Source organism: Clarias gariepinus, chromosome 16 (assembly GCF_024256425.1).
Source record: "Clarias gariepinus isolate MV-2021 ecotype Netherlands chromosome 16, CGAR_prim_01v2, whole genome shotgun sequence".
NCBI classification, from domain to species: Eukaryota; Metazoa; Chordata; class Actinopteri; order Siluriformes; family Clariidae; genus Clarias; species Clarias gariepinus.
This window is the reverse complement of record NC_071115.1, coordinates 7,468,795-7,590,708: the sequence shown is the minus strand read 5'-3', so window position 1 is coordinate 7,590,708 and position 121,914 is coordinate 7,468,795. Positions and strand designations below refer to the sequence as shown.

The 121,914-nt window shown below is 37.7% G+C and overlaps 3 protein-coding genes across 4 annotated transcripts; all 3 read left to right on the top strand.

The window, feature by feature from the left end:
- Positions 1–9,332: 9,332 nt before the first annotated feature.
- znf281a (zinc finger protein 281a) lies at positions 9,333–29,905 on the top strand. The gene is made up of 7 exons (XM_053515284.1): positions 9,333–9,459; positions 16,533–17,031; positions 22,129–22,230; positions 23,647–23,767; positions 25,318–25,401; positions 25,511–25,629; positions 26,750–29,905. The coding sequence occupies exons 2-7, from the start codon at positions 16,606–16,608 to the stop codon at positions 28,331–28,333; spliced, it is 2,436 nt and encodes an 811-aa protein (XP_053371259.1). The 5' UTR covers positions 9,333–9,459; positions 16,533–16,605; the 3' UTR covers positions 28,334–29,905.
- Positions 29,906–52,799: 22,894 nt separating this feature from the next.
- On the top strand, positions 52,800–78,932 carry si:ch211-198m17.1 (mucin-5AC). The gene is made up of 13 exons (XM_053515261.1): positions 52,800–52,958; positions 69,167–69,586; positions 69,996–71,519; positions 71,607–71,708; positions 71,802–71,911; positions 72,066–72,124; positions 72,239–72,351; positions 72,450–72,578; positions 74,102–74,144; positions 74,365–74,402; positions 74,553–74,646; positions 74,842–75,013; positions 78,387–78,932. Exons 1-13 carry the CDS (start codon positions 52,889–52,891, stop codon positions 78,519–78,521), a joined length of 3,009 nt encoding a protein of 1,002 aa, XP_053371236.1. The 5' UTR covers positions 52,800–52,888; the 3' UTR covers positions 78,522–78,932.
- A 13,175-nt stretch (positions 78,933–92,107) lies between these two features.
- Positions 92,108–115,402, top strand: mpp3a (MAGUK p55 scaffold protein 3a). 2 transcript variants are annotated; one of them, XM_053514753.1, is made up of 18 exons: positions 92,108–92,161; positions 92,275–92,393; positions 92,743–92,820; positions 94,798–94,878; positions 95,158–95,295; positions 95,630–95,711; positions 96,683–96,768; positions 97,478–97,552; positions 97,646–97,842; positions 97,917–97,981; positions 100,099–100,119; positions 100,802–100,843; positions 106,477–106,638; positions 107,595–107,675; positions 108,988–109,081; positions 110,037–110,145; positions 111,763–111,888; positions 113,397–115,402. In XM_053514753.1, exons 1-18 carry the CDS (start codon positions 92,131–92,133, stop codon positions 113,574–113,576), a joined length of 1,767 nt encoding a protein of 588 aa, XP_053370728.1. In that variant the 5' UTR covers positions 92,108–92,130; the 3' UTR covers positions 113,577–115,402. The 2 variants fall into 2 exon arrangements, with proteins under 2 accessions (XP_053370728.1, XP_053370727.1); XM_053514752.1 differs by having other exon boundaries at positions 92,108–92,167.
- Positions 115,403–121,914: the final 6,512 nt, after the last annotated feature.

Sequence of the window (121,914 nt, the reverse complement as noted above, 5' to 3'; positions counted from 1 at the left end):
TATTTTCAGCGACTATAGCCAACCGAAAATAAATACTGGTAGCTTCTATTCTCTCTCTCTCTCTCTCTCTCTCTCTTACCGTCTGTGTGTGTGTGTGTGTGTGTGTGTGCACATGGTGACCAGATGAATGAGCGCTATCTACCGGACATGATGCGTGAGCACATTCTTTCATGAGCCTCTGTGTTTACGGGTGTGTTATATTTTTCCTCACCAGTACAAACAGTACAAACACTAAACACTAAACGCCAGGAGGTCCACACATCACATCAGAAGTTAATTAGACTTCATTGATTCCATGCACTTTTGCTGATGCTCGCTTTATTGTTCAGATTGTGTGTCTGTGTGCCTGAATCCTGATTAGGTCATAAATAGAACTTGATAGGTTATTTAAAGACGGTAACACTCAAGCTCCTCATTTTATTAACAGAGCTACAGTATGTTTGAGAAATGGTTTGGATGAATTAAAAATACATTTTAATAACAGAAAGGTTTAAAATTTAAAATGTTACTACAATTATATGAGGTTTCTTTTTGAGGCCAATTATGTTTTTTGTTTGTTTATTTGTTTGAAGGAACCTTTATTTGTCAGATACTTTACTGCACAGTACAATTATTATTATTATCATCAATATTATTATAATTTTTATTATTCTTCTTATTCTTCCTATTATTATATTTTTAAACATTATTATTATTACTATTATTACTATTTATCTTCTATAGCGCTTATCGTGTGTCGGAGTCGGGGAGCCTAGAGCCTATCTCAGGGGACATGGGGCGGGATACACCCTGCACAGGGTGCCAATTCATTGCAGGGCAATTGTTGTTGTTGTTTTTGTTGTTGTTGTTGTTAATAGAGATGGTGATCTTGGTGTTATTGGCGTTTATTTGTCAGATGCATTACTGCACAGGGAAATTATTATTATTATTATTATTATTATTATTATTATTATTATTATTACAGTAGTAGTATTGTTGCATTTTTGTTCATTGGTTTCTGACTATTTTACCCTCATGAATACAGACAGGAGATAATTAATATCAGACAAATTTCACAATCTTTTAAATAATTTTTAGCTGGGAAATGATTCAGATGGAAAAAAATGCATCATTGTAGTGTTGTTGTTTTTTCATGAAGTATGAATTTATAATTTTATAATTTTCAGGGATTAATCTGTCTTGCAGTTATTTTTTGGTTTCATGAGGCTATTTATTCAAACTTTTCATAATCATGCTGAAGGAAAAGCTTGAAAAAGTGTATGCATCTTTGTTTGTTTGTTTACTTATTTACCACGGAGGGCATATGCTGAATGATGCATTGTCCATTCTGATGAATTTCAGAAATACTGTAACAACACATAATAAACAAATAAATAAATGAATGCTGTTAGTCAAGTTCACCAGTCAGCTTAGGCTAAATATTATATATTGTGCACTAATTTATTAAAATAAAATAAAAGTTTTTTTGGTAGCAGAAGTGAGCCACTAGAGGGCACTGCAGTGCACAGCTGTGTTACCATGTTTTACTTATGCACCTACAGAGGGGCCCTGAAAATGTATACACACTTCAACATAAAAAATATATCTGACGAAGGTGCCACTACTGACATCTTAAGAGGAAACATAATACTACAGATTGCTGCCATTATTCAATTAAAAAAATATATAAAAGGGCATAGATAACCTGCTGGCGTGTGTATACATTTTTGTCCCCTCTCTATTTTTGCTACGCTGTCCAAAAGTGTGTAAGATTAAAACACACATGTTTCGCAGTACAAGGAAACGAGATGCTGAAGTCTTACATCAGTGGACTGACATGAAACAGCCGCCAGTGAAGAGAAAAAGATCATTTTAAGCCTATGCATGGAATTAGTTTTTTTATTTTTCATTCATTCCATCTGATTCTTTTAAGTGAATGCTTAAAACTGTCTTAACATCTATGGTCTATAGTGAATCGTGCATCATTTGATTCATGCATCAACATATTAAAATTAATGGTAGAATTTCCACTCAAGTAAACTATGTAAGTTAGGGAAAAATTAAATTAAGGTAAATAATGGCATGTTTAGGTTAAACTTATTAAATAGAATACAATACATTACAAATGCACTATAAGACATGCAGTTATAGTGTATACTCCATAGTACATTAAACACTATTAGACATAGAGTAAGCTTGTATATCATATAGTCAAGTGAGTGTCAGTAGTGAACCATATTGAGTCATTGGGAATAGTGCATCATTAGCTACACTATATACTGTATTGTATAATTATACACTATATCATCACACTATCTTGTTAATTATTTGTAATCAGCCAATCAGTTCTTCACCATTTGCTTCTGGAGTTATTCCGCAAATAACGTCTCACACACATCCTTCCTCCTCCCTGTTGTTTCACCTCTTCTTAATCTTTATGGATTTTTGTTTTATTAAACTGTATTTATACCTGGCAACCGGTAAACATATTTGACTGCTTTCATTCCCTTTTCCTCAGCGCGTTGCTGAATTACAGCCAAATCGCATAAATAAAATAAAGCGTCTTTACGATTGAAGGGGCCTTCTCTATAGTCGTGACCATTTTAAATTAAATTGCATGCATCCATCAGTAGAAAGGGCCGTAAGCGATTATTGAAATGATAAAATGTTGAGCGGTGAAGGATTCTTAAAGTTGCTTTGTGTTTGTGTGCAAGATGAAAAACAAAGGTGAAAAACACTTTGTGAAATAAATAGATAGTAACTGGAGAAGATATATTACGGGGCGTTCAAGTCAAACTGGGACTTTTGATTGTGTCTAATAACACAATTATGAGAATAAAAGCTGCGTTTATTTCTCTATATAATCCCCTGCTACACTAATGCACTTCCCAGTGTTTCACTAGGGCTTGGATGCATCATGGTAGAAAGTTTACTCAGTATGCCGAAGCCATGATTGGACTGCCTGCTTCACGTCTGAAACACTGGCCTCTCAGGAACTCCTTTAATGGCCCAAACACGTTGAAATGGCTTGGAGCCAGGTCAGGACTGTACAGTGGAGGTGACAATAACTCCCAGCGGAGTTTCTGTAATGTGCAAGTGCAAGTTGGTGCATGATTGTGTGTACAGATCCCACAGACAAATGCGTATCCTCCACAAGCTGGTGAAAACTCATATGTTGTTTTTCAAGGATCAGGCGTTCCACTTGCTGAACGTTCGCAGGAACAACTGCAGTGAGCCTGCTTTAAAACATTTGCAGCGTTCAAATGTTTTACTGCGAATGAGTCTCATCACCATACTGTGCTTGAAGTCTTCTGTAAATAGTCCCGGTTTGACATGAACGCCCTTCATGTTTTAAAAATAGCTCAACCTCTACTTTGCTCCTTGAATAATTAAGCTAGTATGATCTCAAATAGAACCAGTTACTATGGCAATGGTAATTACTACACTATTACTGTGGTACTTTAGACTTCTTCTTTATAGAGTACCAGGGTAGGTACATTAGCACCGCAGTGTGCACTGAGGATGACTATAATGTGATTTTTACCACAATAACAAGAATCGAACCCAGATCCTGGAAGTGCTAACCACTAAGCTACCCTGCCGCCAGGAATTATTTTCTTTTAATCGAATTAAATTCAAAATTCTAAATAAAAAAAATTTTTGAAATTTTTTTGTTAACTTTTATCATAAAGAAAAACTAAACTAAACTTTAGAACACAAAACAGAAACCTGCAAAAGTCAAGGAAAAATCCATACGCAAAATGAATACCAATAACAGATTATAAAAGTAAAAAAAATATTTAAAGGCAAGAATGGAAGAAGGGATGGTTTATAAGGGAAATAATAATAATAAAAAAAAAATCAAGTTAAATAAATAAAGAAGTAAAGAAAAATAAGCATTTATCACGGTTTCGCAAATTTCTATGAATTCAGTTATAACTGCAATACACTTTCTTTAATTCCTTAAATTCCTCGCGTCCTTTAAAGTTCCATTTCTTTTTTGTGTCCATGAAACTGCACATTTTCTCTACGCTGCATGGCACTGCTTTATAAATTAAGCTACAATATTAACAGATTCCTATCACAGTCATAATAGTTTATTATAAACACAAAATGAGCAGTGTATTTCGTACTGATTTTTTTAAATATTAATTGAACCTTAATTTTCACCCAGCTTTTAATCTTGCTTTCACAGTGGAGAGATAAACATGATGGGATGCTAGACCTCCCCCAGATGGACTCATCCATGACAGAATCTGAATTTAAGTACCGTTCTGTCATTCTCTTTTGCTGTTTTCCCACAGCATGAGCACCAACATTTACAAATACACACCATGGGTCCTGATAATCACTGAAATTTGTTCACAGCAGCCTCGGCAACCATTGTCAGGTTCGTGGATTTGATGAAGATGATCCTAATCCATATTAAAGCACCCCGTCTGTGTGAGCTATTTGAAGTGCGTGATGCTTGGGTGTGTGTGAACGTGTTCTTTCTGCTGCTGGGGGGAGAAAAAAACAGGGGAGACTGGTACTTGAAAGCAAAAAAAAAAAGCACAACACAGAGAGGAGAGCAGCTAAGATCAAAACCCAACTCACCCTGCATGCCCAGCGGGCATCCCATGATTAAAACCACCTTCTGCATGTCTTTTCAAACCCCCCTTTAGTCTGAATTAATTGGGTCATTAGTCGGGCAATTAAGAAAAGCCAACCACATCTGAAAGACGGGAGTGTTCCTTTTTGGACGAGATCTACAAAGGCAGCCTGCCATGTACAATGTTTCCCTAACAGACATTAGACACTGATGTAATACAGATCCCTCAGCACTTTACTGTCATACTGTTGTTTTTTCTGGAGGACTCATTACAAAATGGACAAATAATGCTCCCGAGTCTCCAATACAGAAAATCAGGTTTACATAAGACTTCCCCTTTTACAATTCCCTTCCTTCTATTACAGTTATAGTACTTGAGTCACCCATTATTTTTTTTACATTAAATTAAAATGTGTAGATTTAATTAAATAAACAGGAACAAGCTTTTTATTGCAACAGGTTGCAAAATGCCTTAACATGCAAAAAAACAAAAAATCGGTTGTTTATGTAACAACCTCAGTAGCAACCTCATTTCCCCTCTTGTCTGTTCCAACCACTCAGAATTCAGCATCACCGGCCTGATCATCTGTCACCTGCTTCTCACTGGTTCAGGCCTTAAGTTAAATATATATATATATTCTTCTGCTATTGCTGACTTCCTACTTTGAACAGCCAGTTGGTCTCTGCTCAGTCTAGCCGCAGCAGTACAATGCTGATAATGATGCGTGAAGCTTGCATGCTGCGTGAATGCTGGTGACTATTCATTACCCTTCCGCTTACATAGAGCAAAATCGATCTGCAGACACATTTGCATTGTAAGGGAAAAAAAATGAAGCTCTTTTGCTGCATTGAGCAATGAGCAAAAAATGTACAAGGGGTTTGGCTTTTCTGTCCCCTGCAAAGGAAAGACTGAGTGACATTGGCTGTGTTGGAATTAATAGAATTTCCTTGTGGATGTGGGTAAAATAGAAGAGCTGTTAGCAGCAAAGCAACAGCGCGATGAAATGCAACATTGTGATGACTCTCAACTTGAGTTATGAGCGCCATGTACAGTAAGCATTCAATGTTTCCACCACAGCACCCTTTGAAAACTGACCTGTTTTATCATACAAATAATACATCGTTCAGGCAGAACGGTGGCTTAGTGGTTAACAGTGTTTCCTTCCAACTCCAGGGTTGAGGGTTCGATTCTCGCCTTGGGTCTGTGTGCATGGTGTTTGCATGTTCTTCTCGTGCTTTGTGGGTTTTCTCCAGATACTTTGACTTCCTCCCACAGTCCAAACAAATGCAGATTTGGCTAATTGGCGTTCCCAAATTCCCTGTAGTGTATAAATGAGAGTGTATTTGTGTGCACTCTGATGGATTGGCACCCCGTGCAGGGTGTACCCCACATCGTGCCCTAAGTGTCCTGGGATAAACTCCAGGCCCCAGTGATCCTGTATACAGGATAAAGCGGTATAGATAAGTGAGTAAGACACAATTTTCGCACCACACCAGTAGGAGGAGTGGTTGCTAAGTTTCTGGTGCATGGTGATCTGAGATGACCTGCTGTCCCATTCATGATATCACCTTGTCTAACATCTAATTTTCATCGTTCCTCCAGGTCCACTGCAGGTCCAATGAAAGACAACTAAATAATGGTCATGGACCCTGCTATATTCTTGCTATATTCTATTTTTAAAGTTTGTTTCCAGTCCAGCTTATGATATTTTGTCTATGTAGAGCTAATGTACAGCTATCCAGGATTCTGGTAATTATTTTGCAGTTTTTCAATACAGTGCTAGTATTTCTACCTTGTGGTGGCAATCCTCTACAAACTACTTATCTTCAAGTATCAGACATAGTTTAGTCTGGTGCTTTTGGTATGGCAAGAAAACTAGACGCCGTTGTCTCTAATAAATGAATTTTTATTAATTTTGTCTAGAACCTATCAATACTGGCCAAACAGAATTCATTCTTAATAAAACTGATGTTACTGTATGTGCTGTTCTGTTCATCAATATTTTAACAAGCCATAATTTAAAATATCAGGGCTACACTGTTCTGTATGGATTAAGTAATTTAAAGTCAATTTCACATGAATAATGACTAGACGTATGACTAGACATGGCTAGAGGCAGAACTTTTTATAATATATTAACTTTTATGCCAAACTTTTTTTTTTACACAACAAGGGGATTTGCCATCCATCAACGTGTTTTAGAAAAAAATAAATCCATCCATCCATCCATCCATCCATCCATCCATCCATCCATCCATCTTACCATGGTGTATGTACCATGGTAGGCTGATGGTACCTGTACCATAGTATATACTTTTTTGGTGAAATAGTACATGTACCATAATGGTAATATTTATATAGAAACCAGTATAGGGAGTACCATGTTACCAGTTATGGTACATATTTAATACTGATACAGTATGTACAAACATACAGTATTAAATATGTGCAGAATACCATGGTAGCAACCATAATATTCATGATATACTATAGTGGTACAGACTATAGTACTTTAGTACCTACTTAAGTGCCATAGTACCTACCCTAATACTCTATAGTAGTTCTATAGTTCATAGCATTCTACCATGGTAATGTCTGGAGTACCACAGTAATACTATGGTATATTATGGTATATACTATAATTAAATTACTTTTGTTTTGAAATGTGCATGTGCATGTAACCGGACGTATTATTGTATATTGATTTATGCACATTTATAAAAAGTGGTTGTAAATCTTGTCACGTCCATCTTTCAGTCTATCCTGCATGAACTCTACTTTGATTAAAAATTGTCTGCAACCATTTTGCATCTCTTTTCTGAAGAACCTCTTATTGTGTGCTTGCTTTTTTTCTCTTTAACTCTGTGTCAGCCATGTTCTCCCTCTAATATTTTAATAATACATAGTCAAGTGATGGGGTACACCTTTTGGAAATGCTCTTGAATCTATATACGGTATGTAAAAGAAAGGTTTTGTCTGTACATTGGTCAGAACTCACTCTTTTAATGATATCTTAACTTTTTATGCGTAAAACCAGACTTAAAACAGAGCCAATCAATGTGATAGTTTACCGTGTATGGACAAAATAGATGAGGCACCTAAAAGCTGCCCAAATCCTCGGGAAACACAAACGAAAGCACAACACAGCATGGCTTACTCCCAAAAAAGGCAAGTTGACTGTGAAATTAACCTTCAAAGATGAATGAACAGATCAATGTATGTTTATTCTTCTAGGGGAAGTTTAAAACCAGTTTGTCTCATATGCTCCGCAAATACAAAGCGGTACTGTGAAGCGCCACTATGAGATAAAAACGCAGGGCGTTAGAGCAAACATATCCACAGCAGTCCAAGGTAAGGGCATGTAAAGTGCCCGAAATGGGAGTCCAGTGTTATGTGCTAAAATCAAAATGTTGATTAGAAGTGATGTTATGAGCAGTTATGTGCCAGATTTTGTTACAGCAGGACTTGGATAACTGCCTGAAGTTAATCCTGAGACATAAGTGAAATCAAAATGTTGGATAAAGGTGATGTTATCAAAAGTTAGCTGTCAGATTTATCTGAATAATCTATGTTTAAAATGACCTACTAATAAGCAACTTACTCAATGTAAACAACCACCTGTACCAATAGATATAAATTACAAAAGCTGAACTGGCTATTTTTACTGGGATTACTTACAGCACTAAAATGATATAAGTGAATTTTAACGCGCTGGAGTCGTTTTATTCAATCTACAATTTATATTTAGTCTCTAATTACCAAACAGGGACTGCAATTGGCTGATGATGAAAGAAGTATAACCTAGTGTAAGCAAGTCGTGAGATACTGGACCATACTTATGTTCATATTAATAACTTAGGCAGAGAGTTCTGCAACATGCCTGCAACATACATTGATCTGTCCATTCATCTTTAAAATGAACCCACAAAGATGTATGGACAGATCAATGTATGTTTATTCTTCCTAGGGGAAGTTTAAAACCAGTCTCATATGTTCCGCAAATACAAAGCGGTACTGTGAAGTGCTACTATGAGATATAACGCGGGTCGTTAGAGCAAACGTATCAAAATGTTGAGTAGAAGTGATGTTATGAGCATGTTATGATAACTGCCTGAAGTTAATCCTGCGACATAAGTTAATCCTGCCTGAAGTTAATCCTGCGACAAAACTTAAACTTTATCCGATCTACAATTTCGATTCACTCTCTGATTATCAAACAGTGTATTTGGCTGACGATGAAGGAAGTATAACTTAGCGTAAGCAAGGCGTAAGATACTCGACCATACTTATGTTTGTGTTAATAACTTAGGCAGAGAGTTCTGCTGTACAGTAAAGCAGACAGACCTGTACGTGGGCTTCAACCTGAAATAATAATATCATTGACTACATTAAAGCGGATCTGATTATTTTATTATTTTAGCTTTAGCTTATAAAACCTCTTTACCTGTACACAAGTTACAATATACTTAGTTATTACTAGTTAAAATATACTTGATAGTTTTTAATAACTTATTTAGAGGGATTTAAAACTGTTTTAATTTGTTTACTTAAACATTTATAGGCATTCTTTGAGATAAAATATGATATATTCGGTTTTTCAATGAAGCTTCACAATCACACACACACACACACACACACACACACACACACCATCGTGCCTCAGCCCTCACTATGGCAACGCGCGTGTCTACTGCGCGCGTGTCTGTCTCCTCGCAGGGACCCGTCCAGTCTTCCTTTTTTTTTTTTACCCACAGTGCAGCGCGCTGAGTCAAGATGGAGGAGCGCAGCGGCCGCGCGAGAACAATGTTTAGACGCTGAAGACCGAAAGAAGCGACCGAGCTGGGAGGCAGAAACAGGCACGGCCAGAGCGAGCGGCGGTCATGAGTTGGTAAGAGAAAGGGAAGGGAAAGCGATACTCGGGTGTGAGTTTTTTTTCTTTCTATTTTATTGTAACGCAGGAGGAGAGGAGAAGCGGTCCGGGGGTCAGACAACAAAGCTTCGCTAGGTTCGCGTTAGCATCTTAGCATGCGCGCGGAGCATCAATTGTTCAGAGAGAGAGAGAGAGGGGCGCATGTGGGCCGGTTCATTATGAGCAGCTTATTAAATAAAGCAAGGTTTTTGTATTATTTGTAATATTCACTTTTTTTTACGTGAGCGCACATTGCGCGCGAGTTCTTTACAGTGAGAAAGAGATTTGTTTGTTTGTTTTTGTTTATTTCGGTTCTAGAGTTGAACTGTAATGACGCCGTTATGGTGAGATATTAATAACAAGCAGAGGCTTTATCACGGCCTATTAACGGCCTTTTCCTTTTATGAGCCCGGATTTAGCCACAATGGTAATGCTTTGAGAGTTCAGCTCTCCTCGTGACTTTGTGTGACTGATGTTAGCATCATCATCATCATCATCATCATGATGCAATCGACGTTACTATAAATCTCCATGAAGACCTTCAAATCCTCCAAAACCCTCCTTTTCTCCCTAACTCCCTCAGCATGGATGCTCAATAGCTGTGTTTAAGATTAAAATTGTATTAGAAAATATTTGGACCATTTTATATATATATATATATATATATATATATATATATATATATATATATATATATATAATTAGAGAGCTGCATGCACCAAGGGTAAATGAGAAGTACAGTTCAGTATGTGTGTGTGTGGTTTCTCCAACCCTTCCCACAGAGATACTTTTCAGGGGTGCCAAAAGATATAGCAGATCAGAGAAGTATCACAACGTTCGGGTTTTCAAGTTTTAACCACAGGAGATGTGTAAAGCTGTTAAGTTTATAGAAATAAGTTATCACAAAAGTAAAATATCCAGACTTGGGCCCAATTAATTTAGGTGGTTGTTCCTGTTGTTGTATGAATTATGGTATAAATAAGCTGTATGTCGCAAGTTATCGCAGAAGTATTTTGGTGGTGGTCCTATATATTATTCTTTTTTTTTTTTTTTTTTTTTAATATCATTTGAATATTGCCCAACCTTATTTCCATTATTTTCTTATATTATCCATTAATAGAGCAAGTATTTCTAGTAGTGCTTTGCTTTCTTGAACACTTGTAGTTAAGCACTTTATATCACAAAGCAAAAGTGAAAGACGTTATTAAATGTGGCTTATTGAATGAGAGAGGGGAAGAAAAAAAAAAACCTGGCAGATTGTGGTCATTATGCAGATCTTTTCAGTCCACATTTGCACATGTTACTGCTTTGAATCTTATTTCTAACGTATTTCGTTACCCGTCTGGGCCGTTTTTAAAGTTCGCCAAAACAGTGTTTTATTTATTTAGTTAACTATTATTTAAATATTATTTTTAATTGCTTGTCGAATGCCTGGGATGGTTTCTAGTAAACTCGTTTGCATTTGCTGTTAATAAAAGGCGCGATTCGCAGACGGAGTGTAGGTCAGCCCCAGCACAGCTGAGCTTCCAGACGTGCGCCTGGTTAAATTTGCATAGGTGAAAGTACCGTGGCCAGCCGTTGTAGTAAACAAAGCATGCAGAGACTGCGTGCAGTCGCATGAATAATTAAAGCGTCGTTGAGGAAAAAAAGCCCGATCTTGCACACATTGAGCCACCATTCACTCTACTGAGACATGGGAATCCATTTTTCACACGTCACGTTGGCTCGTGTTATCAGTCTGCTATAAAACAGTAGCTTTTTTACATGTTTGGGTCATCGCCCAGGCTGGACGTAGCGTATTCGAAGTGTGGGGACAACACCTGCTCATTCGCTAATGGACTAATATAGGGTCTATGGGGAAATTAACAAAGACAAAAAAAAAGGGTAAATTAGTCCATGGATGTTGTATTTAAGTTTGTTGATTTACTTTCTATAACAGCACCTGAGACATTTGCGTTGACTTTAATTTAAAGTACATGTTTACGTGAATGCAGCCTCTCCAATACGTAATTAATATGTTATTATAAAGTAAAAAAAATTAAATCTCTGTTCATAATGAATACCTGACTTAATATAAGACTTTAAAAGAAAAGTGCTGCTATATAAATCCTTCTATAAGAAACTATTTTTTGACAGTAGGTTTTGGTTTTGATCCCAGGGAACACTTGTAGTACGTTGTGCCTTTCTTTGTCGGTTCCTCTCTTTTGAACATGAACATGACGGGCACACTTAGTCACGGATTGGAAAACGTTCACGCTAAGGCAGCTGGAGTGTCGGTTAAATAAAAATATCAGACTCAAGTGCAAGATTAGCAACATTTCTATTTAGTTACTTACGTTATCCTGCTCAGGATCAGGATGGAGGCCAGAGTGTAAGATAGAAGATCTAACCATGCATAGAAAGATTTGGGAGACCGCCTGGTTCTAGGAGCATGTCGTATGTTTTGAGCTGCAGGCCTGTTTGCTGTCTGCTCAGGGCTGTTAAAGGTCACGTTCCACAAATACACACCTACAGTGTCGGCACGTATGCTGTTTTGGGTTCAACCGAGATTGTATTATTCATTGATTGAATCTGTAAGCATCTACAATAAAGGGCAGCCAGTCTTTAGGCCACTGTGACAGCATAGAGTCTGAGACCTCTAGACATTGAAAGAGATGGGAATCTCCAGGGACCAAACAATACAATATTATGACGATACGCAGATGACCATTTTTATTATATATTTTTTTTGTATTGCGATTGTGCAAGCATCACGATTTTATGAAGATCAATATTCAGTATTAAGTTTTTTTCTTCTCCTCTCCAAAATTTTTTACAATTCTAAACAAACAATTTACTTCTAGCACTCGGGACGCTGTGCTGTCTGCCAATATGTGAAAAGTTTAAAGCGCACGACCTGTAGGATTATCGAGGAACTGCAGCCTTTTTTTCCCACCACAAATGCAAACATGTATAAATACATGTATTGCCACACAAAAGATTCGCAGTACATAAATTGAATAGTTTTTTTTTTTTTTTCATCTTTATTAGATAATAATTTTATGTTCACTTGACCATTTGGTTGTGGATTTTTTTTTTTTTGAGTTTGTTGGCAAAGGCCCAGGATTGAGATTTGAATCATCTTGCACGTTTCAAACGTTTGTTGTTGGTGGACAGAATTTAAAAAGCATCTGTCTTGTGTTCCATACGGTTTGTATGCAAGAAAATTGAGTGTAGTTGTGAATTTTCTTGGGAGTGATTTGGTGACCCCAAAAAAAGCACAGTGTTCCGCAGAACTTGGCGATCTTTAGATAAAATGTTTGTCTCCTGACCAACTATGTGTGGATGTGAAATAAGCAAGCTGTCTTGTTTTATTTTCATATTCTCTAATCTTCCCCATGTTGAACAATTACGGGGAATTTGGCCTCTTTCAGATCATGTTTATACATTACTCGGATCACCTAAAAGGTGCATATATTTTTTTAAATCAATATTTAATTTCAAACAGCTATGTTTGGCCGTTTTGGTGATTGATTTTTTTTTCCTTTTATCTTCTTGAATCTACTCCACCATTGCTGCATAGGTGTACAAAGCTCTATGCGCAACATAAGCACTGAAGTGTCGAGTGTCTGTAAAATGACTGACAGCAGGGTCATAAACACACAAACAAGCTTGTCATGTTGCAAACTTCATCCAGGTTATTTTTTTATAAATGAGAAATAAAAAAGACTATTATAATGCCTTTAATAAGGTAAAATGCAAACTGATTAAAAAGATTTATCTTTTATTTTTAGATTAGTGAAATTAATCACAACAGTTTCTTTATACACATGAAAAACAAGGACAGAATCATGGAACATGTTAGTTTTATCTTGTGTATAGTCAATTGTGTCCGTTTCCTAGTACCTAGATGATGTTGCTAGACTTACGAACAAATTGGACTTACGAATGATCTCTCGGAAGGGAACTTGTTCGTATGTAAGGGAACTTTATGTAATCTATTGTCATTTCTTTTTTTTTTTACCTCTCTTTACAAAGGGTGCTTATTTTTATCGCTGACCCATACATTTTCATTTTCTTGGAATAAATATATCTTTAAAAACAATTAAAGGTTCCATTTTGATGGTTTTAACTTGATTGATAATGACATATATTTTATTATGAATTCTGTGCTTTATTATTATAATTTTTATCTTTTCCTTACAGACTGATTTGTAATGCACCAATTTGCTCGTTTCCTCGCTCGCCTTCTGAGTGTGTGCAAAGCTACATGAATTAATGTAATGGTCTTGTATATTTACGCTGACTGTATATCGACTAGTTTAGGCTGTAGCGTGGAAATCCTGTTTCTCCAAAGTTCAGACAATGTGTTGTAAAGCAGAAGTGTTGTGTTTTTTTTTTTTAAGAGATGAGGAGAGCGAGAGCTCGTGAACAGACTCCCTCTTTCTCTGGCCGACCCATCAGATGGTGTGATTAATGCAGCTAAGTACTTAATGGCTGGATCAAAGAGCTCACGCCTGTCGTCTCTAAGGAGCAGTACGGCCCTGTCACGCAATCTGTTCTCATACACACGCATGCACTCACACGCTTCTGATATTATAAATTATTCAGGTCCATTATTAAAAGTTCAAAACCTTTCAAAGCCCGATTATAGTAGTGTGTACTTTAATTATTGAATGTTTGTAGTATTATCTTTTTAAAATAGAATGGAAATGTATAATCACGTTAAATGGGGAATTACGCCATCTGGAAATGCGCTCTGATTCAATATTAATTCGATTATATGGAATCTGATATTTATAAAATTGCAATGTAAAGAAAAAAGTCGGTTTATATGATGAATCATGTACTATTTTTAGTTGTATGGTTAGCCTATGTTTGTATTGCCTAGCTAACCTTGATTAATAAATGACTAATCTGATCTCAAAAATGGGAAGACAAATATTGTTATTTTATTAGTAATATGTTTAGTATTAGGGTTAAAAAAAATGTTCCACACATTTCCTTATTAGATAGTTGAACATCTTAACAACTAATAATTAATGTATCTTTAATAACATCAGACTTCATCTTAAGTTTTTAATAAAACCTTTCTAGTGGTTCCATCCAAAAACAAAGCAAATGAATTAAAGCAAAAGAAAACGACAACAATGAGACTATCAAAAATACTGCTCTATTTTCATCCAAAAATAACAAGGTTAAAAATAGTGTCCAGCATTGTGTGCTGACTGAACTGTAAGTGCATCCTCTTGTGGTGTACAAGTCAATAGAAGCGTGAGCTACAGAGAAATATTGTACAAAACAACATATCGGTTAATTAACGTTTTTGTTGGTAATATTCTTAAAGGTGATTTAACAATTATGCATCACCGATGCTTGGTATATTTTTAAGCAGGGTTGTATGGATATTTGAAATTCTGATGCAGTGGCGTTACAGTACATTATGTGAAAATTACCACTGAATGAATATGAGGCACAGGTTCAGGTTTTCAGATTCAGTAAATTAAAACGTTTAAAATTATAAATGTTCTGTAATTAGAAACCACAGTCTTGGTACAGTCCATTGAGACCCTTTTGAGAATAATGAAACAGCATGTAGTAACATTAGGACATGCGAAATGATGCGTGTTTAAACATGTCAAGTTAAACATAATTCAGCGTGTATTATTCGGCTGGTTGCTAGTTGCATGTTGTGTCTGCTTCAGGAGTAAATGTATCTTAAACGCATATGATGGATAACTGGTTAGCATCCGAGTTTGCAATCGGTCATTTAAAAAACAAAAACAAAAACATTTCAAGTTCTGGTACCTATGCTAGATAGAATTAATACATATTAGCAATGTTTTGACCTATAATTGGTGTACGTGCACCTCTATTATTTCCATTATTCAAGGCAGTTATATTAAGTCATAGAAATTCCAGAATACCATTATTTTATACATTACATTTGGTATAAAATCATTAACATACAAACATCCAACACTTTTACATTGATCTAATGAATGTTCTGTTTTATTTTATGTAGCCTTCTAGATTTTGTACAGATCAAAACAAAAATAAATAAACATTCAAAACACAAACTGTTCCCTCAGTGCAGAACAGTGAGTCCGTAGAGTGCCTGTGGCTGGGGAAAAAAAAAATCACCTAGCATTCTGTGGTGTATTAACAACAACAACAAAAGAAAATCGTCTTTTAGACGAAAGCTGACTCATAAAGCTGACTTGTTCACTATTGTGCTGGATTTCTTTGCTCAAGCTAGATCCAACTAGATCTCGTCTCAGAATAACAACAGCAACAAAAAAAAAATTATAACCCCTACTTTCTTTTATATTACTGTTTTCTTTACAGTATGAATGTACAATTGCATAATTTCTGGTTTTATATTATTATAATATTTAGTCACTCATAGGGCAGATTGAGTTCCTGTAAAGATCTTTATATTAGGTCTGTCTGATTTTGATTCATAAAAAAAAAAAAAGGTTTGATTGTTTTGACATACATTGTAATTGAGAATTAAACTGATATTTAATTATTAAATGGACCTTTTTGTGTTCAAACGTATTTATGGAGGCTTACAGTGAGTAATGGAGTAATGAGTAAATTATCCTGTCAGGAGAATTCGTGCCAATAGGTATTTAATTTATTTTAATGTTTTTGTTTTTTTTTTTGTCAAACTTTACATAAATTCCTAACTTTGCATACATCACCTGTAATATAAACCGCAGCCTTTTGTAAATGAATGTGTAGATGAAAGTGCACAGTCCATCCATATTGTGATTTTTATGCGATTAATAGTTAAGCAATACTTTGAATCCTTTTTTGAGCCTTTGGAACGGCCACTGATCATCAATTATTATTTATTTATTATTATAATTTTTTTTTTTCCTAAATCCTACTGATTTTTATTATTGTCTAAAGGAGTATTTCTTAGAAATGTTGTTGAAATAGAGAGAACCGAAGCTTTATTATGGTTTTATGAATGGATTATGACTTCTATAGTGGTGATCATTGTTTGTAGGTTGTATACATCTGGTGTAACCGATTTATAAAAAATATATTTTTTACTCTCTTAGGATGAGAGCGGTGGCCCTCTTTTAAAGACCCTGTCATATCAGCGTTACTCCGCTCTGTCCAAGTGCCTCCAACATGAGCCTCATCCAGGACAAGCTGGGAAGCGAGTTCCTGCGGCCGGGCGGGGGCATGGAGGCCGGCTTCGGTTCGAGCATGCTGATGTTCAGCCACCTGCCGCCTGTCACCAGCTTCACCCGCCTGACCGGACAGAGCGTCATGGCCGAGCTGCAGCCGCACGAGCTCGTCCTGAAAAAGGAGCGCCACTCTCCTGACTGCAATGTCTCGGATGGAGGAGGAGTAGGACTGATGTCCGGCACGGGGATGATGTCAATGACGGGCGACTACTTGCCTGCGTTGGGCATTAAACAGGAGAAAGTGTCAGAGCTGGACTACAGGCAGCCCGTATATCCAAGTGACGTGGGCCGTGGTGGCACCGAGATGCTGGAGATGACCCTCAGCAATCACCAGAACCTGCTGGTACACGACCTCAGCATAGGGAACGTGAGTGTGTACACAAACACGCGTCATTGACGCTTTTTTGATCTTGGTTATTATGAAAGATCAGGAAAAGAAATAACAGGATATGTGTGGTTATGTGAGAGAGGTTACAGTTTGAGAGTGACTGACTGGGTTTGTGGGTTTGTGCGCGAGAGTGGCTGTGTGTCTGTCTCTGTCTGTCTGTTTGTCCGTCTGCTTGTGTCGCTCCGTGTCTCTGTCCGCCTGCCTGGGTCGCTCCGTGTCTCTGTCCGCCTGCCTGGGTCGCTCCGTGTCTCTGTCCGCCTGCCTGGGTCGCTCCGTGTCTCTGTCCGCCTGCTTGGGTCGCTCCGTGTCTCTGTCCGCCTCCTTGGGTCGCTCCGTGTCTCTCTGCCTGTCTCTGTGTATGGACATTTTCTGGAGGTCTGGTTGTGTTTTCGCATGGTGCTCAGGCTGCAGTTGAGGGAGGAAGTTAATGACGCTGAGTTTGTTTTGGCTACTCTGTGCTTAATTTAATACGGAAAATGTCTGAGATTTCCTCCGACTTCCTTTCACTTCCCGCTCTGTCCTTTTTTTCCCCTTTTTTTTTCTTTTTCTATCGCTCTTTTTTTGGCAAAATTTGACAATTTTTCCTGTTTTCCTTTCTTTTGCACAGTTTTACCTTTGTCTCTGACTCATTTTCAATTCTCTCCTTTCATATCTCTATTTTATTTAATTTTTTCCTCTTCTAAAAGATCTTTCACTCTTTCTTTCTTTGTCATTACTGTCTTTCTTTTGGCTTTTTCACTTGCTTTAATTTCTTAGTCTTTATGTCTTTTTATTCACTCTTCAGTTTGCTTGTTCTTTTGACCTTCATTTTTTTTAACTTTCTTTTGCACTTTTTGGGCATTTTATAAATTTAAATGATTCGCTGTGGCGACCCCTGAAAGGGAACAGCCAAACGACAAAGAAGAAGAGGGCATTTTATAAATTTACACTTTTCCTTTTTCTTTTGTCACATTTTCCTCTTTTTTTTTTTTTTGGGCTGCCTTTTCCATTCTATTCTCGAGTTTCCTTTACTCTTGCTTTGTTACTTTTTTTTTTTTTTTTTTTTTGCTTTATCCTTTCTTTAATGCTTTTATTTTCACTTGTTTCATCCCTGTTTTTTTTTTTTTTTTTTTTGCTTTCTTATGTTTACTTTTACAACGCTTCTCGCTTTTATTCAATAGTTTATTTTTGTCATGCTAATAGTTTTTGAGTCTCTTTTCACTGAGCTGAAGCTGTTGGAATATTGCTGCTTTTTTTTTCTCTTTTTCTGTTGAACTTATGGGCAATTGGTTCATAACGGCCTCCTATTGGACTGGGGTGTGGAGCGGAAGATTGGCAAAAGAGGAAAAAAAAGTTAGTTGGATAGTTGTTTTTGATAATTTAAAACCTGTAAGAGATACAGTATAGCTGCTTGAGACAAACCAGATAAGAATAGGAATGTATTGAAATATCGGATCGTAAAATGTAATGTGATTCGCATGTAATTCACAGCTCTATTTACCACAGATTTTACTAATACTAATTGTCCTATCTGTCAGGGGATGAGTTACAGATTTCTAGTCCAAATCTAAAATTCAGGACGAATGTTTCACATGAAGGTTTAGTTTGCGTTGTGTGAACGTTGCTGTTAGACATGTGTGTAAGGAGTGTGTTGAGTACACATAGCTTGTTGTTAGCATAGTTGTTGCCCTGTTTTTTATTTATTTTTCATTATTTTTTATTTTCGCACACAATATCATTCTTAGATGAAGGATGGGATTCTTAAATGGCAGACTGATCGGAATATAAACACCGCTGTAAACATTTAAGTTATAAATTGAGGTAAAAAAGTTTAACATGAGCGTTGTTTAGAAGCAAGAAATCGGCTCGGTCTCTGTGAATATTGACTTATGCGGTAAGCCGGTGAATCGTAATGTGTTCCCAGTACTGGTCAGATGGCGTTGATTAATTTTCTAAAACAGTAGATCTGACGTTCACAGCTTTATTATTAATGCACTCGCTCTTTCATTTCCATAGTAACAGCTCATTCACTGGAACGTCTGATTTTTCTTTTGCTTTTAATTCCTTTTGCTTTTTTCTTTCAAAGCAGAACATTTTTTTTTACTTACTGTGTTTTTCTTTGTTTTGCCCTTTTATTATTTTGAAGTTTTTCTTTTACTTTTTCATCCTTACATTCTTTTTCCTTCTTTTCTTATCTTTTCTTGTCTCATTTATTTTGCCGTTGATCTTGGCTCTGATTATTATTATTTGCTCTTTTTTCATTTAGCTCTTTCTTTTGCCTTTTCTTTTTGCTGGTTTTATTTGTGATGGTCTTTTGTTCTTTCTTGTTCTTTTGATTATTTGTTCGTTGCTTTTTCATTTGCTCCTGCTTTTGGGTCTTTTCCCTTTTTATATTTTTTTGATAATTTGTTTAAAAAATTTTTGCTCTTTGTTTATTTTTACTTTACACATTATATATTCTACCGTTGCTTTTGCTCTTTCTCTTGTTTTTTTTTCTTATCCCTTGTATGTGTTTTTTTGCATTTCTTCATTTCATCTTTTTTTTTTTTTATTCTTTTGTTCTCTCTTTTGTGCTTTTTATTTGGTGCTCGCACACTTTAAAAATGCCATCGCGGCCCTGTCGTTGATTACTCTTTGATAGTCACGTGGCAAGGAGCACGTTATGCCCTGTGTACACATCCCTGTCCTACTTGTCATGTGTTTAACCTGCAGTCAGCAGTTGTAGTTAATGTTTTTTTACTTTGGTATCTCTGTAGTGTAAAATGTGGGTGATATCCCTGTGCTGTGGTTGATGTGTTGTGTTGTGATTTGTCAGCGCCCTAGGGCTCACGAAGATAGAAGAAGAGCTGAATTATCCCGGTGTAAGCGCTACAGCTCAGCGTCTAACAAAGCAATAAATCCAGGCAGAGGATCCGGAGCTGTTAAATATAAACCGCTTTTTCTGGGAATAGTGATGTCACCCAGCTTCCGCTAGCATCAATGAGGAGGCTGGGCCAAACCGGCAGTGACATGTACAGGCACGCGTAGAGAGAGAGAGAGACACACACACACACACACACACACACACAGGGGCTGGAGGGTGAGTAAAGCTCTTGGCAAGCTCATGAGAAAACAAATTGTCCGATTAAGTGTTCAGTGCTGAGAGAGTCAAGTCGTCTGCGCGCGGCTGCGGGGAAACGGGTGTGAGGCCGTGACTCTCTCAGCATCTGCTTCTTTGTACTGCAGCCGCTGGCAGCTGACTCATTTCACATTCACACACACAAAGCCAGGCTCTTGAGCTACACACTCACGCCTGAGTCTCGAGCTCTACAGCACACCAGGAGGATGTGATCTGCTGAGACCTGACTCATTACTAAATCCTTCTCACCCTAAACTCTCATTTGCTTCTGTTTCACAACACTGTGTGCACGCGCGCCTGTTAATGAGTGAGTGAGGGTGTCTGTGCGCGAATGAGTCTGTCTGTCTGTCTGTCTCTTTGTGTGTGTGTGTGTGAGAGAGAGAGAGAGAATGTCTGCATGTCTTCTGGAGGTCTGGTTGTGTTTCTGCGCGGCGCTCAGGCTTCAGTTAAGGAGGAAATGAATGACGCTGGATTTGTTTTGGCTGCTCTGTGCTTAATTTAATCCAGAAAATGTCTGAGATTTCCCCCGACTTCCTCTCACTTCCCGCTCTGTCCTTTTTTTTTTTTTTTTTTTTATATATAACTCTTGTTTTGGCAAATTTTTCTTCTTTTTTTGCTCAGTTTTGCCTTTTCTCTCTCATTCATTTTTTATTTCCCTCCTTTCATCTGTTTTATTTGATTTCTTTTGCTGTTATGAAAGGTTTTTCACTCTTTTTATTTCTGTACATGCTCTTGCTTCCATTTGGCTCTCTCCAATTGGTCTCATTTTTTTCTTTCTTTTATTCATTCACTCTTCTTTTGTTTACTTGTTCTTTTGACCTACAATTCTTACTTTCTTTTGTGCTTGTTTTAAATAATTTTTTTTGCTTATTTCATGTTTATACTTTTTCTTAATAGTCATATAAAGTCACAACTTTCTTTTTTTTCCCTTTCTTTTTAAATTTCTTCCTCTTTTTTGGGCTGCTTTTTCAATTCTGTTTTTAAGTTTTTTCAACTCTTGCTTTGTTTCTTTTCCTTTTTTGCTCTTATGCTAATCTTTCCCTTATTGCTTTTGTTTTCACTATTTTCATAACTTTTTTTTGGCTTTCCTGTTTTATTTTTTCACCCCTTCCTGCTTTTACTTAGTTTTTTTTTGTCATGTTATTTAAGTCTCTTCTCTTTTTTTTCCTCCAGTTTGTCATCTCAGTTTTTCTTCTGCCCTTTTAAACATGTATATATATATTTTTTTTTTCCTTTTTTTCTTCCACTTTTAAAGTTTTATGCTCTTTTATGCTTCTTTCTTTTCACATTGTTCATTTATTCTTTATTTTGCTCTTTTGTTTGCTATGTCTTTTTTTAAAAAAAAATCTTTGTTTTTTATATTGTTTATATTATATTTTTTTATGCTCTCCTTCCTCCTTGTGTGTGTGGATGGATGCATGCCTGCGCGTGTGTGTTTTGCCCGAGGCTTGGGTTAATCCTGTGAGTGAGAGTATATTACAGATCAGTGGTGTGAAAGGCAGACTGAGATGAGCGTCATTAAGTTCTGCGGCTCTTTGTTATTCAGGACGAGAGTTCGATTATTCAGGCTCGGAGCGGGAAGCCTCCTCCGTCTGCTCCCAGCTGCTGAATAATCAAGAGCTCTGCTCCGTGCACAGCGGCCAGGCTCAGGGAAGTCGCGTGCATTCTCAGGGGAAAGATTCAGGGGCTGTAAATAAAATTTTATTACCCTGCCGTCTGACATGCGCACGCGCGCGCACACACACACTGGGTAATTATCTTAATATCCATTACGTCCTTGGCTCATCTTTGTTGCATGACAAACCAAGACGAGCGCGGTATCACGGAGTACGAGTAGTGTTTTTGTTTGTTTTTTTAAAAACTGCTCCACTGCCATTTCTTCACATTGTCTTCTTTTTTTTATTTTCACCCTTTCCCTCCATCGTGATGTATGTTAATCTTTTCTTTCTGCTTCACTCCTCTCTTTTGTTATCCCGCAGCTGTCGGGGAGGCTGGGAAAGGACTCCTCGGGGAGGAAAGGTCGAAGGTCAAACGGTGACGGACAGGAGGGCAAGACGCGACGGAAACGAGGAGAATCCAAGGTTCATGTGCATTAGAGCTGCCGATGCTTTTTACTCTTAATATTTAAAAAATGTTTTTTAAGGAATGCAAGTGGTAACACGTCTTATCTGAACGATTAAGATTTTATTTGCTTTTTAGTCACTAGTTCAATCATTCATACACTTTTATGCACATCGCATAAATATTTTGACAATGGCTGGCTCTGTTGAATCAATTGTACATATAACAAAGGCTAAGAATATTTAAATTAGTGTCTCATCTCATCCCTTGCCTCATCCCCACTTACACCCCCCCTGCCCAAAAAAACAAAACAAAATGCACACATACACACCCACTCTCACGGCATCTGTCGGTCCACCTGTCTCGCTGGCCACACAACACTTTATTTGCATTTCTTCTTAGTTATCGATTGCAGCTAATTTTTACAACAGATTAACAGTTAAATATTAAAATGTATAAATTAAATTTATACATTAAAAATCTCACAATCCCCCCCAGTAGATGATACTGATACTGTAATTTTTTTCTTTTTTCTTTTTCTGTTTTGTTTGTTTTTCCTTCTAAATTAAAAACGTTCCCTTTAACTGAAAAACTAAAAAAAAAAAAAAAAAACAGTACATAGCTAAAAATATTATCTCCACAAAAACCCTTTATGTTGCACATTTGAATTGAATAACAGTGAATCCAAACAAAGGAATATAATAAAATTTTTGTGTAAAACAAAAACAAAAAAAATCCTAATGCAGTTTACTTTTAATAAAGCATTAAAGCAGATTTGTTCTTTCAGGGATAAAAAGCTTGAGAAGCGAATCATGTAGAGCTCATGCGTGATGCGTCAGACCCAATGAAAAACTAAACCAGTCGCCATTTTGTCTGGCAATCTGTCTCGGTTTTACAATTCCAGACAGGTGTTGGTTGTGCTTGGGAATGCCACATCCGTCCAAGGTCAAGAACTTTCCAGAAAGTTTTATTTTATTTATTATATATAGGGTTGATCCCAGTCAAAGATGAGATTCTGTCTGTGATCACAGCGTTTGTGTAGTGACCATTTTTTATCTCATGGGGGAAAAAAAAAGTTGAGTAAATTCATCACAATAAATATTTAATACATGTCATGTACTCGTGTTGTTTGCTAATCTTGACCCAAGATGAGCTAATAAAATTATCACATTTTATCTACGCCAAATGTAGGTTATGACAACTAAATCCGAAGTGTACACGCAGACAGTGTATCTCCGATGGACAGAGCCATTAATAGTGTAAGAGGATCACATTATCTAGGACGTGATTATGTTCTACTCCACATGCAAGCACACGTATTAAACAGGCAGTTATTTAGGATTCGTTTAAAGCCTAAATACAGGTTTTGGTTTGCTCCGGGTGTGCGCTATGAGTGGTGCAAGTTCGCTGATTAACTCTGTCACACCTCCTTTTAGTCTATGCTGGATCCTGATGGAGGGACGGTGTCTCCCAGCTCCAAACCGCACATCTGCGAGCACTGCAGCGCCGCCTTTCGTAGCTCCTACCATCTCCGCAGACACGTTCTCATACACACAGGTGAGTGCTTTTTTTTTTAGTGTCCTATCGTTATTTACCTATTGCAGCATGTGTCGTAGTGTTTTAATTCCTCTTGTCCAAAATCAATTTACAGACGCAATTTTTTTTTATTTTATTTTTATGTATTAAAGAATGACATTGTGATGCCCCTCGGTATGTCCTGAATATAATTTGACAGTCAGATAAACACTTTCCTAACATCAAGACGATAATCACTTTGTCCACAAGTTTATTTGACGTTAGCAAGCAAGGTGAAGCTAAAATATTAAAAGTACAATCCAACTAAGCTCCTGCTTTAAAATATACAGATACAATCAAAAGGTAAATTAAATGCTCTTTTTCTTGTAGCAAGATTGCATAATCAGTAGACGTTTCTAAATGTAACATCTAACACAGCTATACAAGTAGCGTTAGCGATCTATGAACGGCAAAATGCTAATGCAGTTCCCCCTATACCCATGTATATGCAGTTTTGCATTTTATTTATTTATTTATTTATTTTTTTTTTATTGCTGTAACGAATACTAAACGCGCTACTGTGTCGCACTTGATTGCTTTCGGAATACAGGTCACGTGACACAACTTCTTACTTATACACTTTTCTTAAAGGGGCCACAACCAAATAATGTATAAGAGTAACAAAACAGTCATAGTGCATGTTTTTATTTGTGAGGTATCCAAAATAAGTTATAATGTACAATGTAACATATAATAACAGAACATGGTTATAAGATTAAAAACTTCTTTCTCTCTTTCACTCACGCCACCTCGGCTGGGATCATCTTCTTTTATGAATGTGCAGCGATCTTTAAAACTTTTACACCGTTCAAATGTTTGTGACTAATAGTCTCACCACTGTACTGTGCTAGAAGTCTTCTGTAAATGTCAATTGGGTTTTCATTCACCAAAATGTCATCACGAATCCCTTCCGGTTTGACTTGAACAGCCTAACTAAAAACTAATATTTCCAGCATGAAAATTTTGCTTGTTTCAGGAACCTGAGCTTTTTATTAGTAAAACTACAGACTCTTCATATTGGCTTTCTCTTATTATTATTATTATTATTATTATTATTATTATTATTCCCAGCATGACCTTTTAAAGACGTACTTGAATTTCTTTTATTTTTATTTTAAAGTACTCTAGTTAGGATCATTATTTACTCTCGTAAACACTTCATTACCCGAAAGAAACTAACCGCTAATGGACTATCAGGACGATGGACCATTTTTTTTTTTTTTTTTTTTTTTTTTCCTTCTCTCAACTTGCTTTCATGTAAGAAATGAGCTGAAAATCTCATTAGACAATTATTAAACACATGATGAGCCACTGTGAGTCATATCCTTTGAGGCAGTTACATTTCCAGTGTGTAAGTGCAAGCCATGGAAGGCAGTTTTAAAGAGGAGATGGGGGGGAATTTAGTGACATTTTTAATTTGCATATTGCAAAAATACGAGTTTGTTCTGTAGTGCAAATGTAGCTTTCGGTCTAGTCAGTCTAATGACTGTCAGACGTAATTACCACTCATATGTCTGTGCTTTTCTCTCCAGGTGAAAGACCGTTCCGGTGTAATCAGTGTAATATGAGCTTCATTCAGAAATACCTCCTGCAGAGACACGAGAAAATACACAGCGGTAAGTACTCTACATTCCTTCCTGCTCTTACTGCAACCTGACTACAGCTACTCTTTTGTTTAAAAAAAAAATCTGGTCCTAATCATCTCCATTCCTGTTTCATGTGCAGGAGAAAAGCCTTTCAGTTGTGACCAGTGCAACATGCGGTTCATTCAGAAATACCACATGGAGAGACACAAACGAACACACAGTGGAGAAAAGCCATACAAGTGTGACACCTGCCAACAGGTAAAGTGGTAGAGATGAACACAACCTCTAGCTATTTTTACGATACAGGTAGCCCTTGACTTACGATAAATCCCGAGATACGAATGGATCACAGTTCTACTTCCGGGTTTAATCACGAGAGGAGCTCATGTGTATACATAGACACTGCACTGCACCAGATACCAATATTTACAATTCTTATATACAATATTTTCAGTGTGTAAGTGCATGTATAAAATGTCTAAAGTCTGGTATATTGTGTGTGTGTGTGTGTGTGTGTGTGTGTGTGTGTGGGGATTGTGGGAGAAATGAGTCACGGCCTCACCGGTTTCAATGAATCAGTCAGGAAGCACGATGATTGAAAATGTCTGTCCTGATGGTGAATAATCCTAATTCTGGAAAATGTTAAGTTCTTCTCCAGTACAGTGGGGAAACAGCTCTGAGACAAAATGATGGTTTAAAATCGAGGTTGCTGAGGGAATTGTAGTTTTAATGAACCTTAATGATGGAAACATGACATTAAGTGAATTAAAAAAAGCGTGCATTCTGTTTTCATACAGTACTTGTCAAAGTTTTGGAAACACCTTCTTCTTCTAATTTAATGTTTTTCTACATTCTAGAACAATACTGGAGATTTCAAAACTATAAAATAACAATTAATTAATAACAGTTATTATTTTAAGTCACAAAGGTCAGCTGTTCTGGAACAGTCCTCGGAAGAACACTATCAAGTACATTTGCAAAACCCATCAAGCACCATGATGAGACCATAACACGAAAGCAAGACCAAGACTTACCTCTGCTGCAGAGGAGAAGCTAATTTAGTGTCACCAGCCTCAGAAATCACCAATTAACAAACAGCACCTCAGATTAGAGACGTTATAAAGGATTTACAGAGTAGCAGATACGCCTCTATCAACGCACAATGTACACATACAGCACAATGTACACATACAGCACAATGTACACATACAGCACAATGTAAAATAAAAATCATTGAATTAGAAGGCATGTCCAAACTTTTGACTGGTACTGTAATTAATAAACATGTTAGTTTTGGGAAATGTCACTTAATTGATGTAATAATTAATCATTTATTTATTTTTAAGATTGTTCTTTAACGGTTTTGTGTCCTCTCCAGTATTTTTCCAGGACAGACCGGTTGTTGAAGCACAAGAGAACGTGTGGAGACGGCATAAAGAAGGATTTCGATGCGTTAGAGATCGAGCTGGGCAGGGACGCCCATGGCGGGCACGGCAGCTACGCAATTACTCAGGGAAACGTGACCACACCAGGCCGCAAACGAGGCAAGTCCAAAGCCGGTGGCGAGGGTGGCAAACGCAAGAGGACGTCAGGGCCCTCGCACAGTCAAGGTACAGAGGAGTACAGCCTGCACGATTTTAACACTGTGGACAACCATGGACTCGAGATATCATCATCTTCAACATCAGCATCCCATCCAGGGTCCAGCATGCACGGAGAACCTGTGGCGGCACCCAAAATGGCCTTTAAAAAGGGCCACAAGAAAGGTTCGGAGAAAAACGGTCAGTCCAAGCCTGGAAACATGGAGCTGCCTGGCGAGGCTGTCATGGATGACATGGACCTTCTACAGAGTCACAAAGCAGGCCATAGTAGCAGCAACAACAGCGCGAACTATGACGATGCCATGCAGTTCCTGAAAAAGCGACGCTACCTGCATGCGACCAGCAACGCCGGGGTAGGGGGTGGAGTTTCTGGTTATGACTTGGGCGTCAGCCACTTGCAGCACCAGCCGGTAGTTGTTCAGGGCATTGTTTCTGGAGTAATGGATGGAGACTCTGCATTGGGACTCCTTGACTCATCACCTCTGGCTGACATAAAACCAGACAAGTCAGGAATCCCAGATGAAGTGCTACAAAGCCTCCTGGAGCACTATGGCCACAAGCCCGATGTGACCTTTGACTTATCTGACCCACATCCTGTGGAACTGGAGCAAGGCACGGCCGACGGTGTTGACCCCCTGGGTGCCGAGGGAAACCCTGGGGGTGGAGACAAGACGTCCTTGATGCACGAGTACTCTCGTTTCCTCCTACAGGCTCTCGAGAGGACAAGTCACAGTGGTGGCTTTGTCCTCGGACCGACTTCCTCGTCTGCCTCCACTTCCTCATCCAGTGCCATAGCATCTTTCCCCACGTACAGCACCTCCCCTTTAGAGTTCTCCTTCGGCCTCCCGGTCTCCTCCTCCCCCACTCCGACGCTTAATTCCTCCGTGCCAAAACCTCACTTTGGCTTGTTAGGGAGCTCGTCGCCATCACAGGGCTTTCATCTGAGCATTCTGGAGGCCACGGGACACTCCCAGCAACCTCAACAGCAGCAGCAGCAGCTCACCCCATCCCAGGAGCTGACAGAGCAGCTGGAGAAACACCACACCAACTCTTCTCCTGCTTCTTCAAACACGCCCAACTCAAGCGCCTACCAGATCCCAGCTTCAACCACTGACCTCGGCGGCCAAAAAGACGGCCAAGGCCCTAAAAATGGCACGGCTGGCTTCTCAATGGTGTCCTCTAAAGGCTCGTATCAGATCGAGAACTTTGCTCAGGCGTTTGGGGGGCAGTTCAAAGGTGGCCGTAGGCCTTTGGTGTTCGGTACAGACTCGGGCGCAGACGTGGAGCAATTCTCAGGGTACAGCAGCCTCCTGGCCAGCGTGAGCGACACCAAAAGCCCACAAAGCCAAAGCTACAACTGATTCGGTTGCTGAGCTTCTGCTTTTTCATTTTGTCTTTTGTATCGTTCTTGTTGTTATTGTTATTATTATTATTATTATTATAATTATTGTTTAGTTTTATTTTATTATTTTTGTAATGCAATTTTTTGTTTGTTTTTCGTAATTATCATTGCCATTCATGAAAATAGGAAATTTCACCCCACTTGGCCCACGGAGCCAAAATGAAATGCAAAATTTTTAAGTATTTTTGATTAATTTCCTTTTTGCGAGGAAAGACGTGTTTTCGTAATAATTTTTTCCTCTTTCTTAGTGTCGTAGAGACTGCGCGGTTCAAAGATAGAATACGAAGCAAATCACGAAGCAAAAATAGAGTAGTGGAGTAATTTCTAAAGTCCCCCCCCCCCCCTTTTTTTCCCTCTCTACCAAATGATGCTCACGTTTTAGCAGTGTAACATATAGATAGGTTTGAGGTAGAAATGGCAGGGAGTAGCCCGGAAAAGGTGAAGGAGGCAGGGAAGAGGGAGGGGGGGGGGTCGGGGGAGGGACTAAAAAAAAAACATTGTCTGTTACAAGATTTAAAGTATTACTCAGGTAAAATGATGTGTAAAGGTGTACAGGAAAATTTTATCAATGGGGCAGCAATAATGCATCGAAGAGGTGGACATTTTTGCAAATGCAAAAAAGCTTTTCTTTTTTTTTTTTTTTTATGCGACACAAAGAGACGAAACTGCTGCCTGCTCTGTTTCACTGACAACACTTTCCACTTAGCTGTATAGAGATTATGGTACTTTTATGTCAGTGTGAAATGCTCACATTCTCTTTCAATAAGGGCCATATATATATATATATATATTTATAAAAAATATCTATATGTACAATACCATATGTATCCTTTCTGGGGAATGCTGGGTGACATTGGTGGTACACAGTAGCGGGAGAGGGGGCATTCTCTTTTCTCTATTTCCCCCCCCCTTGGAGAGTAACGCCAAGGGTTGCTCACAAGAGGGCGCCGTGTGTTCATGCACGAGCGTCTCTCGGCGCACACACCAGCTCATAGGAATATGCTGTGCCTCTGTCTCCTAATCTCCTCTGTCTTTTCCCCTCTTTTTGTCATCTTAAAAAAAGAGTCCAGTCAAGCACTTTGAACATGTCCATGTTCCTTTTTCATTTCACCCAGTCTGGTCAAGCTGCGTGTCTATTCTTGTAAGGGGGAAAAAAAAAGGAATGTTTGGTTAAAAACAAAAAATATTAATTCAATGTTCGAAAGACAGACAAGGGGGGTAAAATGCAGTGTGGGTTGGAGTATGGTTTAGATTGGTAAGGGTCTTGGGGTTATATGCATATGACGAGGTCTTAAATTTCTAGCATGGTGTAGTTGGTAAAATGAAGGGTGGGTTTCTTTCACGTGCGTGTGTACGGGAAGCTTTATTATTATAATTTTTTTTATTCTGTATGACTTCTGGATGTATGTCGGACAGGCCTAGAGTGAGACGGCGTTTATATTTCTTTGTTAGTATTGAACCTGGGGAAACTGTGTCAAGTCAAAATGTCCCCTCTTAAAGATGCTGTGATTTTTTTTTTTTTTTTTTTTTTTTTTTTTTTCTCCCTTTTCTTTTCCCACTGGGCAGGCGATCCAAAACAGCAGTACAAACTGTAACCATTTCACAGTGCTGAAACTGTGTGAGCATGCAGGGTGAAGTATTATCTTCAACTACATTTCTGCTTTTTTTATATTGAACTGATTAATTTAAGTATTATTATTTTTAAATAAGTGCATTTTTGTCTTCCGCCATGCTGTTGGCTGCTGTCTCTGATCTTAAACTTTTTTTTCCCCCATTTTATTTCTTCCCCCCCTTCCCTTTAAGTGTAGCTCTTTCATATGCACCTACTGATTACTTCAGACCGAACCCTCTGGAGGCAGATATCACGGGGAACAAAAAAGTGACCACTAGAACCAAGTACTGTGTTTGTAGCAACCTAGCAACCTGTTATCAGTAACAATCCTCATAGCTGATCTCTTTATACCTCATATCACACACAAGCAGGGATACAGGACAGAACCAAGCGTGCGTGCATGTAGCAGGGACGATTTGGCGTTTCTTTTTATTCCCCGCCCCCAATACATTTTCTGTTCTTTTTAGAGTTTACTCAGTCTGTCTAGACACGGCCTTTGAGATCACGTGACCTCTCGAATCTTGAAGTGAATCCACCCTGAATAACTTGCATATCATGTTCGACTTTATAATGTCAAAGATTATTTATAACACGTTTCTAAGTTGACTTTGTTCACTTTGATAACGGTTTTCTGCATTACAGAACAGTTCTGTTCGATTACCTGCTGAGTGCGAGTTATCACACACACCCATCTCCGTTTAGACCAGAGCGTTAGCATCTTCTCATTCTCCTGTAACTGATCAGCTTGCAAAATTTCAGCTTTCATGCATACATCACCATTTTCAACGCAGTAACGCTCGTCAGCTTGTTCATCGCGGCCAGCATTCGCTCCCGTACCCGATTTCTCACTCAGTGTCGCTGTCCTAAATGAGAAAAATAGCTGCTGCTCTTTTTAGTTTTTAGGAGCTAATGACGAGCCCTGCCCATTATTAGATATGTTTTTGATCTGTGACACCCTGTTGTTACTGAACTTGAAATTGTATCTGTGATAACAGCAGCGCTACACACAAACGCTAACGTTTCAGAGGAGAAAATGACTATATAGCAACAAGTTCACACCAGAATTTTTATGGACCTCATCTAATTCAGACTAAGCATATTTATTGTGTTTCAGGGTGGAGTGTTTGTTGAACTATGGCACTGAGCAGCATTGCGTCTGCCCTTTTTAAAAATAGTGGAGGTTAAATCCACTTTTTTTTTTACACTAATCTTTATTCATATTGTGTGAATTTTCAAAAAAAAAAAAATAAACCTCCAGATTTGTGTCTTGGACGGAAATCGGTTCTTGAAGTATTTTTGAAAAAATTGGGTACAAACACATCTAGAATCAATGTGTAATGATTTTAAAGGCATGGTGTTTGAGCAGCTCTCTCTTTTTCTATATACAGTACTGTGCAAAAGTCTTGGGAACATGCAAGTAACTGCTGTAAAGCTAGGATGTCCTAAAGTAAAAAAAAGAAAAGAACAAACTTTGGATTACAAGCATAATTCGTTCCGGAAGTGAGCTTGTATTTCAAAACTTGTACACCAAAGCAAATCTTAAGAAATAATGGAAACTCAAATTATTTGTTCCACAGCCCCAAAAATTAACTGCATAAAAATAATTAATACAAAATATAAAGTCAAAATAAAAAAAAGGCGTGTGTGTGAAGGGGCAAGGTTTCAAATTACGTGTGCACACATGACGACAGAGAAGGAGAAAATGGATCTTTAACCTCTCTAACGAGACTTTTTGCTTTACACACACGCATACGAACACAAAATAAATTGTTTTACACACACACATGCACACACCTGGTCACAGTATTATAGTAAACAGTACACGCGTGCACGGATGTTGATTATTCCAGTGAGAGACGTGCACCAAGACCGAGCAGGGGAGACGATTACCCACAATTCTGCAGCGCAAGAGAGAGACAAACCGTTGGCTCAGTTGTGATCACATGATGCTAGGCGTCAAAACAAGAAGCGCATGCGTGATACATGATACACGGTACTCGTAAACCAAGACTTGCTTGTTTTTCAAGTCAAAATTATATGCTTACATGACCGCTCGTCATGTAGGCATATCTTTGTTTAAAATATAGTCATGTATAATTTAAGCAGTTTTATAAGGAAATTAACTGCTTAATTTTACAGAGCATCCTGCAAAACCAGCCACAGTCTTTCTGAGGACATTTTTTTTTTCCTTTTACATAACATGCTTTCTTTCTTTTTTTTTTCCTTTTTTTTTTTTTTTTTTTACATAACATGCTTTCTTTTTTTTTGGCTCCAGATATTTTACTGTAAGACCCAGTAAAAAGGTTATGAACAAAGGTATAAGACTTTTGCACAGGACTGTATATAGGCATCTAAAAAAATATCGTGTAAACATACTTTTTAGAAGTTTGACATTGCTGCTTAGGAAATATTCTACTAGTTTTTTTTTTATCTTCATAAGCTGTAAGCCATAAATCATTGATCAAAAATACAACAGGCTTGAAAGGTTTCGCTATACTTATGAATCAAGAATGTGAGAGTTTCACTTTTTAAAATTGAATTTTATCATTTTCATTATATTCAAATTTTAGCTGACTCGACTTAAATATTACCGTCTAACCAAAAGTTAGAAGTCCAGTCAGGTATAACCCGGATGACTCGAAAACATTCACAGGCACATCGGCTTGCCTTTGCTCGGTGTTGCAGTTTGAATTCGGATCGTCCACATCTTAGGCTTTGTTATAAATGCAGGGATGGTTTTGGCCTCTCGTACAGACTGGTAAACACCTGTAATGTTCATTTTATGCTTAAAAACTAAACAAAAAAAAATGCACGTTCTCCTCAATGTGACTTCTTTCTCTGATCACCAAACCAAAACGATGTATTCTTATTGTTTACATTCAACCTAAAAGAACACTAAGATGTCTTTCTTTTTGTCGTGCTTTTTTTTTTTTTTTTTTCCTGCCCGTTTTTTGTCACAACACCAAAATTTGTAGCTGACTTTCCTTCTGTCTTATTTTATTTTATTACAGATTCTTGTGATCTGACTCACAGGGCTATACCTGTCCCTTTGAATTTATTATTGATTAGGGGTTTCAAAAAAATAAAATGCTGTTATCAGTGGGTGTGTTTCTGTGCTTCTGTTCATTATTCTTTTATTGCAGTTGTGAAGCGCTCATTTGATGATACCCCCTCTCGTGTGAGGCGCTCTGGATTTAACATGATGCATTGCTTTTTATTACACTTTAAGCAATTTATTGCACTTGAATTGCCCTTTTCTTCTGCGTCAATGGAATCTATAACATTTCTTTTAACGTCTTGCTCAATTTTAATTCCTAGATAAAGCAACTTAACAGATTTTGTATCTGTAAAGTCATCGTAAAGTCGAAAGGAATGTGAATGTCTGCACCTTTTGAAACCGGTGCTTTTGTGTTTAAACTTGTCGTATCTCTCTCCAGTGGTTTCTACAGAGCTCAGAGTCCTGCCCAGCCCTTGAGAGTTCAGTGTGTCATGGTGAAGAACCTCTCCCAGAGCTTCTCATGGTGCTTTTACATCGGTTACCATGTTTGGTTATAACTTTCGTGTTTTCGATGTATTGGGTATTTTTTTTGTGTGTGTGTTTCAGCCCCTGAAAAGTGTTTAGATTGCTACCCATCCTTTGGATGCTTAAGTGATGTTTACAGCAATTGTTAGGAAAGTGAAAGTGTATGGTCTAACAGGTAAACTTGCTGTTTTGTTAATGTACAACTAAAGATTAAGAGAAGATAATTTATACTGTGTGTGGAGTACTCTCATAATATAGGATGGGAATACGGACTGAATAGGATGCCAGTGCATGACACCAGCGTGTTTTTGGGATGTGGGAGGAAACAACAGAGCCACCTCAATTCTTCTTTTCATTGCTGCTGATGATTTGTCATCTACAGTATAGAGTGTCTTCAAATATATCACACCTTACAAATGCATTATTTTTTAAGATTTGTGTCGGGATACCTCAAATGCCATTGATGTACATTGTGCTGTTTGTTAAAGCATTTGTGCTTTGTGATAGGTCACATTTATCATGCTGGGCGTAGCCATGGGTGGCGTAAGATGGGTTATCTGTGGGCATAAATTGAAGATCTTGTTCAGCAGTAATACCAAGATAGTATGTTGCTTTAAAGATTGCTTAAAGGCGTAAAGGAAATGAGTAACACGCTTGATACCAAAGGCAGACTATACCGCCTTCAATTTATGGCAGCAGGTCATCAGCCCAGAAAAAGTGTTCACTTCTTGTTCTTGATTGACAGGGTAGAACTCTTGTAACTGTAGTTAGTCCACCTCAAGGTTCCATATTTCCATCGTTCATATTCCATTTCTAATATTTCTGCTCACCATGTTTCTAAAGTTTAAAATAATGCTCGATTTTAAACCACAATCAGCAGTTTCAGAAGACATAGAATCTACAGCTTCTTTGCTATTTATTTCTTTGTTATTCAAGGAGAACTTGTTCTCTCAACTTCCCACCGATACCCACAAAGCACAGAACAGGACAGTTCCTCTGCATGCATGCGTGTCGAGTCGACCTTTTATTAAATGGGTTTGTTTTAACTGTGTGCGCGTGTGGTTACATTCAAGCGCTCGTCCATATAAATATTTGAAAGCGACTCTGTTTGCTTGACCCGGTTTGCTCACTGTTTTCAAGAAGAAGCGGTAAAACAAAATGTAGACTGCGATATGGAGAAAGTCTGATGATTATCAGCTTGTTGGCTCAACATGTGTCAACACTTATGCTTTATTCTCTGTATTTGAGTAGTGAAATGAAATGACGTTTCAAAAAAAAAAAGTCATGGCTGCCATTGTGTTTGCATGCAGCCTGTAGAAGTTGATTTACGACACGTATTTTTTTTTCCCCTTTTTTGCTCCCTGCTTTTCTTTGACGGCACACTTCGGCCTGGTATCATAATTTCTACAGTGGCTCATTACTGCGTAAAGGTGCAATTTAAACTTGACATGTTTTAATTTTTAGTGTTATCAAATGCTTTTCGAATAGTCTATTCAATTGGGAAGGGTCTTCACTTTTAAAATGTGGCAGTGAGGATTTATGTTCAACCACAAGAGCATTAGTTTATCTGATGTTTATTTGGGTTGAGAGGGAGGTTCTTCCACTCCAACTCTAACATGCTATGACTACATGGAGCTTGCGTTGTGCACAACTGGCCATGCTGGGACAGGGTTGGACCAGTAAAAAGAAATCTAAATGCTCTAGCATACATGTATAATCTATACAACGGTGTGCTTTGGACTTATGGGAAGAGCTTGTTGAAGATGAGCATATACATGTAGGTGTAAGGATGAGGTGTCCAAAAACTTTTGTCCTTATAGTGCAAGATTTTTTTTTTTGGTCTTTATAAACATTCCATTGAACAACCTCTTAGTTTATGATGCAATTTGTGTGAAGCAATTTGCTTGCATTACAATGGTCTCAAACTGTCGTTCCCTCATAAGCCCTTGTTTATCCGCCGCATTAAAGGTAATATGATAAAAGGTAGTTTGTCTTGTTACGAAGCATCATGACATTTCCATGATTAACACCTTTACCTCTGACTGTTACAATGGAGCAAAAACAAGGGAGACTCCTTCCAAATGTGCGTCTGTATAATAAAATTATATAATAAATAAAAGTCCCTAGACAATTTTTTGCTGTATGATGGATTAGAACTAATTAATTGGTATGCACTTTTTCCTTAAAGCCAGAAAAACTGAGCCAGATGTTTGCTTAATATCTGTCTATTACATTTACATTTACATTTAGACATTTGGCAGACGCTCTTATCCAGAGCGACTTACATTTTTATCTCATTACACATCTGAGCAGTTGAGGGTTAAGGGCCTTGCTCAAGGGCCCACCAATGGCAACTTGGTGGTTGTGGGGTTTGAACCTGGGATCTTCCGAACCGTAGTCCATTGCCTTAACCACTGAGCTACCCCTGGCCCCATTAGCTGTTGCAGATTGACTTTTTGCAGGATTTTTACATTTATAATTTCACTTTTCGCTTGTAACAAATTGTAATTCATTTTTACAATTTCAACCAGTGCTCAATTTTAGAAGGCATAGCTCACATGTCCATTTCAGTTCCTCCAAGAGATGATGAGGGCAAACATATGATTCAATAATTAACAGTTTTGTCCATATAGTGTTCATACATGTTGGTTCCTATTACTACTCTGAAGTTCATAACTCTGTTGACCAAATGTACTGTACCTGTTTGTTTGGACTTACCTGGGCGTAGTATTAACGTCAACTGCCATCATGAAACACACAAGTCTTTGTGTCTCACACAAGTCTTTTATAAAATAAAAAAACTTTTACCACTTGTAAAATGAACAGCGTGGTTTTACACTCTGGATTTATATTCGTTTTTCTTTACTGGCAGGAAAAGGCAATATTTAACCCCATAAATCTTCGGTAAACCATATGAACACCTGATCAAACACAGGCAGTTTTTATTACAGAATGGTCCCTCGTAGTGACCATACCTGTATTTTCATGATTGGCTTGATTTCATGATTGATGGGTTGGGCCTTACCCCAGTTTCGCTTGTGAAAAGTCGCAGTGAAAGTTTCACCTGAAGGTTGGGTTTAAATTCATACATTAGAAACTTATTCAATCATGTTTTGCCGGAAGTCCTGTAGCGTATCTAAGAAGACTTGAGGCCCAAGGCTATCGCAGAGCACACACGCAAACACATGTTCACACTCTCATTCGAACCTTACCCAAGTGCCCAGAGGAAACCAGGCCTAAGTGGGAATCCAACCCAGACCCTGGAGTTGGAAGGTGACGGTGCGAACCACTAAGGCAGAGTGTCTCCATATTACAAACTATCTAGCAATAAATGCTTAGCTGGAATATCCACTACAGATTGGAATTATTTATCAGGCATTTAAAATATTCGGATTCGTTCCACTGATTTATTAATAGACCCAAAATCAGTTTTCATATTATAATTAGTGTGACATGATGCCTTTTATGAGGGGTGTTGAAGTAAATGAAGGTGGAAAGTCATTTGACATTTACAGGAAATGTCTAGCGCAGTATGATGATGAGACTCTTAGCAGCGGTAAAATATTCGAATTGTGAAATGTTTAAAGGGAAGACTTTCAACCGTGATGGTATCCAAACAGTAGTGAAACACTGCGAGTGTGTTAGTGTAGCAAGTTATTCTATAGAGAAATAAAGGGAGTTTTTACTTTCATAACTGGGTTCTGTTTTTCAAAAGTTTGAAACAAAAGTTCCTGTTTGGCTTGTACAAAAATTGTCACTGTCCAAATACCTATGGACCCACCTATGATTGTAGATGGACATTCTTGCTGATGGTCTGATGACGTCTTGCATTGACGTCAACGAGAAAACATTGCATTCCTTTTTTCTTTTCAAGCATCACAGTCTCCATCTGCTTACCTTCAAACACAATTAACCTTATTTACTCATGATGTGTTTTTACATGCAAATGTCCCTTTGTTTACTGTTCTTAGTGAGACCTCTTTTTGGGGCTCCATACTGTCCTAATAAACCTTCTGTCATAGACACTTGAAGCCTCTTGCCAATTTGATCAGGTCAACTGGTTCCAATGAGCATACTGGCATACAGTGGTGTGAAAAACTATTTGCCCCCTTCCTGATTTCTTATTCTTTTGCATGTTTGTCACACAAAATGTTTCTAATCATCAAACACATTTAACTATTAGTCAAAGATAACACAAGTAAACACAAAATGCAGTTTTTAAATGATGGTTTTTATTATTTGGGGAGAAAAAAAATCCAAACCTACATGGCCCTGTGTGAAAAAGTAATTGCCCCCTAAACCTAATAACTGGTTGGGCCACCCTTAGCAGCAATAACTGCAATCAAGCGTTTGCGATAACTTGCAACGAGTCTTTTACAGCACTCTGGAGGAATTTTGGCCCACTCATCTTTGCAGAATTGTTGTAATTCAGCTTTATTTGAGGGTTTTCTAGCATGAACCGCCTTTTTAAGGTCATGCCACAACATCTCAATAGGATTCAGGTCAGGACTTTGACTAGGCCACTCCAAAGTCTTCATTTTGTTTTTCTTCAGCTATTCAGAGGTGGATTTGCTGGTGTATTTTGGGTCATTGTCCTGCTGCAGCACCCAAGATCGCTTCAGCTTGAGTTGACGAACAGATGGCCGGACATTCTCCTTCAGGATTTTTTAGTAGACAGTAGAATTCATGGTTCCATCTATCACAGCAGGCCTTCCAGGTCCTGAAGCAGCAAAACAACCCCAGACCATCACACTACCACCACCATATTTTACTGTTGGTATGATGTTCTTTTTCTGAAATGCTGTGTTACTTTTACGGCAGATGTAACGGGACACGCACCTTCCAAAAAGTTCAACTCTTGTCTCGTCGGTCCACAAGGTATTTCCCCAAAAGTCTTGGCAATCATTGAGATGTATTTTAGCAAAATTGAGACAAGCCTTAATGTTCTTTTTGCTTAAAAGTGGTTTGCGCCTTGGAAATCTGCCATGCAGGCCATTTTTGCCCAGTCTCTTTATATGGTGGAGTCGTGAACACTGACCTTAATTGAGGCAAGTGAGGCCTGCAGTTCTTTAGATGTTGTCCTGGGGTCTTTTGTGGCCTCTCGGATGAGTTGTGAATTTCTGAATTGCTTTGGATCTTGGCATGATGTCTAGCTTTTGAGGTGCTTTTGGTCTACTTCTCTGTGTCAGGTAGCTCCTATTTAAGTGATTTCTTGATTGGAACAGGTGTGGCAGTAATCAGGCCTGGGGGTGACTACAGAAATTGAACTCAGGTGTGATAAACCACAGTTAAGTTATTTTTTAACAAGTGGGGCAATCACTTTTTCACACAGGGCCATGTAGATTTGGAGTTTTTTTTCTCCCTTAATAATGTAAACCTTCAAAAAACTGAAGGTTTTTTAAAACTGCATTTTGTGTTCAATTATGTTATCTTTGACTAATAGTTAAATGTGTTTGATGATCAGAAACATTTTGTGTGACAAACATGCAAAAGAATAAGAAATTAGGAAGGGGGCAAAAAGTTTTTCACACCACTGTATGCTACAAAACATGATGCGATACATACAGTACATACATGACGCCCTTTTATTATATATTTTATTAGTGGTCTGTAGTTTACTTCAAGCCATTTGATTGTACTGTATGTGTACACTTTTGACGTTAAGTTTAAAGAGGCGGTTCTTTTGAGCCCCTGAGGAAGTCTATGTTCAATGATTACCAGCTGGGTTTAACATTAATCAGCATTTTCTGCTTTAAACCTTTTGTTCTATTATATCCTAAGGTGTTCTTCTGAATTTAGATCTGGTGACTGGGAAGGCCACTGAAGAACATGAAACTTTTCATGAAAGCCGTTTGAGATGACTTGCTCTAACCAAGCAGAAGCTATTCTTGATTGTCAATTGAAAGCCAAAACTAACTAAACAGGCATGGCTTCTGCTTGTTTGAAATGAAAGTCTGCACCCACATGCCCCTTCTATAGATCCAGTTTGCCACCCCTACATTAGAAGATTAGATGAAGGGATGAACATTGTCAGCGTTAGTGCTCAAATGGGCTGTGGTATTCATTCCCCTCACCATTACACCACCTCAAATGTTAACATAAGCTGCGTTAGGTCCATTGACGTCCATTAGGTCCCATACTGCTGGCACCAAATTCTCACCCTACGTTCATCAGCTCTCCGGTTTTGGTGTGCTGGTATCCAATGCAGCCACTGCTTTCCTCTAGCCCATCCACCATGAAGTTCAACATGGATATTCTGAATGCTTTTCTGCTCAGGCTCTAATTTACTGTAGCCTTTGTCAGTTCAAACCAGGATGGCCATTTTCTGTTGACCTTTCTAGAAGTGGAAGTTCTACGTTTCCATCTGCAGAACTTCCACTCACTGGACGTTGTTTGCGGATTATATAATTACTGAAACCAGACCTTCTGGCATTAACAATTGTGCCACAGGCAAAACAGCAAAAAAAAAAAAAAACCCTGATAATGCTGCAGGCCCATATCTACATGATTTGCATAGGTAATTGCATAAGAGCAGGTGTACAAGTATTCCTTATTAGCATATTTATATCGATCAGACATAACACATTAACAGTGATTATCATTTATATACAGTAAACTAGTGGCAGGATTCTTTGCACCCAAGGCTCACACATTCTTATGGGGACTAAAGACCATCCGGTCCTGTCCAGGCCCACAGAAAAGCAAATTCAGCACAAATATCTGAGAAAAGACCAACTCTGCCCATAGAAAAAAGGTACAAAAACACCCCAAATTTCACTCCAATCAAGCACCTACGGGATGCCCCACCTTATCCCAACCCTGCAACCGATGCTAATATCCAGATGCTACACACCACAACATACCGCCAGAAGTCTTGTGGAGCCATGCCCAGAGGAGGAAGACCCACCCAGGCTGCACAAGGGCACCATACACAATACCTGGCATAATGTTTTGTGTTCTGTTGCAACTTTGTTGCATTTACATAATTAAGGGCTAGTTAAAATGTAAAATATATTAACTTTTGTACTTTTGGCTCATAGATTGTCATTAGTTACTCATTCTAGCTTATTTGTAATAGTAGTCCACCACATATTTGTCATGCCTGCTTAAATGACACACTTCCACATTTTTGATTATTATGGTCGTACAAGCAAAGGCCTCATTTTAGATCTAGTCAAGTCAAAACATTTGTGAATCATTCTATTGAAAATGATTTCAATCCACTTGTAACTGCCATATTTTTAACTGTGATAGCTGATGACTTCTCAAAGTGCACATGTCCTTACTAAAGCACATTTTAGGCACTAAAGCTTAACGTTAGGCATTTCAAGACTTTCAACTTTCATTGTATTCCTTACAGGATGTTGAGAATCTGCCATGATGACTTGTTTAATAGTTACTGAAAGTTGGACTTTATGCCATATTTTTCCCACAAGGAAATACTGTTTCACAAATGGCTCATGGAACTTCCCATTCGGCCACACTAAGTTAAAATTATTCATTAACAAGAGCATTCATTTTGCCATCATCTTTATTTTAATAACTGGCCCAACGTTGTTCATTAAACCCAAAATGCAAAATGGATTCGAAAATATGATCTTGTTGGATAAGGCCAGACCATCCAGTTTAATGGTGTGATGCTCTGGGCCATAAAGTTTACTTATACAGGATCAGTTGTTGAAACAAATCATACCGACAGACAGGGAAAACTTCAAGTGCCAGGGTAAAGGCAAACAAACAACTTTTTTTGGGATGGGAGAAATTTTTTTCCTTCTTCTTACCTTTTTGTTTGCATCGAATAGGCAACCAAGTTTTTTTTTTTTCTCTTCAGAGCTTTAAATAACGTATATAGGTCAATTGAAACACCTACTTCTGGTTTCGAGGCTACTTAATGACTTGGAAACTTATTTTTATTGTTCCTGTTTGCCCTCAGGCCTGTTCGCATGCTACCCTTTTAACATTGGGTAACATTAATTGTGCAGTTTCTCGGGTACAGTAAAACCTCGGATTGCGAGTAACGTGGTTTTGCGAGTGTTTTGCAAGATGAGCAAAGATTTTTAATAAATTTCGACTTTGAAAATGAACAAGTCTTGGTTTAGAAATACTGAGCTCTTCTTGTTTTGACGCAGAGCGTCACGTGATTACAACTGAGCCAACGGTTCTTCTCTCTTTTTGAAGATAAAGTGCAGGGTTATTTGTTTTATTTTTATTTTATAGCAGTGACTTCGTTAGTGTGTTGCTCAATCGAGTATCATTAGAGATATTTCTTGTTTATTTTTCCCGATAAAACAGTGTTTCCGTTGTGTGCGCGTGAAAAGAGATGGGAAAGGGTAACTGTATAAGACGAGAGAGGGGAGCTTAATTTAAATTCACACACACATACACAGCGCCTGCTTCCAAACGGAAACACTTATCCGTCAGGATTTATTTTTCCTCCTTTTTTAAATTTTTTTTAATTTGCTTTATTTTTACTTTATATTTTCTGTTAATTATTTTTATGTATTTATTTTTTGGGGCTGTGGAATGAAAAATTTTAGTTTTAATTATTTCTTATGGGAAAATTTGGTTGACGAGTTTTTTTAAATATGAGCCCCCTCCCGAAATGAATTATGCTCGTAATCCAAGGTTCCATTGTACACCAGCTAAGCATTTACAAGATTATTCTATTTATTTAGGTAATAAACTGTTGTAAGTACAAAGTAGTCTTCATTTGTTTTTTAAAATCCAGATCTCTCGTTTAACCATATTGTGTTTATCTTCATCTTTGTTGTTGGATTACTCTGAACCCCAGCTACATTGCTGTACCTGATACACTCATACCAGTGCAACAACCAGATTTCCAACCCTACTCCTGGATCACTCCTTGCCCTTCTCTTTTTTTTTAATATGTACTGTACACTGTATACATGTGCTTCAACATACACAACATAAGTCATATAGTGGTCATGCTATGTCATTGACTATTTTTAAAGAAGCATCGGTTTAAAATCTTTGAAATCTCCCAAAAGGTGGCACAGTGGGTACTACTGAAGCATCACAGCTTCAAGGATTTAAGCGCTGTGGACTGGTTACCAATTATGTGGAGTTTCACACGTTATCCACAACAAGACTTCTGCTGAACATAACAAATCTTTTCTTACCATCACAACACTTGAAACATGAGTTAATGTGGAAGTTAACCTGAAAATGTTATTCAGTGCACAGTGATGAGAGTAGATAGCTTCTGATGTCCCTGAATCTGGTGCTATCCAAACATTTCGGCCGCATAGACACTTTCTTCAATATAAGCATGGAAGTATTATCATTTAAACCTTGCTTTGCAGAAATGCTAATGCATTATTCTATTGATGAATTGGTACTGACTGATATTAATGTAGTGATGCTAAATCCCAGCATGAAAAGATTTCCACCAAAAAAAAGGAGAAGAAGAAGTAACTCCTTCAGTTTAAGACATGCTAAAATTGGAACTTAAATACGGAAACACAGTGAGCTGTAGCTGGATTTTATGTACTAGTGCTGTACATAGCTTTCATTTTTCATGAAATAAACATCCTGGAACATCATGCCAATCCCATTCCTAGTTATACAAATTTCTTATCATCGTTTGTTTATTACGTGCTGACTCACTCACTGTGCTGGGAAAAGCAGTATGAATGGAAAGCTATAAAAATCTCATCTAACACTTGTAAAGAAAGCATAGAGAAAAACAAATCAATGCCTTCAAAAATAAGTCGTGTAATAAATCTAATAAATAGTTATAGTAGTCATAGTCTGTTAATATAGATTAGTTAATGTATGACTAAAAGTCACAATTGATTATTCTTTGAAAAATGCATAACATTTCATAAAGTCAGTTTATGGCCCAATATACTGACGCTGCTGGACATTCCTGCACAGCTTATTTATAATACAGGCTATTGCCAGTTACTTAAGCTGTTCCTGACACTAGAATTTGATAATAGAAAAAGATCATTGTGGTTCCTAGTAGGAATGTTGCATCTGCAAGGATTTTTTTATTTTTTATTATTAAACCTTGAAAATAACCTATATTGTACCTGCAATGAGATTGTATCAAAATACATCTACTTCAATATGCAGTTGGCCCCCTTTTGCAGCTATAACAGCTTTCACTTTTCTTGTCCATAAGATTTTGGAGTGGTTTTGTGCCCATTCATTCTATAGAGCATTTATGAGGACAGGCAGTGATGTTGGATGAGAAGGCCTGGCTCGCAATGTCCATTCCTGTTCATCCCAATGGTGCTTGATGGGGTTAAGGTCAGGGCTCTGTGTGAGCCAGTCAAGTTCTTCCACACCGAACTTATCAAACTATGTCTTTATAGTCCTTGCTTTGTGCACTGGGGTACAGTCATGTTGGAACAGAAAAAGCCCATCCCCAAACTGTTGCCACAAAGTTGAAAGCATAGCATTGTCCAAGATGTCTTGGTATGCTGAAGCATTAAGATTGCCCTTTACTGGGGAATTGTAAATTCTTTATGCAATGGCTTGTAAGTGAACAATGGGGTTTGACTTTTACTTTAGCAAATGCTAAAAATGACCCACTGAGCTACCACTGCACTTGATGTAGCACTTTCTCAAACCCCAAATCCTCGAACCTCAGACTAATAACTACTGTAACTATATTACATTCAGGATTCCAAGTGTTCACTTTAGCTGGCAGAGGGTGAACCCACAAGATGACAAACTCTCCAGATCTGGCCAAGCCCTTTCATTTGAAATTCATGATAGTATTATCACTGTTATCCAATAGAATGCAGTTGTGCCGTAAAAGCAGGTCTTACATCAAACAGTACTGCAAAACAGTACTGAATGGCTAAACTCTAGCCTCAAGCTGAATTTGGCCATAACCTTGCTGCCCTGTGAGTCCCTCAGCAGAATGTGTCGGCCATAGCTGGTTTGCATACTTTTTTCAGATATTAAATAACTTGGCATCACACAACCCTCTACTATCTTTATCTAGAGAGCCGCTACTTGCCCCATCATGGCGCAGCTAACACATCTGTAGCCGCAGGACAGTGCCAACCAGAATGCCTGTTTGCACTGTTTATCCAATATTAGACTACTAATAAAATGTAGGTCAGTATGCAAGTGCAGTAGATTTTATCAGGTGTGGCCTACAAGATTAAATTCATGACATGCCAAAGTTTGTGATATTGTTTGAATTGGCTGATCCCAAATGAACTTGGAATCAAATATCTGATACTACAAAACAAAGGAACTTGAAATTAAATCTTGGTCCACACATATAAAGAAAGTTCCTCAAGAAATCTTTTCTAAAAGTGTTCATCGAACCACAACAAATTTTGTTGTTGGTGTAGGCACAATCCCCTAAAAGCACAAGGTTCTTTGCTTTGTTCTTTTAGGGATTTGTGCATACATCAGAAAATTGCAACACTTCTCCTGCAAAGCCTTGCTGATGAAGCTTGACTGAATCCTAAAAAAAATCCAGGAGCTAGAGGAAAAGGATGGATGGAAGCTTTGTCTTGGGTGTGGTGGCATGTTTGCTTGAGGTATAAGACTTCCTGCTGATGTTTCTAGCTAGGCTAGTTTGTGTGAAAGTAAATTCCAAACAAACTAATGGAAACCAGAGCCAATGGTAGCGCAGTGGTTAAGATGTTGGCCTACTCATAAGAAGAGACATGAGTGTGCGTCTGTGGTGCCCTGAGCAAGGCCCTTTTCCCCTCCAGTGCTCACATGTATTAGTGCAATACATGCAAGTCGCTCTGGATAAGGGTGTCTGCCAAATGCTGTAAATGGAAACCAGTATACCTTTTTACTTTTCTTGACATCGTCAATACATCCCATGCTGACTGTTTTGTTTTGAGTGTACTTCGGAGTAGAATTCCATCATTTGCCATCACTGATCTCAGCAGTTGTGCTGGACAAGAAGTGGATTTGAGAGCGTATGAAAAATGACATGTACATGACTGTAAATCAATAATTTGGTCTTTTGCGGGATTAAGCAAAACAGGTGCACAAACTGAACAAGGTAAAAAGGTAATTTTTTCAATCTCAATTTCTGAGAAACAAAAAGCATTCCACTCGTAAACCTCGAGTTGCTCTTGTGACCTCACAAATCTCAAAGACTTCTCGAAAACTTTATTAGCAATGAATCCAGTACTCTGAACATAATATTTACTGTCTTCTTTATCAGTCATGTTAAAACAAGCTGCTTGTGATGCTTGTTTTGCCCAGTTGTCCTTGGAAATCCACGCATTCCGTGATATGTGGACGACAAAAAGGCCGAAAGAAATTGTCTGGCTGGAACTTTCTGGAATGCAAGGCATTTCATACAGAAATGAATTCCTGCCTGCTTAAGTGATCCTTGACCATATGAACAAGGGAGCACGTGCTGCTAAACCAAGGACAAACAATCTTATCCACAAAGCACCAGTTGCAACCAGGCAGAAACTGAATCTGATTAGGTCTATCAGTTGTTTAAAGACTGACATGAACAGATTGATTGTACAGGTAAAGCTGGGTGTGAACGAAAACCTGCAGCCTCACAAGGCCTCGAGGATAATTCCACTAAAGTTCAGTATCGACCGTTATCAAACGTGTGTGTGCTTGTTACAAAAAAGTAGATAGGATTACAGGAAAAACAACAAAGCCTTTTTTTTTTATAGCCGTTTTTATGTTTTCAAGTCAGGTTTATTCATGACACCTGACACGTCAAGGCGCATAACAGTTGGCAATGAAATCAATTATAGAACAATACAGGCTAGTTCTTTCTTCCTTTCTTTTTTTTTTTTAAGAAATTCTGCAATTCTAATTTTACATATTAAAAAAAATGGGGAGCATGATCACAAGTTTTGGTCAATGCGCTTTTCATTTGATTTGATAGCAGTAACTATATTTCTTACAAGTTTTGAAGTATCTAATAATCACTGTATAACTTGTTTTTGGCCATATGAATGTCATGTCAAGTATTGTCCGAAGAGATACTTGACATTGTCCTGCCAATCTTCTGCTCTACAATCCAGTCCAGTAGCTGGTGATATTGCACCAACCACCGATAAACCTAAAAGAAGAACTGATACTCTTGCAAAACAAGAGTATTTTTTAAAGTACTTAAGTATTTTGTGCAAAATCTTTGGTATATTTTTTCCGGAAATTCTTACAATTCTTTGGACGATTTAAACATCTGTAAGTTCTCATAAATTATATAATATTTTTTTTAATTGATTGTAAGTCGAAACCTTATCCATCGATTCATTTAATCATTTCCAACAAAAGAAGATCGCAAAATTGTTTTAACCAAACAGCTTTAATGTTGTTGTAGTAAAACACTCAACGAAATGACTGTGGTGTAATTATGGACAATGCAAAACAGTGTTAACTGTAGCGTTTGGAAGTTAATTAATCACCAATAACAGCATGTCCCAAAGTAGTTTCTTCTCCAAATACTGCTGCAATTTGTGGATTTAGAAATAAGAACTAGCATATGATTTTTTTCTTTTTTTTTTAAGCAGTAAGTGCACGTTAACAGTTCTCGAAATAGATCACCAATATTAATTTCCAATAATACATGTCCTGTTTGCTTTTTTCATCCTCCTCCCCAGCAGTTTAAAGTTAAAAGCTGACATTGCAGACTAAATGAATATCTCTGTTCCAAATCCATTTATGAGGCTCCACAATATTATTCTCCATGTACATTGTTACTATAGAAATAATAATGTATCACAAGCCATACACTAATATAAACCTGTCACAGCTTGCTTCATTGAAAAAAAACTCAACACCTCTTAACCAATCAGATTTGTCAGTTTTACAGTTCCATGTCAAAATAACTGCTCCGAAATGTGCGATATGCGTTTATGAAACGTCTGTTACATGCAACTGAAACCTGAGCACTTGTTTAACGGGTTTATTGTTATGAAACGGTTGGTTTTAAAGATTTCCAAATTGGGCAGGTGAGAACTTCTTGAGTCTGAGCTTGACTCTATTTACTGCTTAACCTAAATTTTCAATGTTGAACAGTGTTAAGTCTAAAATTAAAGGATTAAATCTGTTGCTTACTTTTCACTTGTGAAATTTGCATGTGGACGCAGTTGTGTGCTTGGAAGCCATGCAGCACAGACTTTCCAATGAGTACGGGCATCACACAGAAGCTCTGTTAGGGGTGGGCATGACGCAAAGGCGTAGAAGAATGAATGCAGAGGACTGTCTGGGTCATTGGTTAGAATCAATACACTAGTGTTTTAAAAATAAATATCACTGAAATTACAAAAGAAATCAGTTTTGAAAATTTATTAAACAGCCAAATGTGTGAAAAAAGGAAGGGAAAAAAATTGTTGATTTAATGTTAATGAATTCCACTAATGCACCCATTGTAATATCCTATTGTTTTATAATAGATATAAAAACAAATACACGTGCTCCACATCAAGAAATAATAAATAACATTTTTGTCAGCAATCATTTCTACAAGGGGTGTTTAAGTCAAACCAGGACTGGTGATTGTGCAGAATAACAGAACACAGTCATGAGTGTACAATCTCCCTTTATTTCTCTATATAATCCTCTGCTACAATTAAGCACCTATCCCAGTGTTTTACTGGGGCTTGGACACCATCATGGTAGAAAGTTTCTCAGTCTGAAACGCTGGCCTCCCAGGAACTCCTTTAATGGCCAAAACATGTGAAAATGGCTTGGAGCGAGGTCAGGACTGTATGGGGGATCTGGTAGAAACTCCCAGCCTAAATTCTGTAAGGTGCAAGTGGTGTTGGGGAATGAGTGTGTGTACAAAAATCAGAAGTGTCTCTTCTGCAAGTTGGCAACAAGTTATGCATAGATTCTCAAAGATCAGGCGTTCCACTCACTGACTTGCAGATAAAAGTCTCATCACCGTACTTCTGTAAATGTCAATGAGTTTTGTGCAATTATTCACAAGAAATTTCATCAGTCGCGGTTTGACTTGAACACCCCTCATTTATATAACCTTTATTGCATTATGTCTTGCACTTGTTTATTGTGTGTCTGGAGGGAATTTCCGTGTGAATCAGGAGCTAGAGGGAGGAGACGTAGCCACACGGTGTTGACATCATAAGGCAGTGACTGGACAAAAAGTAATTCTTTTCCTGAAACAACAAAAAGAAATTTATCCAGAACAACGCAAAATATGATGAAATCGTCTTGTACATTTAGTCCTGTAAACAAATGACCAAACTCTACAGGTGAAGCATGGAATGAAATTCTTCACTTCACATGACTGAATTCCTATTGTACTGTACACAAATATCCAGGCATCCAGATCATCTCTGGGCAGTTCAATGATTCCACAATAATAATAAAATTAATAATAATAATGTTGGTGGCTAACTCAGTGGTTAGCACTGTCACCTTGCACCTTCAGGGTCTGGGTTCGATTCCCATGTCAGGGTCTGTGCGCATGGAGTTTGCATGCTCTCCCTGTGATTGGTGGGTTTCCTTCCAGTTTCCCTCAACAATCCGAAGACATGCAGATTAGGCTAACTGCCATTCCCAAAATTCCCTGTAGTATGTGTGCCCTGCAATAGCTTGGCACCGTATCCAGGGTGTACCCTGCCTTGCGCCCTAAGTCTCCTGGGATAGGCTCCAGGCCCCCGCGACCCTGAATACTGGATTAAGCGGTATAGACCATGAGTAAGTAAGTTTGGAAATTCACTGCTGTACCCTGCATCTGAAAAAAAAAAAATATCAAGAAAAAGTTTATTTTCTTTTATGATTCATCTAAAAAGTTTGATTGGTTACAGCTTACAGAATGTTAAAATCAAAAATCTACTTCCTCAAAATATTGATAAGATCAATAAAAAAAATTCAGGAATGTCAAATTTCTGAAAAGCAGTTAAAAAAAAGAAAGAATACAGCATGTTATGTTATTTTTGCCACTTTTCAGGCAAAAATAATTAAAAAAAAGCTTCTGGGTTTTGCTGCATGAAAAAAAAGAAGCAGGTGGGACAATGTCCGCCGAAGGACTGTGACTGGCTGTGCAGGATGCTCAGTAAAACCAAGCAGCATGTAGATTTTTTTTAAGGCATTATTACTCTACAGAAGACTTTTACACAGTACGGTATGTCAAATAATTGAGTATACTGTATATTGCATATAGATCATTTGGCTACACTGTAGTCCTCTACTTGCTTGCTATGTTTATGGCAGCGTACAGGGAGGATCTGGTATACATGAAGAGGAAGTTACATGAATCTGCAATTATCAAACCAATGAACAAATACACAAAAAGGGTTACATCTGAGAACATGATAATACTGTATTGTATTATTCATCAGTTAATTGATTGTCGGTCTGTTCTTCCCTTTTAGTGGCTAACTCTATCACATGCTCGTAGAGTAAGCTTTCTCTTTGACGTATGGTCATCAGCTGTGATCTTTCAATGCCAAGCAGTTTTTGGAGTTGGAAATGATACTGTATCTTCCTGAACCTGAAAAACATCCCCCATGATCATACAGTACATTAAGGGACCCTCCTACTGAAGGTCTAATGTCATGACCCTGTAGACAGCCACTCTCATTCCAAACTACCAAACTTCTGGAACCGGCCCTTCCAAATCCATGCCTCCATCCCAACTCCTCAACAAAAGGCCAAAATCTCAAAAGACCAGACCAGCTTGAGGACGTGAAAGGGATGAGCAATTAGCCATGCTACACATACTATGTCATCTAGTCCAATGGAGCCACAGCCACTAAATGAGCTCCACACAAAGGACCTAGTCTCCCAAAACCTTTGTTGCTCGCGTGTTTTATCCCGTTTGGTGACTCAGAGGGCTAATGAGTTACTGACCAGAAGGTTTTAGGTTCGATTCCCAGCTCCACCAAGTTGCAATTGTTAGGCTCTTGAGCATGGCCCTTAACCCTACCTGCTGCAGGGGCGCTGTATCATGGCCGACCCTGCGCTCTGACCTCAATTACACTGGGAGATGCAAAGAAAGAATTTTACTGTGCTGTAATGTATATGTGACAAATAAACGCTTAGCATAACTTAAAACAAGGTAATTCCCCAGTGGCACCAACACCAGAACCAAACAATCACAACACACATCTTTTCGGCCAACGCCTTAGCACACTCCCTTACTAAGAACAACATTAAACAGTAGGTTTAGGCTACATTTACAGGCCAAACCTAAAATGCATGAAGTAAATCACATAGATGTGCACAATGTTATTTAATTATTGATAGGCCTACCTGTAAAAGTGACACTCTCACCCACCTTAGTGTGCTGTTTCGTGTTTCACTTTAACTAAGAGCTGTTTACTAAAAGAAAAATAGAATTATTGTTGATATTTCCCCAGTGCAATGTGCTTTCTATAGAGGAGTAGAACATTTGACTACATGATAACCTTGTTTGTTAGGCTAATCAGCCAGCATACCTGCTTTGTGCATCAGTGGCACTAGAGAGTTGTCTAGAGCACTCCAGACAAGTGGACTCAAGGTCAATGGTGTGCTTTTTTATGCTAATGAACCAGCAGTTTATTTCATGTCAGTGTAATCATTGACTCACACACGAATGGACTAAGTTCAACAGTACTTTTACAGAAAATTTTATATTTCACCAAACTTGAGATGGTTTTAATGCTCATGACAGGGCTCTGCTTATTTATTGGTGCCCATGAATTTGGGTCAAACATGGGAAAATATTAATTGAATAAATACTGAACATTTCCATATACGATAGAAGAGATAAGCCCTTTGTATCTTACATCTTAACAATGACTAGTGTTTTTTGCTTTGAGGCATTTTATTGTACAGACTATATTTACTTTACTTCCATGTGTAGGGCACATGATTTAATAGTTCAAATTTCCTCACATGGATCATTCTTTTTCACGTGATATTACATTGTTTTCACATATTGCTTACATGATCGTATTTTCTTGTGATTACATGATAAGGTTCACATTCAATAGACAAGAACGTTCTATTGCACGTGATTATGCCAATCACACATAACCTTATTCAAGTTTAAAATTTTATGCAACAATGAATGTTTTAAACATTATGCTTTGAAATATGAGCCGTATTTGTTTATTCAAAATGTGCTAAAGTTCGGCATCTTCTGTCAAAATTATTCATTAAAGATTATTATGTTATAAAGGGTTAGTGTGGCTTTGTTGGATAAGGTTGTGGGTTACTGACCAGAAGATTGGGGGTTCAAGCTGAGCCCTTGAGCATGGCCCTTAACTCTATCTATCTATATTACAAGGGTGCTGTATCCTATCTATCCTTCTATCTATGGATCCATCCATCCAGCCATCCATCTACTGTATCTATCCGCCTGCCTAAATGCAACAAAAATTAATTTCCTATCCATGTATCTATGTATCTATCTATCCTTCTATCCATTATTCTGTCTATGGATCCGTCCATCCATCCATCCATCTATCTATCCCTTCTTCTGTCCATCCATCCATCCATGGATAGATGGATCTATCTATCTATCTATCTATCTATCTATCTATCTATCTATCTATCTATCTATCTATCCCTTCTTTTGTCCATCCATCTATCTATCTATCTATCTATCTATCTATCTATCTATCTATCTATCTATCTATCTATCTATCTATCTATCTATCTATCTATCCCTTCTTTTGTCCATCCATTCATGGATAGATCTATCTATCTATCTATCTATCTATCTATCTATCTATCTATCTATCTATCTATCTATCCCTTCTTCTGTCCATCCATCCATGGATAAATCTATCTATCTATCTATCTATCTATCTATCTATCTATCTATCTATCTATCTATCTATCTAGTGCACTTTATACTTCCATGCTTTCAATTGGGATGGGTTGTGTGACCCCCCACCTGTAGTGTACAGTCTGACTGGATGCCTGTGTGTGTGTGTGTGTGTGTGTATCCACTTCCTCACCCGAGACTCCACAAGTGGAATGAAAACGTGTTCAGGGCAGATGACATATATAGAGATATATATATCATATAAAGAGGAAAACGTGACATTAATAATCCCTCCTACATTTAAACAGTCTTTAGTCCTATTTTTCTCGTCTTAAAACGAGCTGAACCAAACCGAACAGTAGTGCCCTAAGTAGGAGGCTCCCTGGGACACAGTTGGAGGTGGTGTAGTGTACAGTAGTGTACAGTAGTGTAGTGTTCCAGCTCGCTCTTAGTGAGTGATGTGCGGGTTTTGTGGGCGGAGCCGCTGTGTCCATCGCGCGCGCGCCGAGGAGGGGGGCGAGGACTTGCACGCGCTCTGGGGAAAAGCACCTGTAGCGGATCTGATCGGTCATCACACACACACACTAACACACTCACACACACACGGCGGTCAGACTGAAGCCCATTTCTACTTGAGATTTCTTTACAAGTTTTTTTTTTGGAGACTTGATTTTGCGCCATGGCTCAAGTTAACCGGCGCATCGCGGCTTCCCTGCAGCAGCTGGTCCTGGTGCTGTGCTTTATATCAGGTAATAACGGGATTTTAATTCTGCTGGAACGGTTTTGACACATTGCTATTCGGGTTAAAGGTCCACTGACAGATGCTGGTGCGTGGAACTGAAGAACCTGTTTAAATCCTAGAATGAACTTTTATTGTGTTTAAAAGTGGAGCAACTTATTCACCTTATATCACTGTGATTATTATAATATTTTTCCTTACCTAAAAAAAAACAGACTTCAGACTTTTTTTTTATTCAAAAAAATAAAAACATTTTTTATTGTTTTTTTTATTGCAAAATCATTTTTTATACCAACTTTTTTATTATTAGAAACAATTTTTTAACATGGTTGTTTTAGATTTTTCTGTTTGGTTTATTTCTCTGGTCTTACAGTAACTTACCTGATTCTATTCATCATAATGTTAGAGAGCAGCAGGATTGGGAAATACTGTACAGAGTTGGGATACGGATTTGGACCATGTGGTGTTTCATAATAATAGTAATTAATCATGATCCTTTTTAATGATACTGTATTACCAGAATAAAGGCCTTTATTACATTGTTGTCCTTGGTTACAAGCATTTGTTTACATTTTTTTTTAAGTAGAAATATCAGGAATGTAACATGTTAAAAAAAAACAACAACAACAAAGAAGACCGAATTTGATTAAAGATGGGGAAAAAAAATTAACGTCATTTAATGTTATATAAAAAGTCCGGAAACATGAATCATCTTTATTTATACTAAACATGTTGTGCGTTGGAGCGTTTCCTTATAATTGCATATTATTCCAAAACTATGGTGAAACTCACAGAAATAGGTGTGTATCTATAATACCAGGAACATCTTGGGGTTTAGTGGTTTAACTCAGTTTCGGTTGGGATAAAAAGCAGAACTCGTGCAGATTTTTCAGACTTACTATAATAATGTACCAGAGGCACGTGATATTTCTGGGCTATTTGTGGAAATAAATATGTGGCACTTCCTTTCATATTGTTTGAACTCATGTAGGACATGTACAGTAGGTGAAAATAAATCACAAAACTAAAGCGCTGTAAGAAAGAATGCCATATGTTACTGTAGATGAACATAAATTAATCAAGTCATAAAGGAAGAGAAATGAGTCATGTGATTCCTTCAGGTGGCGATTACAAATAAACAGAATCGATCATTTGATTGTTTTATCTGTGATCGTAATTGACCTTAATTTAATCATGTGATTCATTTATCTTTGGTCATAAAAGCACAGAATTGAATCATACAGCATGATTAAGTTTCATGATACGTTTACCTGTAATTAGAAATGAGCAGAAATGATCATGTGACTCATTTGCTTGAGATCGTAATTGTGCAAAAATGAATAATGTGTTTCCCAAGTGACAAAATAAATCGCACGATTCATTAACACATGATCATATATGTGCAAACATGAATCATCTGATCATTACTGAACATAAATTAATTGTGTGATTATTTTACCTTTGATCATAAACATACATATATATTTTAATTTGTTTGATTTAATTTATTTTTATTTATATACATGTGATCATACAGGTGACACATGTGACTTCATTAAGTGTGATCATAAATATTCAGTACCAATAAAGAAATTCAGAAATGAGTCATGTGACTCATTTACATGTAAGTCTAAAAAGCACAAATTAATGAGTCGTGCCAAAAAACAAAAAGAAACAAACAAAAAAACAAACAAACCTGTGCACAACTGGTGAAAAAGAATTTAGGCCTATGTGTAAAACTCACACATGAATCATATGATTATTCCCATGTGATGGTCATGTGACTGCAAGGGTTTGGTGCACAGTTGGATTTAAATGAAACGGTTTTATTTCGTGGAACGTCTCTTATTGAACCTGATTCGGATTGTTGTTTGACGTACTTTGCTGTAATATGGAAAAATACAGTATTTTATAAAACGTTATTAGGATTACAGTATGCTTGCACGTCTGCATATCTCTAAATAACCTGCTTGGTTTTTAGTCCCGCCTGAGTCACAGTGTCACCCCTAAGGGTGTTTGGACTCAGAGCTCTGTTGACGAAACTTTGATGTTGCAGCCCTGCTTCACCTGAGTGTTGCTGGTGGCAAAGTTTATATAGGTATCTGTACGGCAGAACAGCAGTGCGTCACCGGAAGATTAACTGTTTGTTCAGGAATGAATTGAGTGTTTATTGTTGTTCCAGCTAAAGTGGATGATTGTTGTTTGATCTGTTCTGGATAAGATTTGAATAATGCTTGTAGAGCCAGGGAAGCCAAAGACCACGTTTGGTGTTTAAGGTGTGCTTGGTTTGTTTGGCACTGTTGTTAACAATAATGTATGTTTATTGTACTGTTTGTTTTGGGATATTTCTGTTAGGGTGTGTCGCTGGATTCATGCAGTGTCACCGAAAGTTACATAGACTAAATGCATGACTGTAGGACATACATTGTATCTTAGATTAATTATCTAAAGCATGCAGAGGTGCTTCTCTGACACATCCTTTGAAATATCTTCAATAATGCTTTCGAGACGGGGCACACCCCGGACGGGGTGCCAGTCCATCGCAGGTCTTTCCTAGTCGGTCTGACCAGGATGTTGTTTATGACTTGGGGTTATTTCTACCTGGGGTCGGTTTATAGAAAATAAAAATACATTGAACTCTTTTCAGATGTGCACATTCTATAAAGTCTAAAAAAAATACTCACATAATAGATAAGGACAAGAGGACACCATTAATTATAATGTTACTCACCTACCTCCAATTTATTTAGCAAAACTGTTCCTTTAACAAATACGGCCTGCTTTATTTATCAGGTGTAACACATATAGCCTGGGGCATTTGCGTGTGTGCATGTATGTACTGTATACATTGTACATTTGGGTTGACTCAAAGCTATCGTCTTCCAGGAAACCTTGACTCCTCAGACAGGACAGAGACACTCATCTCTTACTAAAGTGTGTATAAGGTGTAGGTATAAGGGGAAGAGCGAGAGGCCGTGATAAAGCAAGAATAAAGGAACAGTCTTGAGGCTTAGATCCGCCTGCGTCTGGTACCACACGTATCTCCTGAAGAAGATAGGAAGAGAGTAATGGACAGAGGAGTAAGGGATCACTGGAAAGTCTGAGGTTAAAAAGGGAGTAAGTGTGAGATAATAGAAAGGGAAGACATTGAGGTATGATTGTGAGCAAGGGGGTAGTTGAGGGAGAGTGAGGCAGCAAGTACATCATGGGAAACTATTTTACAACATTGTTGTTAGATAAGTATCCCAGGGTCAGGGCTAGCTCAGTGGTTAAGGAATTGATATAGGGTTTGGAAGGTCCAAGGTTCGATTCTTATGACCACCAAGTTGTCCCTGTTGGACCCTTGATCAAGGCCCGCAAACTGCTCTGATGTATAATGAGAAAAAAAAAAACATGTAAGTCGTTCTGGATAAGGGCGTCTGCCAAATGCCTAAATGTATTGTTGTCTTATTTGCTGAGGATGTGTGATACAGGAGGAATTGAAGAACATACAGGAACAGAAGTAAAAAAACGAGAAGCAGAAGACATTAAACAGGACGTGGTCAGGTGATCAGTAAACAATATGAACAGGGCAGGGCAAAAACAGTCAACCAATCTGCAGGTCTTTGGGAGGAAACCCATCAAGCACGGGGAGAATATGTAAACTCCATGCACACAGAGACGGGAACCGAGCCTGGCCGGGAATCAAACCCGGACCCTGGAGGTGCAAGGCGGCAGTGCTTACCACTACACCACCGTGCCACCTTGTGCAAGATAACAGAGAATAAAAACCTCTTTATTTCTCTATATACTGTACTACACTAATCCCAAATTCACTTATCCCAATGTTTCACTAGTGCTTGGATACTATGAAGGTAGAAAGTTTTCTCAGTATGCCGGAGCCATGATCGGACTTCCTGCTTAATGTGAAAATGGCTTGGAGCAAGGTCAGGACTGTACAGGGATGTAGCAAGAACTCCCAGCCATGTTCAGGTAAAGTGCAAGTGGTGTTGGTAAATAATTGTGGTACAGTTCAGGCTTTCCACTTTCTGAATGTTCTTGCTTTTTTTGACTGGGGTCGTCGTCATTCACGGATCTTTTTAAAAACGTTTGCATCGTTCAAACCCGAGGTGTTTAAAGTCTTCTGTAAATGTCAACTGGTTTTATGCCGTCATTCATGAGAAATGTCATCACAAGTCCTGGTTTGACTTGAACTACAATCTGATGGAGGCTTTTATTCTAAAGACATTAATACTGTTTAGATTAATACACTTGAATGTAATATTAACAGTTTATTGATTAAATATACTGTATGTATAGGGTTTTTTTTATGGCTGATGGGTAATTTTGCTTATCCCGATACCCAGAATGCAGTTTATGTCAAGAGTTAGCATTCACAACAGAAATGAAGCAGCACCAAATCAGGCCTCATGCCCAGTGTTCCCAAGAAACCTTACTCCAGTATATCATATCTCTAACACAATTGCATGACCTGCAGATGTTAGACCAGTGTTTGTGAACTGACAGAACATATCCTGCTTAAGTCCTGACCAGGATGTCGAGGTGTACAAACAGTTCTGTGTGTTTAAAAAAAAAAAAACGAGATATGACATCATAAAAGTCAACCCAATACAGTCAACCCAAAGTCAACCCAATACAGAAAACCAGCGTCAGACTCGGTGGAGACCAGTGACGACTCGGGCCATGGTGAGAGTCTGGTTTGTGTGTCGCAGAGAGATTTAGGTCTAAGAGGATTGTTGGTGTGTGTTGGAGTGCGCAGTAATCACTAACACTAATCTGCGTGCCTGTAAGTTAATGATGCTTTGTTTCAGTAAGGCTCTATCAATCCCTTGCACTCCCGTATAAATATGACTGCCAATTAATCAACCGATGATGTGGTTTATTTGGTTAATCAGTTTGAGTTCATTTCCTCTTTCTTAGTGACTCATAGTTTGGGCGTATCGCTCATTTAGTTTATTTATAGTTTATTAATAAGGCGTGTATTGTTCATGGTTCTTGCCTCTGAGCTCTCTCTCTCTCTCTCCCTCTCTCTCTCGTCACTCCCTTTCTCGGCCCCTGTTCTGTTCTATTGGATTACTGACAGTAAATCTGCGTCTCTAATTGGTAGCCATGTGCTGGCCATGCTTTAATAGGATATGATTGTGTGTCCCACTGAACAAGTGCTCTTGTTCGGGGCCATCTGTTAGAGGCAACAGGGAGATGAACTAATAGACTATATTGTAAGTAGCTATTAGACATCAAGGTATTTCAGCACACAGGAAATCGTCATATTGTACGTTATAGTCTTACAATCTTGTTCGATCTGTCAACAATAATGTGGACAAAATGCAGAAATATAGAAGATATAATCTGGAAATGCAGTACAGTTCCAGCCTTGATAAGCAGGAGTGGCAGGTATGTTTAAGACGAGTACCCAAATTGTTTTAAAATGATCGAAAAGACGGATAATTATTGCTCAACGTATCCGCCACACCTCGATACGCTTACCGGACGGGGCCCTGAACCGAGAGAGAGGGAGAGAAACACACACACACACACACAAGCATGACGTGTCTGAAGATTTCAGATTATGATCAGCAAACAGAGGATATTTGAGCTTTTGGCTTAGGTTAGCTCTGTGTCATATTCATCCCTAAATAGAGAGACCGGTTAGGAAATACATTAGCATTTTCCAGTTCAATAACATTTTTTCCTGCATACACGTGCTATTTGTACGTGTGTTCGTCTGGATACAGGCTTTAGGAAGTGTTACTATATTAGGACTATATACTGTATAAGGGGTTGATTTTTAAGCATAGAGGCATGGGAACCTTCACATAATATTACAAATCTATCAAGCATTTAGTTTGGTCCTGTATAGCAGAAGTGTTTATACTGGGAGACTTTCTTTCGGCTGCTCCTGTCAACGGGTCGCCACAGTAGACCATCCGGTCTGCACACAGCTTGAGACAGGTTTTTACCTCCAAAACCTTTCCTGACACATTTTATACCAGATCTGGGTAGTATGGGGTGTGGCACCCCCATCGCCAGGACTCGAACCACGATCCTCAGATCCCCAAACTACTGTAGAGCCGTAGCCGTCTTAGCCGCCACTCCCCAGACCCCGGGGTTGTATATCTGATGATTTAAAAGGAGAAATTTAGGACTTTGATACCGTAAACCCCTAAGAAAGATCCAGGCTGATATTCCTGACTCCTCTACCTGCACACCTTTTCTGTTTGTTTCACTACAGTTACTAAACAAGTGACTTATTTACATTAAGGGAGTAACGCAGCGCCACAATCCGTATTTGTTTAGTACTCCAAATAATATAATGTGACCGAGTGTGCAAGCTTACTGCGTTTCAAAACCTCTTGAAATTGTTGCTTAGAGCTGACAATAATGGGCGTCTTCGACTTTAGATTGGCTTTAGTTGTTGGATTTGGTACGAAAAAAGGTCCAAAATGTTCCCTAGTGAGTCAACATGGGGTTCTTCAGACTCAAGCGGCGCTTGATGAAGTCAGTTCATCATATTGTGCAAAACAAATAAAGTCCAAAATGCTTTAAGGGCTACAGTACGTACCAGCTGATTGTAATACCTACATGAGTTTCCGATAAGATTGACTTATTTAATAATATTGGATAAAGATTATTTAATATTTACAAAAAATACACACAATAACATATTGTTCATATTATTGATCAAATTAATTAAGTAATTAGTAATTTTTTTTCTTTTTTGGAGACCACAGTAGAGATGGTCTGTGTGTGCATGGCTATAGAGCTTTATGGCTTATTTGTATCCAGATCTCACTCATGCAGTGTGTAGGTCAGATTTCTGTAGCTGCGTACTAACATAACTCAATGCACAATGGTCATGTTCATGGGATTGAACACCACTTGTTTGCACTTGTTTTGAAACAAAGTTGCTGGAGAAAAAAAGTTGGAAAATCAAATTTTCTTAAACATTGGTAATGGAAGTCTAACCATTATATCCAGCAGTTTTTGTTTATAGTAACAACATGGCAGAGCGGTCAACGTCAAGGGTTTGAGTCCCGCCGTCGGGTCTGTGTGCATGGAGTTTCATGTTCTCCCCGTGCTTGGTGGGTTTCCTCCAGGTACTCCGGTTTCCTCCCACAGTCCAAAGACATGCAGATTAGGATAATTGGTGTTTCCAGATTGCCCATTGTGCATACTTTTAGCTTAGATATGCTAATTAGTGATTCATAGTTTATTAGTGGGTAACCAAATTCTTTGTTCAAACGTAACTTTTCATTGTTAGTCAGAAACAATTTGGTCAAACAGAATAGCTGAAGAACTTTGTTTCGTCCACAGCACTATTTGCCGACATCTATTTGAACCCACGATTGGAGTGCAAACATGCCACGAGCCCCCCTTGATTTCCAGATATGATACATGCATGAGTCTGTGCATGGGCTGAGACCAATCGGCCAGTTCGTTGGGGGTAAAAAAATCAGTCTTCGTCAGATAAAATAACTTTGCAACAAACATGAAGCATTAATCTGGACAGCCCAGGTATGAACTCAAAGAGGTGCAACAAAGAAGCATATGTCTTACCAAGTGCAGATTGTAAGTTCGAATCCCAGCTAAGCAGTGCTGTTGATCACACAGTTACCTGAAATTTGGTAGAAGTTGGCCGAGCCTTATTGAAAGAAAACTCAACCATCTTTTGCATCACGTTAGAAAAAAAAGAAATGTAATTATTATCTCAAAACAGCTCTGTTCAATTTGAACACTGTATCTGGTTACATCCCTAATCTTAAAAGGCATTGTAACCCCATGCCAGTAGGTCCCAAGCCTGAATAGGAAATGTGCACGTAACAGGACGGGAACAGGAATGATCCGATTTAGGGACCTTTACAGTAGGATAATTAGGATGTGACTAATACATATACTGCATTGGGTTAATAGTGGTAAACCTGGGCATCCTGGCCAAAAAGAGAGAGAGGCCAGATTGAGGTGGTTTGGACATGTTCAGAGGAGAGATGGTGAATATATCGGTAGAAGGATGCTGAGGTTGGAACTGCCAGGCAGGAGGTCTAGAGGAAGAACAAAGAGGAGATTTATGGATGCAGTGAGAGAGGACATGAAGTTAGAAGAGGATGCAGAGGACAGGGTTAGATGGAGGCAGATGATTTGCTGTGGCGACCCCTGAAAGGGAATGAAGAAGATTATTGTAGCACAATCCAATGTTCCATGCTCGTGGGAGGTGAGATGAGGTATGATACTGTCAGGTCATGAATAAAGCAGAGATACACGCGTACGTGCGTGAGAGAAACGGATTCAAAACTCAAGTGGGAGTAAAACCGGTCATGACCATCAGATACCTGCCGTGGCGTCTCCTTTGATGCTGAAACCTGCACCCTCGGGGCTCCTCTTTTTCATACTCATAGATCCGTTCTTTCTTCATAATGTTCTGAGGATATTGCTGGTACTGTATGAGAGTTGACTTATGAGGCTGTCTGCATTCCTGTCTAATACTCAGATTGAGTTGAGAAGGATGGAGGGAGGTAGAGTGATGGCTAGAAATAGAAAGAGAGGGAGGAAAGGGAATCTTGCACACTAACCCTAAGGTCCGAGGATGATGAATCGCAGTGGGAAAAAAAAACAGGCTTTTCGTTTCCAGGAGTAAATATCGTATTTCATAATACACACTTTTAGCATTAAAAGTTAGTTGTGAGATTGTGACATTTCTGAAACGCTCTCTCAGAGACAGTATGTCTGCAGTTTACTGATTATTTAATAATCACTAATTATATTCGGCAGTACAACTCGCCCTATTGTGTTTTATTCATCAATCTGGAGACGCAGTTTGTAAATCGTGATTGACACGCCCGGGCAGTGCGAGTGTGCCACAGGGCAGTGATGGTGTTTGTCAAGTGGGTGCGCTTGTGTACATTTCTATCATAAAATTTCGATCTGTTATTTTTTTTAACCATGTTTTTCTATGATATGAAAAAGCAAAACAGGCCACGTAGGGCACGTAGTTTCTCTCTCTCTGTGTGTGTGTGTGTGTGTGTGTGTGGGTGGATAGATGTGGGAGACGAGAAGTGATCCTCAAGGTCAGTCTGTCCCAAGCCAACACACATTACACACACACACTCACACACACACTCACACACTCACACACACCCAGTCACACACTGATTCATTCAGAAGCAGAAGTTCCAGTTCCAGCACAGTTGCAGTGTTGTGTGACGAGAACAGAGAGCGAGGATCAGTGCCCACTCTGGGTTGTTTTTTTCTTTTTCTTTCTTTCTCACTGACTCACATTTTCAGCTAAAGACAGGCAGTTTCTATAGGCAACACCATATCACTAAACACTTATCACTAACACAGCGGTATATATACATGATGTAAACAATACAGATCAGCAGCCGGGATATTACTGCTACTGCTCACTTCAAGACAATCTTTTTAATCAGTTTATTTCCCTCCTCAAGTATTAGTCACGTAAAAGGCGGAATTCCTGCTTTCTATAATTTTCAGTCAAAATGCAATGACTCTATATTAACTTTTAAGTTAACTTTATTAACTTTTTTTTTCATTTTAGATAGTGAAAATATTAACCAATGCTTTTAGCAACACTTTGTTAATGTATAAGCTTGGTTTTAAGCCATTGCATTTAAGTTTCGGCTCTTAGATGTTTTTCACACTTCTATTAAAAAAAAAAAATCCTTAGTCGGGGCTACAAATACAAAACAAAAAGAAATATATCCCACTCCAGATCATTCTTATGTTTCTCAGTAATCACATATTTGTGCGATCTTATATCGCACCATTGTTCTAATCTTCAGTATACTGTACAAACTTCTCCTGTGTGTTTATATCAAATTAAGTTACGTTCAGCCTTTATCCGTCACAGTGTAATTCTTTATTCTTCTGAAGTATGTTATTAGCTTCCAGGGAACAGCTGAAAGACAAAGAAGAAGTATGTCATTAGCTTCTTGTTCTAAGGCTGGGGTCAGAGAGCAGGGTTAGTCATTATATGGCCCCCCTGCAGCAGACAGGGTTAAGGGCCTTGCTTAAGGGCCCAACAGCAGCAACTAACTGGAGCTAGAGCTCCAGCCACTGACCTTCATCAAAACCTCATCTAGCTTTTTCCAAATTTAGATAAATGCCCTTCTAGCTTTTTTTTAGACTTCTGTTTTTGAGTGACAGGTGTGGAACCCCATGTGGTCTTCTGCCTTTGTAGCTTATCAGCTTCCGGATATGTTTTTATTCTGTCATATTGACATATTGCGGCCAAAATATCGCACATGCTGTACCATTGCGTTCAAAACCATACCGGCGGGTGAACTAAGTGTTAAGGTGCTAGCTGTGCACATTTACATCACTCGCTAATTGCAGCCCTCTGCTCAGGCTCATCGTCTCAACTAATCACTGCCATTTGTCACCATTTGATCAGGTCCCTTTAAGTCCCGCCTGCACACTCTGGGATTGGCTCCTAGGTCACAGCTTTAGCCACCTAACCAATCATAGACAAAACCAAATTTATAAAGTTTTTGACTTGTACGTAGCTGCATTTGGTATGTTGTTATGCTTGCCCATGAGTGAAGACCTTCGGTACTTTTATTGGCCATTTTTCCACAATCCAGTCAAATCCCTAAGATCCAGATTCCCGGTGACAAAATATTGGAAAAGTATTGGAAGAACCATGTTGTTTCTGCTACCTGTTGTAGACTCAGCACGTTTGCTGACAGCGATCTTAGATTAGCTGGTCTGACGCTAAAAATACAAACAAATAAAGCCCCTCCCTTTTACTGTTTCCACAGAAGTCACGTCCACAAAAATACACCCTTGTTAGAAGAACAGTTCCTCATGGGTTTACTGTGGAACTTTGTGTAAAAATGGAAGCACTTAACTACTGGTGTTGGATACTGGCCTATAAAGCCTTCAAGGTTCCTCCACACCAACGAGCTGATGACGCGTTCGGCTTCTCAAGTTAAGCATTGACTAAAACACATTATGGAAAAGGTGGAGATTTTGCGTAGACAGGATTGGTTAGTGATCCACACCATTTGTTCTTGTTTCTTATGCTTTGGCCTGAGACACCAGAGAGACTGGAGTTCCTGTTTTCTGACGGAACCTATAAAATCATACAGTAAGATAATAATATTAGAGATTAGCTAGGACACAAAACAGCATGCATGATGAGAGTGCAGTGCGTATTCACTCACTCATTAACTCACTTATCGTCTATACCGCTTTACAGGGGGCCTGGAACATATCTCATGGGGGCAAAAGGGGACACAAAGTGGGGAACACACTGAAAGGGGTGCCAATTTATCGCAGGGGAGACACATACAGTATACATGCTCATTCACACACTACGGGCAAATTGGGAAGCTAATGAGTCTAATCTGCATGTCTGAATTACAAACAGTGGAATTTCAGGTCCGTGTTTTTGTTCCATGTCAGGTTTCATGTTTTCATGTAAACAACAGTTTTGCTAGCTTCACACGCAGATATAGTTGAGGAATATGCTGACAGCCATGCTTTTCTCATACGAGAAAGCACTCACACACAAACTTTAGTTATAGGACTGAATCCACCATGCAAACATTTGTTACAGTAAGCAGGCTAACATAAACTTGTAATAGACAAACTAGTGTTATAGTTAATAGGCTAACACACATTTTCCATTGTGGCGGACAAGGTAATATACTGTACAAATTAGTTTTGTAGTAAGCAGATGTTGTAATAAAGGAGCTAACACATAACATATAAGCTAGCATTGTTTCAAACAGACTAGCAAACCTATAAGAACAGCAAACCTATAACCTATAAGACTAGTCTTATAGTTAACAGGTTAACATAGGACTTGAATTATAGTAATTCAATAGCGTTACACACAAACTAGCATTATAGAATGCAGGGCTTTGGGATGTGTTGGGGCGTGTCAGCTAGCTTGTTAGCAAACAAGAAGTCTTGTTGAGAAAATAGGATAATGTGAGTAAGAGAACATGATTTACCGTAAAAAGTATTTATTTCCAGGAAATAGTGTATACGGAAAAAAAAAATATTCCTGGTTACAGATGTTTCAAATTTCAACAGTTGTCAGTCTTTCGCTGCTTCTGTCAAGAGGGCGTCACAGTCGACTATTCGAACCGCACACAACATGGCGCAAACCTCCCCTTTTTGTCCGGGGACTAGCACTGCATCTATTTGCAAGGGTTTGGGCATTGGGTAAGAATTGATGCCTACCATTGACCCACATGCCCCATTTCAAATTTCAACAGTGTGGAGATGCCCATAATTCCTTGGAGTTTAGATGGATAATCTGCTGTTAACAAGTACAGTACAGCCAGTTTGTTATCTGGAATAGCATGAAATGAGCTTATTAAACAGCACACTCTGTTCTGCTAATGTGGGTAAATTAGAAAAGTTGTGGCAGAAGGTGATATCCATATATCTCGAGTAGTGTGTGACATGGGCCTGCTTATAAATGCTCAAAAGTTAAATGTTAAAAGTCCAATCCTTGTACCTTATGTAGAATATCAGTCTGTCCCTAATGTTTTTCCTGGAGAGAATTGGCTTTTTTACTACCCTTTGTGAAATGTATGAAGGTGAGCACTAACATCAGTCCTGTGTCATGCCAACAGTAAAGCATCCTAAGACCATTCATGTGTAGGGTTGCTTCTCAGCCAAGGGAGGGGGCTGACTCACAATTTTGACTAAGAACACAGCCATGAATAAAGAATGGTACAAAAGCATCCTCATCCTCAATGCATTTTTAAACAGCATGATGGGGCACCTTGCCATAAGGCAAAAGTGTTATCACTAAGTGGCTCTGGAACAAAACATGCGGAGGGCTTAAAAAGAAGGATCGACACTGCAGATATTGTATTGTGATTTGACAGACTTGAAAAAACAGAACTATCAAAGAAGCATTGTAATGTTAAAACAATTATTAATCAGTGATTGAACCGATGATTTATTATGGAAAGGTTACCGACTACTATCACTACTTGATATGACCTTCAGTAAAGTATTAGTGCTCACTTTAACTTTAACCTGCTACATTTCGGGCAGGGCATAAATCAGTTATAAATTCTTTGAGTCTTTGAGATAAATAGAGTCTCTGATTAAGATCCTGTGTCCTCTGAATTTGGTAAAAACAAACAAAAAAAAATTATTTTGAATTTATATGGTTTAATATTGTCATTGGGTTGGTATTGCAAAAGACCAAAAGCTGTGCATAACTGAGAGACACAAAATCCTGGCACACCACCTAAACATTGTTGCTGACCAAGTACACCTTAACACCCCAACGTATTCAATAATGGCAAAGTCCTCTTTCAGCAGGATAATTCTCCATGTCACGCTGGTTTGGGAATGGTTTGAGGAAAATAGCAAAGAGTTTAAAATACCTGTGGGAGGTCATGACCAAACACTTCCAGTCCATGGATGCCCCACCTCTCTACTTAAAAGATCTCCTGGTAGCCTATTGGGAAGTCCATGTCTCTGTGAGTCAGTGTATATATGCATTTAAAATACCAAAGGATGACCCTGTAAACATCTCGTCGCATGGAAGATCTTTTTCCAAAACACTACCCCTGCATGTCCTGCCGGAGTCTGCATGTTATATTAAAGCTGTTTTTATTATAACGATAATCTAATCTAAATGTACAGCTCCTTATAAGTGGAATAACAGTGTCCATATTTAGGTGATCATTAACTTCTGACTATCAATATTTATATTTTTTTGTGGGTGTGTGAGCGACAAATTGTTATGTGATACAGTCTTGACAAGGCGGGTGCTTGTTTTCTTTACTTTTGACTCAGTCATTGCATTTTGGTTACTAAGCAATAAAGTATGACATACTATATCACTGTGTGTTCCTGGAAAATAATCAAATTAGCTCAGCGTCAAGGATCTAATGTGTGTTTGGTAGAGAAAGAGAGAGAGAGAGAGAGAGAGATCATCAAAAAGACCTTTTTGTTTTGGTCTCTTTTTCTTGGCTAGTTAAGGTAGGTTGTAAGAATTAAACCTTATACCACAGACAGCAGTATAGACAGTATAGTATATAGGCATGCATCCATCCTGCCTTGTATTAGCAGTTCAGGCTGCTGGTGGTGTAATGGGTGTACAGGATATTTAGGCACATTTGGTACACTTTGGGACCTTTATGACCTAACTGAGCATGATTTAAATGCCACAGCCTACCTAAGTATTTTTGTTGGCAGTGTCCATCCCTTTATGACAGAATAACAACCATGTCACAAAGCTAAAATAATCTCATCATCTCTGGTTTCTTGAACCAGAATATTTGCATCATGGATGTGTATTCGACAATCAGCAGATGCAAATGCCTGATGGTATCATGTCAATATGGACCAAAGTGTCTAAGGAATGTTTCCGTCACCGTGTTGAATCTATGCCATGAAGAAATAGGGCAGTCCTGGAATATGCGCACATCATCACAGAAGAAAAGCTCCATAGATGTGATAGTCATTCAGTACATTCAGTTTGTCATCCAGAACATAATACTACCTCCAGGGGGCACGATGCATGATGTATAATGTAGAAGTGCCCGTCACTGAGGTTTGGGTCAATCTGAACTCATCTGACCACATGCCCTTTTCCCATTGCTTCAAAATCCCATCTGTATACTCCCTAGCAAACTGAAGTCCCCAGTATTACTTTCCACCCTGTACAATGTAGTAATCGGTTAGCACGGTCACCTTCAAGGGGTGGGGGTTCAAATCTGATCTCCGGTCTGTGTTTGTTTAGTTTGCATGTTCTCCCTGTGCTTGGTGGATTTCCTTCCGGTACTCCGGTTTCCTCCCACAGTCCAAAGTCGTGCATTATAGTTTGAATGGGGTTTCCAAACTGTTGATGGGTTGGCACCCCATCCAGGGTGTACCCTATCTTGTGCCCTAAGTTCTGTGAAGTAGACACCAGGCCCCCTCACACCCACAGGATATGCGGTATGGAAATTGAATGGGGGACTGCATTTTGAGTGGAGAGTCAGTTTCTTCAGAGTCAAAATTTTCCAGTTTGCTTTCTTCCTTGAATTCTTGTCCACCTGAATGCCCATGGTGGACCTTGTTGTCCAGAACAAAAGAAAGCGATCATGCATCAAGATTATTTTCTGTCCTTGCACCTTAGAGACCTTGAAGCATTTCTGTATGTCACTCTGGATAAGGGCATCTGCCAAGTGCTATAAATATGAATGTAAATAAATGTTAATATTTGCATATTTGGCCAGCATGTGCCAATCTTACCCTCTGAATTGCACAGCCAATGCTGATAATGTAGGATGGCAGGCGAGAGGGTCACTCTAGACATTTTTGCCTAACTATCAGTATGATAAGGCAAATTACTTTTCTTTTCTTTGTGTGTATTGGTGGTTTACAGTAGAACCTGGTTCATACTACCACCTAATGTACTGGAGAGTGAAAATATGCAAGTGTACCTGGGTGAGGAACATTATTAAATGGAAAATGACCAGTGGTGGAGAAGGGAGGACAAGTCTTAAGTCTTGAGTCAATGCCTCTCCAGTTTTTTTTTATGTTTAATCTTGATAATCTAGAGTGCATGGTCTACTGTATAAACAGAATATCCAAATTTACACAGGATATCAACTTAATGAGATCTTGTTTAATGCTGTGAACGACTCGTGATCACTTTACCAACATGCCAAACTGAAGTACTCTTTAAGGCTTTATGAACTGTATCAGGTTTTAGTCGTTCATGATTAATATCAAGTCTTGTTGGGATCTTTTTGGGAGGGGGATTTTTCCAGATTATCACCCTTTCTCATTATTCGTATCCAATTCCCACCCGTCGTTAGGGCACTCACACATTTAGGCTACTACCAGTCAGGGAAGGCCAGACCATTACATTTTTCCTCCAAGCCACGTGACACCAGCCAAAAGTATTTTTTCGAACTGTGAGCGAGCTCACTGTTGGGAGCGGTGTAACACCCTCGGAGGACAGTACCATGTGCTCCTTCCGCTTGCATGAGCTCACAGACTTCTATGAATGGCTGTACAGCTGTGATTGATGTGTGAGCACTAAGTTCCTCCCATCCCACCCCTCAGAGAGAGCTCTGCCAATCTAGGCCCCCTCCTGGGAGAGGCTACAGCATCACCTGGGATTCGAACTTGTGATCTCCGGATGATAGGATGAGCACTTTATACCTTATATGTAAACTTGTCTGTTTTACTGTTTTACTTTCCTCTTATTTACTGTTATATTTGTGCCTACAGCTACCGCTGCCGTAGACCCTATTGTTTTTAGCACTACAGAAACAACCACCACGACCACTTATGTCACGACAACATCTGAAGAACATTCTTCTACCACAGTCACAACAGCTCCTCCTATGACAGAAACAGATACTTCAACAAAACAACTCCTTGAGCCGACTTCCACAAAAAGCAGCACGGCTTCCACCTCAGAAACAAAAACTGAGATGTCTAGCACAGCCACCTCAGAATCTCCTGTAACACCTGTAACAGGCTCATCTTTATCTACCTCCAAGGATTCCACCACTACAGAAAAAACCATGGGTTCTGGTGACACCACAGAGCATAAATCTACAACTACTTCTATTGACCTCCGATCTACTCCTGTTGACTCTGGCAGCACTTCTGTTACACCATTGTCCCATCCAAGCACCACTGAAGGTATTGGGATTCATACTAGTTTCCTTGTAAATGTATATTTTAGATCTTTAAATGAGATTGAGCTGCCAGGAAGGAGGAGAAGAGGAAGGCCCAAGAAAAGGTTTATGGATGTTGTAAGGTTGGGGTGATGAAGAAAAATGTGGTAGACAGGGTTAGATGAAGACAAATGCTCCATCCATATTCAAGAAGAAGTATATTGTAGATCTTAAAGGTGATATTTGATGACGTGAAAAATATGGGTAGGTGTGTTATATATTATAGGTAACAAAACAACAGTACAGTAAAATGGTTTCAGATTCTTCCTCTAGTCAATTTACACCAAACAGCTTGCACCAGAACAACAGATTGAATTCCCAGCGATATTTTACTTTGAGCTCCGTTAATAATTCTTTGTTTTTCTAACTTTTAGTGACCACCGATTCCAGCAAAATGCCAACTTTCACCACAGATCGTACCGCTGCCGCTTCGGAAACCGCAACACAAGTCACTACTACGCCAGCACATCGAAGTGCTTCAACAGAACAATCGTTGATCACTGACACACCACGTGACATGATCACCACTGCAGATTCCACATCTACTAGCACTACAGTTGCACCTGTAACAACAGGCAATGCCTCAGCTGACATTTCATTTGCAACAAAAACGCTGATCAGTACTACAACAGATTTTTTTAATTCGACGCTGACGGAAAATAGCACTACTACACCAACACACATTACACCTATATCAAATGCCACCACTACACCCTCAAATGACACAACAACTACACCTATCACCACTACACCCACAAATGTCACAAACAGCACCACTACACCCACACCAGAAATCACCTCTATGACTATAGATGCCACCAATACATCCACAACCGTCACCACTACACCCATGCCAGATATCACCTCCACCTCTTTAACTACAAACGACACTACTACACCCACAGCTGCCAACAATACATTTGCACCACACGACACCACTACACTCGCACCAAACGGCACCACTACACTTGCACCAAACGACACCACTACACTCGCACCAAACGACACCACTACACTCGCACCAAACGACACCACTACAATCGCACCTAATGACACCACTACAATCGCACCAAAAGACCCCACTACACTTGCACCAAACGACACCACTACAATCGCACCAAACGTCACCACTACATTTGCACCAAACGACACCTCTACACTCGTACCAAACGACACCACTACAACCGCACCAAACGACACCACTACACTCGCACCAAACGACACCACCACACTCGCACAAAACGACACCACTACACTCGCACCAAACGACACCACTACACTCGCACAAAACGACACCACTACAATCGCACCAAACGTCACCACTACATTCGCACCAAACGACACCACTACACTCGCACCAAACGACACCACTACAATCGCACCAAACGTTACCACTACATTCGCACCAAACGACACCACTACACTTGCACCAAACGTCACCACTACATTCGCACCAAACGAAACCACTACACTTGCACCAAATGTCACCACTACACTCGCACCAAACGTCAGCACTACACTCGCACCAAATGTCACCACTACACTTGCACCAAATGTCAGCACTACACTCGCACCAAACGTCAGCACTACATTCGCACCAAACATCACCACCACACTCGCACCAAACGTCAGCACTACATTCGCACCAAATGTCAGCACTACACTCGAACCAAACGCCACCACCACACTCGCACCAAACGTTAGCACTACACTTGCACCAAACGTCAGCACTACACTCGAACCAAACGTCACCACCACACTCGCACCAAACGTCAGCACTACATTCGCACCAAATGTCAGCACTACACTCGAACCAAACGTCACCACCACACTCGCACCAAACGTCACCACTACACCCTCAAACAACACCACTACATCTACTACAACTACGCCACCAGGTATGTAAGTTTGTTTCTCTGCCTTTATACATAACAAAAATATTAGGGAAAGGTACAATTCTTACTTCCTGTCTCTCTGCAAAGTAGTTACCTGTCCAGCCAGGCCGTGTCCACCTTCCTTTGTGTGTATAAACTCCACCTGTCAGTGTCCGCTGGGAACGTACCTCAGCCAAGACCTGTGTATTGACGGTAGGCATCGGGGACAAGCTTGGGAAATGAGAATCAGTAATACTCCAGGTTTTCACATAACCATGTCGCTGTTTTCTTTTTCTTCATGTTTAGGAAAAGTGTTTCCAGGATCGCTGCATTTATTAAATTTTAATTTTACTCCCAGCTTGAGTGATCCTAAGTCTAAGGAATTTCACACGACGGCCGCTGAGATTGTTAAATTGGTGAGGCACTAATGAATTGCGTTGATCAACTTTTCCGCTGCATAATACTTGCTATCCTCTCCAGTCGTAAAATGGTTCTTGTTCGACTATTGATACCCACTGATATACTCTTCCTCTCCCTCTTTCTTACTCTTTTTTTGTTTTACTTTTCCAGCTAAAAAACGCTTTAAGTAGTGAAAAGGGCTACGTAAGTTCTACAGTTCTGAGTCTAAGGTCAGTGTCCCGCCACTTCTCTCCACATTCTTACCATCGTCTCTGACAAGCGGAATAAACACTTAAGGGTGCTAACCAGTCGATCATTTGTGTGTGTGTGTGTTGTGTTTGCAGAGAAGGCAGTGTGGTGGCTGAAGTGAACAATGTGTTTAGCCTATTGTCTCCCGTCACAGAGACGAGCATTAACAGTGCCATAAAGAGCAGCATTCCCAATGCCACTTATACCTGTAAGTTCAGCTCTGGCACTGCAGCCTTGAATAAAACTTCATCAGCTAGAATTACTTATTTTTTGGCTTAACTTATTTATCATTTTGTCTGTGTCCAGCTACGAATCTTTGTGCCCAGGGGCCATGTGACGCCAGCAGCACAACTTGTAAAGTAACAGACGGGGTTGTGGCGTGTTCCTGCAACTCAGGCTATATATCAAATAGCCTTAGTCCAAAAATCTGTACAGGTATGTGAGAGTGTGTGTGTTTGTTTGTGTTTCACACAAACAGGGTTCCAGGAGTGCAACGAGCAAAATTATGCAATAACTTTGGTTAATGCTCTCATCGACATTCCGAATGGGAAAAAGGTGTGATCTAAGTAAATCTGTATGGCTCTGTCTACAATGATTGAAACAGCCACTCTTATACAGAAAAGAACAGGGGTGCTCAAACTTTTTGCACCCCTTAACATTTTGATTGTTTGATTGTGGCTTAGGGTTCGGGTTCATGTGTATGCATGGGGTTTGCATGCTCTCCATGTGCTTGGTGGGTTTCCTCCCACAATCCACCCTCACACAAAGAAAATATGTTTCTCTATATATTAACTGTCAGTATACTGTATTAAATGATTTACTGTTTTGATCTACTGGTAAATTGAAAAGATCTTATAATATTAACACTCCTTGTTGCTACACTAACTAACACTGATACTAACTAATAATTAACATAAAACATATTCATATTTAAAAATATATCCACAATATACAGAATTATTAATTGTATTAATAATATATTGATAATATTAATGACAATATATTGAAAAATACATAAGAAATGGACGTTTTCATATATTGAGAAATATAGTATAATATATATTTAAATGTGTATCTTAATGTATGTAATTTTACATTCAACAATATACATCATAATATATTGAATTTGATTAAATATATCTATTTCTTGATTTCTTTTTACAATAGGCTTATATGTTAATGTAGTTCGAAAAAAAGGACTTTATAGGCATTAATCAGAGCACACTGACAAAGTAAAAGTGTGTCTAATTCTTAAACATGTATTAAGTTTAAAAAATGTTTTAGTAGAACAAATATGTATATATATATATATATATATATATATATATATATATATATATATATAATAGTGTAAATATATATTTTTTTGTCTTCATTGCAATATATATGTATTGGTTAAATATTTAAATTTAATTTATAATAAAAAATAAAAATGTTTGTAGTGGTACTTTTGAAAACTACTTAAAATTAGATTTAGAATCAAAATAAAATATATTGGAATATATATATATATATATATATATATATATATATATATATATATATATATAAAAGCATTAGTTTCCTATAGATGAAAATGTATTATTTAATTTATTGCATTATATTTTACAATATATTGCAATATATTTCTTTCTCCATAAGGAAAAAATAATAATATGGCAGGGTGTACACCCCTAACCTGTCCAGCGTGTACCCCCAACTTTTAGTACAGTTTGGTACAGATTTATTCAATATCTTCACAACTTTTTATTTAAAGCAAATATTACTGTATTTAATAATGGATATGGGTTTACTTTGGGTAGTTGTTGGCGCAATCAATAAGAAATTCTCCATATAGTTAAATTAGAACCAGTTAAGTTTGTGTGTTTAGTTTGTTGATATGTTTTTGTAGTTTGAGGTGATGCAATCAGGCTGCAGGTTTTTAGGCTTAACTGGGATCTGATCTTTTTTTTCCCCAGCTTGCCCCAGTGGTCAGACAGCAAATGAAAACACTTGTGTGCCGTGAGTAACCAACTCTTAACCAATTCTACCCTAACAATCTGAGATAAACCTCAAGCCTGGAATTGTTATGGTGTCCTGATGTGGGTGTCATTACTGCCCCCTAGTGCTGTAGTGAAACATCAGCATCATAAGAGAGAAACAATGTTGCTCTCATTGTTGCTTTCCAACTCTTTTGTTTGTTTGTATTATGTTTTTTTAATTAGTGTCATTTATTTCCCAGGTGTCCGTTCGGTTATTCCGGCTTCAACTGTAATGACTGTAAGTCAGATTTAAAGTGATATATTGGCTTATAACACGTATGTTCCAACAAGGAAAAGAGTTCACCTTGACTTTTTTTTTTTTTAAAGCAAAAAACACTGTATGAACAAACTGTATGAGTTTGTATAATGATGTGTTTCCGTGTTATAGCTTCGCTGTTGGCACTGGTGGTGGTCGCTGTGGTTTTAGGTGCGATTCTGCTCATCCTGATTTTGGCTCTGATCATCTACTGTGCGCTCCACAGGTGCGTATATACAGAATCAATCACTTGGAATGATATGGTGAAATTTTTTATTCTTACATGTCAGAGATACACAAAGTGTAAAAGTTTAGTAAATTCTGCATAGTGTGTAAATTTGGTTCAATGAGAAATCCAATAATATGAGGAATTCAGTAATGTACAGTACAGTTGGGATTCCTTCTGTATGTGTGTCCACAGGAGAAAGCACGTCCAGTATACCAACAGCCCGTACTCCACAGATGACTTCCAGGCTTGGCCGACCCACAACATCACTCCCATCCCTCGTGCAACTATTGGAAACAATGCTAACTCTGAGCCCTATGCTACGGTGGTGCCCGTGCCAGAGAAAAGAAAACCCAGCAACGGACTGGTGAGTTCCCACAAGTCTTTTGGTTTACTTCTACGTTTACTAAATCCCACCAGTTATAGCTCAGCTCACGGTGGATGTCAGGTGCCTCAATGAAGCAGTTATTTGTTTATAAAGCCTGTCTGTCTTTCTTGATGCATCACCCACTGTGAGTATGAGGATAACTGAAATGCACACTCGCTTATGAAAATACTACCAATTATGAGAGCACCGCTTCCACCACCAATGCACATGATTATGAGATTTATCACAAAGCGCAATCGTTTTTGTTGTTGTTGTCTTTCTGTTAGTAGACCTTATATCCAGTGAGATGTTAGTGATTCCAGTGAGGAGATCATGATACAGTCTGGTCCGGAAAGAAATCATCCCCAGGCTCACGTCTTTAAAAATTCAGCTTTTTATTCCCACAAAAAAAAAAAAATCTAAAATAATTTACCTCAAGGCACCAACTAACAGCAAATAATCTGATGTGGATGTCAAAAAATTAAGATATAAAATGACCCACCAGTCCATTTTCACTAGACACTCATAACACTTGCTTGTAGTATGTGTTATACACTGCTTATGGAAAAAAAAACTGTTGCAGAACACAAACACATAAGTGAAAATGATTCCTGATGCTTCCAGAACCACTCTTTTACAGTTTGAGTCCTGGAATATGCCTGTGGTGGCACGCTGGCTTGGTGGTTAGCACTGTTGCTTTGCACCTCCAGGTCCTGGGTCCGATTCTTGCGTCAGGTCAGTGTGAGTGGAGTTTGCATGTTCTCCCTGTACTTGGTGGGTTTCCTCCCACAGTCCAAAAACATGCAGATAAGGCTAATTGGCATTTCCAAATTGCCCGTAGTGTGTGAGTGTTGACCAGAGGTCCTACCATGGTTGTACAAATGGTAATAAATACTGTACAATGGTCCGCATTGGGCTCCACAGACCTTAGTTGGACTAAAGAGGTTCCTAGATGGATGGAGAGAACATGCTTGCACCATCAGGGAAGAAGAACCTCATATATTTGATAACCTGGTCATTCAGGTTGTCTGCTGACTTTATTTTATTGCCACATAACGTTGCTGAGCCTAGCCCTGACCAACTGAAACAACCCCAGATCATCACATTATCTCCAGAGGCTTGCACAGTGGCCACTATGCATGATGGGTACATGTGTTCCATTCTTACCCTGATGCACCCATTGCTTTGGAAAAGGATCGATCTGGAATCGGACAATTTTTCCATCGCTCCAAAGTCCAATATACAACTGTTTAGTCCGAATCACTTGATGCAGACCAAATAATTTACCCTTCTGGAATGGCCAAGCATTGAATGGACCCAACCCTAAACCCATGATAGACATACAGTACATGGACGTCAGTGCTCACTAAGTACTGCCGAAAAAAATGACTTCAGAAAAGCTAACACACCTGATAGAGAGCGCATTATTGGTTAATGTATTTCGCTGTGTAGACACAAATAACAAATGAATCCCGTTTTAACCCTTACCCCTGTGTGCGTGTGTGTGTGTGCGTGTGTGTGTGTGCATTGTTGTCGCTGTTGTTAATATGCATGCCATGTCTGTCCTGCTTTGCATTGCATGTCCCTCAATCCCTGCGTTATGATGTTTTAGAAGTTAAGAGGAAAGGTAAGACACGAGCCACGGCCTCTCATATTGATCTCCTCTCCTATCCGGCGTGATTAGTTTTGGGTGTGCATGCTTCTGGTGGTCATGGGCTTCCTGCTTTCTAACCTGATTAATTTGCCAATATACTCACAATGCAGCATGATGAAATCACCTTAAAGTGCAAAACAGGTTTTGCAAAAAACAAGACTATTGCTATGTTCAAATGGGGTCGTGTACGTTAGACATAAGCAGGTTATAAAGTTTTAACATTTTTGCCTTTTGAGCTCTTGTAATTCTTTATGGCATACTGTAGATTCAACAAGGTGCTGGAACTATGCCCTAGAGATTTTGGTCCATATTGACATGATAACATTATGCAGAGTTTTCCTGGGAATCTCCTGTTCCACCACATCCCAACGGTGCTCTACTGGATTGCGATCTGAAGACCATTTGAGTAAAGTGACCTCATTGTCTTGTCTAAGGGACCAGTTTTAGAAAATTTCAGCTTTGTGACATGGCATGTTACCCTGTGCTCATAAAGTGATGAACATTTAAACAAAGCACACTAGGTACTAAGGGGCCCAAAGGCTACCAAGAAAATCACCACCACACCATTACATCACAACCACCCTGAACCACTGATAGGAGTCTGGATGGATCCATGCTTCATGTTCTTTAAACCAAATTCTGCGCCTACCATCTGAATGACTCATCAGACCGGGCAACCAGTCTTCTATTGTCCCGTGTTGGTGAAAGCCTGCGTCAATTGTAGCCTCAGTTTCCTTGTCTTTGCTGACAGGAGCGGCACCTGGTGTGGTCTTGTATGTGTGTTGCTGTAGCTCATCTGCTTCAAGGTTCAACATGTTGTGCATTCACTGATGCTCTTCGTCATACCTCGGTTGTACCAAGATGTTATTGGAGAATGGCTCGAACCAGTCCGCCCATTTTCTTCTGACCTCTGGCATCAACACGGCATTTTCGCACAATGAACTGCTGTTCACTGCATAGTTTCTCTTTCTCAGACCATTCTTTGTAAACCCTAGAGATGGTTGTAATCAAAAATTCCAGCAAATCAGCAAGTCTGAAGTGTGTCTGGTACCAACAACCATGCCATGATGAAAGTCACTTAAATCACATTTTTTCCTTCCATTTTGATGCTTGGTTTAACTTCAACAGATCGTCTACAAGCCTAAACGCATTGAGTTGTCACCATGTTATTGGCTGATTAGATATTTGCGTTAACGTGCAGTTGAACAGGAGTACCTAGTGAAGTGGCCAGGAGATGTATGCAGTGGTTGTTTGAGCTCTAGCTATATTGTCCGCCTGTAAAGAGTAAGCTATGCCATGGTATTTTATTAGTTCACAATCTTTTTTTTTATTTACTTAAAGAAATATTATTATTCCAGACAGTTTTGTGCCACCTTTTCACTAACACTCTAATTATACATCATCAGTCCAAAGAAAATATCTGTTTTCGCTAAATTATTAGCTATAACGTTTAATAAGTCAGTGTTTCCCAGTTACCGAACACAAATGTCCCATTTGAATATACAAAATATATCGCATCTGCTTTGCATGGTTTGTCCTTAATCAGTAAATCAACTCACCATCTTTCTTTTTAATTACATCATTATTGAACTTCAGCCATCCTCCTGCATGATGGTTTGATGGGTGATAAAGGAGATGACAAACAGAGATGTACTGTACAGATTGAAGGCTTATGGTGATCAGTGTTTGTCTAATATTGTTTGCTGCTTCCCCTTTCAGATGGGCTCCTATGACCTCATGCCATTAGATGATATGAGAACATTTAAGGGCAAAAACCCTTCGCGCTATTCTTACTTGGTTGAGGGCCAGGAAAACCCCTACTTCAGTTCAGATGAACAACCGACGCCACCCTGAATGGAGAGAAGAGGAGATGAGAGGGGATTGGTTAATAACTAGGATACTTATGAAATTTTGAAGGAGATGATGAAGAGGGGTGTAGGTTTATCTAAGAAATCCAAATAAGACCTTTTGGAGGCTTTCTCACTATGTTTTGTTGTCACATTTTGTTTCCTCCTCCTAGTCTTAATTTTTTTTTGTAAAACTGTTAAATGTCTTTGTAACATATTGTTTTGAACCCTTTAACACATTGCCAGCGTTGACCTTACAGCTGCTTTCTGAAAGTTTTGACACTTACATTATGTTCACTACTTACCAATCAATATCTCTTTAACGCAGGTCGTATCTTTATATTTAATTAATTGATACACTACACAGCCAAAAGTATGTACACCTGTCCATAACACCCAAAATATCATATCTATATATATATATATATATATATATATATATATATATATATATATATATATATATATATTATTATATATATATATATATATATATATATATATATATTATTATTTTATTTTTTATTTTTTTTTGTTAACATCCTATACCGTTGTGAGTGCTTTAAACTTGTTCACAATATGATTTAGATGGTTAGATGTCCACATACTTTTGGCCATGTCTCATATCTCGAGTATAACTATTAGCAATATGTACAAAATTGATGCTGATGAACAAATGAAATCTATTCTTGCATCTGGGAATTTTCCCAGTGTGTATGTGTGTATGTGTGTGTGTGTGTTTGCAAGTGGGAGTATAAATCAGAACAGTGACTCAGTCACTCATGGTCTTGAGTAAAAAGACAAAAAAGCAGTAATTGTCAACCTTTAATACTATTATGAAGCCACCAAGTCTAATTCATGTGTAATTTAATTAATTTGCCCCAATGAATCTAAAATCTATTCCACAGTCTGGGCAAAAAAACAAAAAAACATCTACTAAATTGTGAGTTATTTGTTAACAGGAAATTAGATAATTTGAATAACCCCCCCCCCCCTCGCCCCTTTTTCCCCCATTAAAATAATAATAGTAATAATAATAATAACAATATTGGTGCGGTGTTTTTCCCCTTAAGAAGGGGAGGAGGCTGGTTTTCCAACCAGTGGTAGTTCAGTGGTACCTCAGTGGTTTAAGGCATTGTGGCCTACTGATGGACAGGTTCCAACCCCAACACCACCACGCTGCCACTATTGGGCCCTTGAGCAAGGCCCCTGATTTATAATGATATTAATTTGGATAAAGGCAGCTGTGAAACGTCATCTTATTATCTTAACTGGTAGAAATTGTCTTCCTTGTGAAACCTGAGTGATGATGCTTGTACAGTGCATTGCAAAAGTATTTACTCCCATTGGACAGCTCCAAATTTTATTGTTTTACATTCAGTACCTAAAATACTTTTATTTTATAAATACGCACCAAATATCCCATATGATATTTGAAACTGAATTACAAAAAGAATGAACAAACAAGCTAAGTAATGATCTCTATTTATTAATATTATACATTTACAGAGAATAAAAGTCTTTATTTAAGGAAGGACAGGACAACACACAAACCTGACATTTACAAGGTGGCTATTTTAAAATAAAATAAAAACTGCTGACACACACTACAATGAATGACGGTGGTTTGTATTGTTACGGTTTGGTTGATACTATACAAACAATGTAGATGTACTGTATATAACTTTTATAAATGGTCTGTGCTTGATTTAATTTATTTTATGATTTTTATTTCCCTGCTGCGATTGTGTCACTCTAAAGCAGAGGGGTGTAACTGAGTCGTCCCACGGGGCACACCTTATTGGTGTTACTTTTACTCTGACCAATTTAAATATTAATTCATATTTAATATCTTTATCTGATATTATATTACAGTATGTTCACCGGGGAAAGACGAAAAAAAAAAGTTTTAGAATTAGTATAAAAAAGTGGCTGAGGAGATAGAACAAAATTCCTGTTTTTTTTCTGCATTTTATGAATGTATGAATAAAATCCTGTTCACTTCATCATCTCAGCTACAGTAAGTCTGAATCAGGACCAGATTTAATCTCTGTAGTATTTTAAGTCTTTTTCTTCTTTTTTTTTTTGCTGTTTTTTTTTTGTTGTTGTTGCACTTCTTTTTGCACACCTTTCAGGACGCCATAAGTACTCCAGTAGGGCTACACAATATGGAGAGAATATTAAATCACAATTAATAAGGGTTGTGATTAAGACTATTTCAATGATATAATGTGCAGCCTTATTTGTAAGTGAATGTTTAAGAAGGGCTGGAGCTTTTTATTTTCGAAGGCTCGTGATTCATTTTTCTAAAGGGACTCGATTAGTCTGGTATGAATTTCTGGTACATTTGTTTCTGTATGCCTCTCGCTGCTCTTTTACATATAGGAACTTTCTGCACAGATAAGCATTTCATTTAAAACAATAGCAGTGCCAATGATAAATAATTTATTTAGGAATATTCTATAAAAGACATATTCTTTTATTCACATGTAAAATACCCAGTGGGCACGGAGACTAGCCCTCAGGTCATCGTTGAAATTCGATACTCCTTAAGGGGTCTTTAGGTCATCGTCACAGAAATTTGATATTACTAATTATTCCATGAGGACGATCTAAAGATTACTTTAGCATAAGGACTTTGGTGATGTCATCAGTGTTGTTCACATCACACCAGATTTTGAAGTCCCTAATAAGTCTCTAGTTTGTGTGGTCCTGAAGACATCCTACCATCATCCCTGTTCCCACTGGGAAATGTGTTGGATTCTATCTGAATGTATTATTATTATTATTATTATACTTTTTTTTTTGCAAATATATTTGTATAAATTGATGTTCGAAATGAAATATGCAAAAAAGCAAATAAACTTATTTAGATAACTGGAGTTGTACGTTCTTACCTAATTGTATGTTCTAATTCTTAGATGTTTCAAGTTGTTTTGAAAATATACAGTTATCAGTCATAACATTACAACACGAAACATTACACCCAGTACAGTGTAAGTTCCCCTTGTAATATAACGGAGCAGCTCCTTCTATAGGGTGTGGCTCAGCGGGGCCCCTGGGGGTGTGTTACATATGAGCGGTGTTGTGGGTTGGGAGACGGGACCTCCATGGATTGGACTTGTTTGCCTGGTGCATCTTCCGGGCGTTTTATTGGATCGGATTGGTATCTGAAGAGTTCTGCGATCTGGTTGGCAACCTTGGGCTCACATGAAAGAACGATGATATGCAAATAAAAGAATATTTCTCCTGATCTCAATAAGTAAATAAATAATTATTGGTTCATTTTTCAAATGGGGCTTTTAGGCCTTAAATCCTACTAATCCAGGCATGGAATTCTAATAGACACTCCTATACACACAGACTCCACACACAGACACACACTCCATCAGGCCATATATCCTCTTGTGCAGTAAATCACTCAGGAGCTTTAGAGAAGTGATTTCAGTCTTGGTCTTGGCATCCGGCCCAGTAATAAATGCACTCATATACAGTATAAGAAGTGCTCCATTAAAATGACAGTTCATGTGGTTTTTGCTGCAAAACAGGGATATAAAATTCAGATCATGAAGCTCTGAGTCAGCTCTCCTGATCTCTGGTTTGGTCTGACCGTGTGGTGCTGTCGTCTCACGGTTTCAGGGTACGATCCTGACATCAGGTTATGGCCTGTACAGAGGTGTTCGTGTTCTCAATCAGGTGTTGACAGGGATTTCCTCTGGCCTCTCCAACGTCCTTCCATGACACATGAACCAACAAAAAAAAAATGACTATGAGTCAGCAGACACTGCGGCAGCACTTGTGACTCAGCTAGACAAGTAAAAATGATGGATTTCCCCAGGGTCCTGTTGTAAAACATGCACGCTGCTATTACGCTGCATTACAGCTGTTTTAGACAACATTGGTTATTTATATGATCTCTCTGGACGGTCAGTAACGTGAGCTCAGGATCAAACTGGGGAACCTGGTGCTGTCAGACGGCAACTACGCAGAAATAAAGAGTGTTGATGATCTTCCACACACTTGTTTCATACTACACGTTTGGAGAGAATACCAGATCCCGCTGTGGGTAAGGATACTTGATTGCTTGCAAAATCTCTTTTTTTCTTCCCCTCTGTCCCTCCCACTGTGTGTGTCTATTCACAGGCTCGAGTAAATCTTTCTCACAGAGACACAGGGGCGAATCAGGGTTAACAGATGCCGCCTGTGAATCAATTAAACTGAAGCTCGTTATAACCTTCATGACCCTGAACGAACTCTACACTAATTAATGAGGAACACATTGCATAAATCTCACACCCTGCCACTTTATCATGACTCTCACACACACACACACACACACACAACACAATGCAGTATTCTCTGAGTCCAGGAACAGAATTTTTTGTCTACTCACATTTTGTTTAGGCTAAAAAGAAAAGCCGCTCCAGTTATAATTGATCGATTAATTAATTAGTTAATTAATTGGTTATAGTTAGTTCTGATTCCAAATGGACCATAAACAGGGACAAAAACCAATCCATTATACAACGTCTATACCAGTGATACGTATCCCGTGTACGGTCTTAAGAAGGGGAACCTTAACGGGATACAACTCAGGGACACACACTTACACACCCAATGATAACATCCATTCATCCATCTAGGAACCTCCGTAGTCCAATAGGCACCATGGAGCCCAATGTACAGGGTGACTGACACTTTTAGAACAGGTAGTACACAAAAAATGGTGATGGAAAGGGGATGAGCTTGGAGTCCACAAACACACCCTTCCCACCACCGCATCGAATGCAAATTCACAATAAAGCAGTAAACATTACATCATCGTTTGTTTGCTTATGACAGCTTTGTTCAAAGTGGTGAGTCTATCACAGCAACTCAGTGGCTATTTCGTCGAGAATCCAATGTTGGTCGATGTGCCAAGTTCTCCTGACTTTTCATCATGGGGTACCTTAAGAGCAGTGTGTACACACACAAAGCCTGTAATCTGAACGAATTGAAGAATGCCATGCGACAAGGAGTGCTCACCATTGATCAACAACTGTTGGCCAGAGTGACAATGGACAATTTCAAGCGAAGGATTGAAACCTGCATTCAAGAGAATGGTCGTCATCTAAATTACATTATTTTTTACATGTTTTGTAAAAATAAGTCCATTTTAAGTTAAAAATCTAAAAAGTATTGTTATTGTTTTTTTTATTTTTTTTTAAAACTGTCGGACTCCCATCGGTCACCCTGTTTTATTCCCATTTTCACATCCATCGTAGAACCTCCGGTCAACAGTCAGTCAATTTGGGAACACCAATTAGCCTAATCTGCATGTTTTTGGACTGTCGGAGGACACTGGAGTACCTGGAGGGGGTCCCAAGGCAGGATCCCAATCAATCACAGGGCACACACACAGTACATACACACACTCATTCACACACTACGGGCAATTTGGGAGCGCCAATTAATCTAATCTGCATGTCTTTGGACTGTGGGAGGAAACCGGTGAACCTGGAGGAAACCCACCGAGCATGAGGAGAACATGCAAACTCCATGCACACAGAACCCGAGGTGGGAATCGAACCACCAGCCATGGATGGTTTAACCATACTTCAAAGCCTGCACGTGTTGTGAGAAAAATCCCTGCAGTGTTCCTGTTCGGTTCCTGCTGGTGCCAGTGGTCAATATTGACCAGATACAAGTACAACCATATGACTAGGACCTTTGGCAGTAGATGTGTTACCAGGGGTTCAAAGCTGCAATCACATAAGCAGAAACAGAACCACACACACACACACACACACACACAGGAAGTGAGGTGAGCACTAGACTGGACTGGAATGGAGACTGGCGGGGGGGATGGGTGATGATGGGAGTGGCTTCTTTCTTCCTCCCTCTGAGAGCATGGGCTTTCAGCTCTGATGAAGTGAATGCAATTATCTATGAAATAAAACGCCATATTGATGGATGGAGATACAGTGTGTGTGCGTGTACTGTACGTGTGTGGGTGGGTGAGAGCGAGCCAGGGATGGATGGAGTCAAATGGATTTATCGGTGTTGACTAACGACACACCAGTCCTCCATCTGTTACTACACCCACCTGCTACTCAAATGCCTAGACGAGAGAGAAAGGAAGCATTATGAATCAATGGGAGAGGGAGGAGGGAGAGAGAGGGGAGGGTGAGAGAGAGAGAGAGAGAGAGAGAGAGGAGGGAGGAGGAAAAGAGGCAGGGAAGCAGCAGCAGCCAGAGAGAGTGAAAGGATAACCGAGAAGAACGAGAGATCAAGATCCGGAGCAGGCAGACGATAAGAGAGGGATACAGGTAGGATCTTCCTCTCTCTCTCTCTATTTTAATTTGGTTAAAAGTTATACATATAAAAATATAATCCACAGTGTATATATACGGTATAAAATGTGTGTGTGTGTGTGTGTGTGTGCTTATGTCTGAGTCTAGCCTGCTATTAATGCATCTCAGGGAGCTTGATTACCTCCACTAACAGAGCAGAGCAGCACTGCAGACTGACTGCAGAAAAACACACAAGAGATAGAGAGAGGGACAGAGACAAAGGGATCCTCCTTCATCGAGAACCAGGCATGAGACAGGGGTGTTTCGAGGGGTGTGTGTTTATCTCCGAGTGTGTGTGTATGTGTGTAAGAGGGAGAGGGAGCAATAGGGAGACAGACAAATAAACAAACAGACAGACAGGGAGACACACACACACACACACACACACACACACACACACACACACACACACACACACACACACACACACATGTTCCTGCAAGTAATTAGGTCTTTAGCTGTTTTAGGGACACATCGTCCTGGTGTGTGTGTGTGTGTGTGTGTGTGTGAGAGAGAGAGAGAGAGCTTTGGAAATGTCCTGAGGTTCATACGGAATATCAATAAAAAAAATAAAAAAAAAATCAGCCTGATCCATTAGACTTCAGATAACCGGGCAGAGGACTGATCATGACGTGAACCTGCTCAAGGCAGGAGTGATATAAACCACAACTCACTGTTAATACTGGTAAAGTACCACAATAATATTATCATATTACAATTTAATTGCGCCATTTTTGCCACTCGGCAAAAAAAAAAAGGGGCTTTCGTCCTTTCTTACAGTAAAAGCTACATTTTACACTGGACTGTTCTGTTAAATTTAAGCCACACACACACACACACTATCCATGCAGCAAAAGTATACTTAAGCAACATTACACCAGTGGGAGTGCTGTTATAACGAATATCAGCATGGCTGCAATGCTGTTGTTGGCACTTATAGAAGAGTTCTCCAAACAGCGCATTAGTGGTAGGTTTCTCGTCCGCCATGTGAAAGGCCTGGGTTCAATTCCCACCCAAAACCTGTAAAGTAGTTTTAAATTCTTAATGGTAATACAGTATGTAGCCAAAAGCTGAGGAGGATAAACCATGAAGGTGGTGGACAATCCTGAGAAACTTACGGGATTTACTTTAGATTTCCATCTTAACCTGTGGGGTTCTGAGGTTCAGTCCCAGACAGGTTTAAATGGAAAGCTAGTGAGTTAAGGTGTGTAATCTCTAGTTCCATCCACCATGTAGTGCCCTTGATCAGGGGTTACAAAGGGATTTGGGATTCAGCCTATTTTCTTTATATTGGTTTAGGGTAGCTTGGTACCGTATTAACATCCTTTCACTCGAGCTTCAACCGACAGTTGGTGTAATTATTGACTGTTAGAACACCTGTGATGTGGAGTGATCAAACAGTATAGTTAAACCTCCCAGTGCTGTTATGCTCAATATCGCACCACTCATGTATGAATGTATCGAACCCACCAAAGTTAGTTGGCTGAATTATTAAACATTTAGCTCTGAGCTTTATTGTGCCGTTTATTTGATAACTCTAAGCGTGCAGTGTTTGTGAGGAGCGTGGAATGTTGAAGACATTTATACATGTAACATGTTATATAAGACTAATTTTAATTAACCAAATGATTCGAGGAAATTGGCCATAACTAACTTTGTACTGCCATTTCCATCCAACATTGTGTAATTCTGCTTCACACATCAGTACTAGGATGCATCAAGAGCAAGAAGTGGACATCCTGTGTCCCTTTTTTACTGAGGAAAAAATAGCTCTCTTATATTAGCACTACGGTTTTCCAAAAGTCCCTAAAGAGGAACCTGGTGGAACAACCGTGCCAGTGAGTTAAATGTCAGGTCTAGAGGTGAAGCTGAAAAATCTAAAGTGAAATATTGCTAAAACTCTTTTGGAACAGCAGAAATTCAATGCATCGTTTATAGTCTGAGGCACAAAGGATGGATAGGGGATTTATTTGATTAGGCAGTGCATCATAATTTAATAGTTGAGTCCATATCTCATTATCTTGGTAAAGCTTTAGAACAGACCATCTTTGATTTAGTCCACTATCCAATCCAACATTATTCTATCCCCCCTTTTTCCTTCTTTTTAATAGGAAAGCCAGAAGAGCAGAATATGGGACTTTACTTTAACCCAGTGAATTCTATTTAGGTCATGCACTTAAAGTTTAAAATGATGGACTGCATGGGGAAAATCAGGTAATGCAAGCTAAAAAAGTAGCCAGAAGTCACTGTCAATGACATCATCGACAGCTTTGCATATCAAAACATGCTATGAGAAGAAGGAAGCTTTCTGCATATAATTGATTCTTTTGTCATGAAACCACAAGCAAACTGTTAACTCGTTTACAAAATACTATAAATCACAAACAGTTGGTTTTTAAACTAAGACTAACTTAATAGAGAACAGATTAATTGAGACCTATAGTGATCAGTGATTGGTTGTTGAGAACAATAGTGATCAGTGTTTTTTGGTGTAAAACATCGGTGATGAGTGATCAGCAGGGGTGGAAGTTGCAGTATTTGGAAGTATTTAAGTACCGTTTTCATGTATCTGTACTTTATTTGAATAGTTTCACTTTTACTCTGCTGCATCCTAAAACTGTAAAATATCTGTACATGTACATCATTCGAAGAAGTAATATTGCCGTCTATGGACTATTATATGTAATTGCACAAATTTGCCTTCTGTCAATCAAGTAGCAGATGTTTGCAATCAGAAGTGGAGACGGCTGCAGGCAGTGATGAAGCAGGACGTTCATAATCAGAAAGGAGAGAGAGAGACAGAGACACAGAGAGAGACAGAGAGAGACACAGGGAGAGAGACAGAGAGAGACTCTTTTACTATCGCTCAAAGGCTGCTGTTAGAAAATATAAGTTCAGTATTTTGATATTGAAGTGCAAATATAAAGAAAGAACTTTTATTTTTAATTGAGTAATATTTTACCTAGGGTATCTTTACTTTTTCTCAAAAGTGATTGGTCATTGAGAACAATGGTGCTCAGTCATTAGCTGTTGAAGTAATTGGCTGTTAAGAAATATAACAATAACAATACCAATAATAATAATAATAATAATAATAATAATAATGGTATCATATTTATATTTTAGCATATTATCATCATCATCATAATATTATTATTATTATTATTATTATTATTATTATTATTATTATTATTATTATTCCTGTGATTCGCTATCACCCAAATGCGGATGGGTTCTATGTAGAGTCTGGGTCCTCTCAATGTTTCTTCATTTTGTCGTCTCAGGGAGTTTTTCCTTGCCACTGTCACCTTTGGCTTGCACATCCGGGACAGTCTGATCATTTTACTTTTTCACATTAAAATTTTCTCACAAATTTCATACTAATTTTTATAACTTTCTTTTGATTCTGTTAAGCTGTTTTGCGGCAGTGACCATTGTTAAAATAAAATGTAATTTAATTGAACAATATTTTTATTATTATTATTATTATTATTATTATTATTATTATTATTGTGTGGTACTACTATCATAAACAAACAAAAACATGCAAGTACAAACATTTGTTTGTTCATTTTCTTTTTGTATTGGCCGGGACTTAAAGAAGCCAACTTGGTTTTCCTTTTAATGTGACCTCATTAAAGAATAGCCCCTCCTCCAGCTTGTCGCTGTTCACATGTAGGACATGGCTCAGCAGCAGCTCATTTACACTGAAACAGTATGTTCAGAAAAGGAGTGAAACAGAGGGAGTTTGAGGTGTGAAAAAATGCATTATTGGAGTTATAATTTAGCTGGAGCATTAACACAGTTTTCAGCGAGGATTTTACAGTTCATTAACCGAAGTCAATTATTTACTACATAAATGCTTCTTTTGAGGAAAGGGAGAAGTGCATCTTTCATAATGAATGATTATTATGTTGCAATTTAGATATTGTGTTTAAAAATATAATTGATTACTGACAATCGTTACATCTGTGAGATGGGAAAATATTTTCAATCTTGTTTGTGCATTGGTACACACACACACACACACACACACACACACACACACACACATGCATAAATAAGCTATGTGTATCCCGCATCCCACAAGGTGATGATATCACTGTAAGGACTCTGGGACTGGGAATGATGTCATCACCCGCTGAGAGATGTAGCAGAGGAGTGTAAAATGAAGAAGATGTCACACATTTCACCTACACGGTTTGTGATTTAAACTCAATTTAACAATTGCCTGAAGCCTTTGTTCCTGAACTCACCGAGCATGAGTTCGAAACAGTGAGTTAGCAATTATAGGGAATACTTATTCGATTGTCTTGGGAAGAAAATGGAGCTGGCTGCATAAAGGAGTGATGGAGAGCTAATATATCCAGGTTTATTAAATTGTAGGCACTGGCTGGGATCTGTGCAGCAAATGTGTGTGTGTGTGTATGTGTATATACACTCAGTGCCTTTCTGTCTGCTTATACACACAGCATATGTACTATATACAGTCCTGTACGTGCACTTAAAAGGATGAAAGCTACCCTCGTTTCCTTTCCTCGCCTAGTGTCCTCCATGTAATCATTTATACTTATACAGTCTGCCTGGGGAAGGCACTGTGGATAATAAGCAGGCAGATGAGACACTACTGTAATAATAGATACTTCCTTATAACAGATTTTATAGTTTAATACTCCGCTGGGAACATTTGTACAAATGTAAGAGTGCTGTCAAAGCTATGGTTCTACTTGTGCTTTTAAAAAGTCAACAAATATAAATAATAAAATAATGGCCATCACTAGTTTTATTTAATGCTTAACATAGTTTATTTCCTCTGTCTAATCATGTACATACTGTATATAGGCTATAATAGGCTTTTATGTCTGGGACATTAATAACAAAATAGCCTAAAAGAAAAAAAAATATGAGTCAAGATGCTTACAGTACAGTATTTACAGTAAGGCATGCTACACTCCACAATCTAGTGAAATTTTGGAGTAATCCCACTGAGAGTTGACAACAGTCTCACAGCATATACTGTAGCCTAACAACTCATTTTGTTCACCTATTGTATGTTTGATACAGCAAAGTTTCAACCCAACTACTGTATTGTACATCACAAAACCCACACACCAGACGTGTACCAATCTGAGCTATGGGAAATATTTTCATAATCCTTTCGTGTTTGAAAGAAAAATAAATTAATGCACATGAACATTATCTACTTCATATTTCTAGTTATCCATATGACTACTTGCGTTTAAGCAAAAAGCTAGTTTCAAGTTTAGTCAAGTCAAGTAGGCTTTTATTGCCACTTGGACCATATAAAGTTTAATACACAGTAAAACAAAACAACAATCCTTCATGATCAAGGTGCTACATATAACATAAATTAACAACATAAATTAACAGAAACTAACTAGCGAACTTAAAGACCTAATTGGCTGGCTAGCTGGGACAAGACAGATTGACATTTGTACTTAATGAACTTAATTTGTACTTAATGCACTGTAACTTTGAAAGATACCAACTCAGTTTAGCTCAGTTGAACTGCAGAACCCTTATATGAGTCTTATATAAACTTTGCAATGCATTTTTGCATGGAACAAGGGCTGTCCCTGCTGAAGAAAAGCATCCCCACAACATGATGCTGCCACCACTATGTTTCACGGTGGGAATGATGTATTCAGGGTGAAGTGCACTGTTAGTTGCAAGTTTAGTTTTGGTCTAATCTGTCATCTTTGGTCGCACCATCTTCCACATGTTTGCTGTGTCCCACACATGGCTTGTCACAAAGTACAAATGAGACTCCTTGTATCAGTGACCAATTCAGTTAGTGTGCAAAGCAGGACTAACTATACCGACTAAGACCTTTGGTAATGTACTTATATTTACAACAAACAAAACTATATTTAACTAACTTTAGTTTGAACAAAACTATTCCTATACTAACAATCAACACTCATTAAAAGACTTATAATATAAGATGGATATTTGTTCCATGTGCTCCTAAAGATTCTGGCGCGCAAGCTTCTCAAACTTAGCAATCACACATTAGATGAGCTTCTTTGTTATTACTAAGTGCTACATAAATCAAACATATTTAGCAATATGCCGTAATCAGTTAGAACATAACCCAGCAGTGGAATGAGGCCAATCAATATGCACTAATTTATGGTTCAGCGAACAAATAAACATCATATTCTTCTTTAAAAACATACTCATCAGTAATTGTCCTTTAATGAATACACAACTTTAAAGGACACGTCCAGTGATTGGCATACAGACCACACACAAACACAAAGTCAAATATGATAAGTCTAAATGACAGTATTGATCTGTGTCTGCTTTTCTGCTAACTACAGTTACATTCAGAGACTGACGTTTGTGGTTGAAGGAAACAGAATACACTCATGTTCCCTCTCTCCCTCTTTCTTTTTTGCACATGCTTATTCTGTCCGGCCTGATTAGAAGACTATGTGTGATATTCTACTCAGAAATAACCTATGGTGTTAAGAAGTTATGTTTAAGATCACATCCCGAACCATTACACTGGTCTTTTTTTTTTCCCCCAAAATGTCTTTCTCATCTCAGACTTACATTTTCAATATAAGCCAATGTACACTATCTAATATTTCTTTATAATAAATTATTATACATGATTATTTATTTATTTATTTATTTATTTATTTATTTATTTTTGCAGTTTTAAGATCTTTTAGCTCAGTTCAGACTTTCAATTGTCATATTGTGGTGGCAGATATTTTTATCTTCTGTCTAAAAATAAGTGCTTGTCATAAAAACAAGAAAATAATATCATAAGAAATAATATATAGCAGAACATCATTTTTATGCGTTGAGTGTTGAGTAAAATGTATAAAACTGACTAGATGTACAGTAGGTTCAATTATTGTTTATAATTTGTATCATATCATATAACATGAACACTAGACATTATATTAGACTACTTTTCATTTTTGCAATTTTTTAATTGCATGTTTACCTTTGATGTAAAGAACTACAGTAATTGTTTACAATTAATTTGTGTGTGTGCATATGTGTATAATCCTGACATGTACCCATTGTGTCTTCCATTGGCTTTGGGTCCGCCACAGTGCTGGATTGGATACATGGTTAAAGATATAATATATATTTATCATTTCATTCACCTATATGATGTAGATATATAATACATAAATAGTTATAGAATGAATGAAGCTTTATTATACAGTAAATCTTAATTTTCTTTCTTTCTGTCTGTCTGTTTTTTCTGTGTGCCTCCGGTTACATTCTAAGAGGTGATCAATGATAGAAGCCATGCCGGTCCTCTCAGCAGGTGCAGGTAAACACACACACACACACACACACACACACACACACACACACACACATCCACCCTCACATATAAATACTGACCTGCCCTCTTATCGCTTTATGTCCCATGTTCAGGGCTGCACGAGACACTGGCCCTGCTCACCTCTCAACTGCGTCCTGATGCTAATCACAAAGAGGACATGGTCTTCCTCAGAGATGTTTTCAGTGAGAGGAGCCTGACCTACCTCATGAAGGTGTGTGTGTATGCGTGTGCATGTGGGGGTGTTTATTAAGGAAAAACACATTAATTCCTGGTGTTACAGAATAAGCACTTCTTTGTTTAGGTGTTTTGTAATGTTGCGTTGTGTGGGGTAGCTCAATGTAGTGTAGTGTAGTATAGTATAGTGTTTTGTTTCAATGGTATAATGAAAGGTAGTGTAGGTTTATATAGTTTGGTGCAATGTTGTGTAGTATAATGTAGAGTAATATATTGTAGTATATTATTGTGCAATGTAGTGTATTGTAGTGTATTGATTTGTTTGTTTGTTTGTGTGTGTGTGTGTGTGTGTGTGTGTGTGTGTGTGTGTGTGTGTGTGTGTGCAGATCCACGAGAAGCTGCGTCAGTATGAAAGGCAGAGCCCCATTCCAGTGCTCCATAGCGCTTCCTCTCTCGCGGAAGATGTAAGAACGCACCATACACACAGTCCCTCCATCACTTTAGCAGCACTGAGAACCTGAATTAGATTTACAGCATTTTAGACGGGAAAACTTTTTTACCGTAATTTAGTCTGAGAACTGTCACTCATCTATAATAGATGTAACATGATTTAACAGGAACTATCTGCAGGCAGTGTTTTTCCCCCCAAGTCCATATGCATAGGAGTCTTTAAGTGGAAGGAAGGAAGGAAGTAATTGTCTTTCTTTTATGCGCATCATATTTCACATATTGTGTTAGCCAGCTAGCTAACATGAGAGAACATATGTGAGAGGTATTTAAAAATTCAATTATTGTAAAATGATTAATATTTTTTCTAACTAACTCACAAAAGAAAACATGACAGAATTTCTGAAAGAACTTTTAATTCATGTGTATTAATATTTAAAAGTATAAGTGCCAGTGTCGGATAATAATAAGTCCCCTGCTTATGTCCGGTAGCTAGCCAACTTAATAAAGCTAACCTTGTTGAAAGTCCATAGACTCATATTCACCAATTCATAAATACATTTTTAAATATTTTGATAGCGAAAAACAGAATTTTTGATAGAAATCTTAAGTTAGCAAATTCCCATGTCTATGCTAGCAATTCTTTTAAGTAAACCTGTCTAGAAGAGAGAGAGAGCTTTAAGTCCTATTCATTAATTTATCAAAGTTGACTTACTTAGCAACATTAACATTAGCAAGCTAGTAAAAAAAAAAAAAAATCTGTGTTAAAGCTAGCTAGCTAAGCGAAGCTAATTTGGCAGTACTTTGAAATAATTGTCTCAATTTCTATCTAAATTCTATTTCAATTTTCACAACTAAAGATTTCTATATTTTCTACATTTGTACAGCTAAGTTAAAAAAAAAATAAAAAAAAAAATATATATATATATATATATTGTAGCTATATTTTTCATAGCTAAAATTTTTCTATATTTTATTTCATAATGTATTTTTTATTGATAATCTTTTTTTAAGGTCACAGGCGGTCGTATAAGCATTTCACTGCATATCATACTATGAATTTGAATTTAAATCATATTGATGAAGGTTAATTAACTTCACAGCTTCTGCTAGTCGGCTAACATGAGAAAAGGAACAATGCAATTTCTGAGTGGATTTTTAATTTAATTTCAGAAATTTGTAATAATTTTCATGGTTAACCTTAGCAATCTAAGCAAAACATAACAGACTAGAATTCTAAGAGAAGTCATATTCATAAATGCAAAAATAAGCAAGCTAGGTCATATGTACTACCTGGATTTGACAGGGGTTTGCCTATAAAACATCAATATTATCACATTATTTACTTTACATATTGTTACGAATGCTCTTATGATCTGCTCTACTGATCTTTATGCTTCTATACAATCTTTGTTCCCTACAAAAGTGCTTTATAATACTCACTTAGGAAATGTTTATACTTGCTAGTTTTGAAGTGAATAAAGTGAATAAAGTGAATGCTTTGCTAATCCTAGAAAAGTGATTTAGCTATAACTATGCTAGCAAGCTAACAAAGAAATGTGACAGGAATTTAGAGGGGATTTTAAATTAATGCTCCTAAAATAGCTAAACTGGCTTTATTTCTGGGGAAATATTTGTCATATTTTTTAATGTTCATTTATTTGACTATTTTTCCCACTAGCTAGCTAACATGAGATGGGCAAACGTTTATTTCTACATTATTTTTTATTGTTAGCTAGCTTTGTTAGCCAGCTTAGAGGCATGACAGAATTATGAAAAGAATCCTTATGTCATGTCATGTCATTCTCATGAAATTTTATAGGCTTTATGGCTTTCACTAGCTAAAACCAGGAAATATGACGGGTTTCTATTTTGACTTAACTTTCTATGTTGAGTTACGAAATATTGATTAGATGTTGTAGATGTATAGTAGGTGTTAAAATCGATGTTGTTCAGATGGGTGTTTCTGATTTCCTCTTCTTTATGCTTGGCAGGTTGCTGAGGAGCTGCAGAGCGGCCCCATGAGTGTCGATGAGAAAGAGCTGCTCCACCTGCTGACATCGCCTCACTTACGGGTACGCACATACTGTATCTTCTAGCGTGCAAATGAAATTTAAAGCACATACTCTGTGTATAGATGCAGTAATAAAGCTGGAGTAGTGTACATGGAATAGTGCATAGCTGCAGTAGCTACTGTACATTAGTGACAGAAAAACATTTACAGTAAGTGGAAGAAACGTTTTTTTTTTGTAAATGATACAGTCCTTAATGGATTTGTAAAATTTTTTAACATGATTATTGTTTCAGGATGTAGAGTCTGTAAAACTTAATAATAGTTTCCTATCTCCCTCAAGGCGCTACTATCTGTGCACGACACTGTGGCACAGAAAAACTTTGACCCTGTACTGCCTCCACTTCCTGACGACTTCGAGGACGAGTTGGAGGAAGAGTCAGTCAAGATTGTACGCCTGGTTAAGAACAAAGAGCCGCTGGTGAGAAAAGGAAAGAGGAGGGATAAAAAAATAAAATAAAACTGATATCTTGAGTATATGATATATTTTTATTGTACTATAAATGAATAAAGGCAATAGAGAGTTATAAATCTCAATCTCTGTAACGTTAAAAAATCTCTGTAATTTTTTAACGTTTTGTCCTAGATTGAAGTATAAAACTTGACAATGATATCTAAGGTAGTGAAGTTTCACAAATTTAAATTGAAACTCATAGATAATATAAATTAAAACACTGGTAATAACCAGTTAAACACAAACCTTAGAATAATCAGTATGTTTCAAATAGATGTGTTTGTGTCTGTCATCCTCTCAGGGGGCCACCATACGGCGTGATGACTCTACAGGAGCCGTCATTGTAGCACGAGTTATGAAAGGCGGAGCTGCTGACAGGAGTGGTGAGTGTGACCTGGATTCTGGTTCTTCTGATTGATGTCAAACTGCCCCAAGGCTTTCTTAGACGTGTAGAATATAGAATATATAGTCGTGTGATGGCAGATAGGAATTTCATGACTACTGTATATCCTTTTTATTTTGGTACAACTGTCTAATTCTTTTTAATTTAATCTATTTAATAATTTTTTTGCATTTAAACAATTTGTTTAAAGGTTTGTTACCTCACGGCAACATTTTACTGTACATGGCAGAAATGGATACATTTATAATACCTGTATATTCTTCTTCTTCTTCTTCTTATTATTATTATTACTACTTTTACTACTACAAGTGCCGTTAAAGTCAAATCAGGACTTGATTTTGCAGAATAATAGAGCACAGTTATGGGAGTGAAAACTCTCTTTATTTCTTTACACTAATGCATTTATCCCAGAGTTTCACTAGTGCTTGGATACTGTCAAGCTAAGTTTCCTTAGTAATCCAGAGCCATGACATAAAGACTGTCTGCTTCACGTCTGAAACACTGGCTTTCCATAAACTCCTTTAATGGCCCAAACATGTGGAAATAGCTTGAAGCCAGGCCAGGACTGTATGGAGGATGTGGCAATAACCCCTAGCTGAGCTCCTGTAATGTACCAGTGATGCGGTGGGAAGTATGAAGTGTGCATGTTCTGAAAAAACAGAACGCTTCTGGTAATCAAATCCCTTCTACTTGCCAAATTAAAGTGTAATACCTTCTGACTACCGTGTAGTCCAGGAATCCCATGAGACCCTATCACGGAATTAAATATTAAAAATTCACACTGCTCCTAAGTTTGTATGTTTGTTACTCATCCCCATATCCTTTGGGGAAAAAAGCTCAATTTGAGAAAGCTGGACAATGTCTATCATCTAATTAGGACAATATTACTTATAAATGATTTATTAATGAATAATATTAATCACTGATAATCTTATTTTTATGTTTGTGCAGGTCTGGTGCATATAGGTGATGAACTTCGAGAAGTGAATGGCATTTCTGTAATGCACAAAAGGCCTGACGAGATCAGCCAACTATTAGTATGACACTTATCATCATCATCATCATCGTCACAAAATACATTTAATTTCAATCATTTTTTGTAACAATTTAAATAGAAAAATATTATATTCCATATGAAGCTATGACTGCTCCAATTAGCCTATGTTTTGTTTTGTGATTATCAAGAAATATGTCTGAGAAACAATGTAGGTTGAGACAACATGAATGATAAGGTGGATGATCAATTACAGCAAATATCCTTAAGAATTTTTTAAATCTCATGGCTATATTTAGCTTTGAAGCTCATTGTGTATTAGTGTATGTGCTGAGAGCCAATTAAATTGCACAGTTCTGAAGCTTCTGTTTACGGGCTGATTTATCTGACTTGTGTATGGCAGATGTTTTGAGATAAAGAGTAATTTATAACTTCTGAAATCCTGAACCAACTTGTCTGTTCTTAAGACAAAAACTAATTAAGCCTACAAGATGCAATCATTTGACTTAAGCATGTCATGACACAATTCATAAAATTTATACATAATTGCATAACTTAAATATTACAATGTAACAAGATGTTATTACTATTTATCTTATAAATTCTACCCCATTAGTTTCGTGAGGGCAGATCAACAATACACAGAACAAAGCAACATGAGAATTTAATACGACGAAAAAAAACATCTTTTTCTGTCTTGAATTCTAGTGCAGACAGAGTTTTCCTTATTTCGTTCTTTATCTCTGCTCTAGTCTCAGTCTCAAGGCTCCATCACATTAAAGATCATCCCTGCCATTAAGAAAGACGACAGGCTGAAAGAAAGCAAGGTGTGTAACACTAATCACCATTATCCATTACATAATCTCTAAACATGTAGCTGAATTTAATCTCTGGTTTTCTCCAATATATCTCCTCCGTAGGTCTTCATGCGGGCACTGTTCGACTATGTCCCTTTAGAAGACAGGGCCACACCCTGTCAGGAGGCGGGACTACCGTTTAAGCGTGGAGACATCCTGCAGGTTGTAAGTCAGGACGATGCCACCTGGTGGCAGGCGAAGGTAGTCGGCGATAGAAACCTGCGTGCCGGGCTTATCCCGTCCAAACAGTTTCAGGAGAGGTTAGAGATGAGTTTATTTAATGATATTAAAGGAATTCTGTGTGACCATCACATTAACTTTCCTTTGCTTTTAGGCGGTTGGCCTACAGACAGAAAATGGGCAGCTTACCGAATTCTAAATCACTCAAACAAACTGCATGTAAGCAATTCCTTAATTATGTCTTTCTTTTCATAAACACATCATTTTTTCATGAATGAGAAACTACAATCTTTTTTTAATTGTCCAAACATGCAGCTAATTGTGATTATTTATATCAAATGTATTATTTACATAAAATTTAAATGAAAGTTTTTCGAATCAGCATAGAATTGATTCAGCTGATAATGTCTTTTTTTAATGATATTAGACATTGTAGGCACAAAGTTTGTGCTTCTGTTAGCAAAAGTTTGGCATGCGAATTTTCACGTTAAGAGCGACAATTTTGCAAGAAATTTGGGAGACGGTCAACAATGGAGCATTGGCCTCTTAGTGTATTTATGGCTTCTCTTTAAACATTGTCAGCTGACCTCTTTGCGTCACTGGGATTCCCCTTGTGATTTGGAGAGAAAGTCTCGTGAGACTAAAAAAACGCAGAACCAAAACAACTGATGGGGCAAAACATCAACACATGGGAATCGCAGCTTAATGAAAACCCATTATGTGGCTGCGCTAAATGTTATCAAGGATGGCACCAAGGAGAGAACGAAGTAAATCGCCACTTTCAGTGCCAAGAGGAATCATAAATTAACCCATAAACCTCAGAGCTTTTTCACCGTTATTCATTTTGCTGTTTTTTTTATATATATATATATATATATATAAACATATATGGGGCTCAGGATTGTGAAGTATAGAGAACAAATAGGAAATATGATGAACTGAATTTCAGCTCATTTTAACCAACTTCCCCAAACATGACTGAAATTAGAAACTGGGTCACATATACAAAGAAAAAACATGTTTTTATAGTTATTTTCAGTTATTTTATGACCAAAATTTAATAATAATATGCTTTTAAGAGTTCTTCATATATCCAACATCATTCTCATATTCCAGTAGTCGTAAAATTTTACCCTTTATAAAAGATAACTTTTGTTCTATCTGACATATCCAAAGCACTTATATAAGCACTTTTAAAAATAGAGTTGCCCGCATGTATCTGTGCCACTCGAGGTTCAAAGGTTTTAAAGTTAAGTGAGGTTTAATGTCTATTTATTTCATTATTCTAAATGATTTGATTGTTTTTTTACTGCAAAAATATAATTATAGTGCTAGAAATTGGTAATATTGCTAATATGTGCATTTTTGGAACGGATTATCCAATACAATACATACGCTAATGATGATTTGTGCTAAGGAAGGTTTTATATGCACAGATCTGTGCCAGCAACACAGCACTGGTTAATGAACGAGAATGAAAAAAACCTAACTAACTGCCTATATACAGTAGAAGTCCTGCAGAGGCTTTAAACTGTACATTTGGGTTCTCGGTAGAACCAAAGTTAGTCATTAGTTTAAAAATGCAGAACATTTTACTGCTTCCAGGATTTGAAAATGCCATTGCAAAAATGTTGGACTTACTAATTGCTTGTATTCCTATCATTTTTTGTCACAAAAAACAAACATAAAATCACATGATCATACAGTATATATTTGAGCTATTTCTTTGCCCATCTGACCCATTTTTTTTTTTTTGCTCGGTCATGTTTGCTTAGTAGATTAAATTGGAATAAAATCTGTTCCTTATATTGCCTAAATAGTTCTGATGAAAAAAGGATGTGTGACGTTGTACTGCAAAATCCTGACCCCTACATAAATGTAATAAAACATACTAATGCAAAAAATGCTCTGGGCAAAAATTTTATAGAAAAGTTATGATAAAAGACTGTCAAAGCAAACATAAAGCTATAAAATAAAAAAATAAAAAAATCATCTTTTCTTAATTTTTTTTAAAAACTTTTGCATTTAGCGTTAACTAGCTGCTATCTTTAGTCGGGATATCACAGATCCTTATAAGCTTTGTTAAATACTAATGCTTCAACTTATATTCTTTGTGTACTTCAAATTGAACTGTTGTACATGTCTGGTTGTGGAACAGCAAGATTGACATCCCCACCCCCACCTCCATCCCCGACACACTTTCACACACACAGTAAGGAAAACGCTTAGATGATGCATATCACACCATATATATGTATACACACCTCCACCAAACCCAACAATCCAGAAGCACGGAATATGTAACGGCTTCTTTTCTTTACCATGCCTTACGCTAGATGACCAGGGATGTGACAAAGGTAGGTACAAAGCTAGTTACTCCTGCTTATACACACACATGCACACACACACACACACACACACACTGGGATACTAGCACACTGGCACGGAGACATGATTGCACATTTCCAAACTCACCATTTCCCATGATGCCCTTCTGTCAACCCCGTCTGTTCTGCTTTCCTTTCCACATCTCTCTACTCATTTCGTCAGTCAATATAAGCTTTATTGATATTATTATTTATTTTTTAAGCTTCACAACCAACGATCAATGAGGAATAGTTTGCTCTCAAATATTGACATGAAATCATCCTGTAGATCTTTATGACATCACAGTTTAGAAGCCGTGCTCTGATGTAAAGATTGTACGTTTTACATGAACATGTGATTTCTAGATATTTATATCATAAATCATAAATCTAACAAATGTCCTCCGACAGCTCAGTGTAGCTAATTGTACTACATAATAACCATTAACGATTGTTCCATTTTCCTGTACATTACTTGTTGCATAAATATATGCCCCCTGTACACACATGTCCATTGCGATGCTGCCTGTCTGTGTACCTGTGTGTGTTTGTGTGTGCGTATGCTTTCCATCCTGCTGCTCGTGACCTTGCGTCCATGCACCCTGTTTCCGCTCGATCCTTCCTGTCTTCTTCCTGAGCTCACTCCCTCTCTCCCTGCTTGCTTTCCCTACAGAGGACTGTGACTGTGAGGGCTATTTCAATGGACACTACATAGGTGAGAGCCTGCATGCCTTCCTCGGCTGTCTAACGCACACACACATACACACACACTGAACATCTCTTCGTGGTATAGCAGAAGGTTGAAGCCTTCTCCTTCTCAAGCAAGCAGATGGAGAAACAGCGTGGAATAAATAAAATATGAGGATGCTGAGGGTTGAGTATGCAGACATAGTGTATACAGAGAGACAGAAAGCATTGTCACCTGCTTAATGTCTGTCATATTAGGCTCTCATTACATGCAGGGTGTTAAAGTGCTTTCTAATGTGAGGGTGACACACACAGAGGTGCGAGGCAAAGTGTGAACGTAGTGTGAGTAGTTGTAGAGCTTTTAGAGCTTTGCATTTTTTCCCCTCCTTTCCATAGTCACAGGGAAAAAATAAACTACAGTATGATGTATGACCGAAGTCATACTAAAACAAACTTCTCAAAGATAATGCACACAGGATTTGAGCTACTTCGGCACGTATACATCCATTGGACACAGAAATAGTCCCCAAAATCGCTAACAATATGGATTATCACCATGATCATGAATCTCACTTGTACAGAAAGTAAAGCATGCAAGAAATGTACAGCACTGCAAATCTGTCCATGTTGTCACTGCTCGACATGATACTCATCGCTAGTGTACTTGTTTCTCCAATGTTTGGTGTATGACATAACAGCTCAACCGGGATAACAAGCTAAAACTGGGCATATTGTCACCTATCGTTGGACATACTTGGCTAATAAGTCGATTCCTCTGCCGTACTTGTATATTGTTACAAGTCTGATTAAATGGCGTATTTGAGCTATAACTGACTGACAATATTTCCAGCTGCAAATGGCAGGTTTATTTGCTCCTGTGGTTTCGTGATCCACAGCCAAACCTTTCGCCATGTTGTCTGGGAATCACGCCCGAAACAGATGAAACCACCAAGCTCTAAATAATGATGAATCACTGGCTAAATTTTTCCCCAAGGATTTAACTGAACACATGCCGAGAGACCAGATAACAGTGTATGTTGAGAAACTTAAGTGATTGTAAATTAATGCTTTTTCCCAAGCTCCATCTGTTCTTTATAACACTTTCGACAGTGATAATACACTGGCACATTGACCATATGGTGATATTTACAGCTACCTCAATAGCATAATGCAATATAACACTATTATTTAGCAAACTTATTTAAAAAAAAGATTGTTTAAGCACAATATGAAAAATAACAGAATATAGCAGTTTACATTCTGTTATTAAGTGTGTTGTTTTCTGGCGTATTTTCTTCCCTTATCTTGCTATTCATCTGTATCCAGTGAATAAAATAATTACTAATTACTAATAAAAGTAATAAGTTACTATTTCTAGCCTCTTTTCAGTGAGAGTACTTTTTTTTTCATTTACAGTATTTATAACTTTTCTTTTATTGGTAAAGTTTACAATAGCTGTAGTCACATACACATGTAAGAACATGAAAAGGTCGCGGAAGCTCATCTTCACTTTCTGAGGTTAATAAAAAAATGAATAAACAAACAAACAAACTAACAAACAAACATATAAATAAATAAATAAATAAATAAATAAATAAATAAATAATCAATCATAATGTTATCCAGCACAACATAAGAACCAAGCGAAAAAATCCAGGTCATGCTACTTGCTTCTAATTAATAAATAAATAATAATAACAATAATTAAAAACAAAATCAGACATAAATCAGCCATTTAACAGCAGTACAGAAATAACATAACAGTACAGAATGTGGAAAATGAGCTCCTGCGAGCTGCACTGTGTTTTCAATCAGCTTTTTCATTTGTTTTCAATATAAAACCAAAAATCAAAACAAACACATAACCAATATTTAGTTGTTGTGCTGAAAATTGTTTTATTTTTCTTTTAACAATTATTTTATTTTTTCCCTCAAAAGCATGGAAATTAAAAATGCCATTGAAGGAAGCAAACATGTAACAAATCAATCAACTTGATTTTTCAATCAGCTTTTTGATTTTTGGAAACAAATATTGTAAAAACAAGTGATTTTCTTAGGTGATGGCTTAGGTTTACATTGGGTCCAAGATCATACCCAAGAGTTCTTTAGTGACACAATGTAATTAAACTTTTTTTCTTTTTTCTTTTTAAATGTGTTATTAATTAACAAACAAAACCTTAACCACCCAACACTAATCCAGTAAACTTTTCTGTGAGTAGACGTGTATGGATGGAGTCTCCAGTGTCAGAAGATTGGAGTTCATTTTCTGCTGATCATGTATTTATAGTAGTAATTAATAAGTGTATAGTGTGGGATTAATAAATAATAATAATAACAATAATAAAAAAACACAAAAATATGCATATACAAATCATAGTTTCAATTTACATAATATACAACCCACCTCTAAATAATCCCTTTTTAATTTTCACACAAAAAAAAATTACTCCCAATGTCACCTTCACACCACATTTCCTCCTGTCTGGGTGTAATTATACTGCTAATTCTCTTGCGCCCTCTAGTGCTGATAAGCAGTAGTGCTAGCTCAAGTTCAAGTTCAAGTTCAAGTTCAAGTAGGCTTTATTGTCATTACAACCATATACAGTTAGTACACAGTGAAACGAAACAACGTTCCTCCAGGACCAAGGTGCTACATGCAACATAAATCTACAACATAAATTAACAGAGACACTAAACTAGCTAACCAAGTCTATTTATTTAATCCCTTTATGCATAAATGATAAAAATATCAAAATCTTTAATTTTCAATTAAAGTCCACGACATTTCGCATTAATTAAAGGAGATTAAATTGCATGCGTTTTTAAACTTGAAACTTTTATTTATGTTATAAAAGAGATAGATGCCTGTTTAATGTTAAAAACTATACTAATTATAACATTAAAATAAATACAGTATTTGAAGGTATTCATATTTTCGCTTAAATGGACTTGAATATGAGTTGACAGGAACATGTCTGTGATGGTTTTCAGCCCTATTGATGGTCTAGTCGGAGTAATTCAATGCGCCTCATGATCAGAGATCCATCATTTCTTCCTGGACGTCAGCAGTCCTGACACTACCTGTTGTTGCTTATGAACCCAACTAAGGCTGCATTGTATCAGATTAAGGCATTTCTCTCTTCTCCCCCACCTCATTCAAGTCCCCTCTCATCCTTTCTCCATTCTCCTGCATCCCCTTGCCTTGGCTCGTGACCTTTACCCTTTGATCCCTCATTGCCCGAGCTGCTGGCCTGCAATCAGCCACCTCGCACGACTGGCTGCTCGTTTATACAAACTGCTCTAAATGTTATATGACTGAAACACTCTGCCCTTTACAACTGACCTGAGGTCAGGCTTACAGAGACACCCATAGAAAAGACTAGACAAGGTAATTTGGGGTTGAATATAATTTATTTATTTATTTTTTAATATCACGTGAACCCTCGTGTTCTGTTTTAGGAGCTTCTAATTTAGAATGTATGGCTAGATAATTGTAAAATATCAATATAATATAATATAATATAATAATAATAATATATATATATATATATATATATATATATATATATATATATATATATATATAATAAAATATCTATAAATACAAATAAACTTATAGCTAGCTGGCTAAATTGCTATTAGATTAGAGTGAAATTTTCATGTCTCAATTTGTATTTTCTGTCACGTTTCGCTGTCCTATGTCAGCGTGTTAATGGCATAAATCCAGAGGCTCTAACCCTTACATTTTTATATTCTCATAAATTAATATAACATAAAACAAATAGCTAGTTTAGGTTCGGTTCGGTTATCATGACACCATGTATTCATTTGTATAACACTGAAGTTTATTTAATTTCCGAAATCAAATTGAAAATAAATACACGATAAATATAATAAATAAATAAATGTATTTTTAAATAAATAAATATTGAATAAATAAATAAATAAACAATTATTATTACTTCCTTATTACTTCCTGTTATTATTATTATTATTAGTAGTAGTAGTAGTATTACTTACATGGTTAGTTAAATAATTAAATACAGGGTTTCTCCTTAACTGATGTGTAGAAAGAAGCACAATCAAACATTTAATCATTTTTAAATCTCAATTAATCTTAAAAATATTTATCCACATAATCAGGATCCATTACATTTATCGGTTCAGTGATATTTCAGATGTATCCAAAACAGTATATCTTTCATTTAGCTAAAAAAAATGTATATTAATATACATGCTACTTAACACATATAACACTATTTAACACATATTGAACTATTTATATTTATATTTATGTCTCTAAATACCAGGAGATTTTCAGATGTTAGAACAGTAAAGGGTTAAATAAACTTCCAAAATATTAACAAATGATGCTAATCTAAACTAAATAATCAAAATTCATGCAAGTGAATTAGTTTAAAAATTAACTTATTAACTTAAAATTAATAAATAATAAAAAATAAATAAATATGTATGTATGTTTTTTTCAGTAACATTATTAACAATATTTTTGTAAATAAGTACTTTGTCTATTTATATAGTATAGGGATTAAATTATCCAAGAAGTCCTCGCTTCTATAGTTTCAAATTGATAACCTTTTCCCAAGAATAAAGGTATACAGTACAGTGCAAAGATCCTCATTTCTTCATATTAAATTAAACTAATGATGTAAATTAAAAAAAAAAAAAAGGAACAAATGTTTTACTGCGACAGGCTGCAAAGTGCCTAAATATAAATATGTCAAAATAAATACAATTTAAAAAGTGCTGTTTATGTAACAAGCTGAGCAGCGACCTCATTTCCCCTCTTGTCTGTTCCAACCACTCAGCATTCAGCATCACCAGTATACTAATAACCGGCCTGATCATCTGTCACCATCTGCACCTGTTTCTCACTGGTTCATGCCTTAAGTTAGATGCTTTATATGCTTGAATGATCCTTTGGTCATTCTGTGGCTTAACAAAAAAATAAATAAATAAATTCTCTGAAACTGATCAGGTACAGGGACTGGATTGAAAATGGTGCTTCAAGACTGCATTAAAAATACAAGAAGGTCTGGCTCTTCGGAAGCAAAATATGAAGAAATAGAGGAGGGATCAAAACCACTGCATTGTACTGTATATGTATGTAGTCAGGATATAATCATCCAAACATAATCATAATTATAGTTTTACAATATTGTATGGATGATAGATTTAATGCCGTTAATAATACAGAGCTGATGTGAGAAAAGAGAACTGACTCAGGGTCAGTAGTTGAGGGCAGAGTGTCCTGTAAACTGTTTAGTGGTCTAATACGCGTTGTAGTCTCTTCGAAGTGTAAAGCGATGGTGCCCTCCTGTGGTCAGGTGTTTTCCTGGGACTTTTACGCAGGTACAGTCCCTGTTCATTCCACTCAGGTGGTCTATTAACCCTTTGCAGAAAACATACTTATTTATTCTGTGCTAATTAACAGCAGGACTGTCAGCTTCCTTTGAGACTAAGCTAATGTGTGTATAATGATCAATTAAATTGAATTAGATTTCCATTAATATGAATAAAATCATGCCTAGGTAGTCTGATTATGTAAACAAGAAGTTGCATGAAGGCCACATTTGATACCCCAGATTATATCAGAAATTGTTCTACTAGTTTTCTTATGACTTTTTGATTTTCTCTTAGCCGGTTTGCGAAGAAGTTTCCGTCTGAGCCGGAAGGATCGGCACAGCTCATCAGGGGATGCCAACACGTCTGACCCAACCGAGCCGGAGCTGCTAACCTATGAGGAAGTGACACGATACCAGCAACGGTCCTGTGAAAGACCTCGGCTTGTGGTGCTCATTGGTAAGAAGCGGATTATGTCACGTTCCACCAAATGCTTCAGTCCTGAATGATTAAAAGTTTAAACATCTTTACATGATCAATAATTCTAAACCAAACCCTTGATTATTATACTAAGTACAGAAATCTACAACACAGCCTGAACAGATGTATTTACACAGATCAGCCATATCATGAAAACCCAAAGCATTAGGCTTAATATTGTGTAGGTTCACCTTGTGCCACGAAAAACAGCTCTGACCCCTGGAGTTCTGACTCCACAAGACCCCTGGGGGTTCGCTGTGAGGCCCGGCACCAGGACGTCAGCAGCAATGCTGTAATTTGTTAGGTGGCGACTCCAAAGATCAGACTTATTTGGCCAATTTATCGGCTGAATCAACAACCTCGAACTCTTTGCCTTCTAAGCCCCATAACTTTCTCCAGCAATTTTTACTACTTTATCTGTTCTGTGAGATTGGACCAGACAGGCCTTTAGTCCCCACATGCATAGATGAGCTTTGGGTGCCCATGATCCTGTCACCAGTTTATTGGTATAGAAATGATATTAAATTTTATTTAATTTGCCTGGTGGTGGTGTTTATATTCTGGCTGATCAGTATAATAACAATAAGTGATTATTATTGTTATTATTATTGTTATTATTATTATTATTATTATTATTATTATTGTCTTAATCTCTTTTATTATTTATGAAATTATATATATATATATATATATAGTATTATTATTTTTTATTTTTGTTTAATAGGTATTAGTAAAAATGTCTAAAATAGATTTTATGCGATTCACACACCAAAGCTGTCGTACTTCAGTTGTAACTCTCACAAAAAGTTTTTTGGCTCATTATTTGTTTTGCATCGAACATAAATCTTATCACGAATGCAAATTCGCAGCTTTCGACTGAGAGAAAGCAAAGTCAAAGAATTTGTTCTGCAGCGTTGGTGTGTTTGTGTCTGCAGGGTCTCTCGGAGCACGAATTAATGAGCTGAAGCAGAAAGTAATAGCGGAAAACCCTCATCGCTATGCTGTGGCTGTACCCCGTAAGTTCCTTCGCATCATCAACATCATCATCATCATCACAAACACACTATCCTTAAGGCAGTTATAGTACAAATATTATATGATGAACAATGACAAATACTGTGAAAAGTGGGTTAAGCAGAAAATCATGTTCGCAAACAACTGCTTTTTTATGTCTATACAGGATTTAACTTTAAAAAGAGGAAATATGCATCACCATTTTCAAAACATAAATAAAATACATCCATAATCTCTTTTACACTAATGTTTTCCTCAGCGTTACGAACTTTTGCACCTCATCATATTTTTCTAACTTGCCCAAGGTGATGGTACGCTAATGATACTTAATGTTAATATATTGGAACAAACATACTAAACATACATGATATATTTTAACATATTATTTTATTTCCTAAGAAAACATTTAAAATCACTAATTATACAAAGGGTGTTCAGGTCAACACGGGACTTTTGATTGTCCAAAGTAACACAATACAGTTGTGAGAGTAAGAATTCCCTTTACAGTATTTCTCCATATAACCTTCTGCTACACTAATGCACTTAGCCCAGAGTTTCAGTAATGTTTGGGTACCATCAAGGTAAAAAGTTTTCTCATTATGCCAGAGCCATGATCGAACTGTCCACTTCATGTTCTGAAACGCTGGCCCCCCAGGAACTCCTTTAATGGCCCAGACATGATGAAATGGCTTGGAGTGACGTCAGGCTCAAGTGGTGTTGGTGACTAATTGTGTGTACAGTTAAGATTTCCAAAGTTCAGGCATTACACTCACGTTGACAGGAATGACTGCAGTGGACTCCGATGCACCTCCGCCGGGATCATAATTCATGGATGCACAGCCTTCTTTTAAATTTCTTCCTGTGGCTAGGAGTCTCATGCTTGAAATTTCTATAATTTTTTACACCTTCTTTCACCAGACATTTCATCATGGTCCTGGTTTTACGTTAACAACCCTCATCTCTTATTTAACAAATGAACTGATACAGTAAAGAGTTTTAGAATTATTAATTTTCATATTAAACTATAATATGAAAATGTGCATAATTAATTAATTAATTATTATTATTATTAATTATTTATAAGTAAATACCTTTTGAAAAAAAAAAACTTTTAGGATTAAAAAAAAATATAATTTATTAGTTATCTACATATATATATATTCTATTTTCTCTCTCGATCTTTAGTTTTTTTAATCTATGATTTAAATATTTGAATAATAATATACAGGGTGCATCAGTTTGTTTCTTTAAAAAGCACAGGTATCATGTAACAATTTTTTTGTAACAATTTGTTCTTTTCTAATTCTTCTGAAGACACGACACGGCCGCGGAAGAGCCATGAGAAGGAGGGGGTCGAGTACCACTTTGTCTCCAAGCAGGCCTTCGAAGCTGACGCTCAAAACAACAAGTGAGTGTGATGGAGCGCCGATTTGAGCCGCTGTGAGCTTCGAACCCGCTCTGATTAATCAGAGTAAAAGCAGCTGAGGCGGGAAATACATTAGGAACGGACTCAGGCTGGATGTTGATCGTGCTGGAAGCTCAAGTCTCTCACTGTGTGGCTGTAAAATATTACCCAGTGACTCGAAACAACAATCGTATGTTAGACAGCGCTTCTGTTGAAGTCGTAAAAGTCAGATGGTATGTTTATTAGAAGCGATAAAAGCTAATAAATCATGGAAAGCTGAAGACGATGATTAAAATGTGGAATGAAGTATGCCAAAGTGACTGCAGTGTGCCACTGACTGGCATTATAACATCAGAAATATCAGATTTACAAACTGCAAGTGTTTATTATTAGGATTATTAATTTAAACACATTTAAACTTGTACTGTTTATCCCAATGAGAAGTAAAGTTATAACATTTTCCAATCTTGTTATCTCTAAAACATTTAGATAATTTGTTTAAAACTGTGGTGCATGTGGTGTAAATTTGTATTGTGTGTTCTAAGCAATAAGAAACGTGGTATACAGGCTAAAATGTAAATGGAGACTAAACACTTATACATATATAAGTGTACAAATATATGATTTGTAATATTTAAAAGCTAATCTATAACACTTTTTAAACAATACTGTAATACGTTAATTTCTTTTATGTTGCGTTATTATTTTTTTGCTTCTTTTACAATGTCCAGCCCTGAAATTATTCCCTTTCATATGTTCAGCTCTGCTTCTGTTGTTTAAAAGGCAACAGAAGGTACACATGGTTTCACTGCTAGGTGGTGCACAACAGCTTTGCAATTGCAATTCACTTTTCAGACAGCAGAGGGCTCAATCTTTATTTATTTTCATTTTTTCCCCAGACTGCATTAAATGCATTTTGCTAAGCACCCTCTCTGCTCTGCTTCTTCCTGCTGTGTAGGTTTATCGAGTATGGCGAGTATAAGGACAACCAGTACGGCACAAGCATAGAGGCCATCCGCTCCGTCCAAGCCAAGAACAAGATGTGTCTGGTGGATGTGCAGCCTGAGGTGTGGTGGGAGTTTAACATTGATCCAAAATCAGCATTTTTATTCTGATCGAGCTTTCTGATCATTAGTGGAATATTAGGGTCCATGTAAACAGAGCGTCTAAAAGAAAATACAGGCTCAGGTAGATTGCCGTACAGACTCAACAGGAAAGCCTGGAATGATTGACAGTTGACAGTTCCTCATATTAATAATTTTTTTTTTACAGATGCTTTCATATTTGCAAAGGTTGTAGTTTCGCTTTTTGTTATGGGTGAACATAATAAGAACTTGTACAAATTGGCAGGAACGCATTTGAAACCGGTAAGGACATTGGATATTGTCTCCATTGACATGGAGATGCCACTCTCTATTATTTTTTTGATCATGTTCAAAAAAAGCTTGGTGAGGATGTTGTCGAAACTTAACAAGTAACACAGTATTGTTGTTTATGTTTTACATATAATACAGAAAATGTGTGTGCCAAAGAAGCTACTTCTGAAGTTTAAGCAAATGACCAATCTTGCTTGTCTAAAAATTTCTAACCTCGTTTTGGACAGTTGATTTTTATATATGCCCCAAACAATAATAATTTAAAATGCAAATTATCCATATTTTATGAGTATTGATTCTAAAATTGGTGTAAGCTTCTAGATACATATGACTTGTAAAAAATTGCTTAAATAGTTTTTTTAATAAAAGCTTAAAAAGGAAAAAATTTGTAGTGTCTGTAACCACGTCAAATTCATATTGCAATATCTTAACAATTTTGCATTTTAGAATAATACACTTTTTTAGGTTTACGTCTTTTCATGTGAAATATAAATTGTTTAAGTTTCATCTGAATGACAATTAAGATCATAGAAAGATTTGACTTCAAAGACGTTACGGGCACTACATAAAAGGGTACGAAACTGTATTTAGCAAATGTGTTTCTTTTTATCTGATAAATAGGTGAGAAGCATTGAGTATTATGAAAAAATAATAATATTATATAATAATATTATATATATGGTCCTATTTGTAGATGCTGTAGACATATTGAGAAGCTGACAGTGATGCGGCTAGGAAGTATGAATTTAATAGCGGCGGATTTTTCCATTTTTACCCCATTTTTACTCCATTCATTAAAATTTTTTGGGACACAGTGGAAACTTTGTGGTCCTAATCAGAGTGTGATCACATTAGAGTAGTAAGTCATTTTAGAAGAAATGACAAGCAATGCTTTAAACCAAGCTCTACGACGAAGGTCAAATCTAACACTCCAAATATAATTGTATTGGTAACGATAATGAGAAACTGATTAAACCGACTCTCTTGTTTGCACTCCTGCTCCAGTCAGAGCCGACATGTTCAAACAGTTCGAGCAGAACAGCATTGAAAATGTCAACCGTGTAGAAGCATTTCGCAGTAATATTAGAGAAATTATTTCCAGGGCTGCTGATTAATCCTGTTCAGGGGGGGACAGGACCTGTATTTGTCCAACACAACCAGATTTTGGAGAAACATTTATGACGTCAATGCCTCACATCAATGATCTTTAATTAACGCATTTGTATTTGTTTTTGTTTTTTTTCAAAAGTTGCAATACAAATCTAATGTACTTCATTCATTTTGTGCATGTGTGTGTTGCTGCTGCAGGCGTTACACACCCTGAGGACCGCTGAGTTTAAGCCTTACGTTATCTTTGTGAAACCTCGGATCCCTGAGGGCCGTAGACGTCGCAGCGCGTCCTCGCCCGCGGCGGGAGAGCACGGGAGACTCACGGTGAGTGTTTACAATACCTTCTGCTTCATTCAGCCGCTTCTTTCACTTTTCATTCCTCGATTTCCATTGTTCGGTTAAGTACCCGTAGTGCCAGATTTAATGGAGCATAATAACACCCGTAGCCACAGCACACACTGAGTGTACAACCAGAGTTTAATCAGTTGTATAATTAAATAATTTCATTCTAAGATTTTTTAACTCAAGGCCAGCACTCAGCTGGCTGTCCATGCTCGGCTGATTGTTTCTAATGAATGTGAAAAATTAATAAAGGAAGCAAATCAAGTCCAAACCTTTGCTTCCCCCTTAAGACAAATTCAAGAAAACTGAGAACAGATTTCAATAATGAAAAATCAACACGGTTGAAAAGTTTGCTCCTCGCTTTCTGAATCTGAAAAATACTCTTGCTGTCCACTTTATTAGAAACACCAGTACACCTGTTCATTCATGTAGCAGCAGAACAGTGCATATAATCATGCAAATACGAGTGTGGTAATGTTGAGAATGAGGAAAAGCTGTGATCGTGTGTCTTAAAAGGTTGCATAGATGTTAGTACCAGCTGGGATGGTACATTTTTCTTTTACTACAGCAATCCAAGTTTTAGGACTTAATTATTAATTAACATACTGTACATGTTATTCATACATATAAGGGGCATTCAAGTCGAATTACAGTATGTGGTTAAATTTGAAGACCTTTAGCTGCTGCAAAACATTAGAATGTGCAAACATTTTAAAGAAGGCCATACATTTGTGCATGACGATTCCTACTCAGGTGGTGTGGACCCCTGATTCTAACTTGCAAAAGGGGCACATCGTGTGTGGGAACTGTGCACACGGTCATTCACTAACACCACTTGCACATTACAGGAACTCAGGTGGGAGCTATTGCCACATCCCCTATACAGTCCTGACCTCGTTTCAAGCCATTTCTACATGCTTGATCCATTAAAGGAGATCCTGGTAGGCCAGTGTTTTAGATTTTAAACCGGCAGTCAGATCATGGTTCTGGCGTACTGAGAGAAATTTCTACCTTGATGGCATCCAAGCACTAGTGAAACACTGGGATAAGTGAATTATTGGAGCAGGAAATTATATAGAGAAATAAAGTGAGTTTTTAACCGTCATTACTGTGTTCTGTTATTCTTCACAGTCCAAAGTACTGGTTTGACTTGAACGCCCCTCGTAGTTAGATGTCACGTTGAGGAACGACCGTGAGGCAATTTAGTTTGGGTTCAATTGAGTTGGGGGTTCGACACAGTCCAAAGACATGAGGCTGATTGGTGTAAGAGTGTGTGCCATTGCCTTGTGCCCCATGGGATAGTCTCCAGCCCTGGACCAAACACCAGATAAGCAGTATAGAGACTGGATAGATGCTTTTTTTACATTTAATAGCAGCATTTTAAAACCGCAAATTAACCAACAAATCATATTTAAGAATTTAACCACATACTGTAATACATGAACTTAGATACCTTTGTCAATGCAGTAACCATCATTTGTCCATCTCAGGAGGAAGACCTGCAGGAGATGCGTCAGTCAGCGCAGCAGATTGAGCAGGAGTACGGCCACCTGGTTGACCGGGTCCTGATTAAGGAGGACACCGCGAGTGCCTGTGCAGAACTGCGTGTTATCCTTGAGCGCCTGGAGAGGGAGGCCTTCTGGCTGCCAGTCAGCTGGGTCAGGAACTAAAAAGCTTCCAGGAGAAAAACAGGACATATGAATACATTCTCAGCATAACTGAGGTCTTTCTGTGGACGAGAAGGCAAGAAGGACAATTCCAGAAGTCAGAGGGAACTCTTCTCGAAAGCGAGGGGAGAAAAATATTGATCTTTTAAAGTTTGATAGACTTGGGGCGTTTAAAAAAAAAAAAACTTCTCCACACCAATATGCACACACAGTATGGGCAAGGATTCTACATATGCACCATGGCTGCTTCTGTTCTGAATTCTGTTTTTAGATATCAGTTTATTTATTTAAATTATGTTCATTATTTTATTAACAGTTTTAGAATTATATTTAAAGAACCATGCACTGTGTCAAAAAAAAAAAAAAAAAAAGAAAAACATTGTACACTTATTCCCAAGTGTAGATTATAGTAGAAAGATAAGTTACACACTGCCTGGTCAAAAATAATGAAGAGGACACACACTAATATTTCATTGGACCTTTTGCTTTGATTACGGTCATGGCATTCTTTTGTCACACCTTTATTGTACATTAATTTCTCTCCATCCTGAGGCCCACACAGGCTTGTATGGAAGACAGTAGGCATTAAGGTTGCATCACTTCACCTGCTTCTCCTTATAACCTTATGCACCATCATCCCAAAACAGGGTAAATCTACACTCATCAGACCACATGACCCTTTCCCAAAGCTCCACAAACCATTCTTCATGCTTCCTAGCTAAGCCTTTTGAAGCCTTTTTCCCTCTTAATGATAAGTGATTCTTAAGGCTACACAGCTGTTTAGTCCCAGTCCCTTGAGTTCTCTTCGCATTGTGCATGTGGAAATACTCTTACTTTGACTACTTAACATACGGTGGTCACAAGTTCTATGGTAAAAACTCAATACAAAGCATACTTAAATTGAACATTTCGGCAGTGCCATGACTGACGTTGATCATGTGACAATGATCGAGGCCAGGATCTTCCTCAATTCTTCTCCAACTGCTGTCATATGACCGACATCGATTATCGGTTTGTATGTTTTGTATTATGATTTTGAATAGATATCTTATCTTTCTAAATGAATCTGATAACCTTTTTTGGACACGTATACTATATTATTTCATCCCAAGTGTTTATAGCAACTGCTAAACTTTTTAGACTAAACTGATTACCCTGACAACCTCTGACCTTTCTAATTTGGAAACAACAACAATAACAACAACAACAACTCAAAATACATCTAGTTGTCATTCATGATGAAACACATTCCATATGCATTTTATTGATGTGATATGTGTAATTAATGTGCATTATAGATGCATCATAATAGAATGTGGCAAAAAAAAAAAAAAAAACTAATGGATGACCGTCAACTCATGGTAGGGTGCAGAAGTTTGTACACCTACGCACATGGGTGAAATGAAGACATTAGGTTTGGTAGGTTTCACAGGTGTAAAAACGTCAAAGTGTTAATATTAAGATATTAATAGTGGACAAATTAAACAAAAAATGTTCTCCAACACATTTTAACTGCCTACAAACATTTAATTCCTCCACCTTTACATAGGGGGTGTAAACTTTTGCACTCTGTAGTGTGATGTAAAATGTTCCACCTTCTTCAGCTCTCTTTTTAGACTATTCTACAGTTGAATATTGTTGATTAATGAGCAGGTGTTTTTAACGTATTAACTAACGGTTTCCTGCAGCACATCAAACCCATGTTGAATTCTGGATATGTTGATAAGGCTGAGCAAAAGGATTTTGGATCAAAGTGTCCACGCAGCCAGTCAACAGTAGCATCTGATTAGAGTTTGAATGCAATAAAACATTTTACTGCTTGTTTTGCAGCTTTGTGTGTTCCATGTGCACGTACACGGTTTCCAACTCTCTGGTGTTAAACTTGGCTTGCGGTCAGAGACGGCTCTTAAACAGTCTTGGAAATGCACACATGAACAAACCAATGTTACAAAACTTAGCAAAATGTCAAAGTGCATTTCAGCAAATGTGGAAAGACAATTTGTATAAATAGGAAAAGCCTTTACATGAACTTCTCATATATTCTCCTTTATAGAGTTCTGAAAAATGTTATGACCTTGTGCTCGTTTCCACTCTTTATGACCCTGTGCTCGAATCATGCACTCTATCCTTTTTTTACTTAATTTTACTCTTAACTTTTTCATTATTTTTCCCTGTTCTTTTATGGTCTTTTTTCTTACATACTTTTTGTTGTGATCATCAATTTTTTTTTCATCTTTCCAGCTTTTTTTATTCTTCCTTTCTTTCTGGTATTCCTTCGTTCTTTCTTTGTTTCTTTCTTTTACTCTGTTCTTTTCATACATTTTCTTTCTATCTTGTCTTGTATGATCGTATTCTTTTATGGTATTCCTTCCATTCTTTCATTCATTCATTCTTTCATTCATTCTTTCATTCATTCATTCATTCATTCATTCATTCTTTCTTTCTTTCTTTCTTTCTTTCTTCTTTTTTCCTTCCCTCCTTTCTTGTTAAATCCAAAACTTCAAAATGCTTAAAAAAAGACCTTAAAAATCTTTTTGGAATCTAGTCAAATGTATATTATTAATAATTCCGCGAATAATTGTTTTTGTATTTTGTGTTATATTATATTCAATCACTTCTGTTCTATTGCCTAAATTTCACCAAAACCAGAACAGCATTAATATAAGTTGTAACTGTCACCAAAACCGAAACAGAACGATTAAACAGCACAGCATCGACTTGTTCAGTTGATGGAGAATTGGCTTCATGTGGTCTGAACTACTGCCTGTATTGTCAGCCCACACTACTTGTCATCGTTACAGCTCAGACTAGTTAATATATTACCCGAAATGTTGTAGTGATGTTAATTACGGATACTGGGACAATATTGTTCGGAACTACTTTGAAGATATGATGTCGGAAAATCAAGGACTACATGACGATGAAGGTGTTATTGAAAAAATACCGCTAACACAATGTCGTGAAAATGACTTCAAAACAACATTAATACCCTGAAGGAAACACTATGGCCTATTTGTGAATGCCAATTAGCCAAATCTGCATATCTTTAAACTATGAGAGGAACTCGAAGAAAAGGTCTTTTTCCTTTTCTGCTCTAAGGACACCATATTTCGGCCAGCCCTGTGGTTTAAACAATCATCTGCCCTGCATATAAAAAAAAGAATTTTAATAATTATATACATAAAATAAGTATATATGCTATGAGACTGAGGCTTCTTGATTCTGATTCAGTGTGTAGACTGAACAAGAGTAGGCAGTTGTCTTTATGCAATGCCAAAGGGCCTGTAAGCTCTTACACCAACCCTCATTAAAATATGATCGATAGAATTCTGAAGAACCTCATTAAAATAAAATCATTAAAAGACTGGGAAATCTCTGTACGATAGACATGGCTGTTTAAGGTTTGTCATACACCTACCCCTGCTTTATTAAAAACATTCTGTTTCTTCGAAGCAAGAAACATTTTTTTTTATTTTACTTCCCACACATCAGAGTTAAAACATGTCTTTCAAGTTGTCTTGCTCTATTATGAAACATGTCAAGTCATTAATCCTGCCAGGAGCTGCAGCGCACAGACATGAACAACTTTTCTTTCCTAATCACCTCCTGGCTTTATTTGATTCTAGGCCCCAAGTTTATAAATAAGACTTAAAAAATAAGACTCCAAAGCCGGAATTAATACATACTGTATACTGTACATTAAGCATGAAAGAACCAAATAAAAAATAGACATATATGAGACCTACCATTGTACGATACTTAAATTTGAGCTATAGGGCACTTTTAACAATAGACACTGTCACAAAGAAGCTTGACGGAAATCCTGATGTAGGTGTAGATGTTTAATGAGCAAGCTAGAGGCGGCAGGGTGAGGAAAAGAAAGAAAAAAAAAAAAGAAAAAAGAGGAACCGAATAGGAACCCATTCTCTTTCAGGTGACTCAGGATGACAGGATTATAACTCGTTGGAAGACAGAAGGATAATTAGTTTTAAGTGTAAAGTCTGACAGCTGACATCTCTCATTTTAAGATTGTAAGATTTTTAGCCATTAACTTTAGCATTTCAATCAGTTAGTACTGACACTTAAATGATTAACATCATCAAATCATCTGAATTGATATTCGAATGATTGTTGAAAAATATTGCATCCTGGTAAAATTACTAATCCCATCAATTTTCAGGACTGTTGTTTGAACCAGACTTAAATACTTTTATAACTACCTTTTCTCTTGGTCTCACATTCTCCTACAGCTAAGCCTGGTAGTAACTCGGGCTTCTAACAGGGTCACTTCCTAGTACAGGTCAGGGCGTAGGAGAATGACAAAGCAAACAAATGAAATCAATACAGAACCTGTGGGATGGACAGGCACCTGAAAGTGCTGGAGAGAACACGGGAGGAATTTTGGAGTTCTAAACAATGCAGGGAAAAACCATCTAGGTTAGGGTGATTTCTTTTTTATGCACAAACAAGCACAGATTATCTTTTATCATCATCGTCATCATCATTATTATTATTATTAATAATAATAATAATAATAATAATAATAAGAATAATGATAATAATAATAAACTTATAACTACTGAGTACCGGTGATTAAAAAAAACTTAAAACAAATGAATACTTGTGCTCTTCTATACTCTGTATAGAGGGTATCTTAGCCCTGTATACAGGGTTGTAGGAGGCCTGGAGCCTATCCCAGGAGACTTAGGGCATGAGGCAGGGTACACCCGGGACAGGGTGCCAATCCATTGCAGGGCATACACTCACATACTCACACACTCACACACTACAGGTAACTTAGGCACACCTGTGTGGGGAAACCCGAGTACCTTAAACTCACCAAGCATGGGGAGAACATGCAAACTCCCTGCACACAGTGCAATATTATTATTATTATTATTATTATTATTATTATTATTTATTATTATGTCAGTGACTATGACATCAGCCTTACGTCACAGTGTGTGAAGGACACTATTCCTAAGGATTTTTTTTTTTATTCATCTAGGTCTTTTTGAAGGTATTAACATGAAAATGGTTGGAATCTGTTGCCATTAGAATACCTGCGAGTCTGAGCCTTTACAAGAGATTTTAATACATAGCTTATACACTCTTGCACATAAAACTCGGTACACTTCTACAGTATATCTCATTTAGCGAAACAATTTTCACTATTCATGTCATGGGCTCAACTCAACACAAAGTTTTAGGTTTTGGGTTGTATTCGGCTAATAACTTCCTATGACATCATAGCATCCAGCATCCAGAGCAGCAATTGCAAATTACAGTAACTCACCTGGGTGTTAGCTGACCTCCCTCCAAGCCATTTCCACATGTTTGGCCTGTTAAAGGAGTTCCTGGGAGGCCAGTGTTTCAGACGTGAGTTTTTACTCTCATAACCGTGTTCGATTATTTTGTGCAATCGGAAGTCCCGGTTTGACTTTAAAAAGAGCAGAATAACAGAATAACAGAGCAGTATATAAGGAAATTGAAAAGAAAATAGTCAGGCAGACAGATACAGTAGATAGATAGATAGATAGATAGATAGATAGATAGATAGATAGATAGATAGATAGACCTCTTTTATTGAAATGTGTAGTGGAAAAAAAAAGATTTTGTATTGTATATTCAATTGGTGTTTTCTCCCTGAAGGCAGCTGAAGAGAAAGGAAGGGCTTCAATGCAAGGGCGATGGTTTGGATGCCATTATCCTTAAAGCATGCACCTGGTCAACATTCATAACAGCACCTATCGTAAGTCCTTCAAGAGGGTCACACAGTCCAGTACGTCCATGCCCTACGGATGGTATTGAATGCAGTTATTGCAGGAATTAAGGATTAACCGGTTTAATAAACCAGCTCCAGGAAGTCTTTGATTCTTTTATTTTTAAATAATAGTCCACCCAGGCATGATAGTCCGCCTGATTGTGTTTGTAAATATTAAATTTGTTAACAGTTGAGATTTCAGCTAGAGATCCTGGGTATCACTCTTACTCACTCACTCATCTTTTTTTTTTTTTTTTGCTTTATCCTGTATTCAGGGTCTGGGTCAGGGGGCCTGAAGCCTATCCCAGAACACTTACTGTAGGGCAGTGGTTCTCAAAGTGTGTGGCGCGCCCCACTAGTGGGGAATACAGACATGACAGGTGGGGCGCAATGAACGGGAGGGAATTAGTGGAAAATAATAGGAAAGTACCTATTCTAATTCATGCTTTTCTTTATTGACAATAAACATCGGACACTCAAAACTAAACAATCACACGCAAAGAAATGGATCATTAATACAAGTAAATTAAAATAACATCAGAGAAAAAGTGGAACCATAGTGCAACAATAACGGTTTAATGTCGGCATGTTAATTGCAGAGGAACAATATATAAGGAAACATTCGGTAATATGTATGTAATTTCATTTATTCCAATGTGTATGCTGATGTTTCTGTATTTTATCAGGCAGTACTAGTCTGGCATTTCTAGTTTCCAGTGTGGCAACAAAGTTGCTTTTTGATCCTTCAGGCACTGAACAAAAGGGAAGATCAATATCGTTCTACGATTTTTGTTGCTGTGCGGCATTTTGCGATGATCCCTAAATCATTCGTTGCGCCGTAGTAATGTAAAGAGGAAATATTTTTGGGTATCTTATTCGCTGGTTTATTTACGCAGCTGTTGAATTCGGAGATGCGAATATAAAACTAACTTTACCGCGGACACAAACAGGTGTTATTCACTAAAGTGCCCCCCTGCCACGGATTGCCCAAACCAATCCCCCCCCCCAACACATACACACGTAATCTCTATCAAATATTATATTAGGACATTCAAAGGTTTAATATTATTAAATATATTATTACTATTATAATTAACCCTAGGCACGTGACAGCCGTCGAGACGATTAATACAAATCCCCCAAAATGATTATTTTATGGCACATTTATTTTGCAGGGGTTTGTCAATGTACAAATAACAAATTATTTATCACAAATTACACTAAATAAATATTGTTTGTGGTGAAAAATTATAGGAAACGATTTTTATTATAAAATAAGCAATATAAAAATATACATGTTGTATATGAAAAAATATATATAATTTATATATATTTTCCCTATACAACATTTTTTATATTGCTCATTTTATAATTAAATTTGTTCGTTATAATTTGTAAACCATAAACCTATTAATTTATGTTCTAATATATTATTTGAAAGAGATTATGTAGGGGAGGCAATCCGTGGCAGGGGGGGCATTTTAGAGCATAACACTGGGTAGCGTACTGTATGTAATGAGCATAATAACGTCAATGGATACATTTGTTACATGGACCCCAAAAAAGCAGGTGATTCAGCATCATCAGCCTAATCAACCAAAAAGCCTATAATGAAGCCTATATGTTGCGCTTGGATTCATGGTGGTGATGGTAAGGGCAGAGGAGAGACTGGTGTGTGTTTTGTGTCTTAAACCGCTGGCAGCAGACATCATGAGACCCAACAAAGTAGGAAGACACTTAGAGACAACACACCCCAGTCACGTTAATAAGCCACTCAACTTATTTGAAAAAAAAACTCTTTTTTTTCAATTTGCACGTGTATTTTATCTGTTTTGAACTTGCCGTTATTTGATCTTATTGGTTTAGAAATTGATATTTCAATAAATAGTACACTTGGCCGTTTTCGTTATCATTTTGTTGACAAGTGGGGCTTGAAAATTCGCCCACCCCCTTAAGTGGGGAATGACAGAAAATGTTTGAGAACCACTGCTGTAGGGTATGAGGCGGGGTACACCCTGGACAGGGTGCCAATCCATTACAGGGAACACACATACACACACTCACACATTATTTTGAATTTGGAAACGGCGGTTAGCCTAATCTGCAGATTTTGATTGGGGAAGGAAACCGGATTACCCGGGGGAAACCCACCAAACATAGGGAAAACATGCAAACAAACATGCACACATAGACGGGAATTAATCCTGGATCCTGTAGGTGCAAGGCGAAAGGTTAAAATAAGAGGTACAGAAAGGGCAGCAGGTCAAAGGTCAAGTTGTCGTAAGGACGACAAATTAGAGAGCTGCAGGAAAAAATAGATATCTGTTACAGTATGTTATGGATAATCTCCTGTACTATACATGATAATTATTTATAATGTTTTTAGATTGTTTATACATATAAATGTATTTATTTAATGATTTAACACTGATCCCATAAAACACATTATTTTAAGTATATTGGTCATTACTCAGGAATGTTAATAAACCAAAAGTTACCAGGACAGGTTAACATGACTGTTTGGAATGTCATTCAGAACAGTAAAACCTGATGATAGAATACTGTAAAAATCTGCCT

What these genes read in the sequence shown, in the direction of transcription:
- si:ch211-198m17.1 (XM_053515261.1), top strand. Translation starts at nt 52,889, where the DNA reads ATGGCTCAAGTTAACCGGCGCATCGCGGCTTCCCTGCAGCAGCTGGTC. An exon ending in AATGAAAACACTTGTGTGCC is followed by an intron (nt 74,145 to 74,364) that starts GTGAGTAACCAA and finishes TTTATTTCCCAG; the next exon opens with GTGTCCGTTCGGTTATTCCG. An exon ending in ATCTACTGTGCGCTCCACAG is followed by an intron (nt 74,647 to 74,841) that starts GTGCGTATATAC and finishes GTGTGTCCACAG; the next exon opens with GAGAAAGCACGTCCAGTATA.
- mpp3a (XM_053514752.1), top strand. Translation starts at nt 92,131, where the DNA reads ATGATAGAAGCCATGCCGGTCCTCTCAGCAGGTGCAG. An exon ending in TTAAGAACAAAGAGCCGCTG is followed by an intron (nt 95,296 to 95,629) that starts GTGAGAAAAGGA and finishes TCATCCTCTCAG; the next exon opens with GGGGCCACCATACGGCGTGA. An exon ending in TCGGCTTGTGGTGCTCATTG is followed by an intron (nt 106,639 to 107,594) that starts GTAAGAAGCGGA and finishes TTGTGTCTGCAG; the next exon opens with GGTCTCTCGGAGCACGAATT.
- znf281a (XM_053515284.1), top strand. Translation starts at nt 16,606, where the DNA reads ATGAGCCTCATCCAGGACAAGCTGGGAAGCGAGTTCCTGCGGCCGGGC. An exon ending in ACACGTTCTCATACACACAG is followed by an intron (nt 23,768 to 25,317) that starts GTGAGTGCTTTT and finishes TTTTCTCTCCAG; the next exon opens with GTGAAAGACCGTTCCGGTGT. An exon ending in ACACGAGAAAATACACAGCG is followed by an intron (nt 25,402 to 25,510) that starts GTAAGTACTCTA and finishes TTTCATGTGCAG; the next exon opens with GAGAAAAGCCTTTCAGTTGT.